General features: G+C 34.1%; 1 non-coding gene across 1 annotated transcript; it reads right to left on the bottom strand.

Moving 5' to 3' along the window:
- Positions 1-83,460: 83,460 nt before the first annotated feature.
- Positions 83,461-83,567, bottom strand: LOC139886767 (small nucleolar RNA R71). Its single transcript, XR_011772634.1, has one exon. It is a non-coding gene; the product is annotated as a small nucleolar RNA R71 (small nucleolar RNA).
- Positions 83,568-144,179: the final 60,612 nt, after the last annotated feature.

Raw genomic sequence — 144,179 nt, 5'->3', positions numbered from 1 at the left:
CGTTCTTTCGACTAAAATGACTACCTTTACAAAAACGACTTGTAACTTATTTTTCCGACTATAAACCTATACTTTTTCTGTTTAGATTCATAAAATATAGTTCAATATGAAACCATAGCAATTTGATTCACTCAAAACGGATTTAAAATGAAGAAGTTATGGGTAAAACAAGATTGGATAATTTTTCTCATTTTAGCTACGTGAAAATTGGTAACAAATCTATTCCAACCATAACTTAATCAACTTGTATTGTATATTATGTAATCTTGAGATACCATAGACAAGTATACAATGTTTCGACCTATCATGTCAACACATCTATATATATTTCGGAACAACCATAGACACTCTATATGTGAATGTTGGAGTTAGCTATACAGGGTTGAAGTTGATTCCAAAATATATATATAGTTTGAGTTGTGATCAATACTGAGATACGTATACACTGGGTCGTGGATTGATTCAAGATAATATTTATCGATTTATTTCTGTACATCTAACTGTGGACAACTAGTTGTAGGTTACTAACGAGGACAGCTGACTTAATAAACTTAAAACATCAAAATATATTAAAAGTGTTGTAAATATATTTTGAACATACTTTGATATATATGTATATATTGTTATAGGTTCGTGAATCAACCAGTGGCCAAGTCTTACTTCCCGACGAAGTAAAAATCTGTGAAAGTGAGTTATAGACCCACTTTTAAAATCTAATATTTTTGGGATGAGAATACATGCAGGTTTTATAAATGATTTACAAAATAGACACAAGTACGTGAAACTACATTCTATGGTTGAATTATCGAAATCGAATATGCCCCTTTTTATTAAGTCTGGTAATCTAAGAATTAGGGAACAGACACCCTAATTGACGCGAATCCTAAAGATAGATCTATTGGGCCTAACAAACCCCATCCAAAGTACCGGATGCTTTAGTACTTCGAAATTTATATCATATCCGAAGGGTGTCCCGGAATGATGGGGATATTCTTATATATGCATTTTGTTAATGTCGGTTACCAGGTGTTCACCATATGAATGATTTTTATCTCTATGTATGGGATGTGTATTGAAATATGGAATCTTGTGGTCTATTATTACGATTTGATATATATAGGTTAAACCTATAACTCACCAACATTTTTGTTGACGTTTAAAGCATGTTTATTCTCAGGTGAATATTAAGAGCTTCCGCTGTTGCATACTAAAATAAGGACAAGATTTGGAGTCCATGTTTGTATGATATTGTGTAAAAACTGCATTCAAGAAACTGATTTCGATGTAACATATTTGTATTGTAAACCATTATGTAATGGTCGTGTGTAAACAGGATATTTTAGATTATCATTATTTGATAATCTACGTAAAGCTTTTTAAACCTTTATTTATGAAATAAAGGTTATGGTTTGTTTTAAAAATGAATACAGTCTTTGAAAAACGTCTCATATAGAGGTCAAAACCTCGCAACGAAATCAATTAATATGGAACGTTTTTAATCAATAAGAACGGGACATTTCAACCTGATCGTCTAATGTCTTAATTATTTCCCTAAACTCTTTTTCTCTATTCTTAAAGTACAAATTGTCCTCATATTGCTTCTTAAGAACCTGATTACCCTTTTTAAGGATGTCAATTTCCTGTTTCAAAGCAACACAGTTATTACAGTTTAGGCAAATATCAGATAATCTTTTAACCTGATCCTCTAAAGTCACACATCTATTGCACGTCCTAACTGTAGTGACCTGAACTTTTCCATGTTTATATATATTAATTGAGATTGATATTTACATGATTAAATGTTTCCAACATGTTAAGCAATCAAACTTGTTAAGACTTGATTAATTGAAATATGTTTCATATAGACAATTGACCACCCAAGTTGACCGGTGATTCACGAACGTTAAAACTTGTAAAAACTATATGATGACATATATATGGATATATATATAGTTAACATGATACTATGATAAGTAAACATATCATTAAGTATATTAACAATGAACTACATATGTAAAAACAAGACTACTAACTTAATGATTTTTAAACGAGACATATATGTAACGATTATCGTTGTAAAGACATTTAATGTATATATATATATCATATTAAGAGATATTCATACATGATAATATCATGATAATATAATAATTTAAAATCTCATTTGATATTATAAACATTGGGTTAACAACATTTAACAAGATCGTTAACCTAAAGGTTTCAAAACAACACTTACATGTAACGACTAACGATGACTTAACGACTCAGTTAAAATGTATATACATGCAGTGTTTTAATATGTATTTATACACTTTTGAAAGACTTCAATACACTTATCAAAATAATTCTACTTAACAAAAATGCTTACAATTACATCCTCGTTCAGTTTCATCAACAATTCTACTCGTATGCACCCGTATTCGTACTCGTACAATACACAGCTTTTAGATGTATTTACTATTGGTATATACACTCCAATGATCAGCTCTTAGCAGCCCATGTGAGTCACCTAACACATGTGGGAACCATCATTTGGCAACTAGCATGAAATATCTCATAAAATTACAAAAATATGAGTAATCATTCATGACTTATTTACATGAAAACAAAATTACATATCCTTTATATCTAATCCATACACCAACGACTAAAAACACCTACAAACACTTTCATTCTTCAATTTTCTTCATCTAATTGATCTCTCTCAAGTTCTATCTTCAAGTTCTAAGTGTTCTTCATATATTTTACAAGTTCTAGTTACATAAAATCAAGAATACTTTCAAGTTTGCTAGCTCACTTCCAATCTTGTAAGGTGATCATCCAACCTCAAGAAATCTTGGTTTCTTACAGTAGGTTATCATTCTAATACAAGGTAATAATCATATTCAAACTTTGGTTCAATTTCTATAACTATAACAATCTTATTTCAAGTGATGATCTTACTTGAACTTGTTTTCGTGTCATGATTCTGCTTCAAGAACTTCGAGCCATCCAAGGATCCGTTGAAGCTAGATCCATTTTTCTCTTTTCCAGTAGGTTTATCCAAGGAACTTAAGGTATTAATGATGTTCATAACATCATTCGATTCATACATATAAAGCTATCTTATTCGAAGGTTTAAACTTGTAATCACTAGAACATAGTTTAGTTAATTCTAAACTTGTTCGCAAACAAAAGTTAATCCTTCTAACTTGAATTTTAAAATCAACTAAACACATGTTCTATATCTATACGATATGCTAACTTAATGATTTAAAACCTGGAAACACGAAAAACACCGTAAAACCGGATTTACGCCGTCGTAGTAACACCGCGGTCTGTTTTGGGTTAGTTAATTAAAAACTATGATAAACTTTGATTTAAAAGTTGTTATTCTGAGAAAATGATTTTTATTATGAACATGAAACTATATCCAAAAATTATGGTTAAATTCAAAGTGGAAGTATGTTTTCTAAAATGGTCATCTAGACGTCGTTCTTTCGACTGAAATGACTACCTTTACAAAAATGACTTGTAACTTATTTTTCCGACTATAAACCTATACTTTTTCTGTTTAGATTCATAAAATAGAGTTCAATATGAAACCATAGCAATTTGATTCACTCAAAACGGATTTAAAATGAAGAAGTTATGGGTAAAACTTGATGTTTCGCGAGGTGTATATAAAATAGCTTATATTTTTACAGGGAAATACTATTAAATACGATACAATTTTACACAAGATATTTATTTATTTATAGAATGGATATACTTAAACCTTGCTACAACACTTATAGGCAGTGTACCTAATCGTACAGTAGTGTAGTTTTTAGTAAGTCTGGTTCGTTCCACAGGGAAATCTTTAAACAAAGCTTAACGCTATATTAGTTTACTTTTATAAAAATAAAAATATATATATATAAGTAATATTATTATTATAAAGGGGGGTTTTTACCGTTTAATGACCGGTTTGTCGATTTTAAAACTTTATTCGCAGTTAAAACCAAATGTAAAATAATAAATATAAATACAAGACTTAAATTAAAGCGTAAAGTAAATAACGATAATGAAATTGCGAATAATAAAAGTGCGATAAAATAAACTTGCGATAATTAAAAAGTACGATAATTAAAAGTGCAATTAAACAAAATAACAATAAAAATGCGATAATTAGAAGTGCAATTAAATATAAAATAAAGGAAATTAAATATGAAATAAAAGAATTATGCTTATTTAAACTTCCGTAATCATGATGTTTGACGTGTTGATTTTAGTTTTATGCCCATGGGTTAATTGTCCTTTGTCCTGGATTATTTAATATGTCCGTCTGGTTTTTGTCCATAACAGTCCATCAGTCATAAATATAAAGTGCGAGTGTCCTCGTCAAATTATCCTTATACCCGAAGTTAAATATTCCAACTAATTGGGGACTTAAACTGTAACAAGATTTTAATACTTTGTTTAATAATTACACCAGGATGTCGACTGAGTGTAATCCAAGGTTTTAATATTTTGTTATCAATTATACCAAGTGTCCTTGTACATAATTTCACCCCTGTTTTAATTATTCTAGTGGCTATTAATCCATTCCCGTGTCCGGTTAAATGAACGATTATTCGTACATATAAATACCCCGCCCATCGTGTCCGATCGAGTGTATATGGTAATTTATAGGAACGCCCAATTGTAAATCTTTATATTAACATTAACAAACTATCATTTAGTTAAACAAATATAAAGCCCATTAATAGCCCATAGTCTAATTTCCACAAGTGTCGTTCTTTTGTCCAAACCCCAATTATGGTACAAAGCCCAATTACCCAATTTTAGTGATTAGCCCAACATCATGATTACTTTGTTTTAAATAAGCATAATAATAACTTAGCTACGAGACATTAATGTAAAAAGGTTGAACATAACTTACAATGATTAAAAATAGCGTAGTGTTACACGGACAGAATTTCGACTTACACCCTTACAACATTCGCTAACATACCCTTATTATTAGAATTATAATTAAAATTAAAATTAAAATATAAATTATAAATATAAATATATCGTATGAATGGAGAAAAGAGAAAGATAGATTGATTTGTGGTGCACCAAAGCTCGATTTTTATAGGCATGTGGGCTGGAACTGGGGCTCATGCGATCGCATGGATTTATTCCTTCCGGGCCATGCGATCGCATGGCCAGCTGGGGAGGCTCATATTTGATTGTTTTCTTCTGCCGACGGTTTTATAAATAATATAATATATTAAATAATTATAAGAATTATTTAAATATTATATTATATTTATGTGCATAGTTGACTTGTAATTTTTAGTCCGTTGCGTCGAGCGTTGAGAGTTGACTCTGGTCCCGGTTCCGGATTTTCGAACGTCCTTTCGTATAATTTAATATCTTGTACTTTGCGTTCCGCAACTTGTACTCTTGTCATTTTTAGACGTTTCTCATCAATAATTTGAACCACTTGGATTGTATCTTGTACATTTGAGCTTTTTGGTCGTTTGCGTCTTCAATTCGTCGAATCTGTCTTTTGTCTTCACCTTTTATTATTTAAACGAATATCACTTGTAAATAGAACAATTGCAACTAAAAGCTTGTCTTTCTTGAGAAATAATGCTATGAAATATATGTTCGTTTTTAGCATTATCAAAAACAAGATTGGATAATTTTTCTCATTTTAGCTACGTGAAAATTGGTAACAAATCTATTCCAACCATAACTTAATCAACTTGTATTGTATATTATGTAATCTTGAGATACCATAGACACGTATACAATGTTTCGACCTATCATGTCGACACATCTATATATATTTCGGAACAACCATAGACAATCTATATGTGAATGTTGGAGTTAGCTATACAGGGTTGAGGTTGATTCCAAAATATATATAGTTTGAGTTGTGATCAATATTGAGATACGTATACACTGGGTCGTGGATTGATTCAAGATAATATTTATCGATTTATTTCTGTACATCTAACTGTGGACAACTAGTTGTAGGTTACTAACGAGGACAGCTGACTTAATAAACTTAAAACATCAAAATATATTAAAAGTGTTGTAAATATATTTTGAACATACTTTGATATATATGTATATATTGTTATAGGTTCGTGAATCAACCAGTGGCCAAGTCTTACTTCCCGACGAAGTAAAAATCTGTGAAAGTGAGTTATAGTCCCACTTTTAAAATCTAATATTTTTGGGATGAGAATACATGCAGGTTTTATAAATGATTTACAAAATAGACACAAGTACGTGAAACTACATTCTATGGTTGAATTATCGAAATCGAATATGCCCCTTTTTATTAAGTCTGGTAATCTAAGAATTAGGGAACAGACACCCTAATTGACGCGAATCCTAAAGATAGATCTATTGGGCCTAACAAACCCCATCCAAAGTACCGGATGCTTTAGTACTTCGAAATTTATATCATATCCGAAGGGTGTCCCGGAATGATGGGGATATTCTTATATATGCATCTTTTTAATGTCGGTTACCAGGTGTTCACCATATGAATGATTTTTATCTCTATGTATGGGATGTGTATTGAAATATGAAATCTTGTGGTCTATTATTATGATTTGATATATATAGGTTAAACCTATAACTCACCAACATTTTTGTTGACGTTTTAAGCATGTTTATTCTCAGGTGATTATTAAGAGCTTCCGCTGTCGCATACTTAAATAAGGACGAGATTTGGAGTCCATGCTTGTATGATATTGTGTAAAAACTGCATTCAAGAAACTTATTTTGTTGTAACATATTTGTATTGTAAACCATTATGTAATGGTCGTGTGTAAACAGGATATTTTAGATTATCATTATTTGATAATCTACGTAAAGCTTTTAAAACCTTTATCTATGAAATAAAGGTTATGGTTTGATTTAAAATGAATGCAGTCTTTAAAAAACGTCTCATATAGAGGTCAAAACCTCGCAACGAAATCAATTAATATGGAACGTTTTTAATCAATAAGAACGGGACATTTCAGTTGGTATCCGAGCGTTGGTCTTAGAGAACCAGAATTTTGCATTAGTGTGTCTTATCGAGTTCGTTAGGATGCATTAGTGAGTCTGGACTTCGACCGTGTTTACTTGAAAAATGATTGCTTAACAAATTTTGTTGGAAACTATATATTTTTAACATGTGAATATTATGTGATATATTAATCTCTTAACGTGTTTGATATTATGTGATAGATGTCTACCTCTAGAACAAGTCCCATTGACTCACCTAATAATAATGAAGAGTCAAATGTAAATTGGAATGATTCGTGGACTGATTCACAAGTTCCCGAAGAGGAACCGGAAGAAGAGTCGGAACCAGAAGAAGAATCGAAACCGGAAGAAGAATCGGAACCGGATGAAGAAATAGAACCGGTGGGGGAAATAATAAAACGGTTAAGTAAAAGAAAATCCTCAACCAACCGACCAAGGTTAATTATGGTCAATGGTGTTTCCGCTAAGGAAGCAAAATATTGGGAGGATTACCAATTCTCCGATGAATCGGATTCTGACGAGAATTCCGAATATGTTATAGAAATTAACCCAACTGAATTTAAAAAGGTAAAAGAAAATAATAAGGGAAAGGGCATAAAAATAGAGAAATCTAATTCCAACCCCGATGAACTTTATATGTATCGTCAACCCCCGAAGTCCTTAAGTTGTAACAATGACCCGGGAACCTCTAAACCACCAGGTTTTTCTAAACCAATGTGGATAACGACGGCTCGTATTAGGGGAACATCATATATCCCTAGAAACTTGGCAAAACGAACCAAAACCGAAGAAGAAGAAATAAGCGAGTCGGAATAAGATAGTTGTATTCGTGTGGTGTAATATAAGTAATATAGTGTGCTTATGCTTTATGATATATGTAAAAATTGCTTGTATTAATAAGTATTTTTTTTTTATGAATCTAACTCTTGTCTATTTTACAGTATAAAAACACAAAATGGATAGACAAACCAATATTTTAGGAGACCTACCCGGAGACATGATTGATGAAATCTTGTCTAGAGTCGGTCAGAATTCTTCGGCACAACTATTTAAGGCGAGATCAGTTTGTAAGACATTCGAAGAACGTTCCAAGAATGCCTTGGTTTATAAAAGGCTTTCGTTCGAAAGATGGGGGATATCACATTGGGAAATCCATAAGTTACGATGTGTTTACTTTGACGCATATATTGCGGGGAACCCAAATGCTATTTTACGCAATGGGTTAAGAAATTATTTTGACTCAATATATTCGAATATTGGACTTCGTGATTTAGAAAAAGCGGCTAACATGCAACATAAAGAAGCATGTTATGCTTACGGATTAGTAATGTTCGCTTCTCACCAAAGTGAGAACAAGAACATCGGGCTACAACTATTAAACAAAACGTTCACACAAGTGACGGAGTCGGTAATTGGGGTAAGAAATGAGGTTTTTAGATTGTTACGGGACTGTTGGACATTACGTAACCCTCGTACCTTTGACGACGTTACAACACGCTGTCTTATCAACGGCCATAACGGTTATGTTCCACAAGACCAAGGATGGGAAGTAATCCTAGTAAAACCAGAATGCATGACTTGTTTCTGGATGTATGAATTACGTGTCTTTATTGCCTTTGCTGAACGACTTGTGTACTAGCTAGAATTATCTTCACAACCATCTTGTATCAAATTTATTGTGTGCTATATTTCATGCTATATGTAAAATAAGCGGTATTGTAAGTTTGTAAAATATTGTGTAAAAGTTTGAACGCGAAATATTATTATAATCAGTTTTTCATATAGAATTGTAGTAGTTAAATTATATATTAGCTACTAAGTATGAACTTAACGGGTAGGTACTACCCGAATTTAAACTTATAAAACGCTAATATGAAGAAAAAGCTTTTATAAATGAGTTCATATTATGCTACGAAATACTATTAACTACTCTTAATATTCTGTATGATTAACTTGTTCCATTTGACTATTTTGAAGGAAATGGCACCGACTACTCGACACACCGTGAATATGAATGAAGAGGAATTCCGTACTTTTCTAGCTTCAAACATAGCCGCAGTACAGGCTGCGCTACATACCAACAATAACCTTGGATCTAGCAGTACAGGAAATCGTGTAGGATGCACCTACAAAGAATTCACTGCCTGCAAACCTTTGGAATTTGATGGAACCGAAGGACTGATCGGATTGAAACGGCGGACCGAGAAGGTCGAATCGGTGTTTGCCATAAGTAAGTGTACTGAAGAGGACAAAGTGAAGTACGCTACGCATACCTTCACAGGTTCTGCGTTAACATTTTGGAATACCTATCTCGAGCAAGTGGGACAAGACGATGCGTACGCACTACCGTGGTCAGCATTCAAGCACTTGATGAACGAGAAGTACCGTCCCAGAACTGAGGTCAATAAGCTTAAGACAGAACTTAGAGGGTTACGAACCCAAGGATTTGATATTACCACATACGAAAGACGATTCACAGAATTGTGCCTATTGTGTCCGGGAGCATTCGAAGATGAGGAAGAGAAGATCGACGCGTTTGTGAAAGGATTACCGGAAAGAATCCAAGAAGATATAAGTTCACACGAGCCCGCCTCCATACAACAGGCATGTAGAATGGCTCACAAACTAGTGAACCAGATTGAAGAAAGAATTAAAGAACAGACTGCTGAAGAGGCCAATGTGAAGCAAGTCAAAAGAAAGAGGGAGGAAAACGGTGATAAGAATCACCAATACAACAACAACAGCAATTACAACAATAATCGCAACAATTATCCCAACAATCGCAACATCAATCGCAACTACAACAAACGGCCCAACAACAACAACAACAACAACAACAACAACAACAACAACAACAACAACAACAGGAACTACAACAATCATCCCAACAACAATAATAACCGCAACAACAACAACAATCAGAAGCAGCTATGCCAAAGGTGTGAAAAGTATCACTCGGGGTTCTGCACCAAATTTTGCAACAAGTGTAAAAGAAATGGTCATAGCGCGACGAAGTGTGAGGTCTACGGACCAGGGGTTAATAGAACGAAAGGAAAAAATGGTGTCAGAACGAGTAATGGCGGAGGAAGTAGTGTCGGAGCAAGTTATGCCAATGTAGTTTGTTATAAATGTGGAAAACCGGGCCACATTATTAGAAATTGCCCGAACCAGGAGAACACGAATGGACAAGGCCGCGGAAGAGTTTTCAATATTAATGCGGCTGAGGCACAGGAAGACCCGGAGCTTGTTACGGGTACGTTTCTTATTGACAATAAATCTGCTTACGTTTTATTTGATTCGGGTGCGGATAGAAGCTATATGAGTAGAGATTTTTGTGCTAAATTAAGTTGTCCATTGACGCCTTTGGATAGTAAATTTTTACTCGAATTAGCAAATGGTAAATTAATTTCAGCAGATAATATATGTCGGAATCAAGAAATTAAACTGGTTAGCAAAACATTTAAGATTGATTTGATACCTGTAGAGTTAGGGAGTTTTGATGTGATAATCGGTATGGACTGGTTGAAAGAAGTGAAAGCAGAGATCGTTTGTTACAAAAATGCAATTCGCATTATACGAGAAAAAGGAAAACCCTTAATGGTGTAAGGAGAAAAGGGCAACACGAAGCTACATCTTATTAGTAATTTGAAGGCACAAAAACTAATAAGAAAAGGTTGCAATGCTGTTCTAGCACACGTCGAAAATGTACAAACTGAAGAAAAGAGCATCAATGATGTTCCCATTGCAAAAGAATTTCCCGATGTATTTCCGAAAGAATTACCGGGATTACCCCCACATCGATCCGTTGAATTTCAAATAGATCTTGTACCAGGAGCTGCACCAATAGCTCGTGCTCCTTATAGACTCGCACCTAGCGAGATGAAAGAACTGCAAAGCCAATTACAAGAACTTTTAGAGCGTGGTTTCATTCGACCAAGCACATCACCGTGGGGAGCTCCTGTTTTGTTTGTCAAGAAGAAAGATGGTACATTCAGGTTGTGTATCAACCACCGAGAGTTGAACAAACTTACCATCAAGAACCGCTACCCACTACTGAGAATCGACGACTTATTTGATCAACTACAAGGCTCGTCTGTTTATTCAAAGATTGACTTACGTTCCGGGTATCATCAAATGCGGGTGAAAGAAGATGATATTCCAAAGACTGCTTTCAGAACACGTTACGGTCATTACGAGTTTATGGTCATGCCGTTTGGTTTAACTAATGCACCAGCTGTGTTCATGGACCTTATGAACCGAGTGTGTGGACCATACCTTGACAAGTTTGTCATTGTTTTCATTGATGACATACTTATTTACTCAAAGAATGACCAAGAACACGGTGAACATTTGAGAAAGGTGTTAGAAGTATTGAGGAAGGAAGAATTGTACGCTAAGTTTTCAAAGTGTGCATTTTGGTTGGAAGAAGTTCAATTCCTCGGTCACATAGTGAACAAAGAAGGTATTAAGGTGGATCCGGCAAAGATAGAAACTGTTGAAAAGTGGGAAACCCCGAAAACTCCGAAACACATACGCCAGTTTTTAGGACTAGCTGGTTACTACAGAAGGTTCATCCAAGACTTTTCCAGAATAGCAAAACCCTTGACTGCATTAACGCATAAAGGGAAGAAATTTGAATGGAATGATGAACAAGAGAAAGCGTTTCAGTTATTGAAGAAAAAGCTAACTACGGCACCTATATTGTCATTGCCTGAAGGGAATGATGATTTTGTGATTTATTGTGACGCATCAAAGCAAGGTCTCGGTTGTGTATTAATGCAAAGAACGAAGGTGATTGCTTATGCGTCTAGACAATTGAAGATTCACGAACAAAATTATACGACGCATGATTTGGAATTAGGCGCGGTTGTTTTTGCATTAAAGACTTGGAGGCACTACTTATATGGGGCCAAAAGTATTATATATACCGACCACAAAAGTCTTCAACACATATTTAATCAGAAACAACTGAATATGAGGCAGCGTAGGTGGATTGAATTATTGAATGATTACGACTTTGAGATTCGTTACCACCCGGGGAAGGCAAATGTGGTGGCCGATGCCTTGATCAGGAAGGACAGAGAACCCATTCGAGTAAAATCTATGAATATAATGATTCATAATAACCTTACTACTCAAATAAAGGAGGCGCAAAAAGGAGTTTTAAAAAAGGGAAATTTAAAGGATGAAATACCCAAAGGATCGGAGAAGCATCTTAATATTCGGGAAGACGGAACCCGGTATAGGGCTGAAAGGATTTGGGTACCAAAATTTGGAGATATGAGAGAAATGGTACTTAGAGAAGCTCATAAAACCAGATACTCAATACATCCTGGAACGGGGAAGATGTACAAGGATCTCAAGAAACATTTTTAGTGGCCGGGTATGAAAGCCGATGTTGCTAAATACGTAGGAGAATGTTTGACGTGTTCTAAGGTCAAAGCTGAGCATCAGAAACCATCAGGTCTACTTCAACAACCCGAAATCCCAGAATGGAAATGGGAAAACATTACCATGGATTTCATCACTAAATTGCCAAGGACTGCAAGTGGTTTTGATACTATTTGGGTAATAGTTGATCATCTCACCAAATCAGCACACTTCCTACCAATAAGAGAAGATGACAAGATGGAGAAGTTAGCACGACTGTATTTGAAAGAAGTCGTCTCCAGACATGGAATACCAATCTCTATTATCTCTGATAGGGATGGCAGATTTATTTCAAGATTCTGGCATACATTACAGCAAGCATTAGGAACTCGTCTAGACATGAGTACTGCCTATCATCCACAAACTGATGGGCAGAACGAAAGGACAATACAAACGCTTGAATACATGCTACGAGCATGTGTTATTGATTTCGGAAACAGTTGGGATCGACATCTACCGTTAGCAGAATTTTCCTACAACAACAGCTACCATTCAAGCATTGACATGGCGCCGTTTGAAGCACTTTATGGTAGAAAGTGCAGGTCTCCGATTTGTTGGAGTGAAGTGGGGGATAGACAGATTACGGGTCCGGAGATTATACAAGAAACTACCGAGAAGATCATCCAAATTCAACATCGGTTGAAAACCGCTCAAAGTCAACAAAAGAGCTACGCTGACATTAAAAGAATAGATATAGAATTTGAAATTGGAGAGATGGTCATGCTTAAAGTTGCACCTTGGAAAGGCGTTGTTCGATTTGGTAAACGAGGGAAATTAAATCCAAGGTATATTGGACCATTCAAGATTATTGATCGTGTCGGACCAGTAGCTTACCGACTTGAGTTACCTCAACAACTCGCGGCTGTACATAACACTTTCCACGTCTCGAATTTGAAGAAATGTTTTGCTAAAGAAGATCTCACTATTCCGTTAGATGAAATCCAAATCAACGAAAAACTCCAATTCATCGAAGAACCCGTCGAAATAATGGATCGTGAGGTTAAAAGACTTAAGCAAAACAAGATACCAATTGTTAAGGTTTGATGGAATGCTCGTAGAGGACCTGAGTTCACCTGGGAGCGTGAAGATCAGATGAAGAAGAAATACCCGCACTTATTTCCAGAAGATTCGTCAACACCTTCAACAGCTTAAAATTTCGGGACGAAATTTATTTAACTGGTAGGTACTGTAGTGACCCGAACTTTTCCATGTTTATATATATTAATTGAGATTGATATTTACATGATTAAATGTTTCCAACATGTTAAGCAATCAAACTTATTAAGACTTGATTAATTGAAATATGTTTCATATAGACAATTGACCACCCAAGTTGACCGGTGATTCACGAACGTTAAAACTTGTAAAAACTATATGATGACATATATATGGATATATATATAGTTAACATGATACTATGATAAGTAAACATATCATTAAGTATATTAACAATGAACTACATATGTAAAAACAAGACTACTAACTTAATGATTTTTAAACGAGACATATATGTAACGATTATCGTTGTAAAGACATTTAATGTATATATATATCATATTAAGAGATATTCATACATGATAATATCATGATAATATAATAATTTAAAATCTCATTTGATATTATAAACATTGGGTTAACAACATTTAACAAAATCGTTAACCTAAAGGTTTCAAAACAACACTTACATGTAACGACTAACGATGACTTAACGACTCAGTTAAAATGTATATACATGTAGTGTTTTAATATGTATTTATACACTTTTGAAAGACTTCAATACACTTATCAAAATACTTCTACTTAACAAAAATGCTTACAATTACATCCTCGTTCAGTTTCATCAACAATTCTACTCGTATGCACCCGTATTCGTACTCGTACAATACACAACTTTTAGATGTATTTACTATTGGTATATACACTCCAATGATCAGCTCTTAGCAGCCCATGTGAGTTACCTAACACATGTGGGAACCATCATTTGACAACTAGCATGAAATATCTCATAAAATTACAAAAATATGAGTAATCATTCATGACTTATTTACATGAAAACAAAATTACATATCCTTTATATCTAATCCATACACCAACGACTAAAAACACCTACAAACACTTTCATTCTTCAATTTTCTTCATCTAATTGATCTCTCTCAAGTTCTATCTTCAAGTTCTAAGTGTTCATCATATATTTTACAAGTTCTAGTTACATAAAATCAAGAATACTTTCAAGTTTGCTAGCTCACTTCCAATCTTGTAAGGTGATCATCCAACCTCAAGAAATCTTTGTTTCTTACAGTAGGTTATCATTCTAATACAAGGTAATAATCATATTCAAACTTTGGTTCAATTTCTATAACTATAACAATCTTATTTCAAGTGATGATCTTACTTGAACTTGTTTTCGTGTCATGATTCTGCTTCAAGAACTTCGAGCCATCCAAGGATCCGTTGAAGCTAGATCCATTTTTCTCTTTTCCAGTAGGTTTATCCAAGGAACTTAAGGTAGTAATGATGTTCATAACATCATTCGATTCATACATATAAAGCTATCTTATTCGAAGGTTTAAACTTGTAATCACTAGAACATAGTTTAGTTAATTCTAAACTTGTTCGCAAACAAAAGTTAATCCTTCTAACTTGAATTTTAAAATCAACTAAACACATTTTCTATATCTATACGATATGCTAACTTAATGATTTAAAACCTGGAAACACGAAAAACACCGTAAAACCGGATTTACGCCGTCGTAGTAACACCGCGGGCTGTTTTGGGTTAGTTAATTAAAAACTATGATAAACTTTGATTTAAAAGTTGTTATTCTGAGAAAATGATTTTTATTATGAACATGAAACTATATCCAAAAATTATGGTTAAACTCAAAGTGGAAGTATGTTTTCTAAAATGGTCATCTAGACGTCGTTCTTTCGACTGAAATGACTACCTTTACAAAAATGACTTGTAACTTATTTTTCCGACTATAAACCTATACTTTTTCTGTTTAGATTCATAAAATAGAGTTCAATATGAAACCATAGCAATTTGATTCACTCAAAACGGATTTAAAATGAAGAAGTTATGGGTAAAACAAGATTGGATAATTTTTCTCATTTTAGCTACGTGAAAATTGGTTACAAATCTATTCCAACCATAACTTAATCAACTTGTATTGTATATTATGTAATCTTGAGATACCATAGACACTTATACAATGTTTCGACCTATCATGTCGACACATCTATATATATTTCGGAACAACCATAGACACTCTATATGTGAATGTTGGAGTTAGCTATACAGGGTTGAGGTTGATTCCAAAATATATATAGTTTGAGTTGTGATCAATACTGAGATACGTATACACTGGGTTGTGGATTGATTCAAGATAATATTTATCGATTTATTTCTAACTGTGGACAACTAGTTGTAGGTTACTAACGAGGACAGCTGACTTAATAAACTTAAAACATCAAAATATATTAAAAGTGTTGTAAATATATTTTGAACATACTTTGATATATATGTATATATTGTTATAGGTTCGTGAATCAACCAGTGGCCAAGTCTTACTTCCCGACGAAGTAAAAATCTGTGAAAGTGAGTTATAGTCCCACTTTTAAAATCTAATATTTTTGGGATGAGAATACATGCAGGTTTTATAAATGATTTACAAAATAGACACAAGTACATGAAACTACATTCTATGGTTGAATTATCGAAATCGAATATGCCCCTTTTTATTAAGTCTGGTAATCTAAGAATTAGGGAACAGACACCCTAATTGACGCGAATCCTAAAGATAGATCTATTGGGCCTAACAAACCCCATCCAAAGTACCGGATGCTTTAGTACTTCGAAATTTATATCATATCCGAAGGGTGTCCCGGAATGATGGGGATATTCTTATATATGCATCTTGTTAATGTCGGTTACCAGGTGTTCACCATATGAATGATTTTTATCTCTATGTATGGGATGTGTATTGAAATATGAAATCTTGTGGTCTATTATTATGATTTGATATATATAGGTTAAACCTATAACTCACCAACATTTTTGTTGACGTTTTAAGCATGTTTATTCTCAGGTGATTATTAAGAGCTTCCGCTGTCGCATACTTAAATAAGGATGAGATTTGGAGTCCATGCTTGTATGATATTGTGTAAAAACTGCATTCAAGAAACTTATTTTGTTGTAACATATTTGTATTGTAAACCATTATGTAATGGTCGTGTGTAAACAGGATATTTTAGATTATCATTATTTGATAATCTACGTAAAGCTTTTAAAACCTTTATCTATGAAATAAAGGTTATGGTTTGATTTAAAATGAATGCAGTCTTTGAAAAACATCTCATATAGAGGTCAAAACCTCGCAACGAAATCAATTAATATGGAACGTTTTTAATCAATAAGAACGGGACATTTCACTAACAGACTCTCTAAGTTCATTAAGCTGCTTATCTAAGCTAACACAATTAGTACAAACAGAATTAGTCTCAAGTGTTACCTTAGCTTTATTTGAAGAGTCAGCCATAAATGCATATAGACGTGGAGCTTTCTCTTTAGCTTGATCAGACTCTGATTCAGATTTTGACTCCAACTCTGAACTTGAGCTATCCGAACCAAAATCCAACGAACCCTTTTTCTCAATCTTAACCCTTTCTGCTACATTCGCACTTGTAACTCCATCTGTGCTTGAAACACTACCAGAAATCTGACCAATTTTCTCACAAGACTTCCATGATTCATCGTCCGAGCTGGACGAATTACTGTCAGTCCATACATCACCATCATTATGCTTTGCCCATTTAAACTTTTCAAGAACCCTCTTATTCACATACCCTCTACGTAAATAGTTAGCCCAGTACCATGCCCTGTCCAATCGTTCTTCCATTTTGCATCCAAGGCATTTGCACTGTTTATCTCTTTCGACACATCCCATCCTCTCTCTTTCATCTTTTTCCTTTTCAGCCTCTTTCTCAGACATTTAAACCTTAACAACATTCACATGACGATCGAAAGCATTAGTTAAATCGATAGACCAGTCATAGGACTCATCATCATAGGTAACAGCTAGAGCCTTTGATGACTCATCCATAATTGAAACGTTGACTGTATTTTTTGATTCACGCTTCTGATTAAGAAATGGATTATGGAATCCTGGTTGCTTCAGCTTAGTGCAGTTTTGCTTGAAATGACCCAACTCATGACATTTGTGACACCTTACTTTGTTCATGTTGAAGCCAAACTTGGTATTCTTGCTCACACCCAAGTTCTTCTCCCCAGTCTTTTCAATATATCTCTTTGCCTTGCGAATTACACTTCCCATAGCCCAGAGAATATCCATTTTCTCCATCTCATTCTCATCTGTCTGATCATAGTCCTCTTGTTCCAAGTGACTATTACCGATTCTACCATGTAACAGATCGTTGTAAGAATTCACCACCATTGAGACCAACGCCATATCCTCCTCAACCCCTTGAATCGTACGCAGGCGAATATTCGCTTGCATCCTTGCTTGAAGTTGTCTGATAAAAAACACTTTGAGGGCCAGGAGTTACATAACTCGACATTATTTTCTCAGTATTTGAAGTAAAATCTGTTTGTGGTTGGGCATGTTTCTTATCGGCTGAACCAATTTCTGGAGCTTTATACTTCACAGGATTTTGAACAGTCTCTAACCTCTTCAATCTCTCTTGAAACTCGAGCTCCTTTGCCTGTAGCTTAGTAACAAAAGCACTCATTGAATTATCCATAATAGCAAAGGACTTCTCAATCTCAACAATCATTGGATCCCACTTAATCAGTAGACCCTCACGAAAGCACTGTACTAACTTCTTGGTAGGAAAGACAATATCAACACGTTTAAGTTCAGTCAACAAGTGACGATATCTAGCAACAGCATCTTTTAAAGATTCATCAGGCTGAACGGCAAAGTTCTTCCATTCTTTCTTCAGAATCTTTCCTTTTTTTCTTCTATACTCAGCAGTTCCCTCATTCCCACTCTCTAGAGCATTCCACAAAGCAAAAGTTGTTAAATGCGTTTCAAACTGATGGAATATCTCCTTTGAGAGAGCTTGAGTAAGATGGATGTATGCTTTGCACTCAAGATTATAGTCTTCACGTTTACTGGCAGAAAGTTCCATGGGTGTCTTGGTTTCCCCATGATCCTTAGTTGGGAAAACATATTCAACCTTCAAGAAATTATACAACTTAGAATCTATTCCGTTTAACGAGATCAAAAACCTAGGTTTCCATTCTGCAAAATCATCCAAAGATTCAAGCCTATGTACTCGATAAGAACTACCAATCTCATTTTCTGTCTTCAATAAGTGATAAAGACCTGAAGACGAAGCACCGACAAGAGCTGATTGCATTTCAAGAGATTCAAAAATATCTGACATTGTAACCGTACGGTTTCACGATACGGTTGCAGAAAATTACACGGTTGCACTACCCGGATGCAAGATTTAACACGGATGTAAGTTGCACGGTTGCAAAGTGTATCCGGATGGTGTAATACGGTTGTAAAGTATAACCGGACGGGTACATGATATATCCGTACGGTTGTGATGTTATACGGTTGTGGTTACACGGATGGAGATTACATGGATGCAAGGAGTATCCATGCGGGGGTTGTGGTGTCCAGATGATGTATTCGTACGGTTACAGAGTGTAACCATGCATTTGTATGCTTGGTCAATTCTGGGCAGAAAACTGCACATAAACTAGGGTTTAAGGTTTTGGTCGATCTAGCACTCAATCTGGAACAAAATCAATGTTTGTTTGACGTCCAAAATATAGTTATTGACGAGATTAACACATTTACTTAATAAAAACACGAATAAACAAGTAGAAACTATGGTTTTAAATGGGTTTTTGACAAAAACACTAAAAACACAATCTCTCAACAAATTTTGACAAAAACCGAACGTTTTATCAATCAAACCCGCTCTGATACCACTTGTAGGATCGTGTAAACAAGATTAAACGATCTTAGATTCAATAACGAGTGCAGAAAATCTCGTTATTGGGTTTTATACTCAAAATCCAATGAAAACCTTTGATCTTAATGAATAAATCGACTTAGATATGTTAAAGATTGACTTAGATGAATGCTAGAGCACCAGTGTATTGAATTGTACGTGTAGGATAGATTAGGATTCGTAACCCCAACAATGAACTCGTTATACCCATTATATACACACAGCACGTGCAACCGTGTGGTTGCATCTTGCAAAAGTGCGGTTGCGTGTCTAACCGTATGGTTGCATACCTGCAATCGTACGGTTGCATTCCAAAGAGAAAGTTAAACAATAAAGTATTTCAACATGATCATAATGAACTCGGGGACTAAATATGCACCAACAAAAATGATGGATATTAAAGTTATCATGAGTGGGACAACTAAATTCATGGTCATCTCTGAATATTGTTTGAATAATTCAACGACAGATGACCGATGATCTTCAGGGTTCATTGAATGGGTATATACATATCTCTCTTATTTATTTATAATTTTAAATTATATATTATTATAGCAAAGCATTTTTAGCAATAGGTAAGAAACTCTTAGATTAAAAAACAAGATATTAGCAAAGCATTTTTAGCAAAAGGTAGGGACTCTTAGATTAAAGTACAAGATATAACTAGGACCGTTAGATCATTTTATAATGAAATATTTGCAAATATTTCATACCCCCATACATAATAAGCATAGCGCATCTTTAATTTTAATCAAAAGTGTTGAAGCTATCGAACTAATCGACTCATTGTGTCCCACATCAGAAAAAGTAAAAGAAACAAATATGTATATATAAGTTTATGAGAACTTTCCTCTATCACCAATTAGTTTTAGAGTAATGTAGAACTTGATCAAGCATAGAATAAATGTGTCGGGTTCGGTCCATGCTTGACATCAATGAAGGGGGATTTAAGGGTCAATTGAGTTTAACTCTTCGCTCCGGAGTACCGTGAATAACCTCTTGTAAGATGCGAATCTCAACAGGGGTGGTTAAACGTAGACCCACCATCGACAGGTTGATCGGTTTATGATGGCTCAGGTTAGGTTGTAGGGTTTATGTTCATGGAACGTTACCTGTTAGTAACTGATCAAGCGTGCTATAAATTCTGGTAGCGCGGGTATAAGATGCGCCCAGAGGGATGGCGTGGCTAGTCCGTACCTTGATACTAAAAATAGTATAGGTATGAATCCCAATGGATGATGATCCCTCCCTTGTGATTCGGGTCCTTAATTTATAGCCACAGTACCCTGTGCTCATTGGTGCCACATGTTCTTTGTTAATTTCTTGTCTGTACCGCCTTAGCGTCTGGAGGAGGGGACCAGGGAACAGTACCTGTTACTTTTATGCTGGCTGTCTCTAACTTCCACTTTGTTGCAGGGATCGTGGCTTGTACAGGACACGTTGGCTCCTTATTACGCTCTTTGGTTGTGCCTAACGCACCTTTACTTGCACCAGTCGTGCTAATAGCGCCAGAGTTTCGCACGCATGGTGCAAGTGTGATGCGCAACACGAGCTAATCGGGTATGCGTATCATTAGAACTCATGAACTTATATGTTGTACATTTTGGTAGACCTAAAAAATGATCTTACAAATTGTATCTAACCTACACTAAGAGGGTATTTGAGGTAGCACTTTGATACTGATTATTTGTTTATCACGTTTTCAAAATGCAAATAATTGTTTCAAGGTGTTTGGTAATCTTGTATTATTGAAAATCAATTTTTCACGTTTTAATGGTCCTAAAATCGGATTTTAATGATCCAAATAATAGTTACTGTTTGCAAACGTGATTTTCCCATCTAATTTATATTGAACTACACTCAATCAAGACAAGTTTTTTTAAGAAGACTAAATTTCGCACCATAACATCTCTTTCTCAAAAACACGGAAAAAGACTGAACGTTAACAATCATTACATACTTTTTAAATAAAATAATGGACCCGCATATTTTATAATTTCAATTATCAAATAATATACTCCGATCCGTACTTAGATATAATATTAATATTAATATTAATATTAATATAAAATAAAATTATGGGGCCATTCACACTACACAATGAACCATCCAGACACATTTTATTGTCTTTTTCTATTTTTTGACCCCACATCATACGTCTTTGTATTTCTCCTGTGAAGATTAAATTGGAAGTCTTTAAACACTTCAGGGGTATTTTTGAGCATACTGACTCTAGTAAACCATGTTTAAATGGGCTTACTGGGCTAAATTTTAGCCCGCTTGAGTCTACAGATGCAGCTATGTGAGAAATTCCTTTCTCAGAATCGGAATTTTGGCATGCAATTAAAGAGTGTGGTGATTCAAAGGTCTCGGGACCGGATAGTTTTAACGTTAATTTCTATAAAAAGTTTTGGTGGCTTATCAAAGAAGACCTCCTCAAAGCTACTGACTGGTTTTGGGAGCACAAGACAATTTCCAAGGGTTGTAACGCGTCATTTATTACTTTGATTCTGAAAAAGAAAAGCCCAATGGGATTGGGGGATTATAGGCCCATAAGTTTTATCGGTAGCTTGTACAAAATAATCGCAAAAGTTCTTTCTAATCGACTTAAAAAGGTGATACCGAAACTTGTCGGATATGAGCAAAGTGCCTTCATCAAAGGACGTTACATCCTGGACTCGATCCTAGTGGCTAACGAGGCTGTTGATGATCTCAAGTCGCGTAAGTGTAAGAGCCTTATATTTAAAGCGGATTTCGAGAAAGCCTTCGATAAACTTAAAAGAAATTATTTACTTGAGATCTTGAAACTGATGGGTTTCGGGAATAGGTGGGTGTCATGGATTAATTCGTGTCTAAATTCGGCTTCAGTTTTGGTACTAGTAAACGGTGCTCCGACAAAGGAATTCATGCTAAGAAGGGGTGTACGACAAGGGAATTCATTATCCCCGTATTTGTTTATTCATGCTACTGAAGGGTTGGGGCTGATGGTGAAAAAGGCTTTAAGTATCGGATTGTTCAAAGGGGTAGAGATCGGGACGGACAAAGTAGTATTGTCGCATCTCCAATACGCAGATGACATCATTCTTTTTGGCGATTGGAATAGACGGAATCTACACAATCTGATGAATATTCTTAAGTACTTCGAAAAAGTATCGGGACTAAAAGTCAATCTAAACAAGAAATGCCTGTACGGTGTTGGGGTTTCAAAAGAAAATATTGATGTGTTTGCTTCATCTATAGGCTGCAATGCAGGAAGTATACCTATGGCATATCTTGGATTACCTATAAGGAAAAAATGAACAGGATTAAAGAATGGGATCCTTATGTGGAAAAAATTCGGGGTAAACTATCGGATTGGAAAGCAAAATCGATCTCATTTAGTGGCCGTCTTACTCTCATCAAGTCGGTCCTAATTAGCCTCCCGCTGTACGCTTTCTCCCTATTCCGTGCTTCTTCGGGTGTCGTTAACGTCTTGGAAGGTATGCGTCGAAAATTCTTTTGGGGCGGGTCGGGGGACAACAATAAAATGTCGTGGGTTAGTTGGGACATCTTACTTTCATGTTACGAAAGGGGCGGGTTTAATATTGGGTCCTTTAGGGCTAAGAACTTAGCCTTATTAGGGAAATGGTGGTGGTGATTTCGTATTGAAGATAAGGCATTTTGGGTAAAAATAATCAAGAGCGTCCATGGTCGGGATGGGGGGATGAACACGATTAATAACCTTGGGGTGTCACATAAATGTTCAATGTGGCAAAATATTCTGAAAACGGATCATATTCTGAAAAAGTGGAATATTAACTTATCATCTTCCTTTCTAAAATCTGTTGGAATTGGTGAGGAAACACTATTTTGGAAAGACATTTGGCTTGGTAATGCGTGTTTGTGCAAAAAGTTTGGTAGGCTTTACAGGTTAGAGACAAACCCAAAAGCTAAGGTGGGGGATCGTATTGTAAAAAGCTGTTTGAATTCATTTTCCTTTGCAGATATTCCAAAGGATTCGTGGCACTAGTCCTTAAATCCAAGTGGTGTTTTTTTAGTACAAAGGCACTAACGAGTATACTAAACTATTTGATGCTCCAAAATGCTGCACTACGTTCGGCAACAATGTGCAACAATTTTGTTCCTAAAAAGCTTGGTATATTTCTATGGCGTGCAAAATTAAGACGACTCCCGGTCCGGGTAGAATTAGACAAACGTGGAATAGACCTTGATACGGTTCGTTATCCTATATGTAATAACGAGACTGAAACGGTTGATCATATGATTCTTACATGTCCAAAAGTAAAAGAGCTATGGCTTTGGGTTTTCAAATGGTGCAATTTGGGTAATGCATCAGTGTCGAGTTTGGAAGAGTTGTTTCGAGGCAAACTGTCATCATCCAATAACTCGTGCTCAAAACTAGTGCAAGCTATAAAGTGGGTAACGGGTTACTTAATTTGAAGAAATCAGAATTTGAAGACTTTCAAAATAAAGGATTCGAATGTTCCTATGGTGTTAAATGAAATCCAAGTCAAAAGCTTCCTTTAGATATCATCGCGTTTGAAAATTTTAGATCTAGATTGGAGCCAATGACTTCTTTACCCGACAGTTTACGATGATCATGGCTGATTGAGGTTTGAATTAGCAGCTGATCGAGTCCTCTTTTAACTTTCATTTTAGTTCGTGTCCTGATTTTTACCTTCTGTATAGTTCATATGCATGGTCTTCATGCATAACTCTTTCCCTGTACTTGTTTTTATTTTAATGAATGATGCCTTTTAAAAAAAAGACGGTTGATTAACTATGGTGTCTTTTATTTTTATAAAATGATAGGAGCAAAATGACGACCGTTTACAAGGATACCCTTTATCCTATAATTACTACGGAGTATCTGTTCCTCTTTTCCATTCCATGTGTGATATACAAACTGTTACAAACCGTTGTATTCTTTAATTATTACATTAAAATAATGACTATCATATTTACATTATTGTATAGACAGTATGTTAATTTTTTTATAATATACGGTATTTGATAATAGTCTTAACAGTTCATACAATATGTTTATTACGAGTACTTCTTAAATCTTTACACTTCTATTTAATTTTTAAACGAATGTCTTTTTTGTACTTTTACACTTAAGTTTTCAAATAATCTGATTTTTCCAAACACTAAAAAAAACTGATTATCTGATTATTACGATATCAAACAACATAACTGAATCCAAACATCATTCGGTGATACCATGTTTGATACAGTTGCTTATTTGATTATGATTATATAAAACACATAATCAATTTTTAAAACGCAAATCCAAACACCCTCTAAAGTATGTATCTTGATTATGACTTATTAGCAAATTACTTCTTATTCATGCCAACTAAACTGTATTCAAATTTTGTTCATAGCAGTATACAGAGAGATTCTCACACCATTTTGTATTTCTTTGTTACCTACACATGTTTGATGAATTTATGAACTTAATTGCTACGACTAAACTTACTGTTAAGATGATTTAAACTAAAATAATAATAGATTGTGTTTTAATCTCGTGAATTTGCGGGTTATAATCTAAATATGAACATTAAGATCACGTGAAAAATATTAACATTCTTTAAAAAAGTAAGTTTGTGAAGAATGTTATTATTTTGACGAGAAAACGCTCGAAAAATAACATATAACATTCATCGTGATGAATGTTGATCACGTCTAAATTTGTTTTGAAGGTAATAGATTTAGGCTTGAGTGCTTGATTTGGGGAAAATGTATTGATCGATTGTTTTAACTTCAATTATTGTTCAAACCCCGTTTGAAATCCGGATTCCAAGGGCGTAAAACAAAATATTAGATTAACCTCACTTGATTAAATCGAATGAGTTAATACCTTAAGTGTTGAAGAACTCCGATATCGACCGAAATCTCAATCGGAATTATATTTTTAGCTGAACAATGTTAAAGTATGATTTTAGCAGTGTAACAGTACATGTTCAGTATCCCGTAATGAATGACCCATGAGGTACATTTATATTTGTTTTGAGGGAATGATGACGTGGCATATGTTCCTTTCGTAACTCTAACAAACTTTTACCAGATTCGTGGGTTAACGTGGCGCATGTTCCTTTCGTTAGTGATCAAGCATAGAATAAATGTGTCGGTCTCGGTCTATGCTTGACATCAATAAAGGGGGATGTAAGGGTCAATTGAGTTTAACTCTCTGGTCCGGGGTACCGTGAATAACCCCTTACGAGATGAGGATCTCAGCAGGGGTGGTTAAACGTAGACCCACCATCGACGGGTTACCTGATTTGAGATGGCTCGCGCTAGGTTGTAGGGTTTCTGTTCATAGAACATTACCTGTAGATCAAGGGTAAGTCTAGTGATACATTATGAGTCCGGTAGCGCGGGTAGAGTCGCGCCGTTGGAGGGGCGCTATTGTTCAAGATGCTAAAAATAGTATATGTGTGAGGCTGGAATGAATGTTCAGCCCCTTTGCTGTAGATTGAGTCCTTTATTTATAGGCTAAACCTTTTTATCTTCTACTACCACATAATAGGGTTAAAAGGGGTCGTGGCCTGCCAACAGTACCTCTTTGTGTGAGCTAACCCGAAAAAAGTAAAAAGTATTTTGTCGGACCTGATTCTTCTCTTCTATGTGTACTTCTGCTAGCTACAACGTTGCCTGACATGCATACGTACCTTTAGCGCTAGAACAGGATTCGCGCTAGGTTCGCGACCGAGCGCATGTTCCTTTTAGCGCGCAATATGCGTGGCTCATATGGTGATGCTGTTTTATGCGTTTACTCGAGCTAATCGGGTATGCGTATCATTAAGTCCCCCCTAGTTCAATAGTATGCGCAAGAATTGCGCATGGTGTTGAATTCAACTTATGACCACCGTCCGCTTGCCTTGTGCCAAATGCTTTTATTTTGCTTATAATTCTTATTTAAATAATACATTGTCGTGTTGCATTAAATACATGGAAATTTCGGCGGCATCTGTCAGTCTGCTACAGTGACTACACTGTCACTTCAGCCGCCTTCGGTAACTTTGCTGTTTTCTCTTTCCTGCTTCTTGACACGTGGCTCCATCTCCACCGTTTATTTTTTTACCGCCCTTTCCCAACTTCCTTTGAGACGCTTCCCATGTTTTTACTCTCCTATAAATACCTCATAATTTCTCCTCCAACTTTTTTACTTACTTCATTTTCTCTGATCTAGCGCTAATCTTCTTTGCTTATCTCTTTGTGCTTTCTGGTTCAACTTTAAGTGTTCAGGTGAGCGTGTATTTAGTTTATTTTATTTAAGGTAATTTGATTTTTTTGTTATCGATGGCGTCTACTTCCTCTTCTTCTGTTGAGCCTCCTCACTGTGGGGTATTAGGTCTGTTATCACCGAGCACGCAATCGCGAGATTGATAGAGTGGTACCCGCCTTTGCGCCACTTAAACCTCATCGTGCCTCTACCTGATCAGCGCGCGGATATTGTTATTGCCGATAAGATTACTGTGTATCTGCAAGTTATGGTCGAAGCAAATTTGAGCTACCCTTTGACTCCTTTTTTCATGGAGGTTCTTAGTCACTTTAACATTGGTATTGGTCAATTGCACCCATATAGCGCTTGTTGTGTTACGCTCTTTGAAATGATTTGTAATCATTACCAGTTTCCACCCACATTGGCCTTATTTAAAAATGTTTTTTCTTATAAAAAAAGGCAACAAAGTTGGTATGGTTTCAACGACATAGTTAATTTCGTGATACACATGAAAGCTTGTGTCCGTAAGAAGTGGAAAAAGTCTTTCTTTTACATTGACGACTCCTTCATCCTTCTTTCTCATGCGAACATCTGCGCCTAGCATACGGAAGTCACTGATGCGCGATTGAACGCTAAGCGCTCTCCCCAGATGATGAGCGAAGGCTCGAGTATTTTATTAAGCGCGAACTTCCAATTTGCCACTATAGTAGCGAAATTTTGCGGTTCGCTAACATGTGTCCTTATCCGTCCGTCCTGCCAATTATCAAAGACAACCACGATAATGGTAGGCGGAAGATGGGCGTTATTTTTACACTTATTTTCTTTATATTTCTTTCTTCTAACTTGTGTTATTTATTGAAGTCATGTGTCTAGATAGGCTTCTTGGATCCCGCAACATCAAGAGCGTCTATACTGAGACACCAGACGCTGGAAATGAAAGCGAGCGTCGTTCGGATGTCTACCCTTCGGTCTAGGGTGGTAGTTTTGGTGGTTCTGACCTACGTGAGAGTCATGATGATGACGACTCTCAAAGGGTTGATCTCGAGGGGCGCAGGGAACGGAAGCCCCGACTGAGAGTGGGCATAAGCGGAAGCGCGCTAAGAAGGCAAAAGGTAATCCTCTGTCTATTCACGTTGTGTCCTTGTGCTGTTGGTGATGCGACTAACTTTATCTTTGTTTGCAGAGAATCGTTTGGTGTTTCATGGCATGACCGACTTACTTTCAGTGCTGGAGAAGGCAGCGACTTCTCAATACAGCTTCTTGGGGGATTTCACTTTCCCCAATTACTTCTCGAACTTATCGCCTGAAGCATTGTGGCGGGTGGATGTTCAGATGACCATGCTGAACTTGTTGTATTCTCAATTTCCTCTTCAGGAGGCGAAAGCTCGTCTTGATGGTGCTGGTTCTTCCACACTAGGCACATTATCTGCCGATGAGGCGCATGGCCGCATAATTATTCCGAAGAGACAGCTTGAGGATGCAGATAAAGCACGTGTTGAGGCAACAACTGCTGCATCTGCCCTTGCCTCCAAGAAGACATCATTGGATGCCAGGGTTGGAGAGCTAACCGAAAAGGTGAAATCTTTGGAGTCTGAAAAACAGGCGCTGGTAAAAGAGCGTAAGAATTTGGCTGGTAGGTTGACCGTTTGCGAGGGCGATCGTGCCGCGACTTTGCACCAATTTTAGATTCTTAAGGAGGGGCTCCCTTCGCTGGTCACTCGCGCATGCGATTCTAAGTATGCGAGAAATCTGTTTGTGGATGCCTTGGTTGCTTTTAAGGCAGAGGAGAGGTTTGTGTTTTGGGAGAAGATCAAGCCTCATGTTCAACCTACCGCAACCTTAGATGCTATTGTTGCTGAAGATGTGGACCCTCGGGCGGTTTAAAAGAGCGAGGAGATTGCGCCCACTTTGGCGAACATCATGGTCCCCAAGTTAGTTGCTTTGTCTAAGGACCCCACCGCTGATGCTCAATGCTTGTTATCAGAAAATTGTAATTTTTTGTTTTCTAAAGCAAGTGTAAAAACTGTTTGGGTTGTGTAATGTCTTTGGATAATAAAACATTAATCTTCTATGCTTTACTCTGTTGTTAACAGTGTTTATTTTGTAGTGCACCTAAAATTATGAGCTTGTATATGTGGTTTTTACTTAGGCGAATTCATTCATCATAAGCGTACGAGCTGCGCTCACGCTTAATATGTTATTGCCATTTTAATTTTTCTCGTTTTGCCCAGGTGGCGGTTGAAGATTACTCGTACGATTTGTAAATTACGCGCTACTCTTTTAGTTCGCGGACGGTCGTGAACAATTCTTCTTTAAGCTGCGATTTTGCTGCACATCGTTTCTGTTTGACCGGTTGTGCGGGTTTCTCTTATAGCTATTTACGATCAAGCGCGTAGGATCGTTTACTAACATGTTATTATATTTGGCTAAGTTATTCGTTGATCTTAATCGTAAATATACTCAAGGCATGTCAACACTTAACCTATCATATATATTGTTGTGCACACAATATATACTTAAGTTATGTGTCCGTGTGTACATATCGGGTGTAACGACCCGTCCTAATCCATCTGGACGAAGTCTTCAATATTTGATCCCATTGCGTGGTACTGACCTCTATATGCCATGAATGACTCCAAGTAATATCTTTAAATTGAGCAAATGCACAGCAGAAGATTTCTTTCGTACCTGAGAATAAACATGCTTAAAAGTGTCAACCAAAAGGTTGGTGAGTTTATAGGTTTATCATAATCATTCATTTTCATAATTTTAATAGACCACAAGATTTCATTTTTCGTTTCAATACACATCTCATATCAGGCATTTCGCAAACTGCATAGACATAAAAATCATTCATATGGATTGAACACCTGGTAACCGACCTTAACAAGATGCATATAGAATATCCCCATCATTCCGGGACTCCCTTCGGACATGATAAATTCGAAGTACTAAAGCATCCTGTACTTTGGATGGGGCTTGTTGGGTCCAATAGATCTATCTTTAGGATTCACATCAATTAGGGTGTCTGTTCCCTAATTCTTAGATTACCAGACTAAAAGGGGCATATTCGATTCGATAATCCAACCATAGAATGTAGTTTCGATTACTTGTGTCTATTTCGTCAAACATTTATAAAAGCAGCGCATGTATTCTCAGTCTCAAAAATATATATTGTAAAAGCATTTAAAAAGGGAGCAAAGAAAACTCACAATACGATATTTTGTAGTAAAAAATATGCATACGACTGAACTGAACAATGCAGGATTGGCCTCGGATTCACGAACCTATATCAAGTATATATATATATATATATATATATATATATATATATTAACACATATAATGGTAATCGAACAAATTTACGTATTATTAGTGAATTAATTGTTATTTTAATTATGTGCTTTATTAATAACTTAATTAGATATATTTATTTTTATATAGATAATCAACATTTATTACAAAGGTATTAATATGGTTAGGTTTTATGTCATAAATATATTTTTATATAGAAAATCTTTATTTGATATATTAATAATACTAATAATAAAAATAATGATAAAAATAATACTAATTATGATAAAAATTATGATAATTCTAATAATAATAAAAGTGATACTTTTAACAATGAAAATGATAGTTTAAATAAAATGTTAATTTTAATAATAATACTAACAAAATGATTAATAATAAAATACTTTTAGTAATAAGGATCATAATAATAGTACTACTGATAATAATAATAACTATAATAATAATTTTACTATTAATGATAATAATGATAATAATATTAATAATTATATTAATGATAATAATAATAACAATAATGGTTTTACTCATAATGATACTACTAATAATAATCTTAATGCTAATAATAATACTTATAATGATAATAACAATGATAATCATAATAATAATAATAATAATAATAATAATAATAATAATAATAATAATAATAATAATAATAATAATAATAATAATAATAATAATAATAATAATAATCATACTTGGAACTATAATCATAATAATATTAAATGATAGTTACTACTTATATTAGTTAATAATAATAATAATTATTATAATACTAATCGTAGTAGTAATAATAATAATAATAATAATAATAATAATAATAATAATAATAATAATAATAATAATAATAATAATAATAATAATAATAATAATAATAGGATTCAAATACTACCTTAGAGGGTTTTCCCAAAAAAAATATGCCTCAGAGCGGGCTCGAACCCGTAACCTCACGTTCAAGACAAACACCCCACACCACTCCTCCGTTTCTGCTTTTCTAATCTATAATATGAACTTAATTTACTTAACCCGTAAACTGTTCAGCCCAACTGAAAAATCAATAAATCATGGCCCAACAGGAAAAACTAGTCTCGGCCCAACAAATAAAAAGAATTACGATCCAACCTCTTAAATAAATAAGCCCGTTATCAGATTTTAATGAGCCCAATTTGATTTATAAGTGTTATAAAAGGTCACGTGAATCATCATCCTTCTTTCGCTGTACATCACCTTTATCTTCCTCCATGGCATCGTTATCTTTTTCACTTCCCTTTATGAAATAGAACAAACGTAATAGTAGTAGTAGGAGAGTGAGAACGTGGTGGTTTACAGTGATGATTTTTGCAGTCAAAAAACAAAGTAGAACAAACGGGACTGCTGTAGCAGTAACCCAGAAACATTGCAGCAATTAATGGTGGCAATGGAGTGGTGTTAGAAGGTGGTGAATGGTTGTAGAGGTGGTGGAAGATTCGCGGATGGTTGTGGTTATTCACTGGTGGTGGTGTTTTTAATCACAAAACAAAAAAAATAGATAGATGATTCTCGGTGGTGGGTTGTTTTGGAGATGAGAGGTGGCGGTTTTAAGGTGCTTTGATGGTGATCGTCTAGTGGCGATATAGGGTGACGAACGGTGAAGGTGATGGTACGTGGTGGTTGCTCAGGTGGTTTAATGATGATAGGAATTGGTGGTGTTACAGGTGGTGGAAAGAAGCAAAACAGAAAAGGAGAGTAATAGTTTGATTCATGGTGGTGATTGTAAGGTGGTTGAGGGTTTGGTGATCGTAGAAGGTGAACAAAAGATGGTGTTTGTGCAAGCTTAGCTCGATTAGAAACAAAGATGGTAGGTGGCGGTCATGGTGGTTTTCAATCAAACAAAAATAGAAACAAGGGAATAGCAGCTGCAGGTAGCAAATGGGGATATTGTTTTGGGTCTTGGTTGCAACAGAAACATAACGGATTGTACAGAAGTAAACGGTTAACAAAGGGTGGTGTTTTTAAATGATAATGGCTTTTATCTAGCAGTTGCATCGTCCTCGTACAAATTAGTGCCGCCGTTGACAGAACCGATTTGTTGACTGCTTAAACTATTGTCTGTTTTGACATGGACATGATAGGGTTTTTGATTTGAAAACAATTTAACACAATTCAGGAAACGAAAACGTTTACAGCCTAATTCACGTTAATTCTTCAATGATTTCTGGGAATGATTTAATCCCATCATAAAACGAATTACTAAGGTGACGATTAGAACACGTAACTCTTGATCCAAATGAACCGTAATTCTAATTTCTCTTATTCTGAATATTTATGTTGGGGATTAGTTTCGACTTGGGTACTCAATGAACCGAAGGTAGCAGTAGCAACCCAAGTGGGTTTCGATGGTGGTTGTGTTGGGTTTGATCGAATATCATAAGGAGAAAGGTGGTATCGAAGGTGTATGGACAGAAAACATTAAGTGTCATATGATTTGCAGGTTAGGGTGTTCGTAAGGTTAATGAAGATGATGATCGTCTGGTGATGATGGTTGTTTTAAGTTGGTTCTCCGATGGTGGAAGGTGATGGAGTGTGGTGGTGTAGAGAGTGGAGGATGGTAATTGAGTCTTGGGTTTCATGAGAGTCAAAAGTTTATGTTTTGTGAATAACACCAGTCAAAAGTTTATGTTTTGTGAATAACACCAGTTATAGGTACATGCATATATATATATATTGGTTTTTATATTATAAGGGAACAAGTATAGTGTAAAGTTGTTCAATAACCGTGTGTTTCAACATTATTAATCCAGCTGCCATTTTGTATCATTCATTGTACTAATAGATTGAAAATTAATCAATCAATAACAGTAAAGCATAATCAATAATAGTAATTGATATAATATTGATTATAATATAATTTAAAATATAAACGTGTGAATAAGTTAGCCGTCGTCTATTATTTCATTCACGGACTAAAATTCGTGCTCCGTTGATAATCAATGGCAGATAAAAGTGTTCCGAAAAATTCCATATAAAATTAAATGTCTTTATTTATTTCAGTCATTATGGTATAAAATTTGGTCATTAATTAAATAAAATTTAAATCACTGTCCGCGCTCGATTCCAGGTAAAATATGAAAGGTGTTCAAATTTAACAATTAGCTCATAAATACATTTTTAATAAGTCTATAATTTATATAACTCATCTTCGGATCACCATTTATTTTAAAATCACATAAGTTCAAATTAAACTTCTCTAAATAATAATTGAAATGTCCAACGAGTATTACAATCATTTAATATTTATTTTTAATATACTTTATTTATATATAGTTATGTTTTAAATAATAATTATTATAATATCATATTTTATTTTATTTTACATAGTAAATTCTAATAATTGAATCATATAACATTTCAAATTAATATATATTAAATATGTACATATCTATTTACAAATAGTTGTTCGTGAATCGTCGAGAACGGTCGATGGTCAGTTGAACAGTTTAAAATTTTTGAGACTTAACCTTACAGACTTTTCTTATCGTGTCAAAATATTAAATCGTATCGAGAGTTTGGTTCAAAATAAGTCAAAATTTTCCGGGTCGTGACAGTACCTACCCGTTAAAGAAATTTCATCTCGAAATTTGATCGAGGTCATCATGGCTAACAATAAGAATATTTTTCATGACGAATATGAGTTGATAAATAGAGTTTTATCATCATTGAGTAATATGAAGATTAAGCAAAGAGTATAAATGAAGCTATCGCAAAAGATTGAAATAAAGAAATAGAGATTCGTCTTAACTTTTGACGTAGTCATGGTTGATTTACGGAATTCAAGGAATTTAAAGAAAATCTTTGAAATTTATATAAGATTTGATTCTTCGGTGATTAAAGAAATTAGGATCTCTTTAATTAAATGCGGTAATCTGCTTCGATTGCTATGCCTGATATTTTGCTATAAATTCACCTTTTCCGTTCCATTATTTTCACCACTCTTATACTTTCTTTCTCAATTCATACTTCCAAAAGATTGTAAAAATGCTTAATCCAGTTCTAATCCTTGACCTCATTCTGTCTATCGCAACAATCATCCTTCTATTCCAACTTCCACCAGAGGAATCTGTTTACTTCTACTTCGCTCTTGGGATTGTTGTATTTATAATTCTCCCATGTCCTTATATTGCTATACGCATTGACATACACGGTTTGTAATTTCTTTGTTGTTGTTGGGCTTTATATTTTTCCCTTATATTTCAAAGTTCCATGCTTTTGTTTTCTCTTCCTGACCTGATGTAAAGCGATCAAGACGTCTCGGTTTTGTAGGTATAAAGTTCGAATGAACATGATTAAGATTCTAAGGAGAAATGAAAGGAAATAGAACGATTGGATTCGTAGATTACCGAAAATCACGGAAAAATAGAAATATCAAGAAAATATTTTCTTGATATGTTTAGAGGTTAAGTAGAATGAAAGAGTTATGTAACATGGCACATGATGAGGGTATGATCTGTGAATCATCACGTTCCATTAGAAATTCAGCATGACTTCTGTAATATAATCACGTTGGCCGGGCGTCATTATATTATACTAATTCATGATTCAACTCCCAACACTTCTCCAGAAATCATTCATAATTTAAACTCAAATTTTATAGAAGGATAGAAACTAAAACAGTTTCTTTTATGATATAACATAGATAGCACGAGGAGATAGATAATTTTGAGCAAAGATATTTATAAAGGTATCTTTAGAAATATCGAAGATATTTATAACGAAAGATACGATGATATCTTAGAATTTAGAATATCTAGAATCAAAGGACGTTGCAAAATTTTTCCGCAAGGATTTAGAATAAGTAAGGAGCAAAGTATTCACTAAAGATTTCAGCAGATACTGAATCATATGGATTCTGTAAGTACAAATTTTGTGATTTATCCACAGTCTCCTTCATAGTCTGCTCAATCCGTTTTCCAGTACCAATTTTCTATTGAGTGTTTCCAACACTCCATTCTTTATCTTCAAACTTTTGGCCATTAAGACCATCTACTGCTTTTGCTGATTCATCAGCATTCAATGTTACCATATCTGAATCATTGGTTATCAATCAGAGGTGCTTTCAAGAATTTCGAAAGGTTTGAACGCAGGTTGTAATCGTCAAGATATATATGATTGTTTAAGATGAAATCAAGTGACAAACTTGAAGAAATGTTTAACTGTAGAAGATGTAACTTATTAACGATATTTTAAATCAAAATGTGTTATAATTAATATTTTCTACTCTTTTAATACTTTTTAATTGTCCAAAGTTAGTAGTTCAATAGTCCAATAGTCCAATAGTTCAATATATAATATAGTTAATCAAGGTTGTATTATATTGTTTCGGGATTAACCAAGACTAGTATATTATGACAATATTTAAATGACGATAAATAAAGTGCGTAAAATAAATAACAGTATTTAAATGACGATAAATAAAGTTGCGAGTATTAAAATTGAGATAATTTTCGATAAATAAATTGCGATAATTAAAATTACGATAAATAAATTGCGTTAATTAAAATGACAATAAATAAAATGTAATAAGGATATAGTCATAACGGGTATACGAACAGTTAGCTAGAATTTGGTTAGTATAAATTTTAATTTTTTTTACGTAGTTAATTAATTGGTTACTAATGAATTTTATTTTTGTCCATTATTTTCTTCATTATGCCACTTGTCAAATCTTGACTTAGATTCTGATCTGTCAAAATCCCAATATGAAATTGAATTTGAATGAAAATAGTTGTTCTTTGGTGAACGGATATGTATATATGCGGATTTGAGCAGTATTATTAATGACTGCTGAATTAGAATTGAAGAGTGTACAGTGTAACTTATTAATGTGAAATCTAAATATTTCTCGGGTATTACCTACCCGTTAAAATATTTTCACGATTAACAGTTTGTACAAAAGAATTTTTAATTACAATCTTTATGAAAATATACTTACATATATATTTTCTTCAGATATAATCATGGATTTAATGAGTTAATATAACATTAAACTCATTTGATTTACCGTTAGAACTAGAATACATAATCTCTAAAACATTAGAGATTACATAATCGCCATGTAAACGAAGATATATGATGTAGAACTTCATGTTGAACGATGATTATCGATGTAGAACGATATGTAGAACGAAGATTATGCTCGAGGTATAGATTGTGATGTCGAGGCGTGATGTTGAGGCTTGTGTTATTGGTGGTACTGGTGTTTTTGGTGCTGATGCTGATGGTGCTGTTGATGCCGATGATGTTGCTGATGCTGGTAAGTTTTGCATCACATTCTCCAAAGCCACTAATCGAGCGCGGAGCTTGTTGACTTCTTCTATTACACCAGAATGATTGGCAGTTTGAACAAGGGGATGAATAAGGTTTTAAATTTAAGATAGTATATAATCATTGCGATCTATCCGGGAATGAGAGTGAAAATGGTGTTTCGGACTGGTTCACCGGTAAGTGCTTCAGATTCATCGCCAAGAGGTGAATTTGGTTGGTGGAAAGGTTCGCCTTCTTCTTTCCTCCATTGATTAAGTCGACCACGAACCCATCCCCAATTCATCCAGAATTGAAGATGACTAATTGGTTGATCCATTCCGGTTACACTGCTTTCGGAGCTCGAGTGGAAATCCATATCAGAAGAGCTATCGGAATCTGAGGAACTGGAACTGGTTGCAGGATCCATCTCGTACAGAGCAGGGAAATGATTTTTCGATATGAGGAAGATTATAGGACTTAGATTAGTATTCTTCAATACATAATTTACATATGTGTATATAATACCAAAATTCCATAAGTTACGGAGGAATGTTTGGAAGCTGTCAGGCAGAGTTTACCTTAACAGATATGCTAAGATATGAATTTATCTATACACTATCTATGCAATAAATGCAGGAAAAACGTGTCTAGACTTAAGATGATAAGCAGGTAATTTTTCACTAGGAATGATAAACAAAACTTATAATATGCAGCTAAGGTCGAAGTCCAGACTCACTAATGCATCCTAACAACTATCAGTTAGACACACTAATGCAAGACCTGGTTCGCTAAGACCATCACTCTGATATCACATGTAACGACCCGTCCTAATCCATCTGGACGAAGTCTCCAACACTTGGTCTCATTGCGTGGTACTGACCTCTATATGCCATGAATGACTCCAAGTAATATCTTTAAATTGAGCAAATGTGTGACGACCCGGAAATTTCAGACCAAATTTAAACTTAATCTTATTATGATCTCGACACAATAAGCAAGTCTGTAATATTGAGTTTTAAAATTTTCAAACTAATTATATAGATTCAGTTAACCTATGACCATTCCCGACGATTCACGAACAAGTGTGTGCAAATATATATATATATATATATCTATATATATATATATATATATATATATATATATATATATATATATATATATATATATATATATATATATATATATATATATAAAGTGTATATACAATATTTTAAATTAATAAATTAAACTTTAATCATTTGAATTAAAAATATAAAATAATATATAGAATTATTAAGTTATTATTAAATAAATAAATAAATATGAACTCTATATATCGTAATGTTTAGAATATTAAATATTCAATGAATATTAGTATATATTACATAATTAATAATATGTAATATTAACATCTAATATAATAAGTTAAATTATCAATGTTATAGTAATATTATTATTACTTTCAATATTAACATTTATGTTAGTATTATTATTAGTATCATTAATAACATTATTAATATCATTTTTAAAATTACTTTTATCTTATTATTAGCATAATTTTGATAATATTTTAGTAATACTATTAGTATTATTATATCTCTATTATTAGTATTATTATTGTATTTTTATTAAAATTAAAAACATTCACAGATTTATTAATAGAGTTATATAATAAAATAATATTACAAAATGTAATATAACAGATACTCCATACAAAGACATATACCAATATACAAATACAGATATATATACATCACGTATTCTGTTTCACATCACCTTCAATCTTTATGTGAGTTTTGTTCCTGTTTGCTATTTGTGATCAAGCGACCTCAAAAAAATCACAGGTATAAACCAAAAGCAGCTGACGATCGATATCTGTTTTATATTTTCTTATTTGTTCTTTCCTGATAGAATAATTCCTATCTCCAAAATGATTTCCATTCGATCTCCATTCGTAGATACAAAACAAAATGGATTAGATATCAAAGTCATAAAATCGTACGAAATTGTTTCCCATCACGATCATACTGTGTTTAAATTTTGTTCTTTGTCTCTAAAATCGTACAAATCAAAATACGATCATAAGAATCAAACAAAATCTGTTGAAGTCGATTTCACTTTTCTTTATTTTCTTTTGACAGAATAAAATTTGTCGACTCAATCAAGGCTACAAAACAAACTGAAATCGAATCTTGTGGCTGTATATATCATACTAACTACTGCCAATCAAAGAGAAAAGGAGATGAAAAATCAAATAGAAACATTAAGATACATATACATATATTACTTACACGCAAGCAATTGCAGAGAAATATTTAGGATTTATAATCGAAAGTCAAAACCACCAAATACACCCTTATTGTCTTTTTACTTCCTTCATGAACCACTCAACAAAATCACCAACTTCACTGGCCGATTATTTGGTTTCTTTCTCTTTAAACAACACCATCAAACAACCCTAATCATCACCCACTTCAAAACCGTGACTCACCCTAAAGAACCACCACCTTATCATCATGCAAACCATCATCACCATTCACCATAAGAGATCATGGCTACTACTTTTCTTCCTGTTTTGAAATCGCTGGAAACAACACCCACGAACCAAACACCACTTGGTTAGTTCTTGCTGATATTCCTTCTATTATATTTTTTTGCTATAAACCGAGATAACAAACAAACATTGTTGCTGCTACCTTTCTGAGCTGCTACTGCAGCTCGCATATTACTGTTTCGAACCAAGAAAACCCACATCAACAACCATACACCATAATCATCGACTATATTCATTTCTGTTTAATTCTTGAACCGCCACCTTGATTTCTTCCTCATTACAAACAGCCTGCTACTACATATTTATTACAATTCGCTGCAGATTTCAACCATTCTTCTTTTCGTTTTTGTTACAAAAATAATAGAAAAAAGTGGGAAGAGAAACCATTTTATTATGTGATAAAGATGGCACATTCTTTTTCTTTTCTATTTCTTTTGGCCGAAAGTTTCAATCAAGACAACCCATAACCCCACTTCAATTATTCAATGCATTAGTGTTTTCTTTCGATTGTGTGTGACGACAATTACCATAATAACAACCCCACTCTCACTAAACAATACAAATTATGGAGTACATGTTCTTTTTCCTTTTCAACTTGACAAATAATGCATGTACGCGTGTTCTTTCTTTTTATCTACGTGGAACGGCAGTATGAGTCTATAAATCATAACCAAAACCAATCAGGCACCTATATAATTGGGGAATAAAGAATTGAGTCGGTTCAAGTTATTATATGATTAAAACCTGGAATTGCTTCGTAGGCTTTCAAAATAGGAGGTTGGGCCTTGAAATTTAATTAATGTCTTTTGGGTCGTGAGGATCCATTGACTGTTGGGTTTAGGTAATATGGAGAATGGACTGTATTCTTTATTTTGTAATATTGGGACGAAATCCAATTGATTTATGTGGGAGTTGAAACAAATTTAGGATTTTGGGATATGATGAGTATTATGATGATAAAGAATTGGTTAAGATGAGGTTAGATGATAGATAATGATGTTATATGATGATGATAGTAAACGTATTATGATCATGATTATGATTATGATTATGAGTATGATTATTGATGATGACGATGAAACTGTACTAGGGTGATGATGATGACACAAGGATGGTGATGATGTAGATGATGATAATGAGATAACATAATGATAATGGTTTAGGTTGTTATCGGGTTAGCGGGAGGTCGCAGGTTCGAGTCTGGCCAGTGGCGTTTTATTTTTAGAAAGCTTGTTCTTCAAAGGTTATATTCTAAAATTATTATTCTTCTTATTATTATTATTATTATTATTATTATTATTATTAATATTATTATTAATATTATTATTATTATTATTATCATTAATAGTAAAAGTATAATTATTATAATTATTAAAGTTATTATTATTACTAATATTGTTAATATCATTTTTATTAATAAAAATATTAAAAATTATCATTTCAGTAAAGTTATTATTATTATTATTATTATTATTATTATTATTATTATTATTATTATTATTATTATTATTATTAAAAGTATTATTTAAATTATCATTTTTCTATCATTATTATTAAAAGTATCATTTTTATCATTATTATTATCATAACTATTATTATTATTATTATTATTATTATTATTATTATTATTATTATTATTATTATTATTATTATTATTATTATTATTATTATTATTATTATTATTATAGAATGAAACACCTTTTATCTACTATTATCATTATTATTTTATCGAATAACTATTAGTTATATAAAATCATATTTACTACATATAACGTAACTATATTAATATTTATACAATAAATATTAATAAATGTAACTAGTTAGGTTATTCATGAAAAACATAACTAAAGTATCAATTAATACACTTATAATACATAAATTGTTCGATTACAATTATATGTGTTAATATATATATATATATATATATATATATATATATATATATATATATATATATATATATATATATATATATATATATATATATATATATATATATATATATATATATATATAATGATATAGGTTCGTGAATCCGAGGCCAACCCGGCATTGTTCAGTATCGTCGTACGAATATTTTTACTACAAAATATTGTAGAGTGAGTTTCATTTGTTCCCTTTTTAAATGCTTTTACAATATATATTTTTGGGACTGAGAATACATGCGCTTTTATAAATGTTTTACGAAATAGACACAAGTAATCGAAACTACATTATATGGTTGAATGATCGAAGCCGAATATGCCCCTTTTGCTTTGTAACCTAAGAATTAGTAAACCGATCTACTAATTGACGCGAATCCTAAAGATAGATCTATTGGGCCTAACAAACCCCATCCATGGTTGCGGATGCTTTAGTACTTCGATGTTGTTTTATCATATCCGAAGGATTTCCCGGAATGATAGGGGATATTCTTATATGCATCTTGTTAATGTCGGTTACCAGGTGTTCAATCCATATGAATGATTTTTTGTCTCTATGCATGGGACGTATGTTTATGAGAAATGGAAATATGAAATCTTGTGGTCTATTAAAAATTATGAAATGATTATTTATGATAAACTAATGAACTCACCAACATTTTGGTTGACACTTGAAAGCATGTTTATTCTCAGGTACGAAAGAAATCTTCCGCTGTGCATTTGCTCATATAGGGATATTACTTGGAGTCATTCACGACATATTTCAAAAGACGTTGCATTCGAGTCGTTGAGTTCATCAAGATTATTATTAAGTCAATTATAGTTGGATATATTATGAAATGGTATGCATGCCGTCAATTTTCAATGAAATGAAAGTTTGTCTTTTAAAAACGAATGCAATGTTTGTAAAACGTATCATATAGAGGTCAAGTACCTCGCGATGTAACCAAATATAATGTATTCGCCCAGATGGATTAGGACGGGTCATTAGAGTTGGTATCAGAGCGGTGGTCTTAGCGAACCAGGTCTTGCATTAGTGTGTCTAACTGATAGTTGTTTAGATGAATTAGTGAGTCTGGACTTCGACCGTGTCTGCATGTCAAAAGTTTTGCTTGTCATTTAGTGTCGAAAATTATTTGCTTATCATCTTTAAAGTCTAAGACATGTCTTCCTGCCTCTATTGCATAGACAATGTATAGATAAATTCATATCTTAGCGTATCTGTTATTGTTACCTTCGCCTGATAGCTTTCGTAGATTTCTCCGTAACGTATGGGATTTTAGTATTATATATGCATATGTAAATTATGTATTGCAGGGTACTAATCTATATCATATAATCTATTTCTTATCAAAAATCTTTCATTTGATCGTACGAGATGAATCCCTCAACCAGTTCGAATTCCTCGGATTCCGACAAATATTCCGATATGGAGTTTCACCTAAGCTCCGAAAGCAGTGTCCCAGAATGAATCAACCAATTCATTTGATGGGTTCGTAGCCTACTAAATCAATGGAGACGAAAAAAAGGCGATCTTTTCCATCAACCAAATTCACGTTTTGACGAAGAACCTGAAACACTTACCGGCGAACTAGTCCAAAACACCATTTTCACTCTCATTTCTAGAGTATCTCGTCATGATTATATACTATCTCAAATTCTGGATCTTATTCATTCGCTCGTTCTAATCGACAATCATCCCGGAGTAATCAAAGAAGTCAACGAGCTTCGCGTCTGAGTAATGATTTTTGGAGAATATGGTGCAAAATTTACCAGCTTCAGCAACATCACCGGCACCAACAGTACCATCAGTAACAGCACCAGTACCATTAACAATCCATGCCTCAACATCTCATTCTGTACCTCGAGTATAATCATCGCTCTACGTATCGTTCTACATCAATTATCTTCGTTCTTCATGACGATTATGTAATCTCTAATGTTTTAGAGATTATGTATTCTAGTTTTGACGGTAAATCAAATGAGATTAATATCATATTAACTCATTAAATCGATGATTACATCTGAAGAAAATATATATGTAACTATATTTTCATAAAGATTGTAATTAAATTTTTTTTTTGTACAAACTGTTAATGGTGAAAATATTTTAACGGGTAGGTAATACCCGAGGAATATTCAGATTTCACATTAATAAGTACACTGTACATTCTTTCAAATCTAATTCAACAGTCATTTACTATCCAATTTATAACCACCGATATACGTATCTGTCCACAGCAGAATAACCATTTTCATTCAATTTCATATTTGAATTTTGACCTATCAGAATCCAACAAGTGGCATAATGAAGAAAACATTGGACAGAAATAAAATTTGTTAGAAACAAACAAATTAATTATGAGAAATTTTGTTAAGAATCCACGCTAACAAAAATTCTAGCTAACTGTTCCTAGCTAACTGATTACATTTTATTTATCGCAATTTATTTTATCGCAATTTAATTCTCGCAATTTTATTTATTGTCATTTAATTTCTGTTATTTATTTTACGCACTTTATTTATCATCATTTAAATACTGTTATTTACGCATTTTAAATATCGGGACACGTATACAATGTTTTGACATATCATATCGACCCATCTATATATATTATTTGAAATAACCATAGACACTCTATATGCAGTAATGATAGAGTTAGCTATACAGGGTTGAGGTTGATTCTACAATAATATATACTTTGAGTTGTGATCGAGTCTGAGACATGTACACGGGTCACGAAACGTATTAATTAATTCAAATATTATATATTAAACTATATACGAATTAATTGGACTGTTAACTGTGGACTATCGACTATGGACTGCCAACATTGGACAATTAAAATGAATTAAAATATTGATTATAACATATGAAACTAAACAATTCTTCAAGTTTGCCACTTGATTTCATCTTAAACCTCATTTGTATCTTGACGATTACAATCTGCGTTCAAACCTTTCATGATTCTTTAAAACACCTCAATCAAGAGGATGAACCAACCACACTTCATCTATAGAAGGAAAGATTGATACATATAGTTATGCACCTGAAAACACACGGAAACTGAGTAAACGTTTAACACATAGCTATGTTAATTCATTTAGCGTTGTTATTACTGAAAATAACTTTGCAATCCCTTTCCAAAATAGCCGATTTTGTCACAGCTCCATCAAATCAACTTCGACTTTCATTCGAATTAGCCTTATTATAACCTTGATTATATAAGTTGCCTTTCGTCGTCGTTGCCGGAGAACCGTTTATATCTCATCACATTATCAGTAAACTTACCAACAACTTCGTTGATCTCCGACTTTCTGAAAAATCATTATATTTATTCATTAAAACCCTATCATATATCCATCCATATCTCATAACGAGAACTATCATACCAATTATGGAGAATCAGCAATCAGTACTTTGAAAACTCACATCATATCTACATCAACAGTTATATGTATAACATTTATCTCTTAGAATTATGATCTTTCATTCTGAAATTCTGAAAAGCACTCAGTCTACAAATCAATACTCTGAATGTTGAAAAAGCTGAATGAAGCAGCAGAAATCATAGACAACCGTAAATGACCTTAATCATCGGAAGTTTGATGATAAAGAATATTATGTTGGAAAAGCTCAGAAAAGTTGGAACTGGAAAACGGATTGGGCTAACCACGAAGGTGACCAAGGGAAAATACAAGGACCATATCCTATATTCAAAGAATCCAGGTGGTTCTGGATCCGATGAAATCTTTAGAGAATATCCTGCTCCGAAGTCATGTTAAAATCTTACGGAAAAATATTACTTCATCAACCATCGAACTTAGAAATTCCAAAATATCATCATAAATATCTTCGATATTTCTGAAGATATTTTCATAAATATTCTCGTCCGAAATTATTTATCTCTTCATGCTATCTATATTATATCATAAAGGAAACTACTTTAGTTTCTAAAATTCTTTAAAATTTGAATTTGAATTATGAATGATTTTGAAGTAGTGTTGGAAATTGATGCATGAGTTAGTATAATATAATGACACTTGATCAACGTGATTATATTATAGTAAGTCATACTGAGTTTCTAATGATGAGATGATTCACAGACCATAACGTCAACATGTGCCATGTTACACGACTCTTACATTGTACCTAATCTTCAAACATATCAAGAACATATTCTCTTGATAGTACTATCTTTTCTCTGAATTCTGGTAATTTAACCAATCAAGATCGTGCTATTACAATTTCTCTCTTAAAACGTTAGTCATGTTCATTCGAAACTTCATATCTACGAATTCTGGACCATTATTCGCTTGACTTAAACGGGAAGAGGAAACAAAAGTATGAATTGAGGGAAAAAGAATATAAAGTGTGAGTTGTGGAAATAAGGAAAAGAAGGGAATGGATTTATAGTGACATATCCGACAGAGCAATCCGGACAAATCATCGCATTTAACCAAAGAAATCTTAATTTCCTTAATTATCGAAGAACCAAATCTTATTGCGAAGATTTTCTCAAAATCCCTCGAACTCTGGAAATCAACCCTATCCATGTCAAAAGACATGACGAAACTTTATTTACCCATTTCACTCTTTTGTGATATCTTCATTCGTACTCTTCGAATAATCGAATTGTTTTATCCATATTACTCAATGATGATAAAACTCTATTTATCAACTCATATTCATCATGAAAACATTTTTATTGTTAACCATGACGATCTCAATCAAATTTTGGGACGAAATTTCTTTAACGGGTAGGTACTTTGACGACCCGGAAATTTCTGACCAAATTTAAACTTAATCTTATTATGATCTCGACAAGATAAGCAACTCTGTAATATTGAGTTTTAAAATTTTCAAACTAATTATATAGATTCAGTTAACCTATGACCATTCCCGACGATTCACGAACAAGTGTGTGCAATATATATATATATATATATATATATATATATATATATATATATATATATATATATATATATATATATATATATATATATATATATATATATATATATATATATATAAGTGTATATACAATATTTTAAATTAATAAATTACAATTTAATCATTTAAATTAAAAATATAAAATAATATATAGAATTATTAAGTTATTATTAAAAAATAAATAAATAAATAAATAAATATAAACTCTATATATTGTAATGTTTAGAATATTAAATATTCAATGAATATTAGTATATATTACATAATTAATAATATGTAATATTAATATCTAATATAATAAGTTAAATTATCAATGTTATAGTAGTATTATTATTACTTTCAATATTAACATTTATGTTACTATTATTATTAGTATCATTAATAACATTATTAATATCATTTTTAAAATTACTTTTATCTTATTATTAGCATAATTTTGATAATATTTTATTAATATTATTAGTATTATTATATCTCTATTATTACTATTATTATTATTATTGTATTTTTATTAAAATTAAAAACATTCACAGATTTATTAATAGAGTTATATAATAAAATAATATTACAAAATGTAATATAACAGATACTCCATACAAAGACATACACCAATATACAAATACAGATATATATACATCACGTATTCTGTTTCACATCACCATCAATCTTTATGTGAGTTTTGTTCCTGTTTGCTATTTGTTATCAAGCGACCTCAAAAAAATCACAGGTATAAACCAAAAGCAGTTGACGATCGATATCTGTTTTATATTTTCTTATTTGTTCTTTCCTGATAGAATAATTCCTATCTCCAAAATGATTTCCAATCGATCTCCATTCGTAGATACAAAACAAAATGGATTAGATATCAAAGTCATAAAATCGTACGAAATTGTTTCCCATCACGATCATACTGTGTTTAAATTTTGTTCTTTGTCTCTAAAATCGTACAAATCAAAATACGATCATAAGAATCAAACAAAATCTGTTGAACGTCGATTTCACTTTTCTTTATTTTCTTCTGAGAGAATAAAATTTGTCGACTCAATAAAGGCTACAAAACAAACTGAAATCGAATCTTGTGGCTGTATATATCGTACTAACTACTGCCAATCACAGAGAAAAGGAGATGAAAAATCAAATAGAAACATTAAGATACATATACATATATTACTTACACGCAAGGAATTGCAGAGAGATATTTAGGATTTATAATCGAAAAACAAAACTACCAAATACACCCTTATTGTCTTTTTACTTCCTTCATGAACCACTCAACAAAATCACCAACTTCACTGGCCGATTATTTGGTTTATTTCTCTTTAAACAACACCATCAAACAACCCTAATCACCACCCACTTCAAAACCATGACTCACCCTAAAGAACCACCACCTTATCACCATGCAAATCATTATCACCATTCACCATAAGAGATCATGGCTACTACTTTTCTTCCTGTTTTGAAATCGCTGGAAACAACACCCACGAACCAAACACCACTTGGTTAGTTCTCGCTGATATTCCTTCTATTATATTTTTTTGCTATAAACCGAGATAACAAGCAAACATTGTTGCTGCTACCTTTTTGAGCTGCTACTGCAGCTCGCATATTACTGTTTCGAACCAAGAAAACCCACATCAACAACCATACACCATAATCATCGACTATATTTGTTTCTGTTTAATTCTTGAACCGCCACCTTGATTTCTTCCTCATTACAAACAGCCTGCTACTACATATTTATTACAATTCGCTGCAGATTTCAACCGTTCTTCTTTTCATTTTTGTCACGAAAATAATAGAAAAAAGTGGGAAGAGAAACCATTTTATTATGTGATAAAGATGGCACATTCTTTTTCTTTTCTATTTCTTTTGGCCGAAAGTTTCAATCAAGATAACCCATAACCCCACTTCAATTATTCAATGCATTAGTGCTTTCTTTCGGTTGTGTGTGACGACAATTACCACAATAACAAACCCACTCTCACTAAACAATACAAATTATGGAGTACATGTTCTTTTTCCTTTTCAACTTGACAAATAATGTATGTACGCGTGTTCTTTCTTTTTATCTACGTGGAACGGCAGTATGAGTCTATACAATCATAACCAAAACAAATCAGGCACCTATATAATTGGGGAATAAAGAATTGTGTCGGTTCAAGTTATTATATGATTAAAACCTGGAATTGCTTCGTAGGCTTTCAAAAAAGGAGGTTGGGCCTTGAAATTTAATTAATGTCTTTTGGGTCGTGAGGATCCATTGACTGTTGGGTTTAGGTAATATGGAGAATGGACTGTATTCTTTATTTTGTAATATTAGGACGAAATCCAATTGATTTACGTGGGAGTTGAAACAAATTTAGGATTTTGGGATATGATGAGTATTATGATGATAAAGAATTGGTTAAGATGAGGTTAGATGATAGATAATGATGTTATATGATGATGATAGTAAACGTATTATTATCATGATTATGATTATGATTATGAGTATGATTATTAATGATGACGATGAAACTGTACTAGGGTGATGATGATGACACAAGGATGGTGATGATGTAGATAATGATAATGAGATAACATAATGATAATGGTTTAGGTTGTTATCGGGTTAGCGGGAGGTCGCGGGTTCGAGTCTGGCCAGTGGCATTTTATTTTTAGAAAGCTTGTTCTTCAAAGGTTGTATTCTAAAATTATTATTATTATTATTATTATTTTTATTATTATTATCATTATCAGTAAAAGTATTATTATTATAATTATTAAAGTTATTATTATTATTACTAATATTGTTAATATCATTTTTATTACTAAAAATATTAAAAATTATCATTTCAGTAAAGTTATCATTATTATTATTATTATTATTATTATTATTATTATTATTATTATTATTATTATTATTATTATTATTATTATTATTATTATTATTATTATTATTATTAATATTATTATTATTATTATTATTATTATTATTAAAAGTATTATCTAAATTATCATTTTTCTATCATTATTATTAAAAGTATCATTTTTATCATTATTATTATCATAACTATTATTATTATTTTATTATTATTATTATTATTATTATTATTATTATTATTATTATTATTATTATTATTATTATTATTATTATTATTATTATTATTATTATTATTATTATTATTATTATTATTATTATTATTATTATAGAATGAAACACCTTTTATCTACTATTATCAATATTATTTTATCGAATAACTATTAGTTATATAAAATCATATTTACTACATATAATGTAACTATATTAATATTTATACAATAAATATTAATAAATGTAACTAGTTAGGTTATTAATGAAAAACATAACTAAAGTATCAATTAATACACTTATAATACATAAATTGTTCGATTACCATTATATGTGTTAATATATATATATATATAAATGATATAGGTTCGTGAATCCGAGGCCAACCCTGCATTGTTCAGTATCGTCGTACGAATATTTTTACTACAAAATATTGTAGAGTGAGTTTCATTTGCTCCCTTTTTAAATGCTTTTACAATATATATTTTTGGGACTGAGAATACATGCGCTTTTATAAATGTTTTACGAAATAGACACAAGTAATCGAAACTACATTATATGGTTGAATGATCGAAGCCGAATATGCCCCTTTTGATTGGTAACCTAAGAATTAGTAAACCGATCTACTAATTGACGCGAATCCTAAAGATAGATCTATTGGGCCTAACAAACCCCATCCATGGTTGCGGATGCTTTAGTACTTTGATTTTATTTTATCATGTCCGAAGGATTTCACGAAATGATAGGGGATATTCTTATATGCATCTTGTTAATGTTAGTTACCAGGTGTTCAATCCATATGAATGATTTTTTGTCTCTATGCATGGGACGTATGTTTATGAGAAATGGAAATATGAAATCTTGTGGTCTATTAAAAATTATGAAATGATTATTTATGATAAACTAATGAACTCACCAACCTTTTGGTTGACACTTGAAAGCATGTTTATTCTCAGGTACGAAAGAAATCTTTCGCTGTGCATTTGCTCATATTAGAGATATTACTTGGAGTCATTCACGACATATTTCAAAAGACGTTGCATTCGAGTCGTTGAGTTCATCAAGATTATTATTAAGTCAATTATAGTTGGATATATTATGAAATGGTATGCATGCCGTCAATTTTTGATGAAATGAAAGTTTGTCTTTTAAAAATGAATGTAATGTTTGTAAAACGTATCATATAGAGGTCAAGTACCTCGCGATGTAACCAAATGTAATGTATTCGTCCAGATGGATTAGGACGGGTCATTAGAAAATGCACAGCGGAAGATTTATTTCGTACCTGAGAATAAACATGCTTAAAAGTGTCAACCAAAAGGTTGGTGAGTTCATAGGTTTATCATAATCATTCATTTCCATAATTTTAAGACCACAAGATTTTATTTTTCGTTTCAATATATAGCTCATATCAGGCATTTCGCAAACTGCATAGAGATAAAAATTATTCATATGGATTGAACACCTGGTAACCGACCTTAACAAGATGCATATAGAATATCGCCATCATTCCGGGACTCCCTTCGAACATGATAAATTCGAAGTACTAAAGCATCCGGTACTTTGGATGGGGCTTGTTGGGCCCAATAGATCTATCTTTAGGATTCGCGTCAATTAGGGTGTCTGTTCCTTAATTCTTAGATTACTAGACTAAAAGGGGCATATTCGATTCGATAATCCAACCATAGAATGTAGTTTCGATTACTTGTGTCTCAGTCTAAAAGGGGCATTTTTCTACAAAAGCAGCGCATGTATTCTCTGTCCCAAAAATATATATTGCAAAAGCATTTAAAAAGGGAGCAAATGAAACTCACAATACGATATTTTGTAGTAAAAAATATGCATACGACAGAATTGAACAATGCAGGATTGGCCTCGGATTCACGAACCTATATCATGTATATATATATATATATAAACACATATAATGGTAATCGAACAAATTTACGTATTATTAGTGAATTAATTGTTATTTTAATTATGTGCTTTATTAATAACCTAATTAGATATATTTATTTTTATATAGATAATCAACATTTATTACAAAGGTATTAATATGCTTAGGTTTTATGTCATAAATATATTTTTATATAGAAAATATTTATTTGATATATTAATAATACTAATAATAAAAATTATGATAAAAATAATACTAATTATGATAAAAATTATGATAATTCTAATAATAATAAAAGTGATACTTTTAATAATGAAAATGATAGTTTAAATAAAATGTTAATTTCAATAATAATACTAACAAAAATGATTAATAATAAAATACTTTTAGTAATAAAGATCATAATAATAGAACTACTGATAATAATAATAACTATAATAATAATTTTACTATTAATGATAATAATGATAATAATATTAATAATTTTATTAATGATAATAATAATAACAATAATGGTATTACTCATAATGATACTACTAATAATAATCTTAATGCTAATAATAATACTTATAATGATAATAACAATGATAATCATAATAATAATAATAATAATAATAATAATAATAATAATAATAATAATAATAATAATAATAATAATAATAATAATAATAATAATCATACTTGGAACTATAATCATAATAATAATAAATGATAGTTACTACTTATATTAGTTAATAATAATAATAATTATTATTATTATAATAATAATAATAATAATAATAATAATAATAATAATAATAATAATAATAATAATAATAATAATAATAGGATTCAAATACTACCTTAGAGGGTTTTCCAAAAAAAAATATGCCTCGGAGCGGGCTCGAACCCGTAACCTCCCGTTCAAGACAAACACCCCACACCACTCCTCCGTTTCTGCTTTTCTAATCTATAATATGAACTTAATTTACTTTACCCGTAAACTGTTCAACCCAACTGAAAAATTAATAGATCATGGCCCAACAGGAAAAACTAGTCTCGGCCCAACAAATAAAAAGAATTACGGCCCAACCTCTTAATTAAATAAGCCCATTATCAGATTTTAATGAGCCCTATTTGATTTATAAGTATTATAAAAGGTCACGTGAATCATCATCATTCTTTCGCTGTACAACACCTTTATCTTCCTCCATGGCATCGTCATCTTTTTCACTTCCCTTTATGAAATAGAACAAATGTAATAGTAGTAGTAGGAGAGTGAGAACGTGGTGGTTTACAGTGATGATTTTTGCAGTCGAAAAACAAAGTAGAACAAACAGGACTGCTGTAGCACTAACCCAGAAACATTGCAGCAATTAATGGTAGTGATGGAGTGGTGTTAGAAGGTGGTGAACGGTTGTAGAGGTGGTGGAGGATTTGCGGATGGTGGTGGTTATTCACTGGTGGTGGTGTTTTTAATCACAAAACAAAAAAAATAGATAGATGATTCTCGGTGGTGGGTTATTTTGGAGACGAGAGGTGGCAGTTTTAAGGTGCTTTGATGGTGATTGTCCAGTGGCGGTGTAGGGTGGCGAACAGTAAAGGTTATGGTATATGGTGGTTGTTTCGGTAGTTTAATGATGATAAGAATTGGTGGTGTTGCAGGTGTTGGAAAGAAGCAAAATAGAAAAGGAGAGTAATAGTTTGATTCATGGTGGTGATTGTAAGGTGGTCGAGGGTTTGGTGATCGTAGAAGGTGAACAAAAGATGGTGTTTATGCAAGCTTAGCTCGATTAGAAACAAAGATGGTAGGTGGCGGTCATGGTGGTTTTTAAAAGGACCCGTTCATATACACTATAAATGATTCACAATAGTTGATTACATCGCGAGGTATTTGACCTCTAAATGATATATTTTACAAACATTGCATTTGTTTTTAGAAGACAAACTTTCTTTACATCTAAAGTTGACGGCATGCATACCATTTCATAATACATCCAACTATAATTGACTTAATAATAATCTTGATGAACTCAATGACTTGAATGCAACGTCTTTCGAAATATGCCATGAATGACTCCAAGTAATATCCTTAAAATGAGCTAATGCACAACGAAAGATTTCTTTAATACATGAGAATAAACATGCTTTAAAGTGTCAATCAAAAGGTTGGTGAGTTCATTAGTTTATCATAATCCATCAATTCCATAATTTTAATAGACCACAAGATTTAAATTTCATCTTTCATAAACATAATCTCGTATCAGGCATTTCGCACGGCTTAGAGATAAAAGTCATTCATACGAACTACAAACACCTGGTAATCGACCTTAACAAAATGCATCTAGAATATCCCCCGCATACCGGCATTTCACACAGTCATGCAAAAAGTATACAATCAGGCCACTCTTTTAAATATGATGGTTATTTACACCTCACAAATAGATCATATCTTTTAAAGCTGGCGATTGTATACCTATTTCGAAGTACTAAAGCAGTTCAAATTCTCTGACTGGGGCTTGTTAGTGCCCATAGATCTATCTTTAGGATTCGCATCAATTTGGGGCTCGGTTCCCAAATTCTCAGATTACCAGACTAAAAGGGGTGATATCCGGTGTACTCATAACTCATTCGTAGAATGTTTTTAAGTACTTGTGTCTATTTAGTCAAACATTTATAAAAGTTGCGCATGTATTCTCAGGCCCAAAAATATATTGTAAAAGCATTTAAAAAGGGAGTAATGAAACTCACAATACTGTATTTTGTAGTAAAAATACATATGACGTCATTGAACAAGTGCAAGGTTGGCCTTTGATTCACGAACCTATATTAATTATATATATTTATATGTTTGATCAATATCTGTCTAGCAATTTAGGTCAAGTCGTAGTGTATCACAATCCTAATGCTCGAGACTAAATATGCAAAAGTCAACAAAAGTCATATTGACCAAAATGTCTTCCAAAATTTATACATGATTATTATATAGTTTAAATATAGTCATTTTATATATTTAAATATATTTAATAGATTTTATTAAAGTAAATAATATAGTTCTTTTATTAATAAATAAAATTTTATATTAAAATTTATATAATAAAAATATACTTTTATATATCTTTAGGAATAAAATTTATAAAGTTTATTTAATATCATAAAATAATATGATAGGTATTATTAATGTAATTATATTATACGTAGTAAAATATCTTTGTATCACATATTTATTTGATAAAATAATATTGATAATAATAATAATAAGTAAAAGTTGTATTATTTTGTAATAATTATTATTATTCTACTAATAAAAATAACAATATTTATATTTTCTAAAAATGATAAAATGATAATTTTTATTAATAATAGTACTAAAATGATAATAATAATGATATTTCATATTAACAATGATCTAATAATTTTAGTAAAAATGATAATTTTAATATTAATAATACTTTTAATAATAATAGTAAAATAAGGAAAATGATTTTTTTTCCTTTAAATCCATATCTTTCAATATCTTAATTTCATCATGATACTCATACTCATTATTTCCTAATCGCTTCGTTTAATAGCTTTTAGTCGTCTTTTATATCGCGTTCATATTAATAATAATAGTAATAATAATAATAATTAGATGTTACTAATATTAGTTTTAATTATAATAATACTAATAATAATAACAATATTAATGATAATACTAATAACTATTTGAATGATAATAATAATAATAATAATAATAATAATAATAATAATAATAATAATAATAATAATAATAATAATAATAATAATAATAATAATAATAATAATAATAATAATACTAATTATAACCTTAACGATAATAACGATAGTAATAAAAATAACAATAATATCTTTTATTAATAATGACAATGATAATAATAATAATAATAATAATAATAATAATAATAATAGTAATAATAATAATAATAATAATAATAATAATAATAATAATAATAATAATAATAATAATAATAATAATAATAATAATTAGATTATAACGACGATAATAACGACGATAATAATAATCATTTTTAATAATAATACAAAAATTCAATTGACTATAACTTCTAAACCGTTCATCGAAATCATTCGATATCTAAATGAAAAGTTCTCAATTTTTCGCTAGCTTTCCAACGACATGCATATCATATACCTTATCTTAATAGCATATGTATTTAATTCAAGATTCGACATAACCTATCTAACGACAATAACGAACGTATAAGCATGAATAATCCTATATACTCGAGCACTAGTTAGGGATACACTAATAATATATAAAAGTTAAGTTATGAGTGCTCACGTATCAATATAGAGATTCAATATTGCAGGAAAAGTACATAGACGCAACGGAGATGATAAACACTAGTTTGACTCACGAGCATTACTCCCGAACCATACCCATAACCTCCATAGCTATAACCCATAATTTTCTTAGCTCTATTCCGCTCGAAAAACAATTTCGAAATCACTCGGACAGCACTCCGGCGTAATATTTTATGTATACTAATAATATCTTGAAATAATACGGAGTAAATATATATATGTAAATTGATTGAGAGAGTTTAGAGAAAAATATTTTCAAGTTTCTATGAAATAATGAAACCTATTGAATTCTATTTATAATACATTTTTGAATTATTAAAGTGAATTATTAAAGTATGAATTATTAAAGTATGAATTATTAAAGTGAATTATTAAAGTAAATTATTAAAGTATGAATTATTAAAGTGAATTATTTAAGTATGAAGTATTAAAGTGAATTATTAAAGTTAAAGTAAAGTAAAAATAAAGTAAAGGTAAAATTTAAGTATAGTAAAAGTATAAAACTATGTACGTATAATACGCGTATAGATATATATATATATAATATTAATTTAAATCGTTATACATATATTTAATAAAATAAAATATAAATATCGTTATCTTTATCATACTGGTTAAGTAATGAGTTGTCAAAAGTGGTTCTAGATATTTATAAAAGTTGTATACGTTTTAATAATAAAGTTCTTTTTAAACTGAAAAAATGTTTTTGTACGTTTGAAACTAAATCAAATAAATATGATAATTTTGTTTTCCAAAACTAAATATATTTAAGAATCATTTTGTTTAAAGGTTAAAATAATGGAAATTGTTATATCATAAAACGTTTTAGAAAAGTATAATCATATATATTCATAATAGGTTTCAAGTTTTTAAATTACAGTCTGTTGGTGAAGCATGAGATAAAGTCCAAAGGTTAAATAAACGAATGAAATCATCTTAATGAAAAATGTCAAGTTACTTAACTTGTCGATATCCAACATCTAAGTTATTTACACTCTACGTTCTTACTTATAAATCACTTTAACATTTTCCGAATGTTGTCAAAAAGAATAGATTTCTTAAATCACAGTGGACCTCATAACATAGACCCGTAATCATATCACAATGTATCTGATAAATCAATCATTTGATATTATCTTCTAATTCCATCGATAAACATATTGAAACAAATACGTTCGTGTAAAGTATTATATGTTTAATACTTTATTAATATTCTCAAGTTATAATATATATATACATATTTATACATATCTATTTATATATAACGGTTCGTGAATCGTCAAAATTTGGTCGAGGTTATAATGAATGTATGAACACAGTTTAAAATTCTTGATATTTAACTTAACAAACTGTGCTTATCGTGTCGGAATAATATAAAGATAAAGTTTAAATTTGGTTGGAAATTTCCGGGTTGTCACAGTACCTACCCGTTAGAGAAATTTCGTCCCAAAATTTGAATGGGATGGTCATGGCTGACAATAAGTATGTTTTCATGATGTATACGAGTTACAAATTAGAGTTTTATTATCATCAAGTAATATAGATAAAGCAATTTGATTTTTGTAAAGAGTACGAGTGAAGTTATCACAAAAGAATGAAATGAGTAAATGCACGTTCTTTTTAACCAATGACATAATCACGGTTGATTTCTGAAATTCAAGGAATTTAGAGAAAATCTTCGTAATAAGATTTGGTTCTTCGGTAATTAAGGAAGTTAGGATCCGCTTTGATTAAATGCGATAATCTGTTTTGATTGCTCTGTCGGATATTTTACTATATATCCACCCCCTTCGTTTCCTTATTTCCATAACTCACACCTTTTATTCTTTCTCCCTCAATTCATACTTTATAGCATTCGCTAATATGCTCCATCCAGTTCTGATTCTTGATATACTCCTAACTTTCATACCTTTCATTCTTTTTTTTCATCTGCCGCTAGAAGAATCTATTTACTTCTACTATACTCTTGGTTTTATAGTGTTTTTAGTTCTCCCGTGTCTTTATATTGCTATATGCATCGATATATATGGTTTGTAATTTCTGGGTTGTTGTTAGGTTTTATATCTTCCCTTATACTTCAAAGTCCCTGCCTCTGTCTTCTATAATCATTATCATTCACAGTTAATACTCCCTCCTATTTGCTGCGATTTATTCTCCAATTTCTATTTTGGAGCTTTGTCCTTTCGTTTCTTCTTCTTGCGATTAAGCACCGCTTGTAATGGTCCAGAATTCGCAGATATAAATTTCGGAATGAACATTGTTAATATTCTAAGAGGGAAATGATAATGGCACGGTCTTGATTTGTTAAATTACCAGAATACCCTAGAAAAGACCGAATCATCAAGAAATATTTTCTTGATATTTTAGAGGTTAAGTAGAATACAAGAGTCGTGTAACATGGCACATGATGATGTTATGATCTGTGAATCATCACGTTCCATTTAGAAACTCAACATGACTTACTGTAATATAATCACGTTGATCAAGTGTCATTATATTATACTAACTCATGCTTCAGTTCCCAACACTACTTCAAAACATTCATACTTTATACTCGAAGGTTTCAGAATTTAGAAACTAAAACAGTTTCCTTTATTATGTGATACAGATAACGCGAGGGGATAAATGATTTCAGATAAGAATGGTTATGAAAATATCTTCAGAAATATGGAGGATATTTATAATGGAAGATACGATGATATCTTAGAATATTTAAGATAAGAGGATGATGAAGAATATTGTCCGCAAGGGTTTTAGAGCAAGGAGAAAGGTATTTTTAAGGATTTCAGCAGACACTGAATCATTTGGATTCTTTGAAGGTAGATTTCGTCCTTGTGATTTGTCCACAGCCTCCTTCATACTTTGCTCAATCCGTTTTCCAGTTCCAAACCTTCTCTTTTTCTGAGCTTTGCCAACCCACTATTCTTTATCATCAAACTTTTTTACTGTTAAGGTCATTTACAGTTCTTGCTGCTTCATCAGCATTTTTCAAAATTTCGAGAACTAGTACGCAGTTTAGGGTGTTTTTCAGAAACTTCACATTCGCAGTATGTAAGTCCAGGAGATAGACGTTATATGTATAACTGTTGGCGTTGACATGCTGCGAGATTTTAAAATACTGATTGCTAATTCCCAATGATTCGTATGGAAATTCTCGTTACAAGATGTAGATAGGTAAATGATGGGGTTTTGATAATTATAATGATTTTTCAGAAAATCAAAAATCAGTGAAGTTGTTGGTAAGTTTATTGCTAATGTGATGGAACATAAATGGTTCCCTGGTAACGATGGCAAAAGGGCAACGTATATATCAAGGTTATAATAAGGCTGTTTCGACTGAAAATCGAAGTTGACTTGCTGGAGCTGTGACAAAATTGACTACTTTGGAAAGGAATTGAAAAGTCATTTTAGCTAATAAATGCCAAAGGGTCTGACACGGATAAATGTTAAACTATGACTTTGGTTTTATAAGTTTTTCAGGTACATAACTGTGGTTAACATGTGGTTGGATCATCATGTCGATTGTTCATTATTTGAAGTGTCTTCAGGAATTTCGGAGGGTTTGAACACAGATTGTAATCGTTAATATACATATGATGTTCTAGCACAGTTTTGAAGTCAAAGTATAACTTGGAAAGATATAGGAATCTAAGAGTGATGATACTGGTTATATTTCGAATTGAATTCTGCGATTTCAAGATCAGCATATGTAATTGAATTTGAATGAGTATGGTTGTTTTGATTTTTATAAAAGAATGTGTATTGTTGAGAAAATAGTGTGTATAGTTGATGATTGCTGAATCAGATTCGAAGAATGTACCATATTAATTGTGAATTTATATATCTCTCGGGTATTACCTACCCGTTAAATTTTTTTTTCACAATTAATATTTTGTACAAAAGAATTTTATTACAGTCTTTAAGAAAATATATATGTGTATATTTTCTTTAGATGTAAATAGATTTAATGAGTTAATATTAAATTAAACTCATTTGATTTATGGTTGAAACTAGAATTGAGTAATCCCTAAAACTTTAGAAATTACATAAGTATTTCTTCAATAATATTATGAATCAATACTTCGTTATTTGTTGATACATGATGCTGGTTTTTGTGAAATTCTTGTGAACTTCGCCAGGTACGAATGATGTTATTTGGAAAGTTTCGAGTACATCGATGATGAAAGTGTAAAAATCAACATATATTTAAATAACACACTTGGTTAATTATGAGTTGGAATTTATTGAATTGAGATAGAAATTGTAGCTAACGATGGTTAAGTTGCGGACGAAGGACGTACTTCATTGCATATTAGTAATATGAATTAACCTAGTAGTTAAGATTCACACATAATAGCTTAGTATGGAAAGATTTATTTTGATCTCAAAATTTATATATATATATATATATATATATATATATATATATATATATATATATATATACATATAATTTCTTCAGAGGGAGTGAGTTAATACTTCATAACTCGTTGATACAATATACGCGTTATTGATTCGTATTGATGTCCACAGTGATTCTTGATCTGACGGAGTTTCTAATGTTATAGGTGCTGCTGATTCTGATGACACTGACGACACTGACTATGATGGTGATGCTACGGTACTATTGATGCTATTGGTAAAACAAGTCTAGCTTATAAACCATTCATCATCCTTGCCAGGGTTTCTACTCTTCCTTCTATCATTTCGATTCACTCATCTGATTTATGGTTAGGGTTAGAATAGATAATCTATTAAGACTTTAGAGATTACATAATCACCGCTGAGTGTTTCTCCAATGAAGTTATGAATCAACATTTCATCGTTTGTTGTTGTTGGTACTCCTTGGTATCTACAGGACATATGACATTGGTGCTCGTGGGACAGATTGTAAAGTTGAGGTTTATGATGCGGTTGTGGTTGGGGGTGGTAATGGTACTGTTGGCGTTGATGATGGTAGTACTGGTTATGCTGCTGGTGCTGCTGCTGGTGTTTGTAACCTTTGCACCATATTCTACAAAGCCACTACCCGATCGCGAAGCTCGTTGACTTCTTCTATTACACTGAGGTGATTGTCGGTTTGGACGAGTGGATAAATAAAATCTATAATTTGATGTAGTATATAATCGTGACGAGATACTCTGGAAATGAGAGAGAAAATGGTGTTTCGGACAGGTTTGCCGGTAAGTGCTTCAGGTTCTTCGCCAAGAGGGCAATGTGGTGGATGGAAATGATCGCCTTCTTCTTGTCTCCAATGATTGAGAAGGTTACGAACCCATCCTCAATTCATCCAAAATAGATGATGGCTGATTGGTTGATCCATTCCAGTCACACTGCTTTCGGAGCTTGAGTGGGATTCCATATCGGAATTCTAGGGACTTGAACTAATGACGAATTCCATTTCGTTCGATTGAATAAAGGATTTTTCGATATGAAATGATTTTCCGGCTATCGGGTGGTATTCTAATTACATAGAATATCTATATATATAGCGCAAAAGATTTCGTAGATTATGGAGGAATTTACGGGATATGTCTGGCAAAGTTTACAGTAACAGATACGCTAAGATATGGATTAGCAGATACGCTAAGATATGAATTTATCTATACACTATTCATGCAATCAATGCAGTAAGACGTGTCTAGACTAAGAATAATAAGCAGGCAATTTCTGACAAAAATGATAAGCAAAACTTTTGACATGCAGACACGGTCGAAGTCCAGACTCACTAATGCATCCTAACGACTATCAGTTAGACACACTAATGCAGACCTGGTTCACTAAGACCACTGCTCTGATACCACCTGAAAGGACCCGTTCATATACACTATAAACGATTCACAATAGTTGATTACATCGTGAGGTATTTGACCTCTAAATGATACATTTTACAATCATTGCATTTGTTTTTAAAAGACAAACTTTCTTTACATCTAAAGTTGACGGCATGTATACCATTTCATAATACATCCAACTATAATTGACTTAATAATAATCTTGATGAACTCAATAACTCGAATGCAACGTCTTTTGAAATATGCCATGAATGACTCCATGTAATATCCTTAAAATGAGCTAATGCACAGCGGAAGATTTCTTTAATACCTGAGAATAAACATGCTTTAAAGTGTCAACCAAAAGGTTGGTGAGTTCATTAGTTTATCATAATCCATCAATTCCATAATTTTAATAGACCACAAGATTTAAATTTCATCTTTCATAAACATAATCTCGTATCAAGAATTTCGCACGGCTTAGAGATAAAAGTCATTCATACGAACTACAAACACCTGGTAATCGACCTTAACAAAATGCATCTAGAATATCCCCCGCATATCGGCATTTCGCACGGTCATGCAAAAAGTATACAATCAGGCCACTCTTTTAAATATGATGGTTGTGTACACCTCACAAACAGATCATATCTTTTAAAGCTGGCGGTTGTATACCTATTTTGAAGTACTAAAGCAGTTCAAATTCTCTGACTGGGGCTTGTTAGTGCCCATAGATCTATCTTTAGGATTCGCGTCAATCTGGAGATCGGTTCCCAAATTCTCAGATTACCAGACTAAAAAGGGTGATATCCGGTGTACTCATAACTCATTCGTAGAATGTTTTTAAGTACTTGTGTCTATTTCGTCAAACATTTATAAAAGTTGCGCATGTATTCTCAGTCCCAAAAATATATTGTAAAAGCATTTAAAAAGGGAGTAATGAAACTCACAATACTGTATTTTGTAGTAAAAATACATATGACGTCATTGAATAAGTGCAAGGTTGGCCTTTGATTCACGAACCTATATTAATTATATATATTTATATGTTTGATCAATATCTGTCTAACAATTTAGGTCGAGTCGTAGTGTATCACAATCCTAATGCTCGAGGCTAAATATGCAAAAGTCAACAAAAGTCATATTGACCAAAATGTCTTCCAAAATTTATACATGATTATTATATAGTTTAAATATAGTCATTTTATATATTTAAATATTTTTAATAGATTTTATTAAAGTAAATAATATAGTTCTTTTATTAATAAATAAAATTTTATATTAAAATTTATATAATAAAAATATACTTTTATATATCTTAAGTAATAAAATTTATAAAGTTCATTTAATATCATAAAATAATATGATAGGTATTATTAATGTAATTATATTATACTGTAACAACCCAAACCAAATTGCAAACGAACCCGCTTAAATATAACAAATAATTTTTTTTTTGCTGGAACAGCACATGGCGCGGCGCGCCATATGGCCGCGCGGCGCGCCATATGGCCGCGCGGCGCGCCAAACTGGTCTGTCCAAAAAGTCATGATACGCGAAAAAGATCGGCCACTTCCCGACATAATTAGATAAAACGCTTTTAACAACATATTCAAACATGTAAAACTAACACAATTCAAATATAAAATAAGTTTTACATAGCGGGGCCCACTTCGGCCGTTTTACGAGTTTAATACATAACGTGAGTTTCGACCACCAAAAAGTTTAAGCACCAAACGATATGATGAGCATGGTGTTTGGGATTAAACTACCCAAGTCATGGTCAAACTCTAAAAGCTAACACATCCAAAAAGCGTCCCCTAACAATAAGCGGGATCTCTAATCCAACCGTATGCCCTTACCCTTATCCACGTCGGAACCTATAAAATGGTAAACAACGAGAGGGTAAGCTAACGCTTAGTGAGTAGAATAAATATATACATGCATATAAAACTTACCTACTCGCATCCACAATATCATATAACGCATACAAACGCATAACGTCTCAATAATCAAGCTAGTATCGTCAGTTCGTACAACTAGCAACATCAATAGCATAATATTCATAATAATAATTAAATGCTAACGTCAACAACTATAAACCATGGTTAACCAATATCTTCACAAGGGAATGACTTCGCGAAACAAGTCATCGATGTTCATAACAACCGTTAGCTCCCAAAAACGGCTATGGTATGCTAACCCCCGAGGTGTTCCAAAAACAGCTATGGCATCACCCCCAAGTGTTCCCAAAAACGGCTATGGCATCACTTGATCAACGTGTGAGTAAAACACGGCTATTACTCACAATCATGTACACAAACACGGCTATGTGCACAATAACTCGGATTATAATGTGGGAGTAAAACACGGCTATTACTCGCCACTATATGCACAAACACGGCTATGTGCATAAATATATAACGTGGACAAAATGGCTATGTCTCACAACTATGGTCACAAAACGGCTATGTGACACCATTAATACGGCAAGTAAATCATATACATACATATATAGATTCTCCACTCACCTCAAAGTCTTGGTGAGAGATAGACAAGCTCGGAAATCTTCAATATAACGTACCTATTACATTATACATAATATCAATCACAAACTCAAGTCAGTCAACCAACTCAAACTCCATTCTATAGTCATTTTGACCCATGGTGCAATCTCGACTCATTTGCACCCTTAACCCTAATATTTGGGTCAATCATAACCAAAACCCTAACATTTGCCAAATTAGGTCTTAAAACACTTTTCAACACTCTATGCATCTTACACATACACTAACCATAGTAGGTCCATTATGACCCATTTGACCACTTAAAAGTCAATACACCCATTTCGGGTCATCCACTAACCCACTCGACACCCATTTATATTTATATAAGTGTGCTAGTAATTCAACTAACCAATTTAAGCTCATAAACATAATTTAATACTTTGAAAACCCTAGTTAGTCACCTTTGGGTCTACATGACCCAAATTCTCCCAAAACACCCAATTTATTAACAAAGTGGGTTTTTAAGTTCACCATTAACCCTAACACTAACCCTTTCCCAAAATTAAATTAGGAAATCAAGATTAGAGTATACCACTATGATCAAAACGTAGCTAGAGGATAGATGAACAACTTTAATGCTTGCACTTAGACCCGATTCAAGCTTCTTCTTCCTTATTTTGAGCTTTCTCACACTAGGATTCTTACTCTCTCTCTAAAATTGAATTGGATAAGAATTGGTGGTTGGAAATAGAGTAAATGACACTCCAAAAACTGATCCAAGGCCTTAAAGTCGGATCTCTTGTGATTTTACCAATTTGCCCCTTTAAATATCTAATAAATAGGAAAAGATGAGCTGTCAGCCCGTATTGGCGCGGCGCGCCACTGGCCTGCGCGGCGCACAGATAGCCCAGGCCAGATTCTTCCTTATTTTTATTATATGCAACGAAAACCCTACAACTTGAATAACTTAATTACACAAATGTACAAGGAAAATATTCAGGTCTTAAAACTCTCCCCCACTTGAATCGGAACGCGTCCTCGCGATCCAAGCCGCATGACAAGTGGGAAGATAAACCAACACGAATTCTTCGGGCTCCCAAGTGAACTCGGAACCTTTACTCCGACGCCATTGAACTTTAAAAGTCCTTACCTCTTTATTTCTCAACATTTTCACCTTCTCATCAAGTATAGCAATCGGCTCTTCAACATAATCTAACTTATTGTTTAGCTCAATTTCGTCTAATGGCATCCATGAAGAATCATCCGCAAGACACTTACGGAGATGGGAAACATGGAAAGTATTATGAATCCCTGCAAGCTCTTCGGGTAATTCCAAATGATACGCGACTTCACCAACACGAGCTAAAACCTTAAATGGTCCAATAAACCGAGGAGCTAACTTTTCCCATTTTCAAAACCGAATAATCCCTTTCCATGGCGAAACCTTAAGCATCACCATGTCACCTTCTTGAAATTTGATCGTTCGTCTACGTTTGTCGGCATACGACTTTTGCCTATCTTGAGCCTTTTTCAAATGCTCCCGAATCATATCAATTTTGCTATTCGTCTCTAAGACCAAATCGGTACTCCCGATTTCCTTTTGTCCCACTTCACCCCAACAAATCAGGGTTCGACACCTACGCCCATAAAGCATCTCATATGGCGGCATCCCGATACTAGTATGATAACTATTATTGTACGAGAATTCCACCAAAGGTAAGTGCTCATCCCAACTACCACCAAAATCAATAATACACGCCCGTAGCATATCCTCCAAAGTTTGATTCGTACGTTCGGTTTGACCGTCCGTTTGAGGGTGATACGCCGTGCTCAATTTCAATTGTGTACCCATATCTTCATGAAACCTTTCCCAAAACCGAGATGTAAAACGAGTATCTCGATCCAAAATAATCGATATAGAAACTTCGTGTCGAGAGATGACTTCCTTGATAAACAACTTAGCCAAGGTCTCCGACGATATCACTTCCTTAATGGGAAGAAACAAAGCACTTTTCGTCAATCGATCAACTATCACCCAAATTGAATCAAATTGGGTTCTCGCCGTTTTAGGTAACTTTGTAATGAAATCCATGGTAATGTGCTCCCATTTCCATTTCGGGATTTCTAACGGTTGTAACTTACCATACGGCTTTTGGTGCTCGGACTTAACTTGCAAACACGTGACCCATTGCTCAACATACTTTACAACATCACGTTTCATGCCCGGCCACCAATAATCCTTCCTCAAATCAAGATACATCTTCGTTGCGCCCGGATGAATGGAATACTTTGACTTATGTGCTTCATCAAGTAGCACTTGTCGATAATCACCCATCTTAGGCACCCACACTCTTCATTGAAAAGACAACAAACCACACGAGCCCATAGTAATGAACTCCGATTGCCCCATGATTCGTTCCGCATGCTTGTTGTGAACGTAAGCCTCTATTTGAATCACACCAAGTTTTTCAAGAAAATCGTTAGTAATAATCATACGTAACAATCCCAATCGTAAAGCCGGGTGGTGACTCTTTCGACTTAACGCATCCGCGACCACATTCGCCTTGCCCGGATGATAAAGTATTTCGCAATCATAATCTTTCACCACATCCATCCACCTACGTTGGCGATAATTCAAATCTTGTTGATTGAAGAGGTGTTTCAAACTCTTATGATCCGAATAAATCGTACTCTTGACACCATACAAGTAATGGCGCCAAATTTTCAATGCATGCACAACCGCCGCCAACTCAAGATCATGATTCGGATATCTCGTTTCGTGTTCCTTTAGTTGTCGAGAGGCATAAGCGATGACTTTACCTCTTTGCATTAGAACACACCCGAGCCCATTTAACGAAGCATCACAATAAACCGTCATGTCTTCCACTCCTTCCGGCAACACTAACACCGGAGCTTGACACAACTTCTCTTTTAGCAATTGAAAAGCAATTTCTTGCTCGTTCTCCCAAGTAAATCTCGCGTTCTTCCTTATGAATTTTGTCAATGAAGAAGCGATCTTAGAAAAGTCTTGGATAAACAGACGATAATAACCGGCCAATCCGAGAAAACTTCGGACTTCCGTAGGCGTAGTCGGTTGTATCCAACTCTTCACCGTCTCTATCTTCCCCGGATCTACTTGAATACCGTCTTTGTTTACAATGTGGCCAAGGAATTGAACCTCCCTTAGCCAAAATTCACATTTGGAGAACTTAGCATACAACTTCTCCTTTCGTAACGTCTTTAATACTTCGCGCAAATGACGTTCATGTTCGTTCATACCTTTCGAGTAGACTAGTATGTCGTCAATGAACACAATCACTGACTTGTCCAACATAGGTTGGCACACTCAGTTCATAAGATCCATGAATGCTGCCGGTGCATTCGTAAGACCAAAAGGCATAACTACAAACTCAAAATGCCCATAACGCGTTGGAAAAGCCGTTTTCTCGATATCTTCCTCACGGACCCACATTTGGTGATAGCCGGACCGTAGGTCAATCTTTGAGAAATACGTCGCACCTTGGAGTTGGTCAAACAAATCGTCGATCCGAGGCAATGGATAACGATTTTTTGATCGTCACTTTATTCAACTCCCGGTAATCGATGCACATCCGCATACTACCATCCTTCTTTTTCACGAATAAGATCGGAGCGCACCATGGCGAAGCACTCGGTCGAATAAAACCCTTCTCAAGTAACTCTTGGGTTTGATTTAACAACTCTTGCATTTCCGTCGGCGCTAAACGATAAGGAGTTTTAGCAATGGGAGTAGCTCCCGGGACCAACTCAATGCGAAATTCAACTTGTCTTTCCGCCGGACCACCCGGTAACTCGTCCGGAAAAACGTCTTCGAATTCACTAACCACTGGAATTTCACGAATGGGTGGTGGCTCATCACGAGTATCAACAACATGGGCAAGAAAAGCCATGCCACCACTACCGAGGAGACGACGTGCCCGTGCAAAAGTGCATATCGGCACAAGTCTTCTACGCTTATCACCGTGAATAATTAACTCTCCCCACTTGGGGCCTTTACACGAATAAATTTTTCATGGCATACAATATCGGTTCTATTATGATCGAGCCAATCCATACCAACAACGATATCAAAATCGCCCAAAGTCATCGGGATAACATCAATCTTAAAGTTTTCGGCACCAAAAACGACATCACAATTTTTACACACATCAACCACTAGCACCGTCTTGCCATCTGCTATTTTGACTTCTACTGGACGACTTAACTTAGCTAACGGTCTATTAAGTCTAGGCACAAATTTTGGAGATACAAACGACAAATTTGCACCGCTATCAAATAGGATCCTTGCCGGATTAGAGTTAACCATAAAAGTACCTGAAATAACTTCGATGGATTGCTTGGCCTCCTCATTCGTCATCAAATAGTTGCGACCCCTAGCCGTGCCCGCCGCCTTTTCTAACTTCTTGACGTGATCATTATTCAAATCGGGACATTCCGGCCTCTTGTGCACCTCCTTTCCACAATTAAAACACGTGACCGACTTGGTCAAACAATCACGGGCGTAATGATCTGACTTCCCACAACTATAACACGTAGGCGCAAAAGTATTTGAACCACCCTTCTTCATACTTCCGACGCTTTCGGACCCCTTCTTGTTCTTGTTTTTCTTGTTTGAAAAGTTAGAATGACTAGAACCTTCAAACTTTCTTTTGGAAAAAACGAAATCACTCTTTCTTGGAACCTCCGGCTCAAAACCCCTAGCCAATTCGTATAAATCTTCAAAAGACTTAGCCATACCCGGCTAATCTTACCCTTCAACTCATCACTTAAAGTACGGTAGAAATCTAGCATCAACTTGTGATCATCGCCAACATACTCCGGACAAAAACGAGTCTTTACCAAGAAGGTAGACTTGAGAGTAACCAAGTCCATTGAGCCTTGTTGCAAATTGTGCAACTCGTCCCGGATTTTATCAAGATCGGAAGAAGTTCGGTATTCTTGGAAAAATTCTTTCTTAAACTCCTCCCATGTCAAGCACATGCATTGCTCTTCACCATATAATTTGATTTTATCGTCCCACCACAACTTGCCCTCTTCGCGCAACATGCTAAACCCATACCTCATCTTCTTATCGGGAGGACACTCCGCGGTACGGAACGCTCCCTCGATATCGGAAATCCAACAAGTGCTTTTCAATGGATTCCTCACCCCATTAAACATTGGAGGTTGAGTATCCTTGAAATTTTTGTAGTGGAAGTCTCGCCTCCCAAACCCACCATTACCTTCACCCCCTTCGCCTCGAGGATAAATGTTTCTAGCCTCTAAAGCCTTCTCTATTGCGGCTTTCATTCGATCATTGATCATTTCGGTCACTTGTCCATCGACCGACTCTTGGAAGACCTTTCGGACGTTGTCAAGAAAATCCTTCTTTAGCCTTTTAAAGATGGCCTCAACCTTGGCCGTGAGTTCAACGTCCTCACTCGTACTTCCGTCATTGGTGTTTTGTCCATTTCTCATCTTCATTCTATAAAACGAAGTAAATTAAGCAACAAAATGAAAGGACTTAACACATATGTATATACATATACACCACACTACCCCATCTTTCTCAACAATCATCGTACACCGCTTGTTTGACACGATTTGAACCCGTAACGATGGTAGTTAATCATTGTTACGCGAACACGTCGCATTAACTCGCTAGTACAACGTCCATCTCGCTTGATGTTTGCTAAACATAACACAAATCAATTAGCACAATGTTAGTTCACGTAAATCAAAGCACTAACAATTCCCGATTAGACCCAAAGTCCTACAAGTCCCGCATAAAGCGTACACGCAATAAAGTCTAAGTCTAGGCACCTATCTCAAGTCGCCTAAATCCCTTAGACCATGCTCTGATACCACTTGTAACAACCCAAACCAAATTGCAAACGAACCCGCTTAAATATAACAAATAATTTTTTTTTGCTGGAACAGCACATGGCGCGGCGCGCCAAACTGGTCTGTCCAAAAAGTCATGATACGCGAAAAAGATCGGCCACTTCCCGACATAATTAGACAAAACGCTTTTAACAACATATTCAAACATGTAAAACTAACACAATTCAAACATAAAATAAGTTTTACAAAGCGGGGCCCACTTCGGCCATTTTACGAGTTTAATACATAACGTGAGTTTTGACCACCAAAAAGTTTAAGTACCAAACGACACGATGAGCATGGTGTTTGGGATTAAACTACCCAAGTCATGGTAAAACTCCAAAAGCTAACACATCCAAAAAGCGTCCCCTAACAATAAGCAGGATCTCTAATCCAACCGTATGCCCTTACCCTTATCCACGCCGGAACCTATAAAATGGTAAACAATGAGAGGGTAAGCTAACACTTAGTGAGTAGAATAAATATATACATGCATATAAAACTTACCTACTCGCATCCACGATATCATATAACGCATACAAACGCATAACGTCACAATAATCAAGCTAGTATCGTCAGTTCATACAACTAGCAACATCAATAGCATAATATTCATAATAATAATTAAATGCTAACGTCAACAACTATAAACCATGGTTAACCAATATCTTCGCAAGGGAATGACTTCGCGAAACAAGTCATCGATGTTCATAACAACCGTTAGCTCCCAAAAACGGCTATGGTATGCTAACCCCCGAGGTGTTCTAAAAACGGCTATGGCATCACCCCCAAGTGTTCCCAAAAATGGCTATGGCATCACTTGATCAACGTGTGAGTAAAACACGGCTATTACTCACAATCATGTACACAAACACGGCTATGTGCACAATAACTTGGATAATAACGTGGGAGTAAAACACGGCTATTACTCGCCACTATATGCACAAACACGGCTATGTACATAAATATATAACGTGGACAAAATGGCTATGTCTCACAACTATGGTCACAAAAACGGCTATGTGACACCATTAATACGGCACGTAAATCATATACATACATATATAGATTCTCCACTCACCTCAAAGTCTTGGTGAGAGATAGACAAGCTCGGAAATCTTCAATGTAATGTACCTATTACATTATACATAATATCAATCACAAACTCAAGTCGGTCAACCAACTCAAACTCCATTCTATAGTCATTTTGACCCATGGTGCAATCTCGACTCATTTGCACCCTTAACCCTAATATTTGGGTCAATCATAACCAAAACCCTAACATTTGCTAAATTAGGTCTTAAAACACTTTTCAACACAAGGTCTATGCATCTTACACATATACTAACCATCTTAGGTCCATTATGACCCATTTGACCACTTAAAAGTCAATACACCCATTTCGGGTCATCCACTAACCCACTCGACACCCATTTACATTTATATAAGTGTGTTAGTAATTCAACTAACTAATTTAAGCTCATAAACATAATTTAATACTTTGAAAACCCTAGTTAGTCACCTTAGGGTCTACATGACCCAAATTCGCCTAAAACACCCAATTTATTAACAAAGTGGGTTTTTAAGTTCACCATTAACCCTAACACTAACCCTTTCCCAAAATTAAATTAGGAAATCAAGATTAGAGCATACCACTATGATCAAAACGTAGCTATAGGATAGATGAACAACTTTAATGCTTGCACTTAGACCCGATTCAAGCTTCTTCTTCCTTATTTTGAGCTTTCTCACACTAGGATTCTTACTCTCTCTCTAAAATTGAATTGGATAAGAATTGGTGGTTGGAAATGGAGTAAATGACACTCCAAAAACTGATCCAAGGCCTTAAAGTCGGATCTCTTGTGATTTTACCAATTTGCCCTTTTAAATATCTAATAAAAAGGAAAAGATGAGCTGTCAGCCCGTATTGGCGCGGCGCGCCACTGGCCCGCGAGGCGCGCAGATAGCCCAGGCCAGATTCTTCCTTATTTTTATTATATGCAACGAAAACCCCACAACTTGAATAACTTAATTACACAAATGTACAAGGAAAATATATATTATACGTAGTAAAATATCTTTGTATCACATATTTATTTGATAAAATAATATTGAAAATAATAATAAGTAAAAGTTGTATTATTTTGTAATAATTATTATTATTCTACTAATAAAAATAACAATAATTATATTTTCTAAAAATGATAAAATGATAATTTTTATTAATAATAGTACTAAAATGATAATAATAATGATGTTTCATATTAACAATGATATAATAATTTTAGTAAAAATGATAATTTTAATATTAATAATACTTTTAATAATAATAATAGTAAAATAATGAAAACGATATTTTTTCCTTTAAATCCATATCTTACAATATCTTAATTTCATCATGATACTCATACTCATTATTTCCTAATCGCTTCGTTTAATAGCTTTTAGTCGTCTTTTATATCGCGTTCATATTAATAATAATAGTAATCATAATAATTAGATGTTACTAATATTAGTTTTAATTATAATAATACTAATAATAATAATAATATTAATGATAATACTAATAACTATTTGAATGATAATAATAATAATACTAATTATAACCTTAACGATAATAACGATAGTAATAAAAATAACAATAATATCTTTTATTAATAATGACAATGATAATGATAATAATAATAATAATAATAATAAAAATAATAAAAATAATAAAAATAATAATAGTAATAATTAGATTATAACGACGATAATAATAATCATTTTAATAATAATATAAAAATTCAATTGACTATAACTTCTAAACCGTTCATCGAAACCATTCGATATCTAAATGAAAAGTTCTCAATTTTTCGCTAGCTTTCCAACGACATGCATATCATATACCTTATCTTAATAGCATATGTATTTAATTCAGGATTCAACATAACCTATCTAACGACAATAACGAACGTATAAGCATGCATAATCCTATATATACTCGAGCACTAGTCAGGGATACACTAATAATATATAAAAGTTAAGTTATGAGTGCTCACGTATCAATATTGAGATTCAATATTGCAGGAAAAGTACGTAGATGCAACGGAGATGATAAATACTAGTTTGACTCACGAGCAATACTCCCGAACCATACCCATAACCTCCATAGCTATAACCCATAATTTCCTTAGCTCTATCCCTCTCGAAAAACAATTTCGAAATCACTCGGACAACACTCCGTCGTAATATTTTATGTATACTAATAATATCTTGAAATAATACGGAGTAAATATATATATGTAAATCGATTGAGAGAGTTTAGAGAAAAATATTTTCAAGTTTCTATGAAATAATGAAACCTATTGAATTCTATTTATAATAGATTTTTGAATTATTAAAGTGAATTATTAAAGTATGAATTATTAAAGTATGAATTATTAAAGTGAATTATTAAAGTATGAATTATTAAAGTGAATTATTAAAGTATGAATTATTAAAGTGAATTATTAAAGTGAATTATTAAAGTTAAAGTAAAGTAAAAATAAAGTAAAGGTAAAGTTTAAGTATAGTAAAAGTATAAAACTATGTACGTATAATACGCGTATAGATATATATATATAATATTAATTTAAATCGGTATATATATATTTAATAAAATAAAATATAAATATCGTTATCTTTATCATACTGGTTAAGTAATGAGTTGTCAAAAGTGGTTCTAGATATTTATAAAAGTTGTATACGTTTTAATAATAAAGTTCTTTTTAAACTGAAAAAATGTTTTTGTACGTTTGAAACTAAATCAAATAAATATGATAATTTTGTTTTCCAAAACTAAATATATTTAAGAATCATTTTGTTTAATGGTTAAAATAATGGAAATCGTTATATCATAAAACGTTTTAGAAAAGTATAATCATATATATTCATAATAGGTTTCAAGTTTTTAAATTACAGTCTGTTGGTGAAGCATGGGATAAAGTCCAAAGGTTAAATAAACGTATGAAATCATCTTAATGAAAAATGTCGAGTTACTTAACTTGTCGATATCCAACATCTAAGTTATTTACACTCTACTTTCTTACTTATAAATCACTTTACCATTTTCCGAATGTTGTCAAAAAGAATAGATTTCTTAAATCACAGTGGACCTCATAACATAGAGCCGTAATCATATCACAATGTATCTGATAAATCAATCATTTGATATTATCTTCTAATTCCATCGATAAACATATTGAAACAAATATGTTCGTGTAAAGTATTATACGTTTAATACTTTATTAATATTCTCAAGTTATAACATATATATACATATATATACATATCTATTTATATATAACGGTTCGTGAATCGTTAGAATTTGGTCGAGGTTATAATGAATGTATGAACACAGTTTAAAATTCTTGAGATTTAACTTAACAAACTTTGCTTATCGTGTCGGAATAATATAAAGATAAAGTTTAAATTTGGTTGGGAATTTCTGGGTTGTCACAGTTTTCAATCAAACAAAAATAGAAACAAGGTAATAGCAGCAGCAGGTAGCAAATGGGGAGATTGTTTTGGGTCTTGGTTGCAACAGAAACATAACGGATTGTACAAAAGTAAACGGTTAACAAAGGGTGGTGTTTTTAAACGATAATGGCTTTTATCTAGCAGTTGCATCGTCCTCGTACATATTAGTGCCACCGTTGACAGAACCGATTTGTTGACTACTTAAACTATTGTCTGTTTTGACATGGACATGATAGGGTTTTTGATTTGTAAACAATTTAACACAATTCAGGAAACGAATACGTTTACAGCCTAATTCACGTTAATTCTTCAATGATTTCTGGAAATGATTTAATCCCATCATAAAACGAATTACTAAGGTGACGATTAGAAAACGTAACTCTTGATCCAAATGAACCGTAATTCTAATTTCTCTTGTTCTGAGTATTTATGTTGGGGATTGGTTTCGACTTGGGTACTTAATGAACCGAAGGTAGCAGTAGCAACTCAAGTGGGTTTCGATGGTGGTTGTGTTGGGTTTGATCGAATATCACAAGGAGAAAGGTGGTATCGAAGGTGTATGGATAGAAAACATTAAGTATCATATGATTTGCAGGTTAGGGTGTTCGTGAGGTTGATGAAGATGATGATCGTCTGGTGATGATGGTTGTTTTAAGTTGGTTCTCAGATGGTGGAAGGTGATGGAGTGTGGTGGTGTAGAGAGTGGAGGATGGTAATTGAGTCTTGGGTTTCATGAGAGTCAAAAGTTTATGTTTTGTGAATAACACCAGTTATAGGTACATGCATATATATATATATGGTTTTTATATTATAAGGGAACAAATATAGTGTAAAGTTGTTCAATAACCGTGTGATTCAACATTATTAATCCAGCTGCCATTTTGTATCATTCATTGTACTAATAGATTGAAAATTAATCAACCAATAACAGTTAAGTATAATCAATAATAGTAATTGATATAATATTGATTATAATATAATTTAAAATATAAACGTGTGAATAAGTTAGCCGTCGTCTACTATTTCATTCACGGACTGAAATTCGTGCTCCGTTGATAATCAATGGCAGATAAAAGTGTTCCGAAAAATTCCATATTTTTAAATTAAATGTCTTTATTTATTTCAGTCATTATGGTATAAAATTTGGTCATTAATTAAATAAAATTTAAATCACTGTCCGCGCTCGATTCCAGGTAAAATATGAAAGGTGTTCAAATTTAACAATTAGCTCATAAATACATTTTTAATAAGTCTATAATTTATATAACTCATTTTCGGATCACCGTTTATTTTAAAATCACATAAGTTCGAATTAAACTTCTCTAAATAATAATTGAAGCGTCCAACGAGTATTACAATCATTTAATATTTATTTTTAATATACTTTATTTATATATAGTTATGTTTTAAATAATAATTATTATAATATCATATTTTATTTTATTTTACATAGTAAATTCTAATAATTGAATCATATAACATTTCAAATTAATATATATTAAATATGTACATATCTATTTACAAATAGTTGTTCGTGAATCGTCAAGAACGGTCGATGGTCAGTTGAACAGTTCAAAATTTTTGAGACTTAACCTTACAGACTTTTCTTATCGTGTCAAAATATTAAATTGTATCGAGAGTTTGGTTCAAAATAATTCGAAATTTTCCGGGTCGTGACATCGGGAGTCTTCTAAGTGCGCCAACACTTAGGATTGAGGTCAGGCTCGACCAACGCCGTCATTTATAGTCATGACTTGCAGATCTATAGTTCGGAACGGGCGGGTTAGGTCAATCCAATGACTCTTAACCATCCGGTTATGATAAACTAGACTATCGCTAAACAGGCTTCTACCGCACGGGTGCTGGAAAAGCGACCCTTCAAAGGCAGGAGTATGCTGCCTACGAGATTATGCACACCAATTTTAAGTTACAGAACTACTTTACATATAATGGCATAAAGATTCTAGTAGATAATAACTTGGAGACAGAATTTAAACAGATAGATAAGTTTTTGCGCATAAAGCGCTTACAGACGTTGTTTCAACAGTACAAACTTCATACATGCGCTTAGACAAGATGCGCATAAACATCCAAATACTTTAACGATAGTAAGAATAGTCATCATGATCATCACTTGGCCCACATGCTCTTTCCTTCAGCTTCTCATCCTTGTGTTCTTCAAACTCGTAGTCTATGCCAGCGATCTTGTCTCCCTTGTCAATTGCAGCTCGCGAGGAGCTGCCCCCTTCTTCTTTCCCTTTCGCTGCCGCTCGAACACTACGGACCTGTTAACACCAGTCAAATCGATTTACAAAAAGAATGAATGCACGTACTTATGCGTTAGGTACATTTTTGTTATGCGTCTTATGTTCTGAATTATGTAAGATTGTGCTCGTTTAAGTGCGGTAAGCGCGCAGACTATTTGCGCGTGTATGGTATGTTAATCGATCCAGTGTTTAAGCAGCAAGTTTATTTTTGAACAGTGTGTGGGACCTACATGTTACAGTTCCAAAAAAGCTAAAGTTACACGTATAGGTATATATCTACCGAAGTCGATAAAACTCTTCTGTCACCTTCGATTTGAGAGTAGCTGGTCCCCTTGGGGTAGGTAGCATAATTATTCCATGGGCTACATATGGTGTGATGTTGAAAATGCGATAGTGCTGGCTGCCCAAGGAGAGCGTCGTATTCTGATTTGGCGCCGATCACGCTGAAGTCATGGTCATCTCGCAGAGTCAGCGATGCTGCGAGAATTCCTTTCAACCAGGTGGGGTTTCCACTCACTCCCCTGAATTGTTGAGGAGTTTCTCTTATGTTGTACTTCATTTTGAATGATAGGTTCTTGAAACAATGAAAGAACATCACATTGACACAGCTTCGCGTGTCAATGAGAATCTTGTCAATGTACTGGCCATAATCTGGAAAGTAACGCTCGATGACTAGTGGCACGCACTTTCTTATGCCATTGGGCTCGTGCGGGAGCATTGGCATGACAGATTCCCATGGCAACAGTGGCTCCTGAGCTATCTCCTTCCATATTTCCCACGAGAACACATAAATAACCTTGCCTTTTTCAGCGCCCTCATCCTCTTTTTTGTAGGCGCCAGACCCATCCTTCACCGATTTTAGGTGCTTCAATTCCCCACGTTTGAGGCAACCAACCACTTTGTCGACTAGCGCTTTGCAGCGGTTAGTCTCATGTCCAAAGTCATCATGGAAGTCGTAGAAATTTGATTTGTCTCGCCGTGCATACTCCGACATGCGCGCTGCTCTATCAAACATTTTGGAGATTGGTTCTGTCACGTATATCTTCTTCAGACTTTTTATGAGGCTCCTGATTAGTTCTTGCTTGTTCTCCCGTGTTTCGATGTCTCTGTTCTTGTGGTGTTACTGATTATTGTTGTTTCCTTAATAACCCCTCTGATGTCTTTTATCGTTGTGACCGCTACTACCATGGTGGCAGTACGGGCTAGAGTCATGTTGGCTTCTGCAAAAACTTCCTGATTGACGACCGCCTCGGGGCGAGTCGTACCCGTCTCGTCACTCATTGCATGAACTACGGTAGCCAGAGTACTTGGTCGTGTCTTCCTCAGCGCACATTTGTTCGTGCACTTGTCGAATTGCTTCTACGAGCATTTCAGGAAGATGCTTTCTAAGCCTTTGCCACAACGTTAGGTGGCGCTTACAGCAAATTCCATGTATAAAACCTGACACTTTTTGCGATTCCGCTAAATTAGGGATCCTAGCGACCTTCTGGTAGTAACTGTCTATGAACTATTCCAACAACTCTCCGCGATCATGCTTGATGTCGTGGCACTCAACGTGAGTCCTACGAGCTGCACGACTGTTATGGAAGTTGAGCAGGAAGCGCATTTAAAGATCATCATAACAGCTGATAGTTGGCCCGGGATGGTTGTGGAACTACTTACGGGCCATACCCTCAAGTAACGGAGGAAACTCCACACATTTTATTTCATCATTCCAGCTCTGATTTCATGCTATCGCTTCATATTTTTGTGAAAAGTCGTCTGGGTCTGTGAATCCATCATAGTATCCCAAAGTAAGCGGTATCACTGGTAGAGGTGTTGAAATGTGATTCAGTATATGGGCCGCGAATTTCTCCCCGGTAGGGATAGTTTCAAAGGTGGGTTTGACGTGTACACCCTTCATTCCTGCATATAAATTCTTAATCATGAGCTCAGCCTTTCCAGGCTGTTCGAATTCATGCACCATGTTGTCCGGTACAGCGTTCATCAGTGCAAAAATCAAGTAGGCCTGATTACGAGCGCGCTGTTAGCATGTCTGAACAGGCGACTCAGCAAGAGCCTCCTTACCTGTAGACGAAGTTCCTTGCACGAAAGTAGTAGCGCTAGACTTTGGCATCACTGGAGAAGTGTCTTGCCGCAACGAGGGCGAAGGTCTTGCGCTTTGGGGACCAATAGGGCTGCTTTTATTGCTAGGGCTGTTGCGAATGGTTTCGTGCACTGGATAAGCAGGGGTGAATCCCACATTTGCAGTGTTTGAGGCCCATGGTATTGGTCGGATGGCTTCAGAGGTCTTTGAGGGAGATGCCGGTGTGCTTAGAGGAGACGCCAGAGCACTCATCGTGGGTGCATTATCAGAGGTTCCTGCGGGACCTTTAATGACGAGCTTTGATCATGTAGGTTAGGTAGCTCGCGTCGGTATTGGCTTTGGTACTTCTAACTTGCTTGTCATTTCAATACCTGCCACTGTATTAAAAAGAAACAAGCGACCTATTAGCGGACATATAGAAAAAGATCAAATCAAAACCTTTTAACTTGTATGTCCCACGGATGGCGCCAAATGATCAAGCATAGAATAAACGTGTCGAGATTGGTCCATGCTTGACATCAATAAAGGGGGATTTAAGGGTCAGTTGAGTTTAATTCTACAGTCTGGGGTACCGTGAATAACCCCTTACTAGATGAGGATCTCAGTAGGGGTGGTTAAACGTAGACCCACCATTGACGGCTTACCCAGTTTGAGATAGATCATACTAGGTTGTAGGGTTTCTGTTCATAGAACATTACCTGTGGATCAAGAGTAAGTCTAGTGATACATTATGAGTCTGGTAGCGCGGGTAGAGTCACGCCGTTGGAGGGGTGCTATTGTTCAAGATGTTAAAAATAGTATATGTGTGAGGGTGGAATGAATGTTCAGACCCTTTGCTGTGGATTGAGTGCTTTATTTATAGGGTAAACCTTTTTGTCTTCTATTGCCACATAATAGGGTTTGAAGGGGTCGTGGCCTGCCAATAGTTCCTCCTTGTGTGAGCTGACCCGACAAAAGTAAAAAGTATTTTGTCAGACCTGATTGTTGTCTGCCATGTGTACTTCTGCCCTTACAGTGTCACCTGACATGCATACGTACCTTTAGCGCTAGAACAGGATTTGCGCTAGGTTCACCGAGTGACTGTTCCTTTTAGCGCACAATATGAGTGGCCTATATGGTGATGCTATTTGATGCGCTTACTCGAGCTAATCGGGTATGCATATCATTAATTAGCATAACAAAAAAATCCAAATAGACTTTCTAGATTCGTGAGCTGACATGGTACACGATCTGTTCATGTGTTTGTTCTGGGACTGTGTTGATTATTCCAAAATACTGTGGCCATTCCAGAACGGTGTGGGCATTCTGGGAAAGTGTGTTGGATCCGTCTATAATGTGACGGATGGACGGCATACCCTTGAATAGGTAAGAGGGCTTACATATGAGCAATACCTAATCTTTATTCAATTGCTTCTCCTTGGTACTCTCCTGACCGGGTAAGGCTACAACTGGTTCATATGTTAGTAATATTCTTGTAGAGGATACCGGGAGACCAGCGTAGTTGATTAAGTAGACCTTGATGTGGAAATATGATTCGTAACTTCCCGGTGCTTTGTATCCGGTTGAGTGGTGCCGATAACCGACATAATTATTCGAGTAGGATGGGCTTATGTGAAGTCATGGCTGGCTCTTATCCGGGACACTTCTTCCCGGATGCGTATTCAAATGGTCTTCTGGCCGGTTTGCATAGGTAGGACCAGGAGAAGGATTTTCTCCTGGACTGCTATGCCGGTTTAATTCATGATGGATTTTTGTGAAGTTATGTTTGAAATATGACCTTTTTGATACGGATCAATACTCGTATCATCAAGTCCCCCCAGTTTGGTGATGCTAGATGGAACAGTTGCGTTACCAAACTTGAAAAATATGCCCCAAATAGCTGATTTGACGTGCCGTAAATGCGTCTTGGATTCTGTCTACTCTTTTTCGTATTTCGAGGCACTCTTTTTGTTTGTTGGCGGGGTCCATCTGAAATATCTTCCTTTATAAACAATCGTTGAGATTGTTTTTGAATTTTTGATTTCATAACTTCCATTATTCTGATAAAAAAACAGTTTTTTTCCATTCTTGTCATATTATCTTCGATCAATCACGCATCATGCCACCCAGACCTGCTAATCCTTCAATGTCGTTGCACAATGTGTTACGTGCTTCTAGTATCGTAGATGATGCATATCTTGACAGGGTTTATTACCTTTGTCCTTAACTACGAGAGATGTAGCTCATACCAACGCACTTATGGTCCTCCTGATAATCAATGCGTGATTTATTTGAGACCTTTTGAGGTTTCAAATCTTCGTTACCCTTTTACCAAGTTCTTTATGAAAGTTCTTAACTTCTATGGCCTTAGTGTTGGTCGTTTACATCCAAATGCAATTCGATCCATCGTGCTTTTTGAGATGTATTTCAATAGTTTCGGGATGGCATTAGATCTAAAAATATTTAGGAGTATCTTTCGATTAACATCGTATCGCACGGGTTGGTATAAGTTTACAAATGAAGTTGAGTTTTTTGTTCAACCATCTTTTATTGAGGATGATTGGGTGCAAACGTTTGTTTTTGCCAACCGTTTCGATTTTCCGATGAGGGATGATCGTGCATATATTTTTAGAACTGTTGCTGTGCAGCGTCCACAGAGGTTGCCGGAGTTGGCCAGTGAGATTGTTGATCAGCTGAGGGGATTGAAAATTCCTTAGAGGACATACAATGAGCATATGCTTGTGATGGAAAATGTTAGTTACAACAGGAGTTGAGCTAATCGAATACCCATTGCTCGTCGAGGCGGGAGAGGTAATGTGTGTGAATATTTCTCACGTGGTTTGTTATACTTGTTATGATATGAAAATGACACTTTTGTTTTACAGAATTGTCTGCGTTGGAAGTCCTACAGTCATCGAGTTTGGACAGGATGGTGTTCACAGATAAGGTGATAGAGGGAGTGCCTTCGGCATCTGCCACCCGTCGCTCGCTTGCTCCCCCTGATAATTCAAAGACATCAAATGGTGGTTTAGTTCTTCGAACGAGGCGCCGGATTGAGTCTTCAGCCGCTGGCGAAGGTAGATGATATTTCTTATCCACACCATGTTTCTCACGCAATATCTACCTCGCTACACTCGGTTTTTGATATCTTTTAGGCTATAAATGTTAAGAAATGGAGACTAGTCGCGTTTTGAGTGCCACTGCAGTTCTAAGTATGAAATTGGGGTAAAATTGACCAAAGTGAGTGCAAAAGAGCATGAAAACTGAAAAGTGTTAGAAATGGCCTAAGAATGACGTTTCTTAATTCCAGAACGGCGTTCCAATCATCAGAACGATGTTCCAAAACCTGGAACGACGTTCTACCTGGGGAAAAATGGGCGTTCCAAGCCAAGAACGACGTCCCATTACAAATGAAATGGGAACAGAAAAAGAAGGCATTTAGAGAGCGAATCAGGAATGACGACCCTATTTAAAAGAACTGTGTTCCATTTTGAACGGGCCCAAGAACGACATTCCACATCATGGAATGACGTTCCACTGGAAATTTTGGGCAGTTTTTCGAAGAGGTATAAATAGAATGAGATGTGGATTTTCTCATAACAACTAATTAGGGATTAAATAAAATACCTGGTGGCTGAGGAGATTAGGGTTTGATAGCTAGATTGTTAAGGTTTTCATCAAGTTTTCATCAATTTACATCAGGGATTGAAGATTGGAGCAAGATCTAGGGCTTCTTCTTCATCTTCTTCATCTAGCTTTTTTGTAATTTTCATAAGTTTGGTACAATCTTACTTTTATTATTGCTTAATGATTTTTAATTTCACTCTTATTACTTGTATTGTTCTTATTTTAGCCATGATTGGCTAGATTTTGTGATGTGCACTTGATTATGAAGCTTGTAAGGTAAGGATTGTTCTTAATTATGTGTATGTTTGTGTTTGGATGAATCTATGATTTGATGATTGTGATTTGTAATTAGAATTAGCCAAAAGATCCTTTGCTATTGTTTTTTTGGGCTTTACTTTGATTATATGATTTGTGTAGCTATCTTAGGGATTTGATTAGTGAAGCAACTTGTAATTCAACATTTAGGTGATATAGACAATCAAATTAGGGATTTCAAGGGATTAGGTTCTTGATTTGTAATGGTTTTCAATTGGTCCTTAGTCAAAATAGTGAAGTTTGGTTTTCTTAAGGGATTTTGATTACCAAAGGGTTTTAGGGGACTTTAACCTGGGCTAAGTACTAATGATAATTGCATGATTCAACTAGATCAATTGATATAAGCTTATGGGAATTTGCAAGTGTTGATTGGATCATTATAACATCTAGTAGGGAACTAAGTTTGAACATAATTAGATCTTTAGTGAACAAAAGAACAATCCGAATGCATCAAGTGGATCAAGGAAGTGTGCATGCTTTTAATATTGATATTTACTTGATCACTTCTAGTTGTTTATTAATTTCCAATAGTTTTCTTAATATCTCAAAATTCAAAACCCCCCAATTAAACAAATCTTAGGATGATTATGAGTTTTCATCGATTCAACTAGCAATCACAGCTCTCTTGGGACGAATCTTAAACAGAAAAATTGCTAATTACAACTACCGAGTCATTGTTTCTCGAATGCTTGTCACATAGTTAAGTCCACGTTTGAATATAAATATAAAAGAAATAAAGTATGTTTGTGAGAGCATCATCAAACTTTCTTTTGGCGCCGCTGCCGGGGAGCGGTTAGCTAGTTGAATTTTTGAGTCAAGCATTTAATTGTTCGATCCTTTGTAAGGATTTATCCTTGCAAAAGTTACTTTTCTTGTTTTTATTATATATTTGTGTTTGGAGAAAACCGTTGTTGTTTGTTTTGTGATCGAACGTTAGGTACCACGGTGTATGAAAAGGAGATTCCAATAGGATCAAAAGTTTGAACATCCGTTTTTCGATCTGGAGAGGCACGTTCACGGAGTTTATAAGCGTAGGGAAGAAAGGGTATCATAGAAGAAATTTGAGGTTTTACCATTTTTTATTAAAGAGATGGATGGCAACGGTCAACCAATTCAACCCGAGGGTAATCCATTCGGTCACGGTGATCCCAAAAACCCACCAATTGTTAATCAAGAACAACAAGTTGATCCAAATGACACACCAATGTGGAACGCTAGGTTGGTTGCACCTACGGTGGTGCCTCCGGCTATTACTAAACCGCTCATCGGGGACGATAATTGGATAGTTGAGGGTAACTTCTTCACGATGATAAAGAATGTGCAATTTCATGGGTTAATGGAAGAGAATCCTTTCAAACACCTTCAAAAAATCAATGACATTTGTGATCTCTACAAGCACAAAGATGTTACCGAAGATGCATATAAGTTAAGGGCATTCCCCTTTTCTCTTCAAGGTGATGCTAAAGCTTAGTTAAGGAATTTACCTTCTGACTCGAGTAGAAATTTTCAATATTTAAGCGACATTTTTATCAATCACTTCTTTCCACCATCGAAGGTGGAGAGACTTAGAATGGAGATCAATGAATTCGCTCAACGGAGTGATGAGTCTTTATTTGATGCATGGATTCATTTTAAGAAAATGTTAAGAGCGTGTCCACCGCATAGGTTAACCAAGAGAAAATACATCAACACTTTCTACCGGGGTACGAATTTATTGACAAGAAAAGTTCTTGATGCCTCCGCAGGAGGTGTGTTCATGTATAAGTCACCGAATGCGGCCGAAACCTTGTTAGAAGACATCTTGATTCATACTCATGAGTGGAATCCTTCACCTAGGGATATTCCAAGGAAGAGTGTAGCTCAAGTGGAGAGTGACAATGGTCAAATCACACTTGCTAGCTTGAATAACCAATTTCAATCATACGGGAAGGAGTTAAAGAAGTTACAACAATCTATCGTTGCGATGCAAGTATGGTGTGTGATGTGTCAAAAGTGTGTGCAGTATTGCCTATATTTTAATCTAACTTTTAAATTTTTAATATCTTAATTTACGGTTTACTTTTAACACTCTAACAAGCAACAAAACCCGATCAGATTAATTTTTTGTTTAGTAAGTTAAGGTTCGTCCCAAGAGAACGGGTGGATTTAGAATATAAAACTTTAATTTTAAGATTTGGTTGCTTTGATTAACAAAGAAATAAGAAACAAATAAATTGCAAGAAAATAATTTTAAGAAATAACAATATTAAATAAAACACATGCTTGAACCTTTCACACGTTGCTCACAATTGCTTTTGAGTTTAAACCAAGCTCAGATTTAGTAATGAACTAATAATATCCAATTCCAAGACTAGTTGATCAGGTTAATCCTAGAATAGATGTCTAAATTTGCTACTTGTTTAAGACCTGACAGTAGATTTAGTATGATTAACCAAACCCTGATTATAGTTACTAGCTATAACCCTCACTATTAAAATGATTCAATTTTATTATATTTAAGTTTACCAAGTTTTAATCCTATTGATGTTCTAGTTAAAACTTAATAGTAATTGCTTACCTAAATCAGACTATTCAAACAGTGTTATTTTAATCAGACATAAAACATCACAGAAAATCCAGAGATTCTGTCGAATTTAAATATTTCTATAATTAGTGGATAAAGCCGGCGGCTTGGTCAACGAAGCCGGCAGCTTCGTTGATTCTGTTGAATATTTTCGCCGAATACTGTTTTATTCTATCTGAGTTTAAATCGTAACAAATTTGCATAATAATATGATGAAGCCGGCGGCTCTGGTATATGAAGCCGGTGGCTTCGTACACCTGATCCGGTTTTATGTTTTCTTTCATGTAATTCGAATAATTAAGCAATGTTCACAAGGTGTTACATAGTTCAAGCATATGTAAGGCTATTAGCCCATAACTAAAGTAAAAACAAATAAAAGATAAGGATTAATGGAAGAAATCATACCAACATAAAGGAATTGAAAAAAAAAACTTGATTGAATAACTTGAATGTTGTAATAGATAAAAACCCTAGCTATTTCGTGACTTTGCCTCTGAATGCAGAGTACAAGAATTCCAAACTAAATAAATACTAACCCCAAGGCCTCTATTTATAGTTTCTGGAACCGCCAAACCAAGACGGTGGCTTGGAGGGGAAGCCTGCGGCTCCCCATGACTTCAAGTGGTGCCTACGTAAAATGTGATCTTGAAGCGTACGCCGAATCTTGCTGTATAACTTAAGAAGGAGGCTTCATTATTAAGCTGGCAGCTTGGCTGCTTTCGGATCTAGATGAGAATAACTTTTAAATTTAACTTGAACTTGAGCAGTAAGATGTTTAAACCGTGTGACATAAGCCGGGGACTTCAGAGTGAAGACGACGGCTTGGCTGTATTTTTCTTGGTCGCCAAGTTTTTCAATTTCTGCGATAAAAAACTGGAACATTCTGGAATATGGAAGGTAAGCCGGCGGCTTCAGTGCCCTCATGCCGGCGGCTTCATCATGCTTTCTGCACTTTTAACTATTTTTGCTCCTGTTTGATACACAACTTCAACAAAATATTAAACATATCTATTTTCCCGTTTTAGTGTGTTTTAGTATTGAAATGACTTTAAAATACCAAGATAATTCCTCAAAATGTTATCAAAATACCGTATAATTTAGGAGTTATTAAATACCCCACACTTGAGCTTTTACTTGTCCTCAAGTAAATTTTAAATTATTCAACATTTATTATTTTCTTTCTAGAACCTTTCTTATTTTGTATCAAAAGAAACATCATAACTAGGTAAAATACATAGTTGATTTTAACAGGTAGTCATGATACAGATAAAATTGGTGTAAAAGCAGAAGCAAAATGCAAAGTCAAAAAGATGTCTAATCATTGCGGTTAGTTATTATTATAAGAACTAGTCTGAACCAGACCAAGGAATACAAGTGGTCCTAATGTTTATTAATCCAGATTTATACAAGTTTGTCATCATTGGAATCTTTTATTTTCTAGAGTTTTTATAAATGTGTGGTTCTCATTAAAACTCTTTTCTCTTACTCTCATCACTCTTATTGGCCTTCATTGGGCTCTTTTGACTTTTTATTTCTTTTGCTTTCATGCTTAGCATTAGCATTACATTTGGCAATTTTTCTAAGTTGGCCCTTATTGAGACTCTTTTGCTGCCTCAGTGGTCCATGCTTATTATGCCATATGATAGTGGCTATAAGTTTGCAATCGTTTCACAATATTTGGCGTTTACTTCCTATAAGTAGTTCGATCTCGAAATTGAGAGTAGTTCTATTAGCTTTAAGTTTAGATTAATGAAAAGACATAAGCTTGACTAAGATTTTATACTTCCAAAAATAATAAGGTTTAGGAATGGAAATTTGGTTTAATTGGGTTTTTATCTAAAGGTTTAGGTTTCTAAAGGTAACTAATTTTATCTAGCACACATATTAAGTGCTAATTACCTGAGTAAACTGGCTGACAATGGGTTTAACAATAAAAAGGCTAACAAAAATCCTAGATATTTCTTTATCATTTACACAAGGTTTCATATAAAATGTTGATAAATTTTAAATTATGCCCATTTTTGCACTTGTTTTAGTTGTAAAAGAAATTTAGTCACCTCCCACCCCACACTTAGAAAGTTGCAATGTCCCCATTGCATAAAAATATAAAAGAGATATAATTATAAGCGAGAAAAGCAAATCTCCCCTTTTTCGTGCTTTTGATGTAGTCGAGAAGCATCTTTAATTGCTTCATCACCTATCCGTTCTTTAATCATCATCACAAACTTGTAACCAACAATTAATCATAATAGCACATATATAATAAAAATTTCCACACACACGATAATTAAACATAATCAAAGTTAGTACAAACCATTAGTACGAATCATCAGAATAAAAATAATAATAATAATGTCTGAAATAAACATAACATAACATAAACAATGATCATCCTGGGAACCTCCTGATCTCCTCATCATCATCATCATCATCATCATCATCATCATCATCATCAACAACAGGTTGAATATGGACCAAGGCATAATCACGGTTACAACGCGCTGGTGGGAATGCAACATCTGGAGCATACGGTGGTGGTGGTTCGTAATAGGTAGGGTCAAAGGGCTCGGTACTGGGGTAATGATTATAAAACCTCTCATCATTATGGACTCCCCACTGAATCGAGTAGTCCACATGTCCCAACTCATACCTAGAGTCCCTCATATACTCATCAAACTCGGTCCTATCCTCTTGGCGTTTTTCCATCAACTCATTATGATGATTCCCATCATATCTGACATATCACCCTGACGAGTGTTCAGGGCAGTCATCATCTCAATCACATGAGCCAGATCATCCGTATCACCACGAACAGCTCTACGACTATCCCTAGAACGGCTGCTCGAAGCCTCAGTATTAGGCGCATCCTGCTGGTGCGCATCCTGCATCAACTGACCTACTGGCGAATTATACGAAACGAAACTCTCACCCGGCCCTCGCTTAACTACCTTCGAATTCAACCAAATCCTCGCATTAACACGACCAACCTCAGTCTGAAGAGTAGCCAAACCATTAACCGGAATCCCTAACCACATAGCAATCAAACTCACAAAATGACCACCACAAACAGCACTGCCCTGCATCCTACCCCTGGCTGTACTACTCAAATAATCGGCTACACAATAAGGAATGTTAACCGGTTGACGGTTAAACATCTGAGTCAAATACTAACAATCAGGCTGAGTCAACTTCTCTGTATTCTCCTTTCACAAGGAGATAGTGTGAGAAAGCAAGACCTGGAAGGATCGCATGTAGGGAAAAGCAATGTGTTTCCTCCTCACATCAGTATTAAGAAAATCAAGATTAGGAATACCAAACTGACTCATGCAGCATTATAATCAAAAGCATCCCGATTAGGGCCCGGATAGCCCCTGTCTAGCAGTACCAGCAAGAAAATCTCCAAACCAAATAGCCTAAACAAACTCCCCATAAATCCCTAAAGCCTGAGCAATATTAACTATACTCATCGACTGCTCACGTCCACCCAGTCGAAACCTATAGAATGAAGTATCTGTCACACTCTGAGCATGATGGGAACAAGCAGTCGCCAATAACTCAAAAGTGAGATTAGGATTAATCGGCATACGAATATTAAACAAATTAAATGACTCTTCCATAACCACATTCATCCCTCCTCCATCAGCCAAAGGAACCAAGTAATTAGTTTGCATCATTTCTTTATAAGCAAGAGTTAACCTAGCAGAGTTTAAAGCTAACCAATCAATCTCAAAAGGTGCCAACATCTCCTGATACATCATTCTCTTAAGTATAAGAGCCATGGTTTGGAACCTAGGATCGTTCTGTGGAAACCTTAACCACTCGTACAATGATGCCAAGTCAATGCGAATCTCAACTAGCTCGGGCTCTTCCCTGTTCTTAACTCTCTGTTTTAACACAAATTGAGCAAACATTAGCAATAAAAATTAAAAATTCGAATTTTTTTATAATGAAGCCGGCGGCTTCATAACCTGCAAAAGAGTTTTCAAAATTTTCCAACCTATTTAAACAGCAATTTTCGATTTGTGTTTAGTTAAGATGAAACCGGCGATTTAAATATAAAGCCGGCGGCTTTATATACCTGTTAAGCATGTTCAGATTTTTAGGTTTTCTCATTACAATCCTAACAATAATTATCATAATAGCAGTTTCTAAGCAATTCTTAATAATTCCTATACAAGCAAACTATCAAACATTATTAATTTAAGTCATAGGAGACGAAGTCAGCGGCTTTAATCCTATACCGGCGGCTTCATGGCATGGTAGAGGAAGTTACATCAGTTTTGCAGAAATAAAAAGATTTTAACAATGCAGAATTAAAAATTGAAACTTACTCTTCCAGCCATGAATGTTTTGAAGGTGGAAGAAGAAAATAACGATTTTTGGCTTTTGAGAGCGTTTTTTGTGATGACCCGTCCAAATCTATTTGGACGAATACATCATTCATTGATTTTATAGTGACGTTTTAACCTCTATATGATACGTTTTGTAAACATTGCATTCTTTTGAAAAGGTACACCATAAATGAATATATAAATCCAAGGTTTTCGATGTCTGATGATTTCTACGTATAGACAATCATCGTATATAATAGTTTCTAACAATACATCCGTTGACAATACAGTCAAATAAGATACATGGTGAAGATTTTGTGAATACAAAGTTTTCTCGAATAAAGCATGTATGACTCCATGCACATAGCTTGTATAATGTATAAGCAATCAGAGAAAGACTTCTAGGAACCTGAGAATAAACATGCTTAATAGTGTCAACACAAAGGTTGGTGAGTTCATAGTTTTAATGTTGCGCATAATCTGTATATAAAGGTGGATCACAAGATTTCCGTTGTTTCATCCAGAAACGTTTATCAAAATATTCTACAAGATTGACCACCCTGGTAACTAAACTTAACGTATATATAATAAGTACCCCTGTTTTAACATACATGTAACCAACATGTACAATACACGCAAATCAACATGTACTAAACTCAAATAGCATACGCCTATTTTATAGTTCAGGCTAGGGTTTCTATACCTTGAACAGACGGGGATGTCAATGTAGTGACCCGAACTTTTCCATGTTTATATATATTAATTGAGATTGATATTTACATGATTAAATGTTTCCAACATGTTAAGCAATCAAACTTGTTAAGACTTGATTAATTGAAATATGTTTCATATAGACAATTGACCACCCAAGTTGACCGGTGATTCACGAACGTTAAAACTTGTAAAAACTATATCATGACATATATATGGATATATATATATATAGTTAACATGATACTATGATAAGTAAACATATCATTAAGTACATTAACAATGAACTACATATGTAAAAACAAGACTACTAACTTAATGATTTTTAAACGAGACATATATGTAACGATTATCGTTGTAAAGACATTTAATGTATATATATATCATATTAAGAGATATTCATACATGATAATATCATGATAATATAATAATTTAAAATCTCATTTGATATTATAAACATTGGGTTAAAAATATTTAACAAGATCGTTAACCTAAAGGTTTCAAAACAACACTTACATGTAACGACTAACGATGACTTAACGACTCAGTTAAAATGTATATACATGTAGTGTTTTAATATGTATTTATACACTTTTGAAAGACTTCAATACACTTATCAAAATACTTCTACTTAATAAAAATGCTTACAATTACATCCTCGTTCAGTTTCATCAACAATTCTACTCGTATGCACCCGTATTCGTACTCGTACAATGCACAGCTTTTAGATGTATGTACTATTGGTATATACACTCCAATGATCAGCTCTTAGTAGCCCATGTGAGTCACCTAACACATGTGGGAACCATCATTTGGCAACTAGCATGAAATATCTCATAAAATTACAAAAATATGAGTAATCATTCATGACTTATTTACATGAAAACAAAATTACATATCCTTTATATCTAATCCATACACCAACGACCAAAAACACCTACAAACACTTTCATTCTTCAATTTTCTTCATCTAATTGATCTCTCTCAAGTTATATCTTCAAGTTCTAAGTGTTCTTCATAAATTCTACAAGTTCTAGTTACATAAAAATCAAGAATACTTTCAAGTTTGCTAGCTCACTTTCAATCTTGTAAGGTGATCATCCAACCTCAAGAAATCTTTGTTTCTTACGGTAGGTTATCATTCTAATACAAGGTAATAATCATATTCAAACTTTGGTTCAATTTCTATAACTATAACAATCTTATTTCAAGTGATGATCTTACTTGAACTTGTTTTCGTGTCATGATTCTGCTTCAAGAACTTCGAGCCATCCAAGGATCCGTTGAAGCTAGATCCATTTTTCTCTTTTCCAGTAAGTTTATCCAAGGAACTTAAGGTAGTAATGATGTTCATAACATCATTCGATTCATACATATAAAGCTATCTTATTCGAAGGTTTAAACTTGTAATCACTAGAACATAGTTTAGTTAATTCTAAACTTGTTCGCAAACAAAAGTTAATCCTTCTAACTTTACTTTTAAAAGCAACTAAACACATGTTCTATATTTATATGATATGCTAACTTAATGATTTAAAACCTGGAAACACGAAAAACACCGTAAAACCGGATTTACGCCGTCGTAGTAACACCGCGGGCTGTTTTGGGTTAGTTAATTAAAAACTATGATAAACTTTGATTTAAAAGTTGTTATTCTGAGAAAATGATTTTTATTATGAACATGAAACTATATCCAAAAATTATGGTTAAACTCAAAGTGGAAGTATGTTTTCTAAAATGGTCATTTAGACGTCGTTCTTTCGACTGAAATGACTACCTTTACAAAAACAACTTGTAACTTATTTTTCCGACTATAAACCTATACTTTTTCTGTTTAGATTCATAAAATAGAGTTCAATATGAAACCATAGCAATTTGATTCACTCAAAACGGATTTAAAATGAAGAAGTTATGGGTAAAACAAGATTGGATAATTTTTCTCATTTTAGCTACGTAAAAATTGGTAACAAATCTATTCCAACCAAAACTTAATCAACTTGTATTGTATATTATGTAATCTTGAGATACCATAGACACGTATACAATGTTTCGACCTATCATGTCGACACATCTATATATATTTCGGAACAACCATAGACACTCTATATGTAAATGTTGGAGTTAGCTATACAGGGTTGAGGTTGATTCCAAAATATATATAGTTTGAGTTGTGATCAATACTGAGATACGTATACACTGGGTCGTGGATTGATTCAAGATAATATTTATTGATTTATTTCTGTACATCTAACTGTGGACAACTAGTTGTAGGTTACTAACGAGGACAGCTGACTTAATAAACTTAAAACATCAAAATATATTAAAAGTGTTGTAAATATATTTTGAACATACTTTGATATATATGTATATATTGTTATAGGTTCGTGAATCAACCAGTGGCCAAGTCTTACTTCCCGACGAAGTAAAAATCTGTGAAAGTGAGTTATAGTCCCACTTTTAAAATCTAATATTTTTGGGATGAGAATACATGCAGGTTTTATAAATGATTTACAAAATAGACACAAGTACGTGAAACTACATTCTATGGTTGAATTATCGAAATCGAATATGCCCCTTTTTATTAAGTCTGGTAATCTAAGAATTAGGGAACAGACACCCTAATTGACGCGAATCCTAAAGATAGATCTATTGGGCCTAACAAACCCCATCCAAAGTACCGGATGCTTTAGTACTTCAAAATTTATATCATATCCGAAGGGTGTCCCAGAATGATGGGGATATTCTTATATATGCATCTTGTTAATGTCGGTTACCAGGTGTTCACCATATGAATGATTTTTATCTCTATGTATGGGATGTGTATTGAAATATGAAATCTTGTGGTCTATTGTTATGATTTGATATATATAGGTTAAACCTATAACTCACCAACATTTTTGTTGACATTTAAAGCATGTTTATTCTCAGGTGAATACTAAGAGCTTCCGCTGTTGCATACTAAAATAAGGACAAGATTTGGAGTCCATGTTTGTATGATATTGTGTAAAAACTGCATTCAAGAAACTGATTTCGATGTAACATATTTGTATTGTAAACCATTATGTAATGGTCGTGTGTAAACAGGATATCTTAGATTATCATTATGTGATAATCTACGTAAAGTTTTTTTTAAACCTTTATTTATGAAATAAAGGTTATGGTTTGTTTTAAAAATGAATGCAGTCTTTGAAAAACGTCTCATATAGAGGTCAAAACCTCGCAATGAAATCAATTAATATGGAACGTTTTTAATCAATAAGAACGGGACATTTCAGTTGGTATCCGAGCGTTGGTCTTAGAGAACCAGAATTTTGCATTAGTATGTCTTATCGAGTTTGTTAGGATGCATTAGTGAGTCTGGACTTCGACCGTGTTTACTTGAAAAATGATTGCTTAACAAATTTTGTTGGAAACTATATATTTTTAACATGTGAATATTATGTGATATATTAATCTCTTAACGCGTTTGATATTATGTGATAGATGTCTACCTCTAGAACAAGTCCCATTGACTCACCTAATAATAATGAAGAGTCAAATGTAAATTGGAATGATTCGTGGACTGATTCACAAGTTCCCGAAGAGGAACCAGAAGAAGAGTCGGAACCGGAAGAAGAATCGGAACCGGAAGAAGAATCGGAACCGGATGAAGAAATAGAACCGGTAGGGGAAATAATAAAACGGTTAAGTAAAAGAAAATCCTCAACCAACCGACCAAGGTTAATTATGGTCAATGGTGTTTCCGCCAAGGAAGCAAAATATTGGGAGGATTACCAATTCTCCGATGAATCGGATTCCGACGAGAATTCCGATGATGTTATAGAAATTACCCCAACTGAATTTAAAAAGGCAAAAGAAACTAATAAGGGAAAGGGCATAAAAATAGAGAAATCTAATTCCACCCCCGATGAACTTTATATGTATCGTCAACCCCCGAAGTCCTTAAGTTGTAACAATGACCCGGGAACCTCTAAACCACCAGGTTTTTCTAAACCAATGTGGAAAACGACGGCTCGTATTAGGGGAACATCATATATCCCTAGAAACTTGGCAAAACAAACCAAAACCAAAGAAGAAGAAACAAGCGAGTCGGAATAAGATAGTTGTATTCGTGTGGTGTAATATATGTAATATAGTGTGCTTATGCTTTATGATATATGTAAAAATTGCTTGTATTAATAAGTATTTTTTTTTATGAATCTAAATCTTGTCTATTTTACAGTATAAAAACACAAAATGGATAGACAACCCAATATTTTAAGAGACCTACCCGGAGACATGATTGATGAAATCTTGTCTAGAGTCGGTCAGAATTCTTCGGCACAACTATTTAAGGCGAGATCAGTTTGTAAGACATTCGAAGAACGTTCCAAGAATGCCTTGGTTTATAAAAGGCTTTCGTTCGAAAGATGGGGGATATCACATTGGGAAATCCATAAGTTACGATGTGTTTACTTTGACGCATATATTGCGGGGAACCCAAATGCTATTTTACGCAATGGGTTAAGAAATTATTTTGACTCAATATATCCGAATATTGGACTTCGTGATTTAGAAAAAGCGGCTAATATGCAACATAAAGAAGCATGTTATGCTTACGGATTAGTAATGTTCACTTCTCACCAAAGTGAGAACAAGAACATCGGGCTACAACTATTAAACAAACGTTCTCACAAGTGACGGAGTCGGTAATTGGGGTAAGAAATGAGGTTTTTAGATTGTTACGGGACTGTTGGACATTACGTAACCCTCGTCCCTTTAACGACGTTACAACACGCTGTCTTATCAATGGCCATAACGGTTATGTTCCACAAGACCAAGGATGGGAAGTAATCCTAGTAAAACCAGAATGCATGACTTATTTCTGGACGTATGAATTACGTGTCTTTATTGCCTTTGCTGAACGACTTGTGTACTAGCTAGAATTATCTTCACAACCATCTTGTATCAAATTTATTGTGTGCTATATTTCATGCTATATGTAAAATAAGCGGTATTGTAAGTTTGTAAAATATTGTGTAAAAGTTTGAACGCGAAATATTATTATAATCAGTTTTTCATATAGAATTGTAGTAGTTGAATTGTATATTAGCTACTAAGTATGAACTTAACGGGTAGGTACTACCCGAATTTAAACTTATAAAATGCTAATATGAAGAAAAAGCTTTTATAAATGAGTTCATATTATGCTACGAAATACTATTAACTACTCTTAATATTCTGTATGATTAACTTGTTCCATTTGACTATTTTGAAGGAAATGACACCGACTACTCGACACACCGTGAATATGAATGAAGAGGAATTCCGTACTTTTCTAGCTTCAAACATAGCTGCAGTACAGGCTGCGCTACATACCAACAATAACCTTGGATCTAGCAGTACAGGAAATCGTGTAGGATGCACCTACAAAGAATTCACTGCCTGCAAACCTTTGGAATTTGATGGAACCGAAGGACCGATCGGATTGAAACGGTGGACCGAGAAGGTCGAATCGGTGTTTGCCATAAGTAAGTGTACTGAAGAGGCCAATGTGAAGCAAGTCAAAAGAAAGTGGGAGGAAAACGGTAATAAGAATCACCAATACAACAACAACAACAATTACAACAATAATCGCAACAATTATCCCAACAATCGCAACATCAATCGCAACTACAACAAACGGCCCAACAACAACAACAACAACAACAACAACAACAACAGCAACTACAACAATCATCCCAACAACAATAATAACCGCAACAACAACAACAATCAGAAGCAGCTATGCCAAAGGTGTGAAAAGTATCACTCGGGGTTCTGCACCAAATTTTGCAACAAGTGTAAAAGAAATGGCCATAGCGTGGCGAAGTGTGCGGTCTACGGACCAGGGGTTAATAGAACGAAAGGAACAAATGGTGTCGAAACGAGTAATGGCGGAGCAAGTAGTGTCGAAGCAAGTTATGCCAATGTAGTTTGTTATAAATGTGGAAAACCGGGCCACATTATTAGAAATTGCCCGAACCAGGAGAACACGAATGGACAAGGCCGCAGAAGAGTTTTCAATATTAATGCGGCAGAGGCACAGGAAGACCCGGAGCTTGTTACGGGTACGTTTCTTATTGACAATAAATCTGCTTACGTTTTATTTGATTCGGGTGCGGATAGAAGCTATATGAGTAGAGATTTTTGTGCTAAATTAAGTTGTCCATTGACGCCTTTGGATAGTAAATTTTTACTCGAATTAGCAAATGGTAAATTAATTTCAGCAGATAATATATGTCGGAATCGAGAAATTAAACTGGTTAGCGAAACATTTAAGATTGATTTGATACCAGTAGAGTTAGGGAGTTTTGATGTGATAATCGGTATGGACTGGTTGAAAGAAGTGAAAGCAGAGATCGTTTGTTACAAAAATGCAATTCGCATTATACGAGAAAAAGGAAAACCCTTAATGGTGTACGGAGAAAAGGGCAACACGAAGCTACATCTTATTAGTAATTTGAAGGCACAAAAACTAATAAGAAAAGGTTGCTATGCTGTTCTAGCACACGTCGAGAAAGTACAAACTGAAGAAAAGAGCATCAATGATGTTCCTGTCGCAAAAGAATTTCCCGATGTATTTCCGAAAGAATTACCGGGATTACCCCCACATCGATCCGTTGAATTTCAAATAGATCTTGTACCAGGAGCTGCACCAATAGCTCGTGCTCCTTACAGACTCGCACCCAGCGAGATGAAAGAACTGCAAAGCCAATTACAAGAACTTTTAGAGCGTGGTTTCATTCAGCCAAGCACATTACCGTGGGGAGCTCCTGTTTTGTTTGTCAAGAATAAAGATGGTACATTCAGGTTGTGTATCAACTACCGAGAGTTGAACAAACTTACCATCAAGAACCGCTACCCACTACCAAGAATCGACGACTTATTTGATCAACTACAAGGCTCGTCTGTTTATTCAAAGATTGACTTACGTTCCGGGTATCATCAAATGCAGGTGAAAGAAGATGATATTCCAAAGACTGCTTTCAGAACACGTTACGGTCATTACGAGTTTATGGTCATGCCGTTTGGTTTAACTAATGCACCAGCTGTGTTCATAGACCTTATGAACCGAGTGTGTGGACCATACCTTGACAAGTTTGTCATTGTTTTCATTGATGACATACTTATTTACTCAAAGAATGACCTAGAACACGGTGAACATTTGAGAAAGGTGTTAGAAGTATTAAGGAATGAAGAATTGTACGCTAAATTTTCAAAGTGTGCATTTTGGTTGGAAGAAGTTCAATTCCTCGGTCACATAGTGAACAAAGAAGGTATTAAGGTGGATCCGGCAAAGATAGAAACTGTTGAAAAGTGGGAAACCCCAAAAACTCCGAAACACATACGCCAGTTTTTAGGACTAGCTGGTTACTAGAGAAGGTTCATCCAAGACTTTTCCAGAATAGCAAAACCCTTGACTGCATTAACGCATAAAGGGAAGAAATTTGAATGGAAGGATGAACAAGAGAAAGCGTTTCAGTTATTGAAGAAAAAGCTAACTACGGTACCTATATTGTCATTGCCTGAAGGGAATGATGATTTTGTGATTTATTGTGACGCATCAAAGCAAGGTCTCGGTTGTGTATTAATGCAACGAACGAAGGTGATTGCTTATGCGTCTAGACAATTGAAGATTGACGAGCAAAATTATACGACGCATGATTTGGAATTAGGCGCAGTTGTTTTTGCATTAAAGACTTGGAGGCACTACTTATATGGGGTCAAAAGTATTATATATACCGACCACAAAAGTCTTCAGCACATATTTAATCAGAAACAACTGAATATGAGGCAGCATAGGTGGATTGAATTGTTGAATGATTACGACTTTGAGATTCGTTACCACCCGGGGAAGGCAAATGTGGTAGCCGACGCCTTGAGCAGAAAGGACAGAGAACCCATTCGAGTAAAATCTATGAATATAATGATTCACAATAACCTTACTACTCAAATAAAGGAGGCGCAACAAGGAGTTTTAAAAGAGGGAAATTTAAAGGATGAAATACCCAAAGGATCGGAGAAGCATCTTAATATTCGGGAAGATGGAACCCGGTATAGGGCTGAAAGAATTTGGGTACCAAAATTTGGAGATATGAGAGAAATGGTACTTAGAGAAGCTCATAAAACCAGATACTCAATACATCCTGGAACGGGGAAGATGTACAAGGATCTTAAGAAACATTTTTGGTGGCCGGGTATGAAAGCCGATGTTGCTAAATACGTAGGAGAATGTTTGACGTGTTCTAAGGTCAAAGCTGAGCATCAGAAACCATCAAGTCTACTTCAACAACCCGAAATCCCGGAATGGAAATGGGAAAACATTACCATGGATTTCATCACTAAATTGCCAAGGACTGCAAGTGGTTTTGATACTATTTGGGTAATAGTTGATCGTCTCACCAAATCAGCACACTTCCTGCCAATAAGAGAAGATGACAAGATGGAGAAGTTAGCACGACTGTATTTGAAGGAAGTCGTCTCCAGACATGGAATACCAATCTCTATTATCTCTGATAGGGATGGCAGATTTATTTCAAGATTCTGGCAGACATTACAGCAAGCATTAGGAACTCGTCTAGACATGAGTACTGCCTATCATCCACAAACTGATGGGCAGAGCGAAAGGATGATACAAACGCTTGAAGACATGCTACGAGCATGTGTTATTGATTTCGAAAACAGTTGGGATCGACATCTACCGTTAGCAGAATTTTCCTACAACAACAGTTATCATTCTAGTATTGAGATGGCGCCGTTTGAGGCACTTTATGGTAGAAAGTGCAGGTCTCCGATTTGTTGGAATGAAGTGGGGGATAGACAGATTACGGGTCCGGTGATAATACAAGAAACTACCGAGAAAATCATCCAAATTCAACAACGGTTGAAAACCGCCCAAAGTCGACAAAAGAGCTACGCTGACATTAAAAAAAAGATATAGAATTTGAAATTGGAGAGATGGTCATGCTTAAAGTTGCACCTTGGAAAGGCGTTGTTCGATTTGGTAAATGAGGGAAATTAAATCCAAGGTATATTGGACCATTCAAGATTATTGATCGTGTCGGACCAGTAGCTTACCGACTTGAGTTACCTCAACAACTCGCGGCTGTACATAACACTTTCCATGTCTCGAATTTGAAGAAATGTTTTGCTAAAGAAGATCTCACTATTCTGTTAGATGAAATCCAAATCAACGAAAAACTCCAATTCATCGAAGAACCCGTCGAAATAATGGATCGTGAGGTTAAAAGACTTAAGCAAAACAAGATACCAATTGTTAAGGTTCGATGGAATGCTCGTAGAGGACCTGAGTTCACCTGGGAGCATGAATATCAGATGAAAAAGAAATACCCGCATCTATTTCCAGAAGATTCGTCAACACCTTCAACAGCTTAAAATTTCGGGACGAAATTTATTTAACTGGTAGGTACTGTAGTGACCCGAACTTTTCCATGTTTATATATATTAATTGAGATTGATATTTACATGATTAAATGTTTTCAACATGTTAAGCAATCACACTTGTTAAGACTTGATTAATTGAAATATGTTTCATATAGACAATTGACCACCCAAGTTGACTAGTGATTCACGAACGTTAAAACTTGTAAAAACTATATGATGACATATATATGGATATATATATATAGTTAACATGATACTATGATAAGTAAACATATCATTAAGTATATTAACAATGAACTACATATGTAAAAACAAGACTACTAACTTAATGATTTTTAAACGAGACATATATGTAACGATTATCGTTGTAAAGACATTTAATGTATATATATCATATTAAGAGATATTCATACATGATAATATCATGATAATATAATAATTTAAAATCTCATTTGATATTATAAATATTGGGTTAAAAACATTTAACAAGATCGTTAACCTAAAGGTTTCAAAACAACACTTACATGTAACGACTAACGATGACTTAACGACTCAGTTAAAATGTATATACATGTAGTGTTTTAATATGTATTTATACACTTTTGAAAGACTTCAATAAACTTATCAAAATACTTCTACTTAACAAAAATGCTTACAATTACATCCTCGTTCAGTCTCATCAACAATTCTACTCGTATGCACCCGTATTCGTACTCGTACAATACACAGCTTTTAGATGTATGTACTATTGGTATATACACTCCAATGATCAGCTCTTAGCAGCCCATGTGAGTCACCTAACACATGTGGGAACCATCATTTGGCAACTAGCATGAAATATCTCATAAAATTACAAAAATATGAGTAATCATTCATGACTTATTTACATGAAAACAAAATTACATATCCTTTATATCTAATCCATACACCAACGATCAAAAACACCTACAAACACTTTCATTCTTCAATTTTCTTCATCTAATTGATCTCTCTCAAGTTCTATCTTCAAGTTCTAAGTGTTCTTCATAAATTCTACAAGTTCTAGTTACATAAAAATCAAGAATACTTTCAAGTTTGCTAGCTCACTTCCAATCTTGTAAGGTGATCATCCAACCTCAAGAAATCTTTGTTTCTTACAGTAGGTTATCATTCTAATACAAGGTAATAATCATATTCAAACTTTGGTTCAATTTCTATAACTATAACAATCTTATTTCAAGTGATGATCTTACTTGAACTTGTTTTCGTGTCATGATTCTGCTTCAAGAACTTCGAGCCATCCAAGGATCAGTTGAAGCTAGATCCATTTTTCTCTTTTATAGTAGGTTTATCCAAGGAACTTAAGGTAGTAATGATGTTCATAACATCATTCGATTCATACATATAAAGCTATCTTATTCGAAGGTTTAAACTTGTAATCACTAGAACATAGTTTAGTTAATTCTAAACTTGTTCGCAAACAAAAGTTAATCCTTCTAACTTGACTTTTAAAATCAACTAAACACATGTTCTATATCTATATGATATGGTAACTTAATGATTTAAAACCTGAAAACACGAAAAACACCGTAAAACCGGATTTACGCCGTCGTAGTAACACCGCGGGCTGTTTTGGGTTAGTTAATTAAAAACTATGATAAACTTTGATTTAAAAGTTGTTATTCTGAGAAAATGATTTTTATTATGAACATGAAACTATATCCAAAAATTATGGTTAAACTCAAAGTGGAAGTATGTTTTCTAAAATGGTCATCTAGACGTCGTTCTTTCGACTGAAATGACTACCTTTATAAAAACGACTTGTAACTTATTTTTCCGACTATAAACCTATACTTTTTGTGTTTAGATTCATAAAATAGAGTTCAATATGAAACCATAGCAATTTGATTCACTCAAAACGGATTTAAAATGAAGAAGTTATGGGTAAAACAAGATTGGATAATTTTTCTCATTTTAGCTACGTGAAAATTGGTAACAAATCTATTCCAACCATAACTTAATCAACTTGTATTGTATATTATGTAATCTTGAGATATCATAGACACGTATACAATGTTTCGACCTATCATGTCGACACATCTATATATATTTCGGAACAACCATAGACACTCTATATGTGAATGTTGGAGTTAGCTATACAGGGTTGAGGTTGATTCCAAAATATATATAGTTTGAGTTGTGATCAATACTGAGATACATATACACTGGGTCGTGGATTGATTCAAGATAATATTTATCGATTTATTTCTGTACATCTAACTGTGGACAACTAGTTGTAGGTTACTAACGAGGACAGCTGACTTAATAAACTTAAAACATCAAAATATATTAAAAGTGTTGTAAATATATTTTGAACATACTTTGATATATATGTATATATTGTTATAGGTTCGTGAATCAACCAGTGGCCAAGTCTTACTTCCCGACGAAGTAAAAATCTGTGAAAGTGAGTTATAGTCCCACTTTTAAAATCTAATATTTTTGGGATGAGAATACATGCAGGTTTTATAAATGATTTACAAAATAGACACAAGTACGTGAAACTACATTCTATGGTTGAATTATCGAAATCGAATATGCCCTTTTTTATTAAGTCTGGTAATCTAAGAATTAGGGAACAGACACCCTAATTGAAGCGAATCCTAAAGATAGATCTATTGGGCCTAACAAACCCCATCCAAAGTACCGGATGCTTTAGTACTTCGAAATTTATATCATATCCGAAGGGTGTCCCGGAATGATGGGGATATTCTTATATATGCATCTTGTTAATGTCGGTTACCAGGTGTTCACCATATGAATGATTTTTATCTCTATGTATGGGATGTGTATTGAAATATGAAATCTTGTGGTCTATTGTTACGATTTGATATATATAGGTTAAACCTATAACTCACCAACATTTTTGTTGACATTTAAAGCATGTTTATTCTCAGGTGAATACTAAGAGCTTCCGCTGTTGCATACTAAAATAAGGACAAGATTTGGAGTCCATGTTTGTATGATATTGTGTAAAAACTGCATTCAAGAAACTGATTTCGATGTAACATATTTGTATTGTAAACCATTATGTAATGGTCGTGTGTAAACAGGATATCTTAGATTATCATTATGTGATAATCTACGTAAAGTTTTTTTTAAACTTTTATTTATGAAATAAAGGTTATGGTTTGTTTTAAAAATGAATGCAGTCTTTGAAAAACGTCTCATATAGAGGTCAAAACCTCGCAATGAAATCAATTAATATGGAACGTTTTTAATCAATAAGAACGGGAAATTTCAGTCAAGCCCTATGAATCCATATATAACTACTCGCGCCCACCAGTTCTTATAACCGGCAGTTACTAGTTACCAAAGCTAAGGGATTTTCGATTCAAACTCGGTGTAGAATTTAGTATGTACTTGTGTCCATTGCATTTAAAATAAAATGCATGTATTCTCAGCCCAAAAATATAGATTGCAAAAGCAATTAAAAAGGGAGCAAATGAAACTCACCTTAGCAGCACATAAGGTCATTCACCGAAATGTGACCGAAACTTGGAATGCAAAATAATCGTAGATCTCAACCTAGAGAACATATGTTGGTCAATACATGTCTAACAAGCTAGGTCAGGTCATATTGTATCACAATCCTAATGCTCGAGAGCGACATGCAAAAGTTAACAAAAGTCATCTCAAAAGTCAACCTGACCCAATATGATCTTTAAATCTATACATGTTTATTAACATAATATAAGTCTTGATAATTGAACGAATTTATAGTTTATCAAACTCAAAATATTATTTATTTCAGGAGCTATATTATATTTGAATTATCATGACAATCGAACATATTTTATTATTTCACATAGTTTTTCCAATACTTGTAAAATTAGATTATAGTGTTTATAAAGCTTTAAAACCTGATAAGACAGTTAATTTTGACAATTGTTTACCAAAACGAGACGTGCCTTATATAGAAATTCATTTACTCGATTAGTAATATCTAAAAATCCAATTTATCAATCTCATAGACAAGTTGTTTAAATATTAATTTACAGTTTCAAACACAATTTCAATTAACGTCAAACATAATTCAGTTGACCATATCTTTTAATCCGTTCATCGAAATCACGCGATTTCTAAATGAAAAGTTAATAATTTTTCGCCAGCTTTCCAAAAACATGCATATCATATACTTTATATCAGTAGCATATGTATCTATTTTGTGATTCATCATAAACTATCTAACTACAAAATTAAAGCATACAAACATGCATAAACATATATACTCGAGCACTAGAAATGGATACACTATTAATATATAAAAGATAAGATATGAATGCTCACATATCAATATTGTGATTCAATATTGTAGGAAAGTACGTAGACACAACGGAGATGATAAGCACTAAGTTTGACTTACGAACAATACCCACGAACATTACCCATAACCTCCATAGCTATAACCCATAGTTTCCTTAGCTTAAAACATTTGAAAACTCGTTTTGAAATCGTTCGAGCATACTCCCGTCGTAATATTTTATGTATAATACTACTAATAATAATACCAATAATAAGATTAATAATAATATTAATCCTAATAATAATAATAATAATAATAATAATATAAATAATAAAATAAATAAATAATTACTATATCAGTAAGATAGAGAGACAGAGTGTGAAGAACTGTGCGAGAATTCGATCAATTTATTAACATTTCCTGATCCCAAGCCCCATGCGATCACATGAGTTTCATGCCCATTTGCCATGCGATCGCATGGCCAGCTGGTACGCACCCAATATGTTTTGTTTTCTTGTTTGTCGACATATTTTTCACTGTAGCAAATAGTGTTCACTGTAGCAAAGTCATTTTTTACTGTAGCAAATAGTGTTTTACTGTAGCAAAGTCGTTTTTACTGTAGAAAATAGTTATTTTCGAAAAAACTGTAGTAAAATGATTTTTACTGTAGCAAATAGTGATTTTCGAAAACACTGTAGCAAAATGATTTTTACTGTAGCAAATAGTGATTTTCGAAAACACTGTAGCTTTTCGGGTGCTGTAGCAATTCGAAAATACTGTAGTAAATTAGGGTTTTACTTGTTCATCTTAAACATTTTAGTTAACTTATCTAAATATCAATCGAATCAATAAACGAATGTTACTATCGTTTACTAAATAACTTGAAATTATATATATGTGTATATCTTTATTTAATATACATAAATCAGTTTTTAAATACACATTGCAAGTTATTTATGAATAATTAATATTCCAACTTATTGTATATATATATATATATATATATATATATATATATATATATATATATATATATATATATATATATATATATATATATATATTTACAAATAGATGTTCGTGAATCGTCGGTCAATAGTCAAAGGTTAACTGAATATATAACATTAGTTCAAAAAGTTTTAGAATCAATATTATAGACTTTGCTTATCTTGTTGAAATCATATAAAGATTAAGTTTAAATTTGGTTGAAAATTTTCGGGTTGTCACAGTACCTACCCGTTAAAGAAATTTCGTCCCGAAATTTGATTAAGATGGCATGGCTGACAATAAGTATGTTTTCATGACTCATATGAGTTGAAAATTAGAGTTTTATCATCATTGAGTAGTATGGATAAAATAATTCGTTTATGTGAAGAGTACGAGTGAAACTACTGCAAAAGAGTGAAATGAGAAAATAAAGTTTCGTAATATCTTTTGACGTAGATAGGGTTGATTTTCGGAGTTCAAGAGATTTAGAGAAAATCTTCGTAATAAGATTTGATTCTTCGGTAATTAAGGAAATTAGAATCCTCTTTGGTTAAATGCGATGATCTGTCTCGATTGCTCTGTCTGATACTTCACTATAAATCCACCCTCATTGTTTCCTTATTTCCACAGCTCACACCTTATATTCTTTCTTCCTCAATTCATACTTTAAAGCATTTGTCACTATGCTCCATCCAATTCTGATTCTTGATATACTTCTAACTTTCATATCCGTCATCCTTCTTTTTCATCTGTCGCTGGAAGAATCTATTCACTTCTACTATACTCTTGGTTTTATAGTGTTTTTAGTTCTCCCGTGTCTTTATGTTGCTGTATGCATCGATATATATGATTTGTAATTTTTGGGTTGTTGTTGGGTTTTATATTTTTCCTAATATTTTGATGTCTCTGCTTCTGTCTTTCTATAATCATTGATATTCACAGTTAATGCTCTCTCCTATTTGTTGTGATTTATACTCTCATTTCTATTTCAGAGCTTCATGCTTTTGTTTTCTTCTTCCCAACTTCAAGTCAAGCGAATAATGGTCCAGAATTCGTAGGTATGGAGTTTTGAATGATCATAATATACAAAGCAGAAAGGAAAGGTAATAGCACGATTTGATTTGTCAAATTACCAGAATATCCAGCAAAGACCGAATCATCAAGAAAAATATTTTCTTCATATGTTTAGAGGTTAAATAGAATGAAAGAGTTATGTAACATGGTTCATGATGAGGATATAATATGTGAACCTTTATCACATTCAATTAGAAACTCAGCATGACTTACTGTAATATAATCACGTTGATCAAGTATCATTATTTTATACTAACTCATGCTTCAGTTCCCAACACTACTTCAAAAATATTCGTAATTTAAACTCGAAGGTTTACAGAATATAGAAACTAAACAATTTCCTTTATGATGTAATACAGATAACGCGAGGAGATAAATGATTTCAGATAAAAATAGTTATGAAAATATCTTCAGAAATATCGAGGATATTTATAATGAAAGATACGATGATATCTTAGAATTTCTAATATCGAAAGATGATAAAGAAGATTTTTCCGTAAAGGTTTAGAGTCAGGAGTAATGTATTCGCTAAAGACTTCAGCAGACACTGAATCATTTGGATTCTTTGAAGGAAGGTTTAGTCTTTGTGATTTTTCCACAGCCTCCTTCAGGGTTTGCTCAATCTGTTTTTCAGTACCAAATCTTCTCTTTTTCTGAGCTTTGCCAATACACTATTCTTTATCATCAAACTTTTGGCTATTAAGGTCATTCAAAGTTTTTGCTGCTTCATCAGCATTTTTCAAAATTTCGAGAACTAGTTCGCAATTCAGGGTGTTTTTCAGAAACTTCACATTCGAAGTATTTAAGTCTTGGAGGTAGATGTTATATGTGTATATATAACTGTTGGCGTAGAATTGCTGTGAAATTCGAGAATAATGATTCAAGCTTTTTGGTATGGTAACTACCATTACAAGATGCAGATGAGGACATGATAGGGTTTCAATGAATAAGTATAGTGATTTTTCAGAGAGGCTTAAAGATCAATGAAATTGTTGGTAAGTTTACTGCTAATGTGGCGAGATATAAAGGGTTCCCCAGTAACAATGATGAAGGGCTAATCGTTATAATAAGGCTTATTTTAATGAACAATTGAAGTTGATTTGTTGGAGCTGTGACAAAACTGTCTACCTTAAAAAGGGATTGAAAAGTTATTTTTACTAATAAATGCCAAAAGATCTGACAATGATACGTGTTAAACTATGACTTTAGTTTCGAGAGTTTTTCAGGTGCAAGACTGTGGGTAATATGTGGTTAGATCATCATCTCGATTGCTCATTATTTGAAGTGTCTTTAGGAATTTCGAAGGGTTTGAACACAGATTGTATACATATGATGTTCTAGAATTTTGAATGATACGAATATTTTTCTGGGTAGAAGTGATGTTCTATTACAGTTTTAAAGTCAAAGTATAGCTTTGAAAGATGTAAAGATTTAGGAGTGATGTCTCTTGTTGAGTCTTGACTTGGATTCTGATCTGTCAAAATCAGAATATGAAATTGAGTTTGGATGAGAACGGTTGTTTTGATTTCTATGAAATAATGTATATCGTTGTGAAAGTAGTGAGTATAGTTGATGATTGCTGAATCAGAATCGAAGAGTGTAACATATTAGTTGTGAATTTATATATCTCTCGGGTATTACCTACCCGTTAAAATATTCTCACCATTAACAATTTGTACACAAGGATTTTTAATTACTATCTTTATGAAAATATACCTACATATATATTTTCTTTAGATGTAATCATGGATTTAATGAGTTAACATAATATTAATCTCATCTGGTTTTTGATTAGGACTAGAATATAATCTCTAAAACTTTAGATATTACATAATTGCTGTAGAATATTTCTCCAATGAAGTTATGAATCAATACTTCATCGGTTATTGTTATTGATACTTCTTGGTATCTATGGTGCGTATGACGTTGATGCTCGTGGAACATCTTATGATGTTGAATCATGGGATGTGGATATTGTTGATGGTGGTAATGGTACTGTTGGTGTTGATGATGGTGGTATTGTTGATGCCGGTGATGCTGCTGGTGCTTGTAACCTTTGCACCATATTCTCTAAAGTCACTACCCGAGCGCGAAGCTCGTTAACTTCTTCTATTACACCAGGGTGATTGTCGGTTCGGACGAGTGGATGAATAAGATCTAGAAGTTTAGATAATATATAATCGTGGCGAGATACTCTGGAAATGAGAGAGAAAATGGTGTTTCGGACTAGTTTGCCTGTAAGTGCTTCAGGTTCTTCACCAATAGGGAAATTTGGTGGGTGGAAAGGATCGCCTTCTTCTTGTCTCCATTGACTGAGTCGGCTACGAACCCATCCCCAATCCATCGAGAATAGATGATGGCTAATGGGTTGATCCATTCCGGTTACACTGCTTTCGGAGCTCAGGTGGATATCCATATCAGAATAGCTGTCGGAATTCGAGGAATTTGAACTAGATGCGGGATCCATTTTGTATAATCAGGGGAATGATTTTTGATGTGAAATAGATTATAGGACTTAGATTGGTATTCTTCAACACATAATTTACATATGTATATATAATACCAAAATCCCATAAATTACGGAGAAATTTTTGGAAGATGTCAGGAAAAGTTCACAGCAACAAATATGTTAAGATATGAATTCGTCTGTATACCATCTATGCAATAAATGCAGGAAAACATGTCTAGATTCAAAAAGGATAAGCAAAACTCGATAAAAACAGATACGGTCATAGTCCAGACTCACTAATGCATCCTAACAATTACCAGTTATACACACTAATGCAAATTCTGGTTCCCTATGCCCTCAAGCTTTGATACCAACTGTGATGACCCATCCAAATCCATTTGGACGAATACATCATTCATTGATTTCAAAGTGAGGTTTTGACCTCTATATGATACGTTTTGTAAACATTGCATTCTTTTGAAAAGGTACACCATAAATGAATATATAAATCCAAGGTTTTCGATGTCTGATGATTTCTACGTATAGACAATCATCGTATATAATATTTTCTAACAATACATCCGTTGACAATACAGTCAAATAAGATACATGGTGATGATTTTGTGAATGCAAAGTTTTCTCGAATAAAGTATGTATGACTCCATGCACATAGCTTGTATAATGTAGAAGCAAACAGCGGAAGACTTCTAGGAACCTGAGAATAAACATGCTTAAAAGTGTCAACACAAAGGTTGGCGAGTTCATAGTTTTAATGTTGCGCATAATCTGTATATAAAGGTGGATCACAAGATTTCAGTTGTTTCATCCAGAAACATTTATCAAAATATTCTACAAGATTGAGAACCCTGGTAACTAAACTTAACGTATATATAATAAGTACCCCTGTTTTAACATACATGCAAACAACATGTACAATACACGCAAACCAACGTGTACTAAACTCAAATAGCATACGTCTATTTTATAGTTCAGGCTAGGGTTTCTATACCTGGAACAGACGGGGATGTCAAGCCCTATGGATCCATATATAACTACTCGCGCCCTCCAGTTCTTATAACAGGCAGTTACTAGTTACCAAAGCTAAGGGATTTTCGGTTCAAACTCGGTGTAGAATTTAGTATGTACTTGTGTCCATTGCATTTAAAATAAAGTGCATGTATTCTCAGTCCAAAAATATAGATTGCAAAAGCAATTAAAAAGGGAGAAAATAAAACTCACCTTAGCAGCACATAAGTTCATTCACCAAAATGTGACCGAAACTCGGAATGTAAAATAATCGTAGATCTCAACCTAGAGAACAAATGTTGGTCAATACATGTCTAACAAGCTAGGTCAGGTCATAGTGTATCACAATCCTAATACTCGAGACCGACATGCAAAAGTTAACAAAAGTCATCTCAAAAGTCAACCTGACCCAATATGATCTTTAAATCTATACATGTTTATTAACATAATATAAGTTTTGATAATTGAACGAATTTATAGTTTATCAAACTCAAAATATTATTTATTTCAGGAGCTATATTATATTTGAATTATCATGACAATCGAACATATTTTATTATTTCACATAGTTTTTCCAATACTTGTAAAATTAGATTATAGTATTTATAAAGCTTTAAAACCTGATAAGACAGTCAATTTTGACAATTGTTTACCAAAATGAGACGTGCCTTATATAGAAATTCATTTACTCGATTAGTAATATCTAAAAATCCAATTTATCAATCTCATAGACAAGTTGTTTAAATATTAATTTACAGTTTCAAACACAATTTCAATTAACGTCAAACATAATTCAGTTGACCATATCTTTTAATCCGTTCATCGAAATCATGCGATTTCTAAATGAAAAGTTAATAATTTTTTGTTAGCTTTCCAAAATCATGCATATCATATACTTTATATCAGTAGCATATGTATCAATTTCGTGATTCATCATAAACTATCTAACTACAAAATTAAAGCATACAATCATGCATAAACATATATACTCGAGCACTAGACATGGATACACTATTAATATATAAAAGATAAGATATGAATGCTCACGTATCAATATTGTGATTCAATATTGTAGGAAAGTACGTAGACACAACGGAGATGATAAACACTAAGTTTGACTTGCGAACAATACCCACGAACATTACCCATAACCTCCATAGCTATAACCCATAGTTTCCTTAGCTTAAACACGTTTGAAAACTCGTTTTGAAATCGTTCGAGCATACTCCCATCGTAATATTTTATGTATAATACTACTAATAATAATACCAATAATAAGATTAATAATAATATTAATCCTAATAATAATGATAATGATAATAATAATAATAATAATAATACTAATTATAATAATAATAATAATAATAATAATAATAATAATAATAATAATAATAATAATAATAATAATAATAATAATAATAATAATAATAATAATAATATAAATAATAAAATAAATAAATAATTACGGAGTATATCAGTAAGATAGAGAGATAGAGTGTGAAGAACTGCGCGAGAATTCGATCAATTCATAGACATTTCCTGATCCCAAGCCCCATGCGATCGCATGGGTTTCATGCCCATTTGCCATGCGATCGCATGGCCAGCTGGTACGCACCCAATATGTTTTTTTTCTTGTTTGCCGACATATTTTTCACTGTAGCAAATAGCGTTCACTGTAGCAAATAGTGGTTTATTGTAGCAAATAGTGTTTACTGTAGCAAATAGTGTTTTACTGTAGCAAAGTAGTTTTTACTATAGAAAATAGTGATTTTCGAAAACACTGTAGCAAAATGATTTTTACTGTAGCAAATAGTGATTTTCGAAAACAGTGTAGCAAAATGATTTTTACTGTAGCAAATAGTGCTTTTCGAAAACACTCTAGCTTTTCGGGTGCTATAGCAATTCGAAAATACTGTAGTAAATTAGTGTTTTACTTGTTCATCTTAAACGTTTTAGTTAACTTATCTAAATATCAATCGAATCAATAAACGAATGTTACTATCGTTTACTAAATAACTTGAAATTATATATATGTATATATCTTTATTTAATATACATAAATTAGTTTTTAAATACACATTGCAAGTTATTTTTGAATAATTAATATTCTAACTTATTGTATATATATATATATATATATATATATATATATATATATATATATATATATATATATATATATATATATATATATATATATATATATATATATATATCTATTTACAAATAGATGTTTGTGAATCGTCGGTCAATAGCCAAAGGTTAACTGAATATATAACATTAGTTCAAAAAGTTTGAGAATCAATATTACAGACTTTGCTTATCTTGTTGAAATCATATAAAGATTAAGTTTAAATTTGGTCGGAAATTTCCGGGTTGTCACATTTTTGGAGGTTGTGGGTGTGAAAATGGAAAAGTGATGCGGATTACGGTTTAAACCCGTCTGCAGTGTAAGCCGGCAGCTTCAATAGCCAAATTTGCTTTCGATTGATTTCTTTGAACATCAACTTCAGATCATTCTTTCACACATCTCGTTTCATTATTGAAACCTCGTAATGATGCGCATAGCTGCACATCTATTTACATAATATCAAATTAGCGCGCATCGCCGTATATAATCGTGCAGGATCATATCCATATGCTGGCTAACGTGCAATCTAGTCATGCTTTGGTAATACACCCAAAAACGTTGGTCTCACAGTTTAAACATGGCATCGTGTTTAGGGCCCGAATAAGGCTAGAAATGTACTATGACGACACTAAAGAAGAAAGGACACCTGTGGAAGCACGATACGATCCTGACATCGCAGGACGGCCAGAAAAGGAAAACAGGGTATAAAGGAGACAACACTAAGATAATGGCAGTACTTTTACAGCTTTGGAATAAAAGGAAAAGGCAATGTAACGTGGCACCAACATATCCTTTTATCTCCTTACGTGGCACTAAGGGAGAAAAGCTCACGAGTATAATTAGGAGTAACTGATGGTGTGGTGCGGTTATGCATATTATAGACTCTAAATTTATATATGATTCAAACACTATAAATAAGCACACACAACTAACGAGCACTTAGAACCCGGTTATTAGAGCACTTCAATGTAAGTATTCTTATCAAGTTCGTCCCAAGAGAGCATTGTAAGTCGAGTATTTGAAACTATCGATTGTCCTAGAGTTTGTTTGATTGGGGGGGGGGGGGGGTTGATTGATATTAACTAACAACTAAAACTTGCACCATTAAACAAACTTAAACTAAACAAGTGAACTAGTAGCAAGAAACAAGTAACGAAGTATTAAGACTTAATTCAAATTAGCTAAGAGTGTTCACTTATCTAATCCTCTCTATGCTTGGCTTGCCCCGTTTTGCCCAAATTGTTATCTCATTATTTGTTGAACTATTAAATGTTTAACATCACTACTAAACCTCAAATCAAATAACACTCCGCAAATTCACATCAGCCATGTATTCTAAGATCGAGTTAAGCATGATTTGGTCATTGAGATTGAGCTTGGTTTGAAATCACTTAAAACCCCTAACTATCGAAATCACTTAAGATAATCGGCACTACTATGTTGACTAAAGGCAAATTGAAAACCAACCTAAATCAAGAACACAATCACTTGCAATTCCTAAGCTAGTTGTCTAGATCACCTAAGGTGTTGAAGCACACATTGATTCACTTCTTAAATCACTAAGAGAGCTACTCAACATATGTAATCAAAGTCAAGCCTAAAACAAACTCATAGCAATGGATCTTTAGCTAACTCAACAACACATGATCATGTAATTCATTCAAATAACAATATTTAATTGATTTGGGGCAAACACTAGCATTAGAGATTCGTAAATAAGCAAACACAAGATATTTAGCCAATCATGGCTAAGATCAAACCAATAATAAGCATAGAAACATAAACAATCATCATCTTCAGGTTATTACAAGTAATAGATCAAAATATGAAAAGTAAAGTGAAGATTACAACCCAAAATGTAAAGAAGATGAAGATATAAGCTAAACAATGATGGATCTTGAGCTAGCTTCCTTGAATCCACCCTTAAACACCAATGGATGATGAAATTAGGGTTATGTATGTGAAATTCGGACCTAAGACAGCTGCTCTCTAAAGATGCATATGAAAAATGACCTAATCTCGTTCCTTTTATAGTACTGAAAATCTAGGCTGAAATAGCGACAGGAGCGCCGCTTTTGGCTCAGGAGCGGCGCTTTTGGCTTAAATGAGGAGTGATGCTTTTGATCAGGAACGCTCCTTTTGGCTCTATACAGGGGTGACACTTTTGTTGCTGGAGCGACGCTTTTGGTAGATAGGAGCTGCGCTTTTGCTCACTGATGAAAAATAAAACTGAAATTTGCATGAGAACGTCACTTTTGCAGTTGGTGCGGCGCTCTTGATTGAGGAGCGGCGCTTTTCATTACCTTAGCCAATTTTGCCCAAGATTTGGTCAATTTTACAACAAATCAAATCCTTAGCCCCCAATTTACCATTTAGCTCAATAGCACACAAAATAGGCTCCAAGATAGTCAAAAAACCGAACAAAGTGAGGTTGATATCGCGAGATAAAACATATATAAATGGAGCGATATCAGTAACTTGAACAAGGAACACACAACTCTGGAATTACATTCCGTTTTACAAAACAAAACACTCCCAATTACATCTTACTCCAGCTAACCCACGCAACTGGAACAACTCTCTCAAACACTCAGCGATTTCAGGTAGCGCATACGACGTAAATCCTAACATCGCCTTTGGGCGATAAAATTCAGTTAACCCGAATGATGGCGGGTTACGTTTAACCACCCTTTCTGAGATCATCATCTCTTATGAGGGTTATTCACGGTACTCCGGACCTGAGAGTTAAACTTAAAACCCCTTAAACCCCCAAATTTGTTGATGTGGCATGAACCGAACCTCTTGGACCATTTTATTCTTGATCAAATGGCGCCATTCGTGGAACTCTAAGTTAAAAGGTTTTGTTGAAATCTTTTTTCCTTAAAGTTCTTTACATTCAAACGTTTCTTTTTTGTATGTATGTTTCAGTCATAGGTAACTTAAAGAGTATCACGAAGAAATGACCAGCCAACCGGAGGCTTCAAAAGCAGTTCCAGCACTTCCGCAAACACCGCGCCTATCCAAACCTGCGGGTACACAGGCTAGCAGCGGCACACATGCACTACCGATAAGAACTACCCTTTCTCCCTCACCAGAGACTCCTACCAAGAAGATAGCACACGGTGAAGCTCGGTGGCTCCTCTTCCCACGGTATGATACATCAATTGAAACATCATGAAAATGATGAGACAACCAATGTCAATATGAAATGGTGTGGATTAGGAAGTCTCCTACACCAAGTAGAACGAAATTCGAGAGATTTGACTCCCGACAATGGATGGACTCGATTCATCCAGAAGTGTTAAAGCATAAAGCTTTAAATATTTGGTTTTGGTGCACATGCATGAAAGACTTTAACTTTCAAACATAAGTTTGTTTTTTCTCAAAATTTTATCATTTCCGCACAAAATCATATGAAAAGTGAAAGACTTTACTTTCACTTGGGTTTTAAGAAGAAGGAAAAGACTTTACTTTTCTCAAAAATTTTAAATTTTACAAGTTTTAACCATTTTAGTGTTTATGATATGAATTAGTGTAATGGTTAAAAACTTGTTCCAAAAATTGTTTGACAATGCAAGCTTCAAACTTTGTAATGTATATGTGATACGTTTACCTAAAAAAGTTTAAAATGGCCCGATATTTTAACTCTCCCCCTACATTTAGCGTAGGCAATGCCCTCATTGCATTAAAGCGATAGAATAAGTGAAAATGAGGGGCATTTTGAAATAGAAAAGTTGAGAGGAAAGGAAGTAAAAACCGGGCAAGATCAAACGATCTTTGTTGTCACCATTCGAGAAATATGTAGTCACCAAGGTCACTTGCATGTCATTGTACCAATTGTTGAGCCAAAAGAAGGAGCCAAGTGCATATGGCATTCCCTACAATTGAAGTATGCTCATAAGGTACAAAATGTGTGGGGTCATACTCGGGGGAGTATGCGTGCCCATAATAAAGTCATAACGCTCCAAAGATATCAACAAAGTCATACAAACATCCATCAATATAATGATATACTCAACCAAACTAATCAATCAACAAGATCACAAACGAAAGATAGTCTCTATGCTATAACAAACAAGCATAAGATAATAATGATCAATATCACATATGTATAAACCAACGAATCAATCAACACACAAATGTATTGTCGCTCAGAAGCCAGTCGTGTAACGGTTCTCATCATAGGCTTGGTAAAGCATCGAAATCTCCACTGGTTAAGTTCCTAGGCATTCTTTCAAGAGGAAGACGGGTTGTAGGGTTGGTTGAGGAGTTTATGGAAAGGTGAAAGGTATCCACATGCTTTGATTTTTAAAGAGATTTGATAGATTTTGATTCTTCAAAGTATCCTTTTCGGATATAGAACGGCTTGAATTCCACGATAAGTTTCTTCAGAAGATGTGGATTTTGCTAAGACTTTTGTCTAGAATTTTTCTTGGCTCTTCCGTCAATCCTTCTTTGGGCAACTTTTCGGATTTTTCCTTGCCTTTATTCTTAGAGACTTTACTCTTTCATCATTTCATTTTTTTACCATACCCTTTCTTCATAACTTTTGTCCTTTGTTACTGGTACCCAGAGAGGAAGTGATAATTCACTGAAAATAGGTCTTTGACCTATTAAAAACAATCGGGGGTTCAAAATCTTTTAACAAGTGCTTTTGAAGCGAATTCGATTGATCTATCTCTTTATTGATCTCTAGATCTTTTGAAAGGTGGTAAAGGAATGAAGGTGAATGTGTAGTGTATTTTGGAGAGTGAATTTTGGGTGAATACTTTATGATTCATCAACTCATTGGTGTGAGTTGGTCGGTTTAAATGCGTGGAGTGGAAACGGAAACAGATGGCTTTTATCTTTTCTATTCAGAATGATTTCGGAAGAAGGATTGCACCTACACCACGTATGGCGCTTAGTAACCATTGGTCTTGAAACGTATGTCAAAACCAAGTTCTAACTTAAACCATACACCGGCACACTCATTAAATGAATTGACAAAGTACTGTAGATTTGATGGGTCATAAGGTACTTTGGGTCCAAGAGTCCTCACTTTTTGGGAGTAGGGGTCGTGCTTGGTCATGTGTAGCCTTTTACATATTTTTTGAAAGAAATCTTTTGACACAAATCATGAGTTTTAGCTTAATCGTTCCGTTCTAGTGAATGTTTCGAAAACTGATTTCTAGCAATTTTATAGAATCTTTTAGTTAAATTAAGGTAAGAATTTTTCGAATATTCTTTGCTAATCAATTTTTAGACAAAAGAATTTTTCAAAATTTTGGCGTTTACGGTTACTTGTTCTTAAACCTTTACCCAATACCTCACACTTAGAAGAACATTTTTCCTAATGTTCCCTAGAATAGAATATTTTAATATTTTGATAAATTAAGGACAATATCTTATAAAATCTCTAAGTTGGTTGCGGGGATGACCCCACACTTAGAGATTTTAGTGTGTAATAATTGAAAGAGGTTTGAGGAAAGATTACTTCCCTACAGTCAGGTTACTCTCCCAGTGCTGGGCATTCCTATGGTCAGGCTCCTAATGCTGGAAAGGACCAGTCTCTTTGATAAAATTCTGCATGAAGAACAAAAGAGAATAGTATTTACACTAGATATATATATATTTTTTATACAATGATTTTAAAGATAAAACTAAAACAAAATAAAGTAGTCTACGAAATACTATTCTGGTCAGTTTGTAGTGTGGTGCCTGTGAAGTATCCATTAGGTTCGAAGATATCATCATCGTCCTCAAGTCTTGGCAAATACTCAAGTAGCTATCCTGCATCCAACTCAGGGCCCAATAGTGTGTCTAGACAAAGGTCTGATGGTATCTCCATGTGTGAAAGACTCGGGAATGGCTCCTCATCAGGGATGCTCCTGGTGATCTCAAAGACCTGGGCCATAGGTGGCTCAACTGAAATAGGGACTGTGACTAAGTGGCAGCCCTCAGGTAGCTCTTGAGTAGGGACCGTCTCAATGGCTGGAGCAGGCGAAACCACTAAAACAGGCAGCGTGATAGGAGTAGCACGGACTAGAATGGCGGCTGAGGCTACTGAATGAACTGAGACCGGAGTAGAGCGCCAGGGAGTAGCTTGTCGTGTTGGTGGAACACAGCTTGTTAGTCTGAATGATGACGGGCCTAGAGTGCTCCGGGGCATTCCTTTACGCTGAAGATATGGTCTGAAAGCTCTGTAAAGTCTCTAATGATCTCTAAGTAATGCCCATGTGACATTTGGGTCACTCATGGTGGCTCCATGGTGAATCACAATATGCGGCTCACGTGGCCCTAGCGGCTCTGGATGCTCAGCGGGTCTCGAAGCTAAATGCCTAGAGCGTCGTACTGGAGGAGTTGGCAGTGCCGTGCTAATATCCTCCTCAACACTCTCTAGAATCAAACGTCTAGGGCCTAGCTGTCCCATCGATGGCATGTGCTGATATGTGCTGCTCTTCGAATGATAAACCCTGGGAGTCCTTCTCCTGCGAATGGGAATACAATAGGAAGCTCCTGAACATGGCATTTTTCCTGGATACATTTCAACAAACTAGTAAGTACTACGCGCAAGTACGGCGCTTAGGGTTAGTGCACAGTAAAATATTTTATAGACTGAAAATAAATTGAAATAAAAATTAAGGAATTAAAAGGATAAGCAAAGGGTGCCTCTCAAGAGCGCTTTATTTATCAAGTCGTTACAACTCAACTTTTTCTGGCGTGTCTTCAGAATGGATCAAAGGAGAAGAGATGCTCCTCCCTGTTGTGGTCTTCTAGATAAGCTTTCAATCGTTGGTCGTTGACTTTGAAGTTGCTGGTAGGTCCTTCTAATTCTTTGGATCCATGCATAAAAGCGTGTATTACTTTATATGGTCCACTCCATCGTGATCTGAATTTACCATCGAATTTCTTGAATTAAGAATTAAAGAGTAGAACTTTATCTCCAGGAGCAAAATTTGTAGGTATCAGTTTTGCATCGTGTGTCAGCTTCGTCCGTTACTTGTAGATATATGACGTCTCGTTTACTTGATCTCTTAATTTAGTGAGTTCATTCATCTGCATCCTCCGATGCCTAGCGGTTACAGAAGGATCAAGGTTACAAGTTTTTAGTGCCTAGAGAGCTTTATACTCAAGTTCTAGCAGAAGGTGACAAGCTTTCCCATAGTTCATACGGTAGGGTGTCGTTCTTAGAGGATTCTTGTAAGCAGTCCGGAATGCTCACAGAGCATCATCTAGTTTTTCGGCCCATTTATTCCCACGATGGCCGACAGTGTGTTCTATAATTCTCTTGAGTGCTCTGTTAGTGACTTCTGCCTATCCATTAGTCTGCGGATGATAGGCAGTGGACATCTTGTGGGTAACTCCGTATTATTGCATCACTTTCATAAATTGGGTATTACAGAAGTGCGTGCCTCTATCACTTATTATGGCACGGGGAGCTCCGAATCGGCAGAAGAGTTTCTTCAGGAAGTTGGTGATGACCTTGCATCATTGGTTGGAAATGCTTGATGTGGAGACGTAATCTATTGATACGAGGACATATTCTTTTCCATTAGACTTGAGGAACAGCCCTATAAAGTCTAATCCCCATATATCGAAGATTTCGCAAGCTTGGATATTAGTCCGAGGCATCTCATTCTTCATAGAGATAATACCTTGTCTTTAGCAAGCTTCGCAATGCTTTACAAGCTCTTGCACATCTCAGAATATAGAAGGCCAATATAATCCTGATTCGTAGACTTTTCTTGCGGTTAAGTTTGCTCCATGATGACCTCCAGTTGGTCCGTCGTGACATTGGTGAAGAATCCCTGTTGCTTGTTTCTCATCTACACACCTCCTGATTATTTGATCAGGGTAAATTCTAAACAGGTACGGATCTTCCCAATAGTAGTACTTAGCACCCCCTGAAGAATTTCCTTCTTCGGGATGTGCTCATTCCTTTTTGTACCACTCCAGCAACTAGGTAGTTGGCTATGTCAGTGTACCAAGGGGTATCAGTGAATTGTGATCCTATGTTGGCTTGTCCTAAGCTCATAAGCTGTTCCTCCGGAAATTTGTTTCTAATATCTTGTTCAGCAAGTTGTTCCATCATTGGGTTCTCCAAACAACTAAGATGATCTGCTGCAACGTTCTCTGCTCCTTTCTTATCTTTGACATCAATATTGAATTTCTGAAAGAGTAAGATCCATCGTAGGAGTCTTGGTTTAGCATCTTTCTTAGTGAATAGATATTAAAGGGCTGAATGATCTGTGTAAACCGTAGTTTTGGACAGGATGAGATAGGAATGGACTTTGTCAAAGGCCAAAGGTAATTTACCCGTTCTGGCATGCTAGTCTTACTTTTATTATGATATGCATTTTGTGCTTAACTTTCTTGATTCTTACAGGTGTTACCAAGTCTTCTATTGGCGGTGCGGCTGCCGAGCCCATGAACTTGGAGGGTGATGGGAAGGGTGACCGGTATACGCTGGATAGTTTCAATGATATCCATTTCAACGTACCTATCGGTGATGACATCATTCATGCTTTCTCTTAGCTGGATATTGATTATCACGGTTGCATGAGTGCCCTTGAGAAGGGATCCTCCTCGACCCTTCTTCAGACGGTTTTCTGCCCTCCCTGTGGATGATGCGAAGGTTGGTCGTGCTCGGGCAATCGTGAAGCTGAATACTTTCCTGCTGGATAGCTTTACCCGTGATGAGGCGGTGGCTAAGGCCCGGGAAGCTATGAAGGACTTGGAAAACCAGCTGAAGGCTGCTAAGGATGAGCTTGCTCAGGTGGTGGCGGAGAAGGAGGAGAAGGACAAAGAGATATCCTCTGCCACCCTTATGAAGGATGCAGCCATGGCTGAGTGTAATCGGTTGCAGGTCGCCCTGCCTTCTGTTTTGAGGAAGGCTATTAATTCCAACACTGTGAAGGCGCCTTTTGATGCATACTTGCAGAGCTTCAGGGCGGCAAATTTTACTCACGCTGTGCGGTTGATGCAAAAGCATCATGTTGGAAGAACCATCTCCTTGCATCCAAAAATTGTCGGGAAGGTGGCTAAGGGTGCCGTGTAGGAGCTGCAGGCTGCTCAGAAGGAGTTGGCGGAGATCCAGTTTGGTAGTTTTGAGGATCTTTGTGCCGTCGAAGGTACAGCTGTGCCGCAGTTGTTAGATTTTGAGTTTTAGTATCTTGTACTACACGTTGTTTTGTATATTTTGGTACATCTTGTAATGAATACTTGTGTAATTTTAATGAACTTTTCATTTTAATGTATGCTGTTGTGTGATAATTTTTTATTTTAGTCGAATTAGTTCATGTCTTCGTATGTCGGTCTAGACTTCATTTGTATTAGTTTTGGCGTGTACAATGTGCAGTCACATGTGTTTATGCCATCTACTCATTGGCCGTTTATTAGTATTATCTTGTACCAACGAGGGCTAGACAATCACCTCTTAAGGGGGTACAAATAACTCGCATGGGTCTTATCTGGACGCCGGAATCCGTCTGGCGCTAGCCGGTTATTATTATGTGAAAAACGTTGTAAATAACATAATGACTAAGTTAGCGTAAATGGTAAAATTCTTTTATTCATCTTAAAAAGGAAAGGCGTACAGAGATTCTTTTATTTTGAAAAGAAAAACATAAATATCAATATAATCATGATTGAAGTGATCAGTTTCAACTAGGATATCCATCTAAACTTCAGTGTGGCATCTAGCCACTTTTGTTTCCCTTAACCGGTGTCCCATTTCGGTTGGAGCTCTCGCAACTTTCTGGCCTGGAACGTATTAGTGCCGGATTGAAGGGTTCACTTGCTTCATGCATATTGATAAATTGTTCCTCCCATTCTGGCCGACAATGCCAGCCGGTACTCCTATAACAACCCTCACATTTCCGTTCTGAAATTTACCAAAATACCCTTAGGGTTTTTCATCTGTTCCTCTGAGTAATAAATTTAGGGTTGTTATCCATTTCAACCAACGAGTTAAAATTTATGCTTGCATTAAATTATCACATTTATTATTTAAACCCTAATATAATTTAAAACCCTAAACCTAACCCTACCTGTTAACTACTAAACCCTAATCCCATTTAATATTGAATATTAAACCCTAACCCTAATCCTAAATAAATAATATAAACAATATGTCATAAATTAAATGTAACATTTATATGGATTAAAATTTATAAGAACTCATATGAACTTAGTAAAATTTATAAAAGTTAGGGTCTAATATTTAAATAAAATGTAACCATAATAATAATAATAATAATAATAATAATAATAATAATAATAATAATAATAATAATAATAATAATAATAATAATAATAATAATATTAATAATAATAATAATAATAATAAATAAATAAATATAAAATACATAAATAATTACATAATGCCGTTTAAAAAAATAAATAAATAATATGTAGCAAGAATAATCGGCTGTTTTAGATTGTTTTAGAAATTAGGGGAATGTAAACTTAATCTCTAAGCTTGTTTAATCCTAGCCCAACACAAATTGTGTTCTTGATCTCCAAGTAAGTTGAATGTAATTAGGAAACCTACAAAACTATAAAAGGCCTCAAGTTTTCCATAATCGTCACCACAAATCCTGCTGCAAAATAGTCGATAGTTTCCTGCTTTCCCTCCAGCCATCTGTCGACTAAAAACCCCTAAACCATATGCATTAGTCGACTGAAAATAAACCCAAAAACCCCCTGCAGCATCGACTAAAAACCACCACAAAACCCTGCTGTAATTGACTGCCATAGCAGCCAGTTTTCTTGCTGTTGTAGTCGACTCACAACCTCACCAAATCTGCTGCAATTCGCCACTTTCTGCAGTCCCAAAAACAGTCCAGATTCCTCCTGTTTCTGCGTTATCTTTTCTGGTTTTCCTGCTGCAAATACGTGGTCCCACAATCATCCAAGTTGCTACTGTATCTGCTGATTGTTTCTTGCTGCAATTCGCGAACCAAAACAACCCTACAAACCATCCATTGTTGCTGCTAAGTCGCTGCTGTACTTCCTGGTTTTTACTGCATTCGTTCGTGATCAAACAGACCCAAAAAGTCCTTGTTTGGGTCGTTGTTTGCTGCTGCTTGGCTTCTATTTTGTTTCGCATCATCATCATCATCATCATCATCATCATCCTAGATCATCAATCTTGTTAAGGTAGTCTTAAACCCTTTTTGAACTTGTTCTTAATTTAATTACCTTTAATGTTATATATAAGTATTATGTAAGTATTAAGATTAAGTATTGAATGAGTTAAGTTTGTTGTAAGGTTAATTATAATGAATAATGATAAAGATTTTGATCAAGTATTATAATTAATTGTTAATAAGATGATTATGAATTTATGTGTTAAAAGATGATAATGAATACGATTATAAGAATATGAATATGACATAGATTGAATATGAGTGAACTAGTAATGAATAACATGGATTGATTTTGATTAATATGATTAGGGTTAATGAACATGATTGGATAGAATGATAGAAAGTTATGATTTTATGTGAAAAGTTAATAAGCTAGTTAATAAAAATAGATAAAGATTTTGATTGAAGATATAATGAAGGTTATGAATAATTATTAGGCTTATGATCTTAGGTGAATGTTATTAAGTTTGATTATGATAAAAAGGATATGATTTTATTTGGTGATGATTAAGGTTGTTAGGTTAAGATTATGATAAAAGGTTATGAATATGGATTATTAAAGTAATTGTGATCATGGTATACGTGCATGCATGCATGCATACGTAGGTATGTGCATGTATACATTATAGGTATATGTGTGTGTGTGTGTGTGTATATGTAAATATATATATACGTGTATATGTATGTGTATATATGTATGTGTATGTATGTACGTGTGTATGTGTATGTATGTATGAATGTGCATTATGTAAGTTATATAAGTTAGTAAACATAGTAATAAAAAGTAATAAGTGTATATATATATATATATATATATATGTATCATCTTACACTTATGTATATGTAACACCTACACCTAATGTATATATATATATATATATATATATATCGTATAGTTATGAAAACATACATGTATAATAATAATAAAGAATGTATATATATGTATGTATCACATAGGTATAATTATATATGTAACATATAATGATAAGTATACATAATAGTTGAATAATTAAAGACTAATAATACCATTATTAGTATAACTTATACACTTATCTATATAGTAACACTTAAGTACACTAAGTATATTATCACCTATATAAATATAACATTTCTCGAAAGCGGTCACTGTTAATATTGTGACGCCCCTTACAAAACCATCGTGTACGATTCGTCAACAACAGGATCTTTACACGGTCAAGTACTACATGCTGTTTGAAAATCAGTTTGCATTCATAAAAACAGAGCGTTTACAAAAGATAACGTGACACAAAGGTCGTTACAAAGTCATTATTTGAAAATAACATAAACTACGAATGCAAAAGAAAAGTTCCATGATTGAGACATCTCTAAGATTATGCAGCGGAATTCTAGCACAGCAGGTCCTTAACAGCAAGTCTAAACACCAAGACAGCAAGTCTAAACAGCGGAAGCAACAACGTCTAAGCACCTGAGAAATACAAGCTTAAAAAGTCAACACGAATGTTGGTGAGCTATAGTTTGTCTGTAATCAGTAATGTAATGTAGGCCACGAGATTTTAGTGCTTCAAACCAGCATTTCAAATCAGTATTTCAAATCAGTATGATAAAGTATATGCTTATCCGTGGGCACCCGGTAAGTAACTTAACGTAAGTAACTTAAAGTGTCATCATCATCATCATTCATCATCATAAAAGCTAAGTAAGTTTGACAAGAATAGAGATCGAAACAATAGGCTGACTTCGGTCAGCTGCTACGACCTCTATACAAAAAGAAAAGATGCGTAATCAGTGGCTATGGCTCCGTATGGGAGTCCTCTAGTTTCTGACTAATTTCCAGAACCAAACTCATCTTCGTTTGACCGTGGCGATAGTTTAAGTGCGAGTAGGTCAGAAATTTCAGCACAACGTTAATAGGGTGTAGTGACTTTCGGAAGGCCATAAATCCTAAACCGTAACTCGGATTAAGACGAGGTCTAAACGGAAAATCATTTAATCGAACCGAACTAACTGAAAATCAAATTTCCAGTAGCCCAGGTGGTCTGATCAGATCCTAAAAACAGTAAGCAAGGTGCTCCGGTGGGGTTCTTAGTGCTTGATGCTCATCACGGTTCTCATCCTTGATGTTTGTAGCTTCAAGTGTACAACTCGTTGATGGGTTAGCATCACCTTGACAAATATTCTACTATCAACACACAATATATTAAGACTAAGTATGAACACAACTCATTTATGATACTTAGATTCATGATGAACAAAGGTTACATCATATCCTTAGTCTTAACACAATTACAAGTTACATTTACAACTAAAGCTACAAACTTTACTTCAATCAAGAAAGTATGAATATAATCTAAGTGAAATGAAGTGATGGAACCCTAAGCTAGAGATCTTGGATCCTTTTCACACAAGTTATAAGGTCACAAAGCTAGAAAGCTTGAACCTTTAGTGTTCTTGAAGAACTTGAAGCATAAAGTTAAGATCTTTAAGTTATATGAAGACCATAAACACAAGTTTTGATCCTTATAACAAAATAATGAGATCATAAGTTAGGAAACTTAGATCCAACAAAAGATATGAAGATTCAAGCTAGAAAGCTTGCATCTTGGTTGTTCTTGAAGATCTTGAAGCATAAAGCTTGGATCTTTAAGTTACATGAAGATTACAAACACAAGTTTGAATCTTTATAACAAAATAACAAGATTAAAGTTAAAAGATATAGATCTACAAAGTAGGTGAAGATTCAAAGCTAGAAAGCTTAAATCTTCCATGTTCTTGAAGGATTCAAATCTATGTTTGAATCTACAAGATGTAATCAAGATCAAAGCTAAAAAGCTAGACCCATGATGATGATGATGATGAATTAGTGATGATGAGAAGGAGAAGAAGAAGAGAAATTCAAAATACTTACACTTTTTAGAGAGAGAAAGACTAGAGAGAGAATTAGAGAATGAGTGTGTGTGAATTACAAATGAAAGCAAGTGTAAAATGGATGGAATGAGGCTTGTATTTATAGGTGAATGGGGTGAGAGAGGGAGGTGGTGGCCGTTGGAATTAGGGGGGATAAGGGGGATAAAAGTTTGCTTTTTGGTTAATGGTTGTCTAAAGTTGGTGCTTATGTTAGGATCCCATGCAACATTAAAGATAATACTTGACATAAATGCTAGCATGTTCCCTCTAATAAATGGATATTTGTCTTACATATTAATGGGTCACTAGCTAATAATAATTGGGCTAATTAAATAGTCCACTAACTAGTGTAGGGTGGGCTAAGGCCCAACAAGGTAGAAAGTCCAACAAGACTAACTAGTAAGCATAAGTAAATTACTACGCGTAATTAAGCATCCAAAAACTCAAGTAATTGTTATTATAAAATAACAATTAATATTTCGTAGTAGTAATGTTCCGATTACAACAAAAGTTAAACGTGTACGCAGTTCGTTAAAAACTTCAAGTGACACCAACGGTCGTAAAAGCATTCGGGGATCAAGTTAAGTGATTACACACTTAATAGCATGTTGTAAGATATTAATGAAAGTAATTAATCATTAAATAAGATCACAGAGCATAAACTAGCTCAGTACGCACAAATACGAAGTTTCACAAAAACACAAGGCACAAAAGCAAGTCGAAAAGTCGGGTCGTTACATTACCCACCTGTTAATGGAAATTTCGTCCCGAAATTTTGAGGAGTGACCAACAATGGTACCGTTTTTGAATAAGAAGGAGCGTATCAAAGTTCTGTGAGTCACATGGGCTCAGAAGTGATTTATTTACCTTGAAAGGTACTTGGGCATATAACAGTATGAATAGGTATGCGTCATTAATTAAGCCTCTTGTCCCAAGAGATCTACAAATTGATTTCGTTTCTTGCTATCATGAATATGTCATCCGAATATATATCCATAAAAAGAAAGATGATGTTTTTAGCCTTACAGGCATCTTCAGTAAGCTGGATGCATGAAATACATCATGAATGTTACTAAACTTATCTAAAACATTGATCACTTATGTCGCAATACAAAGCTGATGGGTAGAATAGAAAACATGGTGATCACAACCATGCAATTTGATGTCCGGATAGTGTTAGCCACGGATTTTTACTAATCCCTTAATTTCGGAAGGAGACCATAGGTATGAAGAACCCGATATTTAAGAACGTTTCATTTGACTAAATGAATTGTAATTTTAGCTGAAAGTGACTAATTGGACTTATATGAAATGCAAGCCATAATTATTTATAGTGTCTTCAGGACGGTCTGAACGAACAATGAAGGATATCACCCAGTTTACCATACTGCAGGTGAACTTATCCTTGGATGGAATGAAAGCACAGTTCCATAATGTAACTTTATCCTTTCAGTTACATATAAAAGTTATGGTTAACATCAACTAGAACAACATATAGTTGCAACCAACGAAGGAAAGAATACGTAGAGTAACCATATCAGTGTCGTAGATGTTTTAAGCAGTCCTTTTCCAAGAGGATAACAAGATTTCTAGATTCCTAAAGTATTCCACATTACATTTCCGAAAGAAATTCGCACGAAAGGTGTGATCTTTGAACCAGGGTGAACTCTTCGAGCGGTTTGTTCTGAATTTATCCTTATACTTAAGGGGATGCGTGGATGAGAAGATATGTGAACCCTATGTCATAAACAATGGTTTTCTCCAAGTGAAAAGAATTTCAAAAAAATGATTCTTGTACCTCAACATACTGATTCATAGAGATGATGTTTATGAGGGTGTTGCGATTTGCCGTGAAATATTGAGAGTAGAAATCCTACCTAGTGCCTTTCCTAAAATGGGATAATCACTGAGTGGACCCCAGAAAGCTGATTTATCGGCCCGCGTTTTTGCCAAGTCTAACCTTAAGAGGAACATTTCATGAGCACAAAGACTTCTTAACAAATTTTATAAAACTGCCACCCAAAGTGGCTCAAGAGTTTTTAACAAAAATCTTAATAGTAAGCTTCATCCCTAACGGAGGGCGAGAAGTAGTGTGATCCATACATGGTGTAGTCTAATACAAAAACCTTTAATAAATTTAACCAATGAAGTTTTAAAAACCTTTAAACGTTTGATGTAACAACATAAACGGAACGAAGTTCCTAGTAAATTTAGAAGTATGTACAACGTGTACCATTTTGCGCAAAACTAATTGACTTACGTTAACCAACTCAATAAAGGAGCGACTTTTAAATATCTTGAAGGTATAACTAAGTATGTACTAACCCAAAATAAGTAAGGGTAAATTTATACATATATGATTTTATAAATCGCGTAAGTGATAGAAAAGTTTTTAGTACTTTCATTTGTCCATAAATCTCGTGAGGACCGCACAAATAAGCAACGTGTAAAATCAAAGTATAAAAATTTTGATAAACATAGTTTTTCGTATTTCAGAGGTTACGAGTTGAAAAAGGTCGAGTGGAAAATCTTTGAATCATCGGTTGACATGTTACTAGGTAATGAAAACTAATGAATTAAATGTAGTTTTGATGATTATCAGGGACTTAAGTCCTTGGCCTAAAAATGTTCACGTGCGAAGTCGTTGCTAAAAAGTGAGGTATGAAGGATAGAGCATGAGGATGAGAAGTTAATCGCTTCTTGACTTTGAAAAATGCCAAACAGGTTATGGCCAATATTAAAGTCGGAGTACTGATGATGTTAATATCGCTAGATGAGAATCCCATAGAATAAGTCAGGACTTAGAATTATGTAAGAAAGATCATCGCTCTGACAGGTGTGGAAAATAAGATCCCTGGGGTAACGCAAAATTTTTGAATGGTTTAAGTGTTAGTGGATGCCCGAAGGCTCTGCATGACGTGGTAGTAAGTGCCTTCATCATATACACACACACATGAATCTCTAGATTTCGACGGTTGTAAAGTCTTCACGATGACTTGGATACGAATAAGCAACGAAAAATTTTATATAATAAGCAACGAAAATTTTATCGAAATCGTTTTAGGTGACAATGTAAGAAAAGAAACGAAGTTCTTAGTAAACTAGGGTTATGTACAATATGTACCATTCAAAGTAAAATATCTTTTGAATGAAAGATTTAGTTTGTAAAAGTGAAAGTGAAATTTCATATGTCTTAGTCAAAAATAAGTAATTATTTACTTTTATATAACATATACGATTTTAAAAATTTGCACGAATGGCAAATAAAATAAATTTATTGTTATAAAACTTTGAGAGGATCGTACCGTAAAATAGTGTGTGAAAAATTTTTGACAAATAAAATTTTCATATTTCGGAGGTTACAAGTTGGAAAAGGATTGATGAGGATTGAGTAAAAGATTTTGAAAATTTCGGGTGATCTTTGAGGTAATAAAAACCATTGAGTTTAAAAGTGGTTGATGACTATTGGTAGGGCATAAGTCTTTCGACCAAAAATGTTTAAGTGTAAAGTTGTTGCTTATAAGTGAGTTACGAAAGGAAGAGTATGAGGATGGTGATTAACTACCCATTGATTTTGGAAATCTCGAAATTGTATGACTAATATCGACGTAATAAGGGTGATGGTGTGATTATCACCGATTAAGAATTCTCTCGGAATAAGTTAGGATTCAGAGTCGCATAAGAATGAGCATCGAATAAGATTCTTGGGTGGTATAGAATTTGAATTGCTGAAGTGACGGGATACAATTTCCTTTATGTATCTTTGTCCATTGTATCGGTTTCTTTCATGGTTAGAAAGTGAGCAGATTTGGTGAGGCGGTCAACGATGATCCAGATAGTGTCATAATTGTCTATTGTTTTTGGTAGCTTCGGGATGAAATCCATCGTCATCCCTTTCCATTTCCATTGTGGGATCTCGGGTTGTTGAAGTAACCCAGATGGCATGTGGGATCTCGGGTTGTTGAAGTAACCCAGATGGCTTTTAGCTCACCATCCTCGCGAGGTATACGAATAATCTTCTTACTATAAATAACTTTCGCTTTCATCCTTGAAAGCCAGTCCATTCCAACTATCTCATCAAAGCTTCCTAACTCAATGAGTATTAGGTTAACCCTAAAGTTTATTCTAACTTTTACATCAAGCTTCCTAACTTGATGAGTATTAGGTTAATCTTAAGGTCCATTCCAACCAAATCTTATTATACTGTCGTGAAAATTTTATCAACCTTCTCAAATAACATCTGCTTGTGCGCAGGTAACTAATCATTTCCAACTACTACTATAAAACTTCCAAGTTTTGTTGGCATGAGGTCATCTCCAAATGACCCACCTGTTAATTTTAAGGTACTACCTTAAATTACTCCTCTATCTCTGCCAGCTTACCATTAGCTTGTCCTATAGAATACTTAACTCTCATGGTTGTTAATGGCTTATTAGTCATAACACTGAGGTTCTTAGATATAAGGTTTCTATCGCTCTAGTATTAAACAACTTCGAGACAGTAAACGTTGTGAAGAAATGTACCCTAACTAAAATCAGGATCTATGTGAGTCTCCATAACTGAGGTAATGATTGCTCTACCGCAGGTAAGTCCAAATTTTTCCTATTTGAGAACTGTTCCCTTAAGTGTCCAGGGTGTCTATATCTATAACATATTGTCGGGTTATCAATCTAAAATCAAGGTCCTATTTGTACAATATCTGGGCAACGTGGTTATTCTTTCCCTACCTCTAACACACCATAATGCGTATACTCAAGTGGTTCCTACCAAAATTTTCTTTGAATCACTTCATATTCCTCATGTAATAACATTGGGACTTCTGCATGATTTACTTCAATATAATCACGCTGGCCTGGTGTCATTATATTGTACTAAATCGTACGTTCATTCCAATATCGCTCCATATGGTCAACGTAACGTGATCACTTCAAGTTCTACTCAATTTCATATAACGGTGCTTTTATCTATGCCATCTCAAAACAAAATCTACATAATTAATCTCACGGTTTCTTGGTGTGGGTGCGTAGGTTCCGTTGGTCATGCATCAATGCCTAATTGTCCCGAAATTTCTTCAAAATGTTCGGGTTCAGGTAATGTCTATAGGTTCCTTTCTAGAAATTCAATCTGGTGTCTCGCGTCGAGTTGTACGTGTAGCAAGTAGTAATATGATATGTTTTGAGGCGACTCCCAAGTCTTCGGGTATGGCCGAGCATCAGTAGAAGGCATTCTGACCTTGTGAAAGGAGATGTCCTCCCGACTTCTCCAATTCCTAAGAGAGTTGGGGACCTAAGTCCAGAAGTGTCGTTAGATCGTCGAGTAGTAGTGTAGAATGAAAAAGATAAGTGACGGTCATGAAAGCGTACGAAATACGGGTCAACTTGCAGAAACTGAACAACCTTCTAATGTTCATACGTCGTACGTGGCTAATTAGAGTGATCTCGGAGGTGCGGTTACTCCGGCAAGTCCTCACATATCTCCTCCTCCGAGGATCAACCTTAGTGGGCGTGTAATCCGAGGGGTACTCCTCCTAGATTGCGTGAAGTAAGGTTTTGATCTCTGGAACGGTGGAACGGTAATAACAGGTGGATTACAATACTAATCCTTAGGGTTACACGAGCGGGAAAAGGGTTCAGAAAAACATCTGAACTAGGAAGGATAAATTCTCCAAGTCGGTACAGCAAAAAGAAGACGGGTAGCAAGAACGTAATCAAGCATAGTAACTACAGCAACCTAGATTGTCTACAGCAGTACATAGTATCACAGTAATAGCAGTATCAACAGAAGTATCATGCAAAAAGTAGATAGTAGCATGCAGTAGTGAGAATAAGCAGCAGCATGCAGTAAGTTCACATAGCAGTGAAAGTAGGCAGTAGCATGCAACAAGTTCATATAGCAGTAAAAGTAAGCAGTAGCATGCAGTAGTAGTAAGCAGTAACATGCAGTAATATCTACCAGTAGCATGCAGCAGTTTTACAGAAACAAGTAAACGAGCAAGTTGTAGATTAGTCCTATTAGCGAATCCTACTCGACTCGGTCAAGACTCACTAATGCAACCTAATTCCCTACAACCAATGCTCTGATACCAAATGTGACGCCCCCTACAAAACCATCGTGTACGATTCGTCAACGACAGGATCTTTACATGGTCAAGTACTACATGCTGTTTGAAAACCAGTTTGCATTCATAAAAACATAGCGTTTACAAAAGATAACGTGAAACAAAGGTCGTTACAAATTCATTATTTGAAAATAACATAAACTACGAATGCAAAAGAAAAGTTCCATGATTGAGACATCTCTAAGATTATGCAGCGGAATTCTAGCACAGCAGGTCCTTAACAGCAAGTCTAAACAGCGGAAGCAACAACGTCTAAGCACCTGAGAAATACATGCTTAAAAAGTCAACACGAATGTTGGTGAGCTATAGTTTGTCTGTAATCAGTAATGTAATGTAGGCCACGAGATTTCAGTGCTTCAAACCAGCGTTTCAAATCAGTATTTCAAATCAGTATGATAAAGTATATGCTTTCCGTGGGCACCCGGTAACTAACTTAACGTAATATTACCCCCTAAAAGTACACTTGGCGAGTGCGTAAGTTTACAAAGTACTAAACACCCATTAAATTCTTGCGCGACTAGCCCGAGTGGGGATGTCAAACCCTATGAATCCATATCTAAGATTTGTGTTCACCGGTTCAAAAACCAATGACTAAACGTTACCGAGCTAAGAGGAAAGTTTATGCCGTTGTATAACCCACACATATATAAAGTTTAAGTACTCGTGCCTAGTATGTAAAACGTAAAAAGCGCATGTATTCTCAGTCCCAAAATAATTAAAGTAAAAAAGGGATGCTATAACTCACAGTGATAAGAGCGGTAAAGTCGATAATGAAAGTATGCAAGTAGTAAGTCGGTCCGAAAGGTCGTCAACCTAAGTCAAAGGTCACTAGGTCAGTATGTTGGCCTAAAAAGGCTTAAAAGTGAATAAATTAAGTTAAAGTGTCATCATCATCATCATTCATCATCATAAAAGCTAAGTAAGTTTGACAAGAATAGAGATCGAAACAATATGCTGACTTCGGTCAGCTGCTACGACCTCTATACAAAACGAAAAGATTCGTAATCAGTGGCTATGGCTCCGTATTGGAGTCCTCTAGTTGCTGACCAATTTCCAGAACCAAACTCGTCTTCGTTTGACCGTGGCGATGGTTTAAGTGCGAGTAAGTCAGAAATTTCAGCACAGCGTTAATAGGGTGTAGTGACTTTCGGAAGGCCATAAATCCTAAACCGTAACTCGGATTAAGACGAGGTCTAAACGGAAAATCATCTACTCGAACCGAAATAACTGAAAATCAACTTTCCAGTAGCCCAGGTGGTCTGATCAGATCCCGAAAATAGTAAGCAAGGTGCTCCGGTGGGGTTCATAGTGCTTGATGCTCATCACGATTCTCATCCTTGATGCTAGTAGCTTCAAGTGTACAACTCGTTGATGGGTTAGAATCACCTTGACCAAGATTCTACCATCAACACACAATATATTAATACCAAGTATGAACACAACTCATTTAAGAGTCTTAGATAGATGATGAACCAAGGTTACATCATATCCTTAGTCTTAACACAATTACAAGTTACATTTACAACTAAAACTACAAACTTTACTTCAATCAAGAAAGTATGAATATAATATAAGTCAGATGAAGTGATGGAACCCTAAGCTAGAGAGCTTGGATCCTTTTCACACAAGTTATAAGGTCACAAAGCTAGAAAGCTTGAACCTTTAGTGTTCTTGAAGAACTTGAAGCATAAAGCTTAGATCTTTAAGTTATATGAAGACCATAAACACAAGTTTTGATCCTTATAACAAAATAATGAGATCATAAGTTAGGAAACTTAGATCCAACAAAATATATGAAGATTCAAGCTAGAAAGCTTGCATCTTGGTTGTTCTTGAAGATCTTGAAGCATAAAGCTTGGATCTTTAAGTTACATGAAGATTACAAACACAAGTTTGAATCTTTATAACAAAATAACAAGATTAAAGTTAAAAGATATAGATCTACAAAGTAGGTGAAGATTCAAAGCTAGAAAGCTTAAATCTTCCATGTTCTTGAAGGATTCAAATCCATGTTTGAATCTACAAGATGTAATCAAGATCAAAGCTAAAAAGCTAGACCCATGATGATGATGATGATGAATTCGTGATGATGAGAAGGAGAAGAAGAAGAGAAATTCAAAATACTTACACTTTTTAGAGAGAAAGACTAGAGAGAATTAGAGAGTGAGTGTGTGTGAATTACAAATGAAAGCAAGTGTAAAATGGATGGAATGAGGCTTGTATTTATAGGTGAATGGGGTGAGGGATAGAGGTGGTGGCCGTTGGAATTAGGGGGGACAAGGGGGACAAAATTTTGTTTTTTGGTTAATGGTTGTCTAAAGTTGGTGCTTATGTTAGGATCTCATGCAACATTAAAGATAATACTTGATATAAATGCTAGCATGTTCCCTCTAATAAATGGGCATTTATCTTACATATTAATGGGTCACCAGCTAATAATAATTAGGCTAATTAAATAGTCCACTGACTAGTGTAGGGTGGGCTAAGGCCCAACAAGGTAGAAAGTCCAACAAGACTAACTAGTAAGTATAAGTAAATTACTACGCGTAATTAAGCATCCAAAAACCCAAGTAATTGTTATTATAAAATAACAATTAATATTTTATAGTAGTAATGTTTCGGTTACGAAAAAAGTTAAACGTGTACTGATGTTAAAGCTAAGGGGTATAAAATACTATTAAATTTTAGCAGGAAATACTATTAAATACGATACAATTTTACACAAGATATTTATTTATTTATAGAATGGATATACTTAAACCTTGCTACAACACTTATAGGCAGTGTACCTAATCGTACAGTAGTGTAGTTTTTAGTAAGTCCGGTTCGTTCCACAGGGAATCTTTAAACAAAGCTTAACGCTATATTAGTTTAATTTTATAAAAATACAAATATATATAAGTAATATTATTATTATAAAAGGGGGTTTTTACCGTTTAATGACCGGTTTGTCGATTTTTAAAACTTTAGTCGCAGTTAAAACCTAATGTAAAATATTAAATAAATAAAAGACTTAATTTAAAGCGTAAAGTAAATAACGATAATGAAATTGCGATAAATAAAAGTGCGATAAAATAAAATTATGATAATTAAAGAGTACGAAAATTAAAAGTGCAATTAAATACAAAGACAATAAATAAAAGTGCGATAATTAGAAGTGCAATTAAATATGAAAATAAAGGAATTATGCTTATTTAAACTTCCGTAATCATGATGTTTGACGTGTTGATTTTAGTTTATTCCCATAGGTTAATTGTTCTTTGTCCTGGATTATTTAATATGTCCATACGGATTTGTCCATAATAGTCCATCAGTCATAAATATAAAAAGCGAAAGCCTTCGTCAAATTATTCTTATTCCCGAAGTTAAATATTCCAACTAATTGGGGATTCGAATTGTAACAAGGTTTTAATACTTTGTTTAATGAATACACCAGGTTATCGACTGTGTGTAAACCAAGGTTTTACTACTTTGTTAACAATTACACCAATTACCCTTGAATGTAATTCACCCCTATTTCAACAAGTCTATTAAATATTAATCCAGTTCCGTGTCCGGTAAAATGAATAATTATTGGTATTTATAGATATCCCGTCCACCGTACCCAGTCAAGCGTATGTGGTTATATATAAATACGTCAAATTATAAGTTTGTATATTAAATTAACAAGGTATTGTTTAGTTAATATAAAACCCATTAATAGCCCATAGTCTAATTTCCACAAGTGTCGTTCTTTTATCCAAACCCCAATTATGGTACAAAGCCCAATTACCCAATTTTAATATTTTTAGCCCAACATCATGATTATTTCGGTATTAAATAAGCCTAATAATAACTTAGCTACGAGACATTAAATTAAAAAGGTTGAACATAACTTACAATGATTAAAAATAGCGTAGCGTTACACTGACAGAATTTTGACTTACACCCTTACAACATTCGCTAACATACCCTTATTATTAGAATTAAAAATTAAAATTAAAATTAAAATTAAAATTAAAATATATATTATATATATATATATATATATATATATATATATATATATATATATATATATATATCGTATAATATAGATAGAGAGATTGATATTTTGGATATATAAAACTCGTCGAATGCGTTGGCTTTTATAGGAAGTTTCAAAATTGGGTACTCCGCGAGTCGCGGCACTTTTCCCCTTCAAACTCCGCAGCTCGCAGAGTTTGATTTTACAGCTCACTCCATTTTGGATCCTTTCTTGCCGACAGATTTTAAATATAATATAATATATATATTAATTTTAAGAATTAATTATATATTATATTATATTCATGTGCATAGTTGACTTGTAATTTTTAGTCCGTTGCGTCGAGCGTTGAGAGTTGACTCTGGTCCTGGTTTCGGATTTTCGAACGTCCTTGCGTACAATTTAATATCTTGTACTTTGCGTTTTGGATCTTGTACTCTTGTAATTCTGAGACGTTTCTTATCAATAATTGGAACCTCTTTGATTGTATTTTGTACTTTTGAGCTTTTTGGTCGTTTGCGTCTTCAATTTGTCGAATCTATCTTTTGTCTTCACCTTTTATTATTTAAACGAATATCACTTGTAAATAGAACAATTGCAACTAAAAGCTTGTCTTTCTTGAGGAATAATGCTATGAAATATATGTTCGTTTTTAGCATTATCAAATATTCCCACACTTGAGCGTTGCTTGTCCTCAAGCAATATAGTCTTGAAATACTAGAATCACTTCTTTATTCTTCACACTTTGTACATCAGTGATTTCTTTATGGCAGTATAAACAATGGTAGTAACGATGTGGTTTACAGTCCCACATGACTATAAAATTTAGATCCATTAAGGAAATTGGATCTTTATGAAAACATTTGATCTTTTTGAAAATTCAATCTAGTTTTTACCCTAGATAAGTTTTCCGGAATAACCCTTCACCGGTGTTTGCAAATTCTTTTTGTGGGTTTGGTGGGTTTCAGATTTGAAAATTTTAGCTCAAAACTTGCGGTTTTGTGTCACCCACTTGCTAACCTTGTATTGGGAAAGCAACACGTCCAGTTTACTTGCTCCTTATATTACCTTTCGATAAACTACCGTCCGATTGTAAAGGAAAGCGTTGAACAAGCAACTGTTAAGGCAATGTCCCCTGACATGCTTTTAATTATGGTCTATAACGTGTCGGACGCAATTACTATCCTTTGTAGGAGCAATAGTAAAGCTCACCCTTATAATTTTTCGCTGGCACAAGGTCCTGTCTTTGACCATGCTATGCAACCACCGTTTTTACGGTTGACACTCGATTTGGTTCAGGTGACCTAATGAATTCCAGGTGAATTCCTAGGATTTTACGTTCAATGGTAATGAACGCATTGAAAATAGGTTTTTAAAAACAAATCGGTTTGTAATTTTGATCAAAATATTTTCTCGTTCAAGCTCGAGTTTAGATATCATCGAATTCCATGAGTTTGTAATTCTCAATCTTTAAGGTCAATCTCTAGGATTGAGTAATATCAGGCTTAAATGCTGATTTTTGATCTTTAAGGAGATTATCCTTTCTGGGGATCTTATTCATTAGTCTTATCAAGATAATTTGTACGGTGTTCTCCCCATTTTACAAGACAGGTCCTCTCAGGGTTAGGATAAGTCTGACCACTTGGCGACCCTGTTTGATGCTGAGGTCCGTGGATTTCCTGCTGATTTTAGAGATGAACTTTCTAGATTTTTCGTCAACCTACAGCTGGTCTGGACGACAACTTCTTGACCTAAATCAAGAAGCGCGTTTCTTTTTCGAAATACTTTACTTCCTTTAAATGATGGAATTGATTCATCATGTAGATCCATCTTTCTTACAGTAAATCGGGTAAAACTTTTTAGTTTAGTCCAAAGCAAAAGTATCTTTAATTATTTGTTACAGAAATATGTGACATATCTTTAAAATAACTTGGTAAATTTTCCCACACTTGGCTTTTATTTTCCTTTTTATTGTCCTCTATTCTAATTTAAATGAATTTTAACATTTTGGTTTGCTTCTCAATTTATGTCCTTTCCGAGGTAACAATAATTTCGGTGTTAACACCTAGTTTTATCGTTCATAAATATGTATAAACATGATTTTGAGTTCATTTAATTGAAAATTTTCAAAAATTTTACTAGAATTGAGTAGTCAGTATATAAGACTATGGATGTTCTTTATTATCAGAGAGCACTAGATTCTAATACAACTACTGCGTTACTAGTATTTTTAATGGTAACCAAGTGTTTAAATAAAAAATTTTTAAAATCCGAAAGAATTTAACCCCTTCCCACACTTAAGATCTTGCAATGCCCTCATTTGCAAGAAATCAGTAACAATTTAAATTATTGAGGGTGATTAGCGTAGAAAAATGATTAAATTTTACCAAAGTTTCCAAACATATTGGCGTTTGTTTGCTGAATGATAAATGGTGCATATCATTTGTTCATTCCGTCTTGTTGTTATTTCACATATATTTTGCATCTTGTCGTCAAAATTAGTTGCTTTTGCTGAACTTAATGCCAGTCTTTGAAAATGCGTTGTTTTACCCTGTTGTGTACATAAGATAAACTGCAAACATATATACATATTTTTGAAGTTTGGTATATTACCCCACATTCAAAAATTATTAAAATCTAATAATAAAAGTTAGAAAATTATAAAAACTATTACAATATCAACATAAGTGTATAATGTAGTAACATTACAAAAATAAAATAAATAAAACTAAATAAACTAGGGTTGTTACTGATACCAGTAGGGGTTCCATGCATAACCGTATGTGTTATAGAATGCTTCAGCTGGGTTATAAGTAGGATACGATGGTTGAATCTCTATAGACCAGGGAGGAAATATGGGCGTTGGAGTAGGAATATAGTTTCTACCTACATGTTGGCAATGAGCTATGATTTGGTTTTGATGAACTTGCCAATCTTAAAATGCTCGATGTCTAGCATTTTCATACTCTTGTGAAGCTATAAACCTTTGCATTTCTGTCATTTCATTTCCCCTCCCACATTACCTGGCTGTTGATTTCTCTCAACCTGTGGATGTCTTCCATTATATCTTACTACGGCGTTATTTCACCTTTTCAAAACCTTAGCACCATGATATACATTTAAACCAATTGTATCTCGGGGTTCTGGTTCTTCGATTAATAATCCCCCCGACTTATATCCACATCGAGATACTCAGCAATTAATGTAATAAATATACCACCTCCTATTATACTGTGCGGTCTCATCCCCCTAACCATAGCTGATAAATAATAACCCACACAATAAGGTATACTTACAGCGCTTTGTGGGTCTCGAATACACATGTGGTAAAATAAATCTTGCTCATTTACCTTTTCCTTATTTTTACCTCGCTGTGTAATCGAGTTCGCTAGAAACCTGTGAATTACTCTTAACTCAGCTCTATCTATATCTAAATAAGAGTAATTTCCCCCTTTAAATCGGTGATGGCTAGTCATTTGACTCCATACACCATGCGTATCAAAATTTTCATCAATCTTCCTACCATTTAATATCAACGCTCGACAATCGGCAGATGCTAGCTCCTCAGGCGTATATATACGTAAGGCCTGAATCATGTCTAGTAGATACATGATGCGCATCGAACCTCCTAACAAAAATCTAATAAAAGTTCGATCGATTAAACTAGCTACCCGATCATTTATTTCTATACTACACAATAATTCTTCACACCATACTTTATATACAGGTCTACGCATGTTGAATAATCGTACCCAATCGTTAAAAGTAGAATTACCATACCTCTGAGTAAGTAATTCCCTAATTGGCTCGGCCAATTCTACGACTTCTAACGGTTCCCATTCTATTAGCCTAGGTACTTCAACAGCTTTAGAATAAAGAGTATGCAAGCCCCTTTGGTATTTTGGATAATCTATCCAACGTCTGTCTAATCTCAAGTTCGGGTGCAAATTTTCCACGTGCATATCTGAAAATGTCATAACTGGATGAGGTATATCTTGTTTGTAATAGTTATCAACATCTTGTTGTTCCGCATTCTCAGGAGGAGCAATGCGAGCTTGGGATGAAGATTCACCCCTTTCAGTCTGCAAAACACATCAAACACAATTTTTGTGCATCCAAATATGCATTAGTGTCAGCAAAATCATCAAGCAAAATAATTACAATGACATGTTCAATTTATATCAAACTTATTCTCATTTTCATATTTTTATCAAATCTATACTTTTTCAAATAAGCATATATGAAAATATTCACCAAGTTCATAAGCATTCAACTCAAATAACATGTCAAAATAATCATTATTAGTAACTAAACAAGTTTCAAATGACATTATCTCTCTAAAATCAAGTTCATGAATTTTAGACTTGAAAAAGTCCACTTTAATTCTCAAAAATCATGTTTAGGCTCAAAGTTTGGATCATTTAACTACCTAAACATGTTACACTACTTAATTTAGCAATAATTCATGACAAAAATCGGCCATAACCTGTTTATATCAAAAAGCCCCAATTTTGCTCAAGAACACAAACCCTAGATTATTCAAAATTTGAAGTTTAAGGCTCCTAATCATGTTAAATAGTATCAATCTAGGTTATACAAGCATAATACATAAACAATTTAAGTATAATTACACTAAAAAGTATCAAAATAAAATTGGGTATAAATTTGCTCAAGAACACTAATTTTCAGATTAAATGGTGTTTAGGTGTAGAAATTTACCGTTTTTCTTGAGTAATTCCTTGATAGCATCCTTCTCAACATGATTTTAGTAAAAAATGTGATGATTTTTGGTGAAAAATTTCGATTTTGGGAGTGTTTTTTCTTTTTTTTTTCGCAGTAAATTGAGTTTGGTTATGTTGGGGACTGGTCTGTTCTTGCGTTATATTTTTTTCTGGAATTTTGATCCTCTGCGAGTCGCGATGTTTTTCCTCTTCAAACTCCGCGAGTCGCGGAGTTTGTATTTTTTTTTTTTATAAAAACCTTAACTTATAAAACAATTAATTAATTAATTTTAAAAAAATTTTCCCTTGTTGTTTAGGATGAGGTTGTTTCGGATCGATGTCCTAGTCCGTCCCTCGACAAAATTTTTAAAATTTGTCAATTTAAAGCGCGGTTTTAAAAGCAAAGATTTTTGGGTTTTTTAATGTTTTTGGCATACTTTAATTCAATAAGATTAAAAATAATGATAATAAAAGTTCTCGTCCCTCCCTCGGGTAAAACAATTTCGGTTCAAAGACCTAGTCTTCAACTCACGACGAATTTTAAAAATCATATTTTTAACTTAGCGAAATAAAGTAAATTTTTGTTTTTAAATTCACACCAAACTTAAATTTAAAATGCATAAAATTAAAAATTCATATCAAACTTAATTAAAAATTCATATTATAAATTCACACCAAACTTAAATTATATTTTTGTTTTTATACATACAAACTTATATTAAAAATATTAATTTTCCAAATATTTACAATTTTAAAAGTTTAAAATATTTATTTAATATTAATTTATTAATTTTTTAAAAACATGGTAAAAATAAAATTAAAAATCTTTTTGGCTTTTATCCCACTTTAATCAATCAAATATTATCAAAAATATACGTCCCTCTTTTCGGTAAGGTAATTTCGGTTCCATGACCTAATTTAACTCATGACGAATTTTTGAAATATTTTGTGTTGATTGATTAAAGATATTTATACCTTAAGAATAAACGTTAAATTTCGCAGTGATGTAATAAATTTTTGTATGATATCAATAATTTCGGTCGCAAGACCTAATTTCATCGAATACCAATTTAATACTTTATAGCGAACAAATTAGCGATTATTATCAAAAGGTTAAAAATAAAAATAAAAATAAAAACTGTACAAACTTACCTGTGAAAGAGATTTCTTAGTGATATGCTCTAGCCCACTCATAAGATAGTCAGACTAATTGATTTTCCATGGCTACATAGGCGTAACCTCGAGCATTTAATATTTTTTCTTCTAAACATATGAACGGTCCATCTCTGCATAAAGTAACAAATTCGGTATTTGAATAGGTTTGATTATTTGAACATTTACCTTCGTGTGACCATTTTCCGCATTTGTGACATTTTTCAAGGTGTCGTGCTCTTCTTTTCACTGCGGATTTTGATTTTCTTTTACCAAATTGTAACTTATTATGTTCGCATCTGGATTCTTTTCTTACTCTGTCCAATTTACCTCTGATTAATGATACTATTTCACTTGGAAGTGTGTCATTATTACGTTTAGTGATCAAAGCGTGTAGCATTAGACCATGGTTTAATTCACAGGAAGTCTTCATTTCGTAAAACCTAAAAAAAATAAAAATTCAGAATGGGGGGAGAAGACTAGTTCTTTAGGGTCTGCTAGGGAAAGACCATTCGGGTTCCATTTTCGAGAACTACACGAAAACAGAAAATCTAACTCTAACAGAAATACATAAACCTCCCTACACTTAGTTGAAATTGTGATTAACATTATTTTCAATTGAATCATCAACAACTTGTATATCTTTGACTTTTACTTCAATCCATTTGTTGATTTCCTCCGTAACTTTCACAAATTCAACTAACGTCGCCTTCTTTTTTGGCGATAAATTGGATACTAATCGGTTACATAACTTAAAGTTTCTTTTAATCTTAGCATCGTGAATCCGTTTATAAAGTTTCTTCGTTGAACTGTTAAAAATGGGTTCATCTAATTTCGTATCATCAACGGCATTCTTTGTGATTGGATCATCATTAAGTGTTTCTTCATCTTCCCCACACTTATGCGTTTTTATTGGTCTAACAGTTTTGGTTGGTGGAGATCTAAACTTTCGGTTCACAAAGGTGATCGATGTATCACCATCCCTAAGTGTCATTCTACCTTCTCTTACATCAATGAATGCCTCGGTGGTTGCTAAAAATGGGCGACCTAGAATTAGAGGAATATCAAGGTTTTCCTCCATATTAATCGCTATGAAGTTTGCAACAAAGGTCAAACTTCCCACGTTAACAAGTAAATTATTTGTTATTCCAACCGGGTGTTTAATGGTTTGGTCAAATGATTGAACACCTATTTTGGTTGGTTTTAATTTACCCATGCCTAATCTTTTGAATAAGGAAAGAGGCATAATATTTGCACTTGCTCCTAAATCTGCGAGTCCATTATATACAGCACCATCATTAAGCAAGCAAGAAATGATAAATTCACCCGGGTCTCCTGTTTTAGTAAGTTGAGTTAGTTTGTAAACCTTTTTCGGGTGTTCTTTTCTTGGTTCTTTCACTTCTATTTGAACTTCTTTTTCACATTTTTCTTCGTTTCTTAGAATGGGAGGTTTGTATAAGAATTCTTCTTCATCACTCAAATTTGACTCCTCCCTATATTCCAATTTTGATTTTTCATATGTTGTTGATAACATATTTATGTTTTCATTTTGAAGGTTTTCTTGGGTGGTGAAATTATGATTAACTTCATTGTCAACTTCCATCGGACCATGTATGTAATGTTTAACTCTGTGACCATTAACTTTAAATTCAATCCCATTTGAATTTATTAATTCTACTGTTCCGTATGGGAAAACTCTTTTGACTATGAATGGTCCAGACCATCTTGATTTCAATTTTCCAGGAAATAGCTTGAATCGTGAATTGAAAAGAAGAACTCTGTCTCCTTCTTTGAATTCTTTTGAACTTCTGATTCTTTTATCATGCCATTTCTTCGTTCTTTCCTTATAGATTAAGGAATTTTCATATGCTTCATGTCTTAATTCTTCTAATTCGTTTAATTGACTTAACCGTACACGTCCAGCTTCATGTAAATAAAGATTACATGTCTTCAAAGCCCAAAATGCTTTGTGTTCAATTTCTACTAGAAGATGACATGCATTTCCGTAAACGAGTTTAAAAGGTGTGGTTCCAATTGGAGTTTTGTAGGCTGTTCTAAAAGCCCAGAGTGCATCCTCCAATTTTAAGGACCATTCCTTCGGATTTGATCCTACGGTTTTCTCTAGAATACGTTTTAATGCTCGGTTGTTATTTTCAACTTGTCCACTTTTTTGTGGATGATATGCGGTGGAGATTTTATGAGTTACTCCGTATCTTTTGAGAACTTTCTCAAGTTGATTATTACAGAAATGAGTACCCCGATCACTTATTAAAGCTTTCGGTGTTCCAAACCTTGCAAAAAGGCGTTTTAAAAAGTTGACTACAACTCGTGCATCATTAGTTGGGAGAGCTTGTGCTTCCGCCCATTTAGATACATAAACAATGGCTACGAGAATATAGAGATTATTATGAGATTTTGGAAATGGACCCATAAAGTCAATACCCCAAATGTCAAATACTTCACATACTTGAATGACATTTTGTGGCATTTCATCACGTTGACTTATTTTTCCGGCCCTTTGACAAGCATCACAGGATTTACAAAGAAGGTGTGCGTCTTTGTAAATTGTAGGCCAATAGAATCCAGTATCGTAAACTTTTCTTGCTGTTAATTGTGGCCCATAATGCCCTCCTGTTGGTCCTGTGTGACAATGATTTAAGATTTGATTGGCTTCATCTCCGAATACACATCGGCGTATTATTCCATCTGGACAACTTTTAAACAGATGTGGATCTTCCCAGAAATAGTGTTTTATATCACTGAAGAATTTCTTTCGTTTTTGGTACGACAATCCTTTTTCAAGGAATCCACATACTAAGTAGTTTGCATAGTCTGTAAACCATGGAATTTCATTATAATCTATCTTCAATCGATATTCATCAGGAAAGTTGTCTTGTATGGCCGATTCATTTAGAACTTCTAATTCGGGATTTTCAAGACGAGAAGGATGATCAGCGGCGAGATTTTCTGCTCCTCTTTTATCTCGGATTTCAATATCAAACTCTTGTAAGAGTAAGATCCAACGGATTAATCGTGGTTTAGCATCTTGTTTCGAAAATAGGTATCTAAGAGCAGAATGGTCGGTATAGACCACTGTTTTTGCTAGAACGAGATATGAACGAAATTTGTCAAAAGCAAAGACAATAGCAAGGAATTCTTTTTCAGTAGTTGTGTAATTTGTTTATGCTCCTTGTAACGTCTTACTAGCATAATATATAGGTTGAAATCGTTTTTCAATCCTTTGTCCTAAAACGGCTCCCATTGCAAAATCACTTGCATCGC

This window comes from Rutidosis leptorrhynchoides, chromosome 1, assembly GCF_046630445.1.
Source record: "Rutidosis leptorrhynchoides isolate AG116_Rl617_1_P2 chromosome 1, CSIRO_AGI_Rlap_v1, whole genome shotgun sequence".
Classification (NCBI taxonomy): Eukaryota; Viridiplantae; Streptophyta; class Magnoliopsida; order Asterales; family Asteraceae; genus Rutidosis; species Rutidosis leptorrhynchoides.
The sequence above is the reverse complement of the archived record's forward strand: the minus strand, read 5'-3'. Positions and strand labels throughout refer to the sequence as shown.